At 43.4% G+C, this 144,179-nt stretch overlaps 5 protein-coding genes and 1 long non-coding RNA gene across 7 annotated transcripts in view; 4 read left to right on the forward strand and 2 right to left on the reverse strand.

Moving 5' to 3' along the window:
- Positions 1-942: 942 nt before the first annotated feature.
- Positions 943-2,745, reverse strand: LOC308325192. The gene is made up of 3 exons (XR_013965013.1): positions 2,608-2,745; positions 1,488-1,604; positions 943-1,358 (listed from the first exon to the last, which is right to left on the reverse strand). It is a non-coding gene; the product is annotated as an uncharacterized lncRNA (long non-coding RNA).
- Positions 2,746-7,295: 4,550 nt separating this feature from the next.
- On the reverse strand, positions 7,296-9,556 carry LOC308325131 (uncharacterized protein). The gene is made up of 3 exons (XM_080777541.1): positions 9,416-9,556; positions 8,309-8,425; positions 7,296-7,897 (listed from the first exon to the last, which is right to left on the reverse strand). Exons 1-3 carry the CDS (start codon positions 9,462-9,464, stop codon positions 7,659-7,661), a joined length of 405 nt encoding a protein of 134 aa, XP_080633667.1. The 5' UTR covers positions 9,465-9,556; the 3' UTR covers positions 7,296-7,658.
- A 13,045-nt stretch (positions 9,557-22,601) lies between these two features.
- LOC308326290 (somatostatin receptor type 5) lies at positions 22,602-26,268 on the forward strand (the record flags this gene model as incomplete). Its single annotated transcript, XM_080779097.1, has 3 exons — positions 22,602-22,751; positions 23,651-23,913; positions 25,518-26,268. 3 exons carry the CDS (start codon positions 22,602-22,604, stop codon positions 26,266-26,268), a joined length of 1,164 nt encoding a protein of 387 aa, XP_080635223.1.
- Positions 26,269-47,676: 21,408 nt separating this feature from the next.
- Positions 47,677-110,914, forward strand: rem2 (RAS (RAD and GEM)-like GTP binding 2; the record flags this gene model as incomplete). Its single annotated transcript, XM_080777234.1, has 4 exons — positions 47,677-48,058; positions 53,282-53,355; positions 93,531-93,708; positions 110,570-110,914. The coding sequence occupies 4 exons, from the start codon at positions 47,677-47,679 to the stop codon at positions 110,899-110,901; spliced, it is 966 nt and encodes a 321-aa protein (XP_080633360.1). The 3' UTR covers positions 110,902-110,914.
- Positions 110,915-121,183: 10,269 nt separating this feature from the next.
- Positions 121,184-134,586, forward strand: nop9 (NOP9 nucleolar protein). 2 transcript variants are annotated; one of them, XM_080777206.1, is made up of 13 exons: positions 121,184-121,243; positions 122,707-122,837; positions 123,050-123,199; positions 123,736-123,975; positions 125,097-125,303; positions 125,760-125,867; positions 126,899-127,040; positions 127,859-128,051; positions 129,269-129,409; positions 129,553-129,672; positions 130,679-130,891; positions 131,474-131,579; positions 134,321-134,586. In XM_080777206.1, the coding sequence occupies exons 2-13, from the start codon at positions 122,750-122,752 to the stop codon at positions 134,473-134,475; spliced, it is 1,863 nt and encodes a 620-aa protein (XP_080633332.1). In that variant the 5' UTR covers positions 121,184-121,243; positions 122,707-122,749; the 3' UTR covers positions 134,476-134,586. The 2 variants fall into 2 exon arrangements, with proteins under 2 accessions (XP_080633332.1, XP_080633333.1); XM_080777207.1 differs by having other exon boundaries at positions 123,056-123,199.
- A 3,350-nt stretch (positions 134,587-137,936) lies between these two features.
- Positions 137,937-144,179, forward strand: part of LOC308325308 (uncharacterized protein) — a 16,185-nt gene continuing 9,942 nt past the window's right edge. Inside the window, exons 1-7 of the mRNA XM_080777797.1 lie at positions 137,937-138,023; positions 138,169-138,301; positions 138,917-139,084; positions 139,344-139,481; positions 141,957-142,111; positions 143,234-143,337; positions 143,705-143,894. Of these exons, the coding sequence (XP_080633923.1) occupies positions 138,169-138,301; positions 138,917-139,084; positions 139,344-139,481; positions 141,957-142,111; positions 143,234-143,337; positions 143,705-143,894 (888 nt within the window). The 5' untranslated portion in view covers positions 137,937-138,023. The remainder of the gene's footprint in view (positions 138,024-138,168; positions 138,302-138,916; positions 139,085-139,343; positions 139,482-141,956; positions 142,112-143,233; positions 143,338-143,704; positions 143,895-144,179) is intronic.

A 144,179-nucleotide genomic window follows, 5' to 3' on the forward strand; every position in this document is an offset into this window, starting at 1 on the left:
ACTAAAAAGCAAAGAGAACCAACATTTGCAAAAACGTCAAAGCAAGAGCAATGTTTGGGATGATAATTCAAAAACGACAACCTTCTCTTTGTTGTATGAAACTTTAGTTAGTTGAACGTGGTACAAAATATCAAACTGGCCACTGCCATTGATTCACAAAATAGACTGTCTGCTAAAGCCCGCGCATAGTGCAAAGCCCGCTGGGTAGTGGGAAGTACCATAGAACACACCAATAGAGTGACGGAACCGTAAGTACCATAATAGTGCAATGCAAAAACAGAATATTGGGAAGTGTGCTCCTTTTAAAGCTCACTAGGGGAATCACAGAAGCCAGTTTGAGTTAGCCTGGCTAATAAGCCAGACCGAATCAGCCGTACCACGACAGTGTGATAGTCTGGCTTATTAGCCAGGCTAAGTTTGAGTCTGGCCTGTAGGTCATTCCTAGACCGGGGTCCAAAAAAGCAAGGCTATTTTTCCCCAGACTCAGATTCTGTTGGGGGCACGACATAGCACAGCCTATAGCTCTAATGCGTTGCATTTAGATGCAACGCATTAGGGGTGGGAAACTGGCGGCCCCCACCTTCACTTAATGTGGCCCTCAGATTAATTTTGGAATACTGATATGTTATTGATTTCAGCTGTTACAATTCCAAACATGCAAACATGGCCCGCTTTAATTACTTCTTAGTCTAAATGAGTAGCTTGCCGAGTAGTATTACAACAAATCTCATTGTCTTTTTTATGTCCAATATATTTGTATTTAGTTCAAATTACTTTTCAGGATCTCAATAAAAAAATAGCAAAAAATATTATTCAGGATTTCAATTAAAATATAGCAAAAATAGCCGATCTACAAGTTCAAAACGTTTTGAACTTGTAGATCGGCTATTTTTGGTACAACATGCATGCAATGTGGCCCCTCTGGAGTGAGTATGGAAATATAATGGCCCTCTCCATCGTCAAAGTTGCCCACCCCTGCGATTAGAGCTATGGACCAGAGCTAAGCACAGCCCAGCATTTGATCTGAGGTTGAGAGAGTTTTGGATTTTAGAACAAATGTAAAGTGGGAGTTTTACCAAGAATGGCTTTATAAGTAAGAATATACCAATGTAGCAACCTGTGAGACGTTAAAGAACTTCAGTTGAACAGAACAGCAGAGACCACTGGTGCTACCAGGAGCAGTAAGAGGCTAACGGCGCCGCTGGTAGCGCTGTTGCACAAGTCACCCTCACAGCAGCTTGCTTCAACCATCGCACCTGAAACGCTGTAAGGGTGAGCGTGAGTGTGAGTGTCCATTGAAACACACAGGCTCTTTGAGATGCAGCCCTTGTTGTTCATCGCCTTGCCTTTGACTTCCACTGTGAACAGACATAAAACATGTTATTGTCCGTATAAATATCCCTTTTAATTGACCGTTCTTCTGAGCTGAAGAATGTGACCTATTTGGGTAAAGGAGAGGCTGTGGTCTGAAGCCATAGACTTGTTACCTCGACTTGTGATGCATCGATCCTCGTCACCGGCACAGTACAGGATGTCTGAACAGTCTTTGCCGTTGCAGGTGTAGCACTTATTACCGTTGGGAAAGTCTGAAGGTTTGGCAGGAGCTGTATAGGTTTTACATTTTTTAAATGGTCATATTATATTGGTGATTCATTCAACCCTCAACCTCATGTACAACAAAATAACATTCACATGATTATTGCAATACTAGAGTTTTTATAATGGGTTGAATCTAGAGTTGCAACACCCTCCATTGACAGCCCCATGATCCAAATAGAAAAGTCTGATCTGCTTGTATTAATTCAACGTTAAACTCACTAACAAGCAGCTGTAAGGCAAGATTGAATTATCCTCTTTCAATCTGCAAAGTGTTTGTTTCATAAAAATCCATCATAGACCTGAGATACTTTCTGTCAAGATATTCCGTGCGGGTGATTGTTGAGTGTTGGAGTTCGGAAGCGCTGGTTTTCATGAACACATCGTGCTGCATGCTTACTGCAGTATATGCACATTCTAAACGGGTGGTACGCAGGACGTTGAGTGACTTTCGACGAGCGCTTCCAAACAAAATCGAAAAATACTCGGCTGCACCGAATTTCTTGACAGAAAGTAGCTCATAACATGTCTACGGTGGATTTCTATGAAACAAACGCTTTGCAAGATTGAAAGAGGATAATTCAAGCTTTCCTTACAGCTGCAATGTTGGTGAGTTTAACGTATCACTGCTAGAGCCGTAAAAATCCTCCCTTATCAGGATCACTGGCATAATGTTTTCAAATGGGGGGTCCGTGGCCTAATACATGTTGATTTGGGGGTCCTTGACAGGAAAAAGTTTGGGAACCACATGGTTTAATACAAGCAGATCGGAACTTTCTATTTTGATCATTGGGCTGTCAATGGAGGCTGTGGCAACTCTAGATTCAATAAAAAAATCTAGTGTTGCAAATTGTGGCTAATATTTGCATAAACAAGTTAAACCACTCTTTTATTTACAGTTGGCCTCTGGCACAAATGCAACTTTCAATGCTCCTAATAAGCATTTGACACTACACACGCACGCATGCATGCATGTGCGCACGCACACACACACGTGCTATAGGTACTTACGTGTGGGAGATTGGACATTGCAGAGGTCAGTGGAGCAGCACTTGCTGCTATAGCAACTGTCCTGCTGATTCCGAAGTTCAGTGAGCCACTGTTGCCGCACCCAGCAGATATCAGGCAAACCTTCTTATTAACATCCACGGTAATAAGCTCACCTAAAAACAAAGATATTTCCCACTGTCAAACAATGTCTTAAATAACCCATTTTGACCTGAGATCAGATTCTAAAAATGTCTTCTACACATCCTGACAGTTTTCTGAAAAAGCTATGTTTCTGTGTCAGTCGTTCTTTGATTTTTCAGAAATAGCAGACCTACAAGCTCGTGGCGCGACACTCGGTGGCGCGCTATGTACTGCATTTCCAATACTTTTATTCTACTCCACTACATCTCTGAGCACTTACTATGAGACCTAGCAGATCATGTCTGTCTGTCTGTCTGTTTGTCTGTCTGTCTGTCCCACCTTTGTGCCCATATATGGAGCTGAGTGATTTGTTTGTGATTGATGCAACACAGCTGCTTTGGGGACTCCTTGTATGGTTATGGCTAAGTTAAAAACTTAACTTAAAAATAACTTAACTTAAATATGTACGAGCTGCGTTCGCTTCCCGCGTTTGCGCGTCTTACTGGTAGTTACTAGTTACTTATTATTAATATTAGAAAACATACATTACGCATACATTATCAGCCCTATATACATTTGGACCATTTGAAAATAGCAGAAGCTTGTGAGCTTGTAGATCTGCTATTTTCAAAAGATTATTATACATTTGAGAATTTGAAATGGGACATTCTGCATAAAGAGTACTTTTAATTTTGGTATTTTAAGTACATTTTGATGCCAATACTTTTGTACTTTTATACTCAAGCAAAACGTTGAATTCCGGCCATTTACTTAACAGAGTATTTACACATTGCAGTATTCAATACTTGTGAGTAAAGATGTCAGTATACTGTTCCCAGCACAGCTTGTCACATACCCACAGATGTCCTGGTGGTTACAACGCCACAGGAAGCAGAACAGAGCACTTGGTTACTGCAGGTTCCTGTTCCCGGCGTCACGGCTCCTCCAACCTCAGTGCACTGGTAACATTTCAAGGCAGAGAGATCTAAGACAAGAGGCGATACAGAGGTTATGATGTATATATATTTGTCTGTCTTGTAGCGGAAGGCGGCAGGCAACAGGTTCTATAGTCTTACGAATCCGACCGATCAGCTTTATTGAACAGAATTCACTCAGTACAACAAGGCAGTATAGCACGGGCAGAAGGCCCCGTGCCCCCAGGAGTCACATCGTAGGCCAATCTCATTGTGAACACACACCAGTGGTCCCAAACGTTGCAGTATATTAACTTCAAAGTCCCTCCTTCCGGAAACAAACAGGCTACCTCCGTTTTATGGGAGCCAAATCAGATTGTTGCTCTCACCGGATCTTCCTGTGAGTAGGAGGGACACATTGCATGTAGCTTCAGGCACAGTGGCACACTTAACTATACGGTTTATATCAATAGGACTAATTCATTTTTTGTAATATTTACATACCGGTATTTGATATATTGGCTAATATTATATGTTCTAAATTTGTATTGTATTGTGTAGTGTATTCTAAAATTAGTTTAGGGTTGTATAACATTGTACAACTCAATCAATCAAACGTTTGTTTAATCAATGTATTTCCCCATTGAACTGACAAAAAAAAAAAAGCCCAAACTGGTACACCCGATACTATTTAATATTTCCCTTATGTTCGATACATTTTCTTATCACATCCATGGTATGAAAACAATGCTAAGGAGTTGCTTCAATGAAATATAATTGCTTTAAGCTGAAAACGATATGTTTAATGGTGTTTTTTTAGCGTTGTTACATTTATCATGCATGCCGTTACAATTAATCCGATATGCGCAGCAAATGTAACACTGAAACAGCGTCCACGTTCGGTTTAATAACTCCCGACCTGTTTTATCAAAAAAATAACTTGAAGTGGTTTATGGTAGCTGACATGTGTAGGTCCGTTGCCTGAAAATATTACATGTGTAGATAAACGGATCTCTGAGTAAATAAATGAAACGTGCAAAATGTTACATCCTTGGCGGCTCTCCTACTAGAGCAGAGAGCAGGAGAAGCTCCCTGAACACACACAACTGTTGGATTGCAGTATGAGATATTTCACCAAGATTAGAACTGTCCCGCGAGTCGCGACCCCGGGGGTCTTGACAGCTTCTAAAGGGCCTATTCATAGTCTGGATTAACTAATACTATTATAATTATTTAATATAATATAATTCTTCTTTCTTCATGTTGTAGTTCGGTGGTCACCTAACCACCAAAAATCACCACACATGTCCCAACTATGTCAGCCCGTGTACCTTAGCTGAACACTAATGTAAACTTTACACACAGTCCACCATGCATATGTATTGGATTTGGAAGACTTTCTGAACAATCGATCATAATCTTAAAAAAAAAAAAAAACACCCCAAAAAGTGATTGTGTTCAATGCCAATCCAAATATAGTTTAGTAACAGTTGTTATAAGGATGGCCAGCTTTCGTCACCTCGCCTCATAGATGCAGTGCGGATATATATATAGGAGCATGACGCACTGTCGTTAAAGTTATAAGTTTCGGTACTGTTTTGTGTATCTGTAACATTTCCTCGCATTTCTAGTTTATTTATTCTAGTGCATGGCCTGCAGGCCTCGTTGACTATACATTTAGAAGACATTTTTAATCTCTTAATGCTACTGAAATTATCGATTATTTATTATGGAGAAATCCAATCATTGCATTACATTTTAAACCCCAACATATCATTTAAAAAAGACTTACCTTTTGGAAGAAGCAGAACCCCAAGGATCACTATGACTAGATGCATCTTGTTGTCGGTCCAACAGCTCCAAATGGGAAACTGAAACCGTACAGCTAGATAACTGTCTACAAATGGCAGTCTCCGTCTGGGGGGTAGCCTTGTTTGGCAATGTTTTTTTTTTTTTTTGGCAAATCTAAGCTAGCAAATATACCTGTACAGTTATGGTGGTTCAAATGGCAGAGCCTAAATGTGCTGCTTAGTGTATCTTGTATAAGAATATTCTGTTTTGTAAAAAACACACCAATAACTGACAATAAGCACAAGCTTACAGACGGGCAGGCATTGCATTATTTTATTCTCTGAAACTATTATGTTATATCGACCACAAACATCACGTCCACCGCAAGGTTATCGTTTTGATTTTTTTAAATTTCATTTTCACTTCATGTTAGCTTTAATTAGTTTCAGTGCTGGTTTAGTTTGTATTTTGTAATAATGCTTTGTTTTAGTATAGTTCTTATTTAGATTAAACCTTTATTCTGGTCATGCATGGCCATGGACCGTACAGTCTTAAATCCTTAAATGTATATTCTTAAATCCTCCTTGATTATGGTAATATACAGACAGTAGCTTCTCCTCCCCTGATTACATGTTCTTACCACAATGGTGAAAGAATGTGTTAAACACTGGATATAGAAGAAGGTAACATTGACAAATATTCGTGAAAATAAGTAACTATACTGATGTGACGAAAGTTCACAATGCGTCACACCACTAGTTGTGAGCTTGTACATCTGCTTTTTGAAGATTTTTAAAGTGACTGACTGACTGACTATAGTTGCAGACCTTTGTTTAAGGAAATGGAAGTGTTTTTTTTAAGCATTGCAGAATCATTGGTGCCTGGCCTATTGTGTAAAGGCATGTCCTAATAGGTTTCCACTGTGAATAGCCTATAGATTTAATACAATATTTACATACACAGATTCTAAATAAATGTACTATGGAATTCAATAAACAACATTTAGCGTGTTTAATGCATATAGGATAAGTTTTACTTTACCATTACAGTACATACATCATTAACCCATTCTGACCTGAGATCAGATTCATATGAGGTTTCCACTGGACACACACTGGTCTGATGAACCCATTCTGACCTGAGATCAGATTCTAAAAATGTCAGTCGTTCTTCGAATTTTTCAAAAATAGCAGACCTACAAGCTCGTATCGCGCCACTCGGTGGCGCGATATGAGCTTGTAGATCTGCTATTTTTCAATAGCTAAAGCATAACATGATGCTAACACCAAAATGGGTGCCCGGTCAGAATGGGATAATGAAGCACCTCTATGTCTTGCAGAATCGCTAATTCATTCATTGTTTTTTTTATTTTATATTATGTTAAGGATTTTCAAAAGTAAATGGCATATAAATGGCGTATATTTTTTTAAATATCATCAAATACAATTATTACTTTTATTATTACTTACACGGCCCACAAGTTGAAAATCACTGGTCTAAAAGTAGTTTTGAAAAAGTGTTTAAAGGAATTGTTAACCCCCCCCCCCCCCCCCCCAATGTAAACTTTTCTATGAACTACACTCCCCATGAAGCCTTGAATTCATGGTGTTTTTAAAATAATTTGGTAATACTGTGCCTTTGCATAAAAGAGAGAGGGTGGCGTAGAAGCGGCTTAATATAGTTCCGGCACACACAGAATGACTTATAAAACAGCAATAACAATAAAAACAACAATCCAATCCAATAACACAACCACTGGTAACACATGCGACCGGAGAATCCCCATGTGCCGGCATGTAGATACAATCTCAATTCAATTCCAAATAATAATGATTTTTTTTATGATGTATTTATGAAGTGGTGATTGATTAATTGTACTTTATTGGTAGAAATGTAGACAGTACAGAGTACATTCAAACACACGTCCAAAGCGATCCATTCAGGGCAACATATAGGCCTAATTTATTAGGCTCATTTAAAGCATTTATGAATAAATATGCTCAATACTATAATTATTTACTCGTTTTATCATATTTATGAATGGATCAAAGTATAGAAAAATTGAAATTAGTTCAGAATTTCACGGTGCCTGTTTGTGGCGTCACATTAACATTAACTCAGAATAGCAGTATGAGCATGCGTGCCGCCATCTTGGAGTGATGCGCCACTAAGGAGTTTCGTCTCTTGCTATAGAATCTCTTTGATCAAACTGAAGCAGCGAAACCTTCAGTGGAACAGAGCAGCAGAGACCACTGGTACTGCCAGGAGCAAGAAGACGCTAACAGCGGTGCTGGTAGCGCTGGCTTTGTTGCACAAGTCACCCTCACAGCAGGTTGCACGAACGTTGCCGAGGCTAGCCAGAGCCTTCCCCAGGACGCACTCGCTCTTTGACGTGCAGCCCTTCTCTATGCCAGCGAGTGCGTGTCCGGTCGCCTTCTCTATGCCAGCGAGTGCGTGTCCGGTCGCTGTGAACAGACGTAAAACATGTTGTTGTGTCTGCATAATAGTTAACTCTCCATGTCTAGAGTAATAATTATTATACAACGGGTCGTTTTGAGGAAGCAATCTGATTGGTTGAAATTATTAAATAGCATCTCGCCGTGCTTCAAACGAGCATGATGGAACGCCTAATCAAAACATAAAAATCAGCTGTGCTGATCTCCCAGAGCGGAGCCAACTGGGTTGCTATGCTAGAGATTTCCTTGGAACATTTTGGTCTAGTGGCTAGGCTACTAGTCATCTGTCATTAAAAAAATATATGTTTTTTTAGCAAATAATCTTGGTTATAATGAAATTGAGTTGACTTGTGGCTGTGGTCTGAAGCCATAATATTTGGGTAAAGGAGAGGCTGTGGACTGAAGCCATAGACTTGTTACCTGCATTCACGAGTGTGAAGCATCGATCCTCACCAGGAGCACATGAGGCTTGTGGCAGGATGTATGACGGGATGTTGCAGGTGTAGTCTTTGCAGGTGTAGCACTTGAGAAAAAGGGCTGTAGAAAATTTTAAATGGTCATATATATTGGTGATTTATTCAACCCTGCATGAACCTCATGTAACATTCACATATTTGCATAATAATAATATTTGCAATACTAGATTTTTTATAATCTAGAGTTGCAACACCCTCCATTGACATCCATGATCCAAATAGAAAAGTCTGATCTTCTGCTTGTATTAAACAACGTTAAACTCACCAACGTTGCAGCTGTAAAGTGTAAGGCAAGCTTGAATTATCCTATCGCCTTAAATTATTATTGTGAGTCCCCAAAGCAGCTATACGTCCAAAACCCAAATATGTACGAGCTGCGTTCGCTTCCCGCGTTTGCGCGTCTTACTGGTACTGTGTTAACGTATTATTCATGTCATGTGTGAGTGCTGCGTATATGTTTGGGTGCGTACCCTTACCGTGCATTACATGAAAACTCCTGTCGGAGCAGTCGTTAAAGTTAAGTTACCGTTTTCTATCTCTAGTATACATTTCCTCACATTTCTAGTTTTTAAGTGTATATATTTGTACGAGCACGTCTCTAAATGTTCTAATGAATTGGAAATGGTGGACCCTGTTCTATAAATAAGTGTAATGCTTTATCATAGTGTCGTCCACAGTAACAGTTTTCGTTTGAAAGGTATATACACATTCAGCTTACTGTGAAATAAAAATGTCAATAAATCAATCAAGAAATGCCGTCATTGCATCAATCCCCAACATATCATTAAAAAGTGAAGTGAGGGGCGCTCTTATCATCGTACATCATCATGCCGTACGCACAGTAACATGTCGATTTGCTCGTCCACATGACATAGGCTAAATTCTCAATTCGTTGTCATCGCTGATATGCTCGTCCACATTATATGACCTAAATTCTCCATTAATTGTCAATGGGAATGTAATCTTGGTGTATAAGACACAAATCTACACTAACAGCTGAATAATAGCCCCTCAAATAAATTGCCTAATAGCCCCTCAAAAAAAGACGTACCTTTTGGGATCAGCAGAGACCCAAGGATCACTATGGCGACCAGATGCATTTTGTTGACCGTTCAAAGGCTTCAACTGAAAAACCGGGCAAACCGTGCAGCTTTTATAACTGTCTACAGATGGGGTGTGGCGTCCAGAAACGCACTACTTTGACTAATCAGAGAAACACTTATTCTTTTCAACTGACAAACATTGTGGTTTACAGTTCGGTTAAACCATTTTGGTATGTTGAAATGGTATGTTGAAACATGACCAAGCTGTCCGTCTGATGACACAAAAGATTACAAAAGAAAGGAGAGAGAAGTATGACTAAGACACAGAAGTGGTCAATGTTATCTTCAACTTCATATTGACATCTGTTGTCCAGATCATATCTCACAGCAGCGCTGAATCATTCAGGCCGCGGTAGTCAAGTCATACACCCAGCCAGGCCACCCTATCCCTATACCCACACACTAGTACGTTTGGATTACAACAGAGCCATAGAGTATAGACAGAGTTGCGACATTGAGGGGGCAGAAAACAGCCCGGTCACGTGGTTATGTACTCACGCGAGCCCTATCGACTACAATACAGTGTTGCAACACTTATACATACACGCACGCACACGTGTGGGGATTGAAAAACCCTAAAACCTGGGTGATCTATTCTACTGTATGCTATCAAATTGTATGTTTATTCATGCAGCATAGTACTGTAGTATATTGGTGTTATAAGATGTATGTTATACTTTAGCTATTGAAAAATAGCAGATCTACAAGCTCATAACGAGGCACCGAGTGCCACGCTACGAGCTTGTAGGTCTGCTATTTTTTATTATATATATTATATATATAGTAATACTATATATATATATTATATATATATATATATATTATATATATATATTATATATAATACTTTATTGGTAGAAATGTAGACAGTACAGACTACAGAGTACATTCAAACACACGTCCAAAGCGATCCATTCAGGGCAACATATAGGCCTAATTTATTAGGCTCATTTAAAGCATTTATAAATATGCTCAATACTATAATTATTTACACGTTTTATCATATTTATGAATGGATCAAAGTAGAAAAAAGTAGTGGTGGAAAGTAACATTTACAAGTACATTTACTTAAATACTGTACTTATGCATATAGAGATTTCTGATGATAAAAGGTTTCAAATGTAATATTCCGAATATTTCACACATTTCAGGATTTCTACTTAATTTTCTAGGGTGTATTTTCAATGCTATATAGTATATAGCCTACTGTATTAAGCCCAAACCACACCCGTTACCCATGGGTAAGGATCATTTAATGATCGTTTCATGTTAATTTTTCACATGCATAATGTGCATTGGCCCTCTCAAAAACAAACACATTAAGTCAATGAAGTTAAGTAAAAAACAAAAAAAAAAAAACACTTCTTCTTTTCAACTGACAAACATTGTGGTTTACGGTTCGGTTAAACCATTTTGGTATGTCGAAATGCCAGTATGTCGAAATACCAGTAGGCCATGCCGGAATGTATAGGGTTAAAAATATATATACTGCTATACTGTATTAAACTAATATTTCTATTATAGTGTAATCTTCTATTCTGCAGCCTCATGTAGGGCCTAACAGTAATATTAGCTTTATTGTTGGTCTAAAACAGTGATTCTCAACCTTTTCTGGATCGTGTGAAGTGGTCAGATGGATGGAGCATTTTCAGAGCACGCTTATATTATTAATGATCAATCAATTTCTAGTGGTGGTTTGGAACTAACACAGTATTCTGTGTGTTTGTGTACAATATACGGGTGCAGTACATTACTGCCTATAGTTACTGTCTAGTTTAGGCAGTATACTTGGTTCAGACTAGTCATTGGTTCAGACCAGTCATTAGTCCTACAACTACAACCTATCTCAAACCCTCACCCTAAACCTAACCTCCCACGGGGCAGCACACCTAAACCTAACCTTAACCCATGTCTAACCATTTGACTAGTCTAAACTAAGTATGCACCCCAATATACAAGTTCAACTCAGCTCTTTTTGTGTGTGTGTGTGTGTGTGTGTGTGTGTGTGTGTGTGTGTGTGTGTGTGTCAATAGAGCAGCAGTGGAAAAGCTGATGTGTTTGTTTTTAGCTAAACTTATCTCCTTTGATAGATATACTGCCAGTGTTCAAATATTAACAGTTGTCCCTGTGTGTGTGTGTGTGTGTGTGTGTGTGTGTGTGTGTGTGTGTGTGTGTGTGTGTGTGTGTGTGTGTGTGTGTGTGTGTGTGTGTGTGTGTGTGTGTGTGTGTGTGTGTGTGTGTGTGCGTGTGCGTGTGCGTGTGCGTGCGCACGTTGTACAGTTGTACTCCACTGACAGTGGGCACAGTACATGCAGGCATTCCAGTTCATATCTTTATTTATATTTTATAAAACGAGAATCTGAAATCCTAGGTGGTATTATTATTATTACTATTATTATTATTATTATTATTATTAGACTATTATTTATTAGAAGTGACAGTTATAGACCTCGCTGCAGGCAGAACACAGTATACTTATTCTGTATCTGACTGTGATGATGTATCTGACATTTTGTGGTGTTGTATTTATTCATTCTAGTATTGTGTGTGTGTGTGTGTGTGTGTGTGTGTGTGTGTGTGTCTAGTAGTTATGCTAACACCAAAATGGGTTCCCGTTCAGAATGGGTTAAGTACAGTATTTGAGTAAATGTACTTATTTACTTTCCACCACTGGGTTAACGGCAGGAGGATGAGTTAACAAAACGTCAACAAAGAGAGAAGTATATGACCAAGCTGTCCGTCTGATGACACAAAAGATTACCAAAGAAAGGAGAGAGAAGTATGACTAAGACACAGAAGTGGTCAATGTTATCTTCAACTTCATATTGACATCTGTTGTCCAGATCATATCTCACAGCAGCGCTGAATCATTCAGGCCGCGGTAGTCAAGTCATACACCCGATATTACCGTTAAAATTTCATATTCTACATTTTAAGTGTTGCAACACTTATACATACATTACACGCACGCACACGTGTGGGGATTGAAAAACCATAAAACCTGGGTGATCTATTCTACTGTATGCTATCAAATTGTATGTTTATTCACGCAGCATAGTACTGTAGTATATTGGTGTTATAAGATGTATGTTATACTTTAGCTATTGAAAAATAGCAGATCTACAAGCTCATAGGCACCGAGTGCCACGCTACGAGCTTGTAGGTCTGCTATTTTTGAAAAATCATGAAGGGTGTGTAATTGATGGAAAATATGTTTTGTTTTTGGTGACCATGTTGTTTTTGGCAGCAAATTTAGATTTTAGTTTTAGTCATAGTCTTTTGAATAGTTTTAGTTTTAGTCGCATTTAAGTCACCTGGAATGTTTTAGTGTTTTAATGTTTCAGACTAAATGTCATGCGATTTTAGTCGACTAAATCTACAGTTGATTTAGTCGACTAAAATGTATTTTGGCGGGCCTTGATGCTGTCATAATGTGTGAGCTTAATGTAGATCGTCTATTTTCAGCATGCAACCAATTGTGAAAATGACTTTGTATCTCTTGTCCACTATAGTCCCTTGCTAACATTTTAGATTTTATCTGTTGACGAAATTGTCAGTATATTTAGTCTTAGTTTTAGTCATCGTAGCTTAGTTTTCAATTAGTTTCCATTTAGTTTTCGCCAGTGGAAACAGGTAGTCTAGTTTTAGTCGATGGAAAGAAACAACACTGTTGGGTGAACTAAAACTTAAAACGTCTACTCTAAACCACAGGTTGTTTTGTCACTCCTGACTCATCTAGGGCGCGTTCGGAAATCGGAGCGGACTCGCCTATTGGATAGTTTGCATCGCACCGTGCGCTCAGTGTACTATTTCCCGAACGCGACCTAAATGTATGCATAGAGTTCAGCTGAAACCAGCAGTTTCCCGTGAAGTGAAGGTGTTCTCTTCACATCTTGAGAAGTGTGATGTCTGCATTGGCTTCCCTATTTTTTTAAGGCTTGGTGGTTTCATGGTTCTGTAAAATGTGTGTGCAGTTTGCAGAGTGTGCCGTTTGCAGAGACAGTTTGCAGGCTATAAATGCAGATTCGCAAATATGCAACACAGTCTGGAGGCAATAATCAAAGTACTCCCCAGGCCTATAGAGTCAAAGTATAGAGATGCTCCTGGTCTAAATATTAATTTACTCAACTACCTAATGTCCTCCTCACTCACCCCTCCTGCCCTGTCGGTGCCCTCTACAGCGTGCCTTACTGCTGACCAGGTGAGAAAGCAGCTGAGGCGAGTACACAATAAACATTAGACACAGATGCACTTTACATGGAGGGACGGTGCCTTACTGTTTGATGTGGAGTGCTGGGGGCAGCAGGCTGACTAATCAATGCCACATTAACCATTGGGGCTGTGGCCGAGGGGCCCGTGGCTCTCTGCAGGGGCCCTTCAGTGACATTGGACAGCGCGGCACTGAGTTTGAGGCCCTTCATTGGCCGTTGAATTCATGTGGCTGAATTGATGAGTGTCTGTAGTACGTGTATATTAATGTTCATAACGGTGGATATATACCAGGCAGGTTGTATAAAAAAGAGAGGGTCCAGGCAGTGTCCTTTTCTTTCTCATTCTGAGTTTATTTGAAGAACACCGATGAGCTTGCCACAATCATGACTAAACAGGACCAAATATTCTCTGAGAAGCCCCGTTCGTTCAACCACAGTCATCTTATACGTGCATGTGTGTGAGTTCAGCAAGACTCCCCGGGCTATCTCTAGCCATCTGACCTGTATGACCCAGGCCTGGCGAGGTTGCATTCCTTAGCTCTCTGGACAAATGCCTGACCAAGATTCACTATTAAGCATAAAATGTATAAGACTTCACCTAAACAACAACTCCTTATATATATATCGCAATGTGAAATACATGACATAACACATAACATAAATGTGTTGTGGATGTAAATACAGGTGTTTACTTTCTATATTGTATTCATGACTTGATGAGAACAGAAACCATCTTAACCCATTCTGAACGGGAACCCATTTTGGTGTTAGCGTCATGTTATGCTTTAGCTATTGAAAAATAGCAGATCTACAAGCTCATAGCGCGCCACCGAGTGGCGCGCTACGAGCGTGTAGGTCTGCTATTTTTGAAAAATCGAAGAACGACTGACATTTTTAGAATCTGATCTCAGGTCAGAATGGGTTCATCAGACCAGTGTGTGTCCAGTGGAAACCTCGTATTAATCTGATCTCAGGTCAGAATGGTCTCAAGAGTTGTCCTCCCTGACGGGGGAGGGGTGGTGTGGTTTGTGAAGTGATCCTGCATGCCCAATTTGAGTCTTCCCAGATGGTTTGTAAGACCATCCCCAGATCTATATATATATATATATATATATATATATATATATATATATATATATGCCTACTGTATATGCCTATGTCTGGGCGCCAATATACTACATGTCGATTTGCGGGTCCTTGACATGAAAAGGTTTGTGAATGTGAACCCCGGCCTAGTGTAGATACTGTGTGTATTGTTCATGTGCAATATCATGTTTGTGCCACAGTGAGGCGCCATGGTGCAAGGTATTGTAGGCCATAGGTTCAGTTCATTCACTCAGTGGGGGCTGTGTCACTGTGAGAATGATCAATGATGCATGCGTGCACAGCCCGATAAATAAAATAAAACATGCCCTATAAATAAATATAATATAAACAAGTAATTTTACACTTGGTTGCATCTACAAGCATCTACAGTAAGCGTTGTGAGCTTGTAGATCGGCTATTTTCAGCCCTCATGACATTTTAGTTGACTAAGTCACCTGTAGATTTAGTCTACTAAAATCTCATGACATTAAGTCGACTAGTAAACTAAAACTAAACACTGACACATTCCAGTGACTAAAATGTGACTAAAACTAAGGGGAAACTATTCAATATCCCACCCCTTAACCCTTATCCCTAAACTTATTTGGCATTTTTTACTATTTTCAAAAACCTTTTAAAAATAGTTCAAATAGCTGATCTACAAGCTCACAAGTAACGTGTAGAAGATGTAGATCGGCTAGTTGAACTATTTTAAAATGATCACCACACACACACACGGTGCTGGTCAGTACTGCCTGGTCAGTTGCACTAGTACACCCACCACACACACACACACACGGTGCTGGTCAGTACTGCCTGGTCAGTTGCACTAGTACACCCACCACACACACACACACTGTGCTGGTCAGTACTGCCTGGTCAGTTGCACTAGTACACCCACCACACACACACACACTGTGCTGGTCAGTACTGCCTGGTCAGTTGCACTAGTACACCCACCACACACACACACACAGTGCTGGCCAGTGCCTGGTCAGTTACCAGTGCCTGGTCAGTTACCAGTGCCTGGTCAGTTCCCAGTGCCTGGTCAGTACACCCACCACACACACACACACACGGTGCTGGCCAGCGTGTGGACTCATTTGTGTAACTAGTGCATGCACACACACGCACGCACAAATACGCACATTTATGGACTGAATATGCAATGATTTTACATTGATATTATGGGCTGTTTTTACATTGAGATTATGTGTTAATATTCAGATTACTTACTGTAGCATCACACTCAAATAATATTTTGAGTGTGATGCTACAGTAAGTAATCTGAATATTAACCCATTCTGACCTGGCACCCATTTTGGTGTTAGCATCATGTTATGCTTTACCTATTGAAAAATAGCAGATCTACAAGCTCATATCGCGCCACCGAGTGGCGCGATACGAGCTTGTAGGTCTGCTATTTTTGAAAAATTCGAAGAACGACTGACATTTTTAGAATCTGATCTCAGGTCAGAATGGGTTCATCAGACCAGTGTGTGTCCCGTGGAAACCTCGTATGAATCTGATCTCAGGTCAGAATGGGTTATAGTACCAAATGAACACCAGAGTAGGACTGCCTGAATACCAGCACTGGGTGTGATTCTAAGTTATCTATTTTCTTTTTTCCCCCCTTTATTTTTATATATTTTATTTTTTACAAACTTCAAATGTTGTTTTATAACTCTTTTATTTTACTGCAGAGCGGAGCACTTTTACAGTCTATAGTTTACTCCAAAATAACCTCCATCAATAAACCAATCAACGTGGTGACCATTTTCCTAAATGTAACGTCTTGGCCTTGGAACAAAATGTCCAGACAGTTCGTGTTCCAAATGTCAAAATCGTCAAACTTCATCTTGTTTGTAGGACAATAAAAAAAAAACGGTTAACTGGGGAAGGATAGGTTAACGTCATCAACTGTTTTGACTTGACCTTTACAGTGTACGAACGATTTAAGAGATTTGGTTTACAGAAATTTCTTGGACTCTTGGGAAAAAAAAATCCTCGCTTTACTGCTCTCTGTGAGTCTGTCTGTCTGAGTGTCTGTCTGTCTGTCTGTCTCCATAAAATGGTGATCTCTATCTATATTAGCGCTTAAACTTGGTTCAACTTCAGCCTGTTTCTTTGGGACTGTCTGCTGTGCGTCATCCCAGTTCGGCTGGCAGGCTGTGCTGAACGGAATAGATTAGAACTAGTACTTGACAATGAATGTGGCACACATGTCACTTATGGATTAACATTCTCAGTCACCGCGACTGATTTCAGTCATTTGAATCCCATGTAGAATTCAGCATGTCTTCTATGGAATTGGAAACGTGTCATGTCATGCACCGGAAATAGGCTATCTATACAAGCATATGGGCTACAACAATGGCTATTAGTTGTTTTACGATTAAAGAGCATTTTATGTGGCTAAACTAGCAATAGAATGCATTGCAAAATCCTGACGATCGCAGATATTTCATAAAAGAAAAGGTTCTAACCCTGCGGCGTGTGGAGTTTTGTCAACCTTTCTTATCAGGGGCTGGTATGGCTTAATAGTATCGAATTCTATCAATCTGCAATTTCTTTAACTGGCTGTATATGGCTGACAAAACATATAATTCTACATATTGTACCAATTGCTTAAAAAATATAATGAAACTCAGGACTAATAGGGGGCGCTCCTTTTCACGCTGTTTCACAAATTGCATTTTAGGACTTTTAATTGGCCTTTTCATTCATAAGATGTTATTGTGATTTATAATCCATGTGTCACTTACACCCAGCCAACGGGAGGCCTTATGCCCAATGGCCATTGGAGTTAACAGGGCTATTAGCAGGAGGATACCACTCCCCTTATTGTGCTTTATATTGATTGGGTCCAGCCGGGTGGTGTTCTGGGGAGACTGGGGCACGCTTCGCGCTTGGCGCTCTGACACATTATTTTATTATTGCCAGTATAGGCCTATATAGGCCAAAGAATTAAATATATGTGAAATGTTTTATAATGGCCTCATGAGTGCGCTATTGACCCTTAAGTGGTCAAAACCTTGGATGTTTCCAACACTGCTGTGATCTAGGATGGGAGAATTCAGAGGCAATTAAACGGCAACAACAGCAGCCAATCAAGGTGTGACGAGATGAACACACTCAAGTTGCCAGTTGTACTTAATACAGTCAAAGTATACTAGTTAAGCCTACTGATTTGTGGAGCCTCTATTATACAGTCAGTCATTTAATACTGAAAGAATTGTCATTTTTATTTATCCACTTAATGGCCGTACTGTACTATAAGCCTGCACTCAGACAAAAAGCCCAAATCAAAATCTTAAAACACACACACACACACACACACACACCTGTGTGAAGTGAGGGACGCTCACACGTATGACGCAAACTCTCCATTCATTGTCAATGGGAATTTAATGTTTGTAAGACGAAAATCTAATCTAAAGAAAATTGGCTTTTAAGATTAGTTTTGGGGGCTTTTATATGTCATAATATAAAGGACAGTATAGAGACTGACAGGAAACGGGGGAGAGAGAGATTGGGGAGTGACACGCAGAAAAGGTCCGCTACTATGCCATGTGGGCCCGGCCTGAAATACTCCTTTTACAGAGGACTTTTACTGTGTGGTGGTATAATAATGCCCTCTACCGTACTCATGGTTACCTAGGAGAGATGACTAACTGGCAACGGAAATGAAATCCATCAACCTGCTGGCTTCCATTTTCCAAGGAACATGTTCCTCCTCCTTTAAAAGGGTAATGAATAACCTGACTCAGCCGCCCACACTTGATGGATTCCTCCGGCTCCGTGCACTGCTCCGAAGCTACGCATGCACGCACACGCACACACACACACACACACACACACACACACACACACACACACACACACACACACACACGCACACACACCTCTTGGGTTTGAGTCAACATGACTCGGACATCTCCACCCACACAGCTGCCAGTGTTCTCCAATCCTCTAGTCTAAAGGGCCCTATTCATCCAAATGGTCCAAAAAGGTGGTGCTCTGAGCCATCTGACACCAATCATTTCAGCCACAAGGTGGTGCTCTGAGCCTCATGACACCAATCATTTCAGCCACACTTTTTCTTTCATTCCTCTTTTCCTCTTTGTCATTCTATTCTGCCTGTTACTCTATGTCACCCCCAGACCCCAGTACCTTATCTGTTTCCCTAACAAACAAGTGACTAATCATTACTGTGTGTGTGTGTGTGTGTGTGTGTGTGTGTGTGTGTGTGTGTGTGTGTGTGTGTGTGTGTGTGTGTGTGTGTGTGTGTGTGTGTGTGTGTGTGTGTGTGTGTGCGTGTGTGTGTGTGTGTGCGTGCGGACTGTACGGCCATAATCATGTCAGTGTTTGTTTGAGGTGGTGATTGAGATAGAACTGGCTGGACATATTTTAGATAAACAGATCTAGATAGATGGACAACAAGGCCAGAGGGAGGATGAAAGGAAGACAACGCTGGGGTCTAAATGAAGACAGGCTTCATTTCTTCACGTTCTTATTGATGTGGGCCTGTACTGTAGATACGGAGCCAATTACCGTAAAACTAGATAGACCGACTGTATGGCCAGGAGGATTACATGAATTATGAACAGAGACAATCCTTGAACTGGCACCTCGTGTGTGTGTGTGTGTGTGTGTGTGTGTGTGTGTGTGTGTGTGTGTGTGTGACAGAGGGGGAAATTGTGTGCGTGCGTGTGGATGGTGAAGAGTGACTGCTGGGAGTTGAGAGGGACGCAGGTGTCCTCTCTCTCTCTCTCTCTCTCTCTTTCCTCTCTCTCTCTCTGTGCAGCGGACGAGTGGACGGTGAATGTATGAATGGCTTGTTGTCCCGTTCGGGTCGGAGCGGTCCAGTGTTCTCAGTCCAGTCCAGTGTTCTCAGAGTCCAGTGTTCTCAGTCCAGTGTTCTCAGAGTCCAGTGTTCTCAGTCCAGTGTTCTCAGAGTCCAGTGTTCTCAGTCCAGTGTGAGGTAAGAGTCAACGCTGCACACCTGACACATTGCATCTCCCTCTCAGCAGGATTGGAGGAGCACTATGTAGTCCCTGTTTTAGAACACAGATGCTCTCTGAGTCTCTGACCATTTGGCTTTGAATTCGGTGCACCACAACAAAACACTGTTCTTATTATACTTTGTCAGTCCAACATGTGTGTGCCACAGCACACTATAGTACAATGATTTGCATTTTTGGTGTTGGCATTATGTTATGCTTTAGCTATTGAAAAATAGCAGATCTACAAGCTCATAGCGCGCCACCGAGTGGCGCGCTACGAGCTCGCAGGTCTGCTATTTTTGAAAACGGACATTTTAACTCATTTAGACCAGTTAGTAACGATTCTACAAATGTCTTCTGAATCCTGACAGTTTTCTTGAAATGTTTCTATGTCAGTCGTTCTCAGACATGTTCATGTCATGGACCCCCAAAAATATATATTATGTAATTGGCCCCCCCCATCTGAAAATATATATTATGTAATTGGCCCCCCCCATCTGAAAATATATATTATGTAATTGGCCCCCCCCATCTGAAAATATATATTATGTAATTGGCCCCCCCCATCTGAAAATATATATTATGTAATTGGCCCCCCCCATCTGAAAATATATATTATGTAATTGGCCCCCCCCATCTGAAAATATGTTGTTCCAGGGACCCCGCCAGAAGCTCTGAAAGAATATATATTCAAAGATTGGCACTACATTTTCACGATTTTTCAAAAATAGCAGACCTACAACAAGCGAGGGCCGCGCTATGAGCTTGTAGATCTGCTATTTTTCAATAGCTAAAGTATAACATAATGCTTAAAGGGTAAGACCACTTTTTTTGAGGTTTGGGTTGTGTAGTTACTTTGCCATGATGCTACTCCAAATGTGGACAAGAAATAAAAAAATACTGCTCCAGTGATTAGAAATTGACAATTCAAAATATGCTCCTCATTGACTTGCATTGTAGCTCAAACAGCTCTCAAAGGCACTCTTTTAGTACGTATACAAACACAAACAAAGTTGATTCAGACAATATAGAGCATCACCAAAACTCATGCGGTTTTATTTTTTCATAAAAATGTTAGATTCCTGTTGATTTTACTATTTGAAGATCTGGATCCGGATCCACGGATCCAGTCCGGGTTTTCTTCCCAATAAAATGGACAAATCAACAGGAAGATAACATTTTTATGAAAAAATAAAACCGCATGAGTTTTGGTGATGCTCTATATTGTCTGAATCAACTTTGTTTGTGTTTGTATACGTACTAAAAGAGTGCCTTTGAGAGCTGTTTGAGCTACAATGTAAGTCAATGAGGAGCATATTTTGAATTATCAATTTCTAATCACTGGAGCAGTTATTTCTTATTTCTTGTCCACATTTGGAGTTGCATCATGGCAAAGTAACTACACAACCCAAACCTCAAAAAAAGTGGTCTTACCCTTTAAAACACCAAAAGGGGTTCCCGCCCCCAAAATGGGTTAAGCCTTTTATTATGGGCAAGCTTGTATACAATGACTCTGATGAAGACCGCATAGGTCGAAACGTCGTTGTATACTAGCACCTAGGCTTAAAATGTCCATGCTCACTGTCCTCTCCTCCTTTAAGTGTCCTTGTTCCTGTGATGCCCTGGACAAGCCGTTCCAGTAGACTCCCTTTGTTCTTCAGCTCTATACTGTACTTTGGTGGGTTTTTTTAGTTTAATTTGTCTGCGGATTGCATTTATACTAAAGGGACATTTATTCAACAGGGACTTCTGCTAAATTCAAAGCACTGTCATGTTTTGAGAATGAGAAGTATAGTTGCTTGGGGGCTGCTATAGTTCACTGCCTTAATATGCCTTGGAATCTAACATTTTAATTAGCTTCTACTTGATTAAGGGTGTAATTGACCTGAACGCAGAACATAACACTTTGAAGGCACAGTCTGTCAGCTTTCAATATTATTCAATGACACACCGCGAGGCTCCATGGCTACTTAGTGGCTATATTTCACACCGCGAGGCTCGATGGCTACTTAGTGGCTATATTTCATTTGAACACAGTGCTGCTTTCGAAACGTGGCTCAAGTCACATTTGTAAAAATCTGATTCCATGTGACTTATTGTGACTTAATTGTGACTTAATTGTGCGCACGCTCACACACTGGCACTAGTGTGGCCAAATTATGTCCAATATAAATGTTTGTGCGAACTCTTAACAACAATTTATGTTAAATGATTCAGGCATAATTGTTCAGGCAGGAAAGGGATGCATGCAGCTAGGCCTTAATTCAACTCTAATTGCAACGCTGACAGTAAACGTCTCATCTCCATTATCTCCTCTCGTGTTGCAGGTCGAGTGAGTCGGTTTGGCCCGTACGCATCAACAACGTTTGACTTGATTGCATAATTGGTTGCAGGTTGATTGAAATTAGTCACCTACTTGTTTCCTCCTCCACTTCTGGGCGAGGCCTTTGTGTTTGAGTTCTGCTTTATGATTTTGTCATTGTTGTGTTAATTGCTATAGCTATAGCACAGCAGGCTGTCCTTCAGAGGCCTTTTTGTAAAATGCTTCATTGATCTCTGTGCACTCCACTAACTGTGGCTGCTCTAGAGAGATGTTTGGTTGTGTTTATGGCTCATGTAATAATAGAGAAAGGCCTGCACAGCCAAGTGTAAAGCCTTATTATTTCCCCTCACATGGTTTGACGAAACATTTTTGTTTGATGGCTGTATTTTGCCCCCCTCCCCTGCCCCATCAAACAAAAATGTTTTGTCAAACCATGTGACTTCCATTGGAAATGCACATCCTTTCTCAACCCTTCACCCTGTCTTCATGCAGACCGTCCAGTCCGTCCATGCCTGCCATCGTCAACCTGCTCTTCAGCACGGTGTCCGTCACCAACACCACCATCTCCTTCGACGTGGCGCTGCCGCTGGTCAGCGTCCTGTCTCTGCTGGTGGGGGTCGGAGGTCACCTCCTCATGTGGCTGGTCCTGATGAGGAACGTGGGGTGGTATTGATTCATTCAATGTAGCCTAGACTACTACTAGTAGATTAAACTTTTAACTTGTCATATGATTATCCTGACAAGCTCATTACAGACTGCAGCCGACTCAAACGCAAACCTATTTCAAACATGCCGACTGTGTTTGATCAAGTCAACTCTAGAATAGAGTCCATGTAAGGAGTTAGCATCTCTTGTTACGTCTGTGTACTTGCACACCCGACAGTATTGATTGATTGAATACTTTATTAGGCAACATAAATGCAAACATCACAATGTACAGTCAGGCACTTTTGTCCAAAAAAGGATTTCACCGAAGAAAGACCTTGCGGCCTTGTTTCCATTCGGGTCCTAGTATCCACTCACACATGACATGAATAATAAGTTAACACAGTAACAGTAAGTGATATAACAATAATAATTTAAGGCAACATATACATTTCCTCTAAACATGAAATATACAGTATTCACAGGTTGGGGCCGAAGGTTAATCAGAAGGGGATTATTATTCGCACAAAAGCGGCTGATGCGATCACCTCCTCTCCCTTTGACTTGCTGACAGGTGAATTTTTAGGCCTGTTTTGAAGGAAGCCAGTGATTTTTTGTTTTGAGCGATGGGGGGGGGGGGGGGGGGGGGGGGAGGGCATTCCACACCTGGGTAGCAGTGCTTTGGAAGGTGAATTTGCCCATATTTGTTTTATAAATGGGTGGCACCAGATCGTTGTTCACGCTCCCTCTAGTTTTATGTGTAAGGGGCTCTGGAGGGAGACACTATAGTGAAGTCTCTCTCTGACATCTACAATAAAATAATTAAGTTGATTCCTGACATCGCAGTCCTGCTTCTTCCCGGTCAGTTTTAATTACTCACAGTAACATCAGAACCGTCCCTATAACAGGAACCCGCGGCGGCGCTCCAGACCCAGCTCCGTCCTGCTGCTGAACCTGAGCCTGGCCGACCTGGGCGCCCTGCTCACCCTGCCCGGCGTGCTCCTGGGCGCAGGCTCGCAGGGCTGGGAGGAGCCGGGCGGCGGGGTCTGCGTCCTGCTGGGCTTCACGACGTCGCTCACGGCGGGCGTGGACGTCTTCAGCCTGGCCGCGCTGTCGGCGCTGAGGTACCGCATCGTCGTGCCGCCGGCGAGGGCGCCCGCTAGTCCCACGCAAGTGTACGTAATGTATATATGAGCCAACCGACCGGAGGTGAGGTGCTGTTTGTCAAGAGCATGAAACATTTAGGACCACCGCCCGCTTCGAATGTTATCAACCATTAGGGATGCACCGAAAGGGAAATTCTTGGCCGAAACCGAATACCGAATATAAGAAACAGTTGGCCGAAACCGAATATAAGAAACAGTTGGCCGAAAACCGAATACCGAATACCGAATATCCGAATATATTTAACATTATATACATTTTTGCCTACCATTGCTGTCATTGCCGTACCTTAAAGCTACCTGATTTATGGTTATGGCAAAATTTAACTTCAATAATAATCACTGTTATGGGTCCATAAAACATTTATTCAGCAACATTCAGTAACATTTTGTTTATGCAAGCTACGCTACAAACAAGTGGCAGTTTAATTTTCACTACAAATAGAAGATATGAGTAAAAATCTCAAAGCAAATATCAATAGTGTGTAATAAAGAGAATTCCTCACAGTGGTGCTCAATATTTCATATCAAGGACCCCACAAATTATATGTAATTGGCCACCGACCCCCATCTGAAAATATGTTGTTCCAGGAACCCCTCAGAAGCAAAGATTTGAGTTAAAAACTCTGAAAGAATATACATCCAAAGATTTGCGCCACATTTTCAAGATTTTTCAAAAATAGCAGATCTACAAGCTAGTAGCGCACGCTATGAGCTTGTAGATCTGCTATTTTCCAATAGCTACAGTATAACGCAATGCTTAAAACACCAAAGGGGGTTCCTGTGTCTTGGGCAAACAAAACACAAAAAACGTTCTCCCTTTATAAAAAAGAGAATTCCAATGTAATGGACCGGCATGTAATGTCTGATGGCTTGCCCTAGGTACGGTACTTGGTTGCATGGTGTGTTGCTCATCACAAATAGCCCATTTACAATCTCAAAGTGGCGTACTGCGATGCATTGCAAGCTCGTAGTTTATGCCCAATTTGCATATAAAGTTTCATGTCAACATGTTGCTTTTTAAAGCTATTTTTTAGGACACAGCTGTGATCAGCCGCAGCTGACACACAATGTGAGTGGATGGCAGCCAGAATAGTGGGAGTGTTCTTTAAATGGTTCTGTTATGACTTCTCCTCTGCATGTTGTAGTGTAGTATTTAGATGGTTCTGTTATGACTGCATGTTGTAGTATTTAGATGGTTCTGTTATGACTGCATGTTGTAGTGTTTAGATGGTTCTGTTATGACTGCATGCTGTAGTATTTAGATGGTTCTGTTATGACTGCATGTTGTAGTGTTTAGATGGTTCTGTTATGACTGCATGTTGTAGTGTTTAGATGGTTCTGTTATGACTGCATGCTGTAGTGTTTAGATGGTTCTGTTATGACTGCATGTTGTAGTGTTTAGATGGTTCTGTTATGACTGCATGCTGTAGTATTTAGATGGTTCTGTTATGACTTCTCCTCTGCATGTTGTAGTGTTTAGATGGTTCTGTTATGACTGCATGTTGTAGTATTTAGATGGTTCTGTTATGACTGCATGTTGTAGTATTTAGATGGTTCTGTTATGACTTCTCCTCTGCATGTTGTCATTCTCTCTCTCTTTCTGTCGTTATCAGCGCAGCCACGGTGTCCGTCATCTGGCTGGTGTCTGTGACCTTGGCTCTACCCAAGGTCACCTACATCCACTTTGACGGCGGGTGCACCTGGTCGGCGGCGCGCGGCCCGTGGCTGGGCTTCCTGGTCCCGGCCTTCCTGCTGTACTACGTGGCGCCGCTGCTCTGCATCGCCGTCCACTGCGGCCTCGTCGTCGCCCACCTGCGCCGCCGCCGCGGGGGCACGCTGGCGGCCGCCGACCGCCGCAACAGGAAGGCCACCGCTCTGCTGGTCGGCTCCACGCTGGCGTTCGCGCTCAGCTGGCTGCCGTACTACGCGCTGGAGTTCGTCAATGTCATGTCGTCGCCCGACGTTTATAGCTCGGCGGCCTCTCCCATCGGCGGCGGCGGCGGCGGACCGGCAGCGAGTGTCGTCTTCGGTCCGACGTCGTCTTCGTCGTCGTCGTCGTCGCCCACCCGCCCTGCGGCGGCGGCCACGGGGGGCGGGGGGGAGACGGAGGTGTCGCTGCTGTGGGAGGTGGCGTCCCTGTCGGCCATCTTGCTGGTGTGCCTGGCGCCGTGCTGGAACCCGCCCCTCTACTTCCTCCTGTCGCGGCCGGCCGTGCGCCAGCTGCGTGCTTTGTTCCTGCTGCCGTCGTCCTGCCGCTGCACCAAGCACCGGCGCGGTTTGCGCGTAGCGCCCGCACCGCCCGCACCACTCCCCCCTCCCCCCTCCCCCACGCCTAATACCACCACATGCCCTCATAACTACTGAGCACTCAATAAAGGGACACTTCACCCTTTTTGCAAAAACATATATGTTAATGACGTTTAGGAGCTTTAGAACACTTTCCTGGGGGTCTTTATGTGTGTAATATGTGGTTTTAGATATTTTAGATTGTAGCAGTGAGCCTGTTGTCTCTGATGTCATGGACACTGGTCTCACTACCTTCCTGGACTACAATTCCAATAATTCTTTGGTGCACTGCTCCTCCTTGTGGATAGGGGGGAGAGCTCTTACTGAGACAACATGTAGTCCAGGAAGGAAGTGAGTCCAGTGTCCATGACATCAGAGACAACAGGCTCACTGCTACAATCTAAAATATCTAAAACCACATATTGCACACATAAAGACCCCCAGGAAAGTGTTCTAATGCTCCTAAACGTCATTAACATATATTTTTTTGCAAAAAGGGTGAAGTGTCCCTTTAACTCACCACTCCCTCAGCCATAGGTTGACTCAGTGAAATGAACCACCCCAAACGGCCCCTGGACCGGACGGCCCCCGGGTCCCCCAAACGGCCCCCGGACCGGCCAAAGAGGCAAAGCACGCCATCGAGGGGCCAGCGTGGGGGCATCGTTTTTATATATTTTTCCAAACAGTTTGTAGATTTAAATCGTGAAAACGTATGGAAATCTTTTAATATTATATTATATATTATTTCACAGCGAACATTTTGAACTCATATCTTTGCTTCTGGAGGGTCCCCTGGAACAACACATTTTCAGATGGCCTTTGAGAACTACTGATATACAAACAGGTTTTTCAGAAAACGGTCGTGATTTAGAAGACATTTTGTAGAATCCGGTCTCAGGCCTCAATGGGTCAATATACTGTATGTATGTGTAGTATAATATGTACAGTAATTTGCAGTCAAAATAGTCACAAACAAATATACACGCATCGACAGATATGATTCACACAATATTGCACAATATATATATCGCCTAAACACATACGTAGCAGAACAGATTGTGTTTGCTCAGACAAATCGGAATCATTCAGACCACACACAACCTCCCTGTTCTGTGTGAGCAAGGCTCTCATAGGTCAACTCTCTGGGGGAGGCGTGTGTGCAAGGCTCTCATAGGTCAACTCTCTGGGGGAGGCGTGTGTGCAAGGCTCTCATAGGTCAACTCTCTAGGGGAGGCGTGTGAGCAAGGCTCTCATAGGTCAACTCTCTAGGGGAGGCGTGTGAGCAAGGCTCTCATAGGTCAACTCTCTATGGGAGGCTCTCATAGGTCATAAAACAGGATGCGTCATGTGCAATAAAACTGCATGCCAGGCTTTTTGTGTTTCTGATCGCCGGGTCAGAGTCTCTAAGCAGCTCAACAATCTCGATGCCGGCAGGCTGTTTTTGTGTAAAAAAAAAAAGAAAGTGCGTGCCTGGAATGACAATGACATTTTAACACCTTAACAACATCTCTGGGTCGCTTCCTGAGCACGCCTGGCATGGCAGTATCATTCGGTGTGATGTGTAACAACTTACAGGAAGACATATTATCTTGCTGAAATATTGCTCATACAGTGAATGATAATAACGGTGTCACTTCTCTGCATGAGTAAACATTTAGATCCCTGTGTCTACAGTGTCAGCAAGTCACTTAATCCAACATGGCTCTGTAAGGAGGCTCTGTAAATGTCTGTCTGCTTGTCCGGAGATAATCTCACAAACTGCTAGATTGATCAGAGCCACATTTATTAGTAGACCGACTTACTGTAGTACCGCCACACGTTTTCTAACATCAATATGATGTCATAGTTATGCCAAAATATACCACGAAAGCTCATGTGTCTTATCGTCATTACGGAATGATGGCTATATCTGTCTGCAGTACAATCTAGCTTTATAGTTCAAACGTATAAGGCCTTTCCTACAAACTGAATCATGGAAAGTGCAGAAACATATAGGGCTCGGTTTCAGATAAGATTCACACGGGCAGACGCAAAGACACATGACTGATCACAAGCCTGGAGCAGCTGCATGCATCATGCATCAATGTCTTGTCGCTGCATGGTTTCCATTGACAATGAATGGCAGACTGCATCTTTGCGTCTGCCCAGACTGCATCTTTGCGTCTGCCCAGACTGCATCTTTGCGTCTGCCCAGACTGCATCTTTGCGTCTGCCCAGACTGCATCTTTGCGTCTGCCCAGACTGCATCTTTGCGTCTGCCCAGACTGCATCTTTGCGTCTGCCCAGACTGCATCTTTGCGTCTGCCCAGACTGCATCTTTGCGTCTGCCCAGACTGCATCTTTGCGTCTGCCCAGACTGCATCTTTGCGTCTGCCCAGACTGCATCTTTGCGTCTGCCCAGACTGCATCTTTGCGTCTGCCCAGACCGCCCATGTGAACGCGCCATAAGTTCGCGGAAACCCAAGAGCTCAGAACTGAACAATTTAAAAAAAGAAAAAGAAAAGCAAAAAGAGCAGATCTACAAGCTCACAATGTGCTGCATCACGATACACAGTGAGCTTGTATAGATCTGCTACTGTATCCTGTATGAGTTTGGGGTTTTTTTATGACATAATGACCTCATCCCCTTCGGGGGTGGAAATGTTCTGAACGGTTTCAGCTTATCATGGAAGGTTCTCCTATAGCCTCGGTGGGAATCTCTCCTGAGATCTGAAGCCCATTTCCACTTAGTGTAGGAGAGGCTGCTGCTGGCACCTCGATGACAGGCAACGCCCATCCATCCTGGGCAACATAAATCCAAACCCCCCCCCCCTGTGGAACGTTTTACACAACCAAACCACTAAGTCTCTTATGGGCTTTTTTTTTTATGACACTGCATCCAGTGGATTACCACCAGGAACACAGCCCTGAAACCACTTTACTAGACCATAATACAGTATGGTGAATACAGCCCTGAAACCACTTTACTAGACCATAATACAGTATGGTGAATACAGCCCTGAAACCACTTTACTAGACCATAATACAGTATGGTGAATACAGCCCTGAAACCACTTTACTAGACCATAATACAGTATGCTGAATACAGCCCTGAAACCACTTTACTAGACCATAATACAGTATGGTGAATACAGCCCTGAAACCACTTTACTTAGACCATAATACAGTATGGTGAATACAGCCCTGAAACCACTTTACTAGACCATAATACAGTATGCTGAATACAGCCCTGAAACCACTTTACTAGACCATAATACAGTATGCTGAATACAGCCCTGAAACCACTTTACTAGACCATAATACAGTATGCTGAACACAGCCCTGAAACCACTTTACTAGACCATAATACAGTATGGTGAATACAGCCCTGAAACCACTTTACTATAGACCATAATACAGTATGGTGAATACAGCCCTGAAACCACTTTACTAGACCATAATACAGTATGGTGAATACAGCCCTGAAACCACTTTACTAGACCATAATACAGTATGCTGAATACAGCCCTGAAACCACTTTACTAGACCATAATACAGTATGGTGAATACAGCCCTGAAACCACTTTACTAGACCATAATACAGTATGCTGAATACAGCCCTGAAACCACTTTACTAGACCATAATACAGTATGCTGAATACAGCCCTGAAACCACTTTACTAGACCATAATACAGTATGCTGAATACAGCCCTGAAACCACTTTACTAGACCATAATACAGTATGCTGAATACAGCCCTGAAACCACTTTACTAGACCATAATACAGTATGCTGAATACAGCCCTGAAACCACTTTACTTAGACCATAATACAGTATGCTGAATACAGCCCTGAAACCACTTTACTAGACCATAATACAGTATGCTGAATACAGCCCTGAAACCACTTTACTAGACCATAATACAGTATGGTGAATACAGCCCTGAAACCACTTTACTAGACCATAATACAGTATGCTGAATACAGCCCTGAAACCACTTTACTAGACCATAATACAGTATGCTGAATACAGCCCTGAAACCACTTTACTAGACCATAATACAGTATGGTGAATACAGCCCTGAAACCACTTTACTAGACCATAATACAGTATGCTGAATACAGCCCTGAAACCACTTTACTAGACCATAATACAGTATGCTGAATACAGCCCTGAAACCACTTTACTAGACCATAATACAGTATGCTGAATACAGCCCTGAAACCACTTTACTAGACCATAATACAGTATGGTGAATACAGCCCTGAAACCACTTTACTAGACCATAATACAGTATGGTGAATACAGCCCTGAAACCACTTTACTAGACCATAATGCAGTATGCTGAATACAGCCCTAAAACCACTTTACTAGACCATAATACAGTATGGTGAATACAGCCCTGAAACCACTTTACTAGACCATAATACAGTATGCTGAATACAGCCCTGAAACCACTTTACTAGACCATAATACAGTATGGTGAATACAGCCCTGAAACCACTTTACTTAGACCATAATACAGTATGCTGAATACAGCCCTGAAACCACTTTACTATAGACCATAATACAGTATGGTGAATACAGCCCTAAAACCACTTTACTAGACCATAATACAGTATGCTGAACACAGCCCTAAAACCACTTTACTAGACCATAATACAGTATGGTGAACACAGCCCTGAAACCACTTTACTAGACCATAATACAGTATGCTGAATACAGCCCTGAAACCACTTTACTAGACCATAATACAGTATGCTGAATACAGCCCTGAAACCACTTTACTTAGACCATAATACAGTATGGTGAATACAGCCCTGAAACCACTTTACTAGACCATAATACAGTATGGTGAATACAGCCCTGAAACCACTTTACTAGACCATAATACAGTATGGTGAACACAGCCCTGAAACCACTTTACTAGACCATAATACAGTATGGTGAATACAGCCCTGAAACCACTTTACTAGACCATAATACAGTATGCTGAATACAGCCCTGAAACCACTTTACTTAGACCATAATACAGTATGGTGAATACAGCCCTGAAACCACTTTACTAGACCATAATACAGTATGGTGAATACAGCCCTAAAACCACTTTACTAGACCATAATACAGTATGGTGAATACAGCCCTGAAACCACTTTACTAGACCATAATACAGTATGGTGAATACAGCCCTGAAACCACTTTACTAGACCATAATACAGTATGGGGAATACAGCCCTGAAACCACTTTACTAGACCATAATACAGTATAGTATGCTGAATACAGCCCTGAAACCACTTTACTTAGACCATAATACAGTATGCTGAATACAGCCCTGGAACCACTTTACTTAGACCATAATACAGTATGGTGAATACAGCCCTGAAACCACTTTACTAGACCATAATACAGTATGCTGAATACAGCCCTGAAACCACTTTACTAGACCATAATACAGTATGCTGAATACAGCCCTGAAACCACTTTACTTAGACCATAATACAGTATGGTGAATACAGCCCTGAAACCACTTTACTAGACCATAATACAGTATGCTGAATACAGCCCTAAAACCACTTTACTAGACCATAATACAGTATGGTGAATACAGCCCTGAAACCACTTTACTAGACCATAATACAGTATGCTGAATACAGCCCTGAAACCACTTTACTAGACCATAATACAGTATGGTGAACACAGCCCTGAAACCACTTTACTAGACCATAATACAGTATGCTGAATACAGCCCTGAAACCACTTTACTATAGACCATAATACAGTATGGTGAATACAGCCCTGAAACCACTTTACTAGACCATAATACAGTATGGTGAATACAGCCCTGAAACCACTTTACTTAGACCATAATACAGTATGGTGAATACAGCCCTGAAACCACTTTACTAGACCATAATACAGTATGCTGAATACAGCCCTGAAACCACTTTACTAGACCATAATACAGTATGGTGAATACAGCCCTGAAACCACTTTACTAGACCATAATACAGTATGGTGAATACAGCCCTGAAACCACTTTACTAGACCATAATACAGTATGGTGAATACAGCCCTGAAACCACTTTACTTAGACCATAATACAGTATGCTGAATACAGCCCTGAAACCACTTTACTAGACCATAATACAGTATGCTGAATACAGCCCTGAAACCACTTTACTAGACCATAATACAGTATGGTGAATACAGCCCTGAAACCACTTTACTAGACCATAATACAGTATGGTGAATACAGCCCTGAAACCACTTTACTTAGACCATAATACAGTATGGTGAATACAGCCCTGAAACCACTTTACTAGACCATAATACAGTATGCTGAATACAGCCCTGAAACCACTTTACTAGACCATAATACAGTATGCTGAATACAGCCCTGAAACCACTTTACTAGACCATAATACAGTATGCTGAATACAGCCCTGAAACCACTTTACTATAGACCATAATACAGTATGGTGAATACAGCCCTGAAACCACTTTACTAGACCATAATACAGTATGCTGAACACAGCCCTGAAACCACTTTACTTAGACCATAATACAGTATGCTGAATACAGCCCTGAAACCACTTTACTAGACCATAATACAGTATGCTGAACACAGCCCTGAAACCACTTTACTAGACCATAATACAGTATGCTGAACACAGCCCTGAAACCACTTTACTAGACCATAATACAGTATGCTGAATACAGCCCTGAAACCACTTTACTAGACCATAATACAGTATGCTGAACACAGCCCTGAAACCACTTTACTTAGACCATAATACAGTATGCTGAATACAGCCCTAAAACCACTTTACTATAGACCATAATACAGTATGCTGAATACAGCCCTGAAACCACTTTACTTAGACCATAATACAGTATGGTGAATACAGCCCTGAAACCACTTTACTAGACCATAATACAGTATGGTGAATACAGCCCTGAAACCACTTTACTAGACCATAATACAGTATGGTGAATACAGCCCTGAAACCACTTTACTATAGACCATAATACAGTATGGTGAATCCAGCCCTGAAACCACTTTACTTAGACCATAATACAGTATGGTGAATACAGCCCTGAAACCACTTTACTTAGACCATAATACAGTATGCTGAATACAGCCCTGAAACCACTTTACTTAGACCATAATACAGTATGGTGAATACAGCCCTGAAACCACTTTACTAGACCATAATACAGTATGCTGAACACAGCCCTGAAACCACTTTACTAGACCATAATACAGTATGCTGAATACAGCCCTGAAACCACTTTACTATAGACCATAATACAGTATGCTGAATACAGCCCTGAAACCACTTTACTAGACCATAATACAGTATGCTGAATACAGCCCTGAAACCACTTTACTAGACCATAATACAGTATGGTGAATCCAGCCCTGAAACCACTTTACTTAGACCATAATACAGTATGGTGAATACAGCCCTGAAACCACTTTACTAGACCATAATACAGTATGCTGAATACAGCCCTGAAACCACTTTACTAGACCATAATACAGTATGGTGAATACAGCCCTGAAACCACTTTACTTAGACCATAATACAGTATGCTGAATACAGCCCTGAAACCACTTTACTAGACCATAATACAGTATGGTGAATACAGCCCTGAAACCACTTTACTAGACCATAATACAGTATGGTGAATACAGCCCTGAAACCACTTTACTAGACCATAATACAGTATGCTGAATACAGCCCTGAAACCACTTTACTAGACCATAATACAGTATGGTGAATACAGCCCTGAAACCACTTTACTTAGACCATAATACAGTATGCTGAATACAGCCCTGAAACCACTTTACTAGACCATAATACAGTATGCTGAATACAGCCCTGAAACCACTTTACTAGACCATAATACAGTATGCTGAATACAGCCCTGAAACCACTTTACTAGACCATAATACAGTATGGTGAATACAGCCCTGAAACCACTTTACTATAGACCATAATACAGTATGCTGAATACAGCCCTGAAACCACTTTACTAGACCATAATACAGTATGCTGAATACAGCCCTGGAACCACTTTACTTAGACCATAATACAGTATGCTGAATACAGCCCTGAAACCACTTTACTAGACCATAATACAGTATGGTGAACACAGCCCTGAAACCACTTTACTAGACCATAATACAGTATGGTGAATACAGCCCTGAAACCACTTTACTAGACCATAATACAGTATGCTGAATACAGCCCTGAAACCACTTTACTAGACCATAATACAGTATGCTGAACACAGCCCTGAAACCACTTTACTAGACCATAATACAGTATGCTGAACACAGCCCTGAAACCACTTTACTAGACCATAATACAGTATGCTGAATACAGCCCTGAAACCACTTTACTAGACCATAATACAGTATGGTGAATACAGCCCTGAAACCACTTTACTAGACCATAATACAGTATGCTGAACACAGCCCTGAAACCACTTTACTAGACCATAATACAGTATGCTGAATACAGCCCTGAAACCACTTTACTAGACCATAATACAGTATGGTGAATACAGCCCTGAAACCACTTTACTAGACCATAATACAGTATGCTGAATACAGCCCTGAAACCACTTTACTAGACCATAATACAGTATGCTGAATACAGCCCTGAAACCACTTTACTAGACCATAATACAGTATGGTGAATACAGCCCTGAAACCACTTTACTAGACCATAATACAGTATGCTGAACACAGCCCTGAAACCACTTTACTAGACCATAATACAGTATGCTGAACACAGCCCTGAAACCACTTTACTAGACCATAATACAGTATGGTGAATCCACATGGGGTGTGCGGTGCGTTGCACCATCTCTCTCTTTTAACCAATTCTGGGCGGGAACCCCTTTTGGTGTTTTAAGCATTATTGCGAACGAAATGAGCACTTACTATGAGACCTAGCAGATCATGTCTGTCTGTCTGTGTGTGTGTCTGTCTGTCTGTCTGTCTGTCTGTCTGTCCCGCTTTTGTGCCCATATATGGAGCTGAGTGATTACGTCACCATGACTCAGCCATAACCATATAAGGAGTCCCCAAAGCAGCTATACGTCCAAAACCCAAATATGTACGAGCTGCGTTCGCTTCCCGCGTTTGCGCGTCTTACTGGTGATATACTTTAGCAGTTGAAAAATAGGTGTCGCGCGCTATGAGCTAGCTTAGTACTGTAGGTCTGCTATTTTTTGAAAAATCGTGAAAATGTGGCGCAAATCTTTGAATATATTCTTTCAGAGCGAACGTTTTTAACTCATATCTTTGCTCCCTATTGAACAGCATATTTTCAGATCGGGGTCGGCGTCCAAATACATTATAATTCTAGGGGTTCTTAGTTGACATGAAATAGTATGAGAACCTGCACTGACATAGAAACATGGGCTTTTTCAGAAAATTGTCATGATTTAGAAGACTTTTTCTTTTTAATGTTGACGTCAGGTCTGAATGGGTTAAAGGACTACCGGTTCAATATGTCATTGTCATAGACAAGTTTCATGTTAATGGCTTTCCGTTTAAAATATGCATTTATTCATGTTGCCTTCTATAAATCAGCACCTTATAGTGGGGGAGGTGCTAGAATAGATCATATTAGACAGGTGTCGTGTCATAGAATGTGTTGCGATTTTAAGAAGCAAATGATTTATGAAATTAGAAAAGTAAACTATTTACTTACTGTAAATATTTGTTAAATCCAAGATCCCTTTCATCACATGCAGAAATGTGTTTGGTGACAGCAATCAAGCAATGGTATAACTTTTGGGTTTGCTTTGTTTATGCATATATGATTTTTTTTAAGTCTATCTTTTCCCAGGTATACTATACTACATGTATTTCCCACTTTAAAATTAAAACATATAATTTAATTTAATTAACATATAACCACACAATATTTAGTGTTTTTTTTATTTATTTTTTACCATACTAAAATGAATGGAATCCAATTACACTTCCTCAAACGTCAAACTGTAAGCTTTAGAAAATGGTCAGCAGTATTATCAAGTATAACGTGAGCCATGTCATCTAAATTCATGATTCTACCGTACGTACTAACCTTATACTGTATACTCTAAGGTACTAACCTCATATACTCTAAGGTATATAACCTTATATACTCTAAGGTACTAACCTTATATACTCTAAGGTACTAACCTTATATACTCTAAGGTACTAACCTGATTGCGAACGCAGTGATTGCGAACGCACTTACAAGTCAGCACTTACTATGAGACCTAGCAGATCATGTCTGTCTGTCTGTGTGTGTGTCTGTCCCGCTATACGTCCAAATATGGAGTGTGTTGCATCAGCAATAACTCAGCTCCATATATGGGCACAAAAGGGGCCAGGTCCACATATACAGTAACAGCGGGACAGACACACAGACAGACAGACAGACAGACATGATCTGCAGGGTCTCAGCTGCGTTCGCTTCCCGCGTTTGCGCGTCTTACTGGTATACTCTAAGGTACTAACCTTATATACTCTAAGGTACTAACCTTATATACTCTAAGGTACTAACCTTATATACTCTAAGGTACTAACCTTATATACTCTAAGGTACTAACCTTATATACTCTAAGGTACTAACCTTGTATACTCTAAGGTACTAACCTTGTATACTCTAAGGTACTAACCTTGTATACTCTAAGGTACTAACCTTGTATACTCTAAGGTACTAACCTTGTATACTCTAAGGTACTAACCTTATATACTCTAAGGTACTAACCTTATACTCGCACAGAAATGCTTATTAAATGGATCTCAAAGGGACAAAGGGAATGGCCAAATTGCATCTTAACAAGTGCAGCTTTGCAGGTTTAATATGACAGAGTAAAGGGCATGTCATGTATTTACAGTGACCAATTAAGGGCCTTCTTTGACAAATTGACTTTCAGCAAGTAATTGGCTTTTTTTTTGTAATTTTTGTTCTAGGGCAGGCTATTCACGTTGAAACTTGGGCAAAGCAGGGATTGAAATTCATTGGGAGGTTCTGTTTGAAGTGTGAACTGGAAGATTAGATAATGGGTTTGTTTTGCAATGGTGTAAATGATGATGGATAGCCTTGTGTGTGTGTGTGTGTGTGTGTGTGTGTGTGTGTGCACGCACGCACGCACGCACACACGCACGCACATGCAGTTATCAGTATCAGTATAGGTCACTACAGTGTACACAGATAATAATTCAACAATTCTGTTGACAATAAAAGACCTTGGAATGGCAGCTCGCACAAGTGAGAATCACATTTACTCTCTGATCTTCTCGTTGTCAGCTATATCTCAGTTAGTCGATCTTGCCACACTGGCCGGACAATTAGATACAGTAGATATCGGACGTCTGTAACACCATTTAAAAGTAGTTAAGGACCGCCACATTCAGACCCTGCAACGCTGGAAGCAGGGCTTGACATTAAGGCTTGTCCTGAGTAGTGGAGAGAGACACTATGAGCCAGCTGTGCTCTTGTCTTTAAGGTTATGTTTAGGTGTGCTGCCCCGTGGGAGGTTAGGTTTAGGGTGAGGCTTTGAGATAGGTTGTAGTTGTAGGACTAATGACTGGTCTAACCCAATGACTAGTCTGAACCAAAAACGAAGTACTGCACCCCGACAACTACAACATGAAGTCACGGCGCGGAGGTCACCGCTCACACAACACATGACTCGGTTTTTACGAACCACCGCTGGTCACCTCTTCACCAAGAACTGGACTATATGAATAGGCCTTAAGCCAAAGGCAATTGCATAATGTCTCGGGGGAGATATTAGACGTTTGAGGCCGATCAGGCTGATGCTGTGAGGCGCTCTGCTACACTTTGGATTTGGATTCTGCCTCTTAAGGCTATATAACGGAACTCCAAGTGGGCTTGTAAGAATTAACGGCCACAAATGGACACTGATCTGATCGAGCGATCGCTTTGAATGATGTCTATACGTCTCTCGGTTGACTTGTTAGTATAATTGAGCTATAAACTTATCATGGATGGATGACCATGAAAGGTCAGCAACCCAATTGAGCAACGCCGGCTGTGTGGCACATGGGTTGAATAGTGTTTCTGATGAAATGGCTGTGTGGCACATGGGTTGAATAGTGTTTCTGATGAAATGGCTGTGTGGCACATGGGTTGAATAGTGTTTCTGAGGAAATGGCTGTGTGGCACATGGGTTGAATAGTGTTTCTGATGAAATGGCTGTGTGGCACATGGGTTGAATAGTGTTTCTGAGGAAATGGCTGTGTGGCACATGGGTTGAATAGTGTTTCTGATGAAATGGCTGTGTGGCACATGGGTTGAATAGTGTTTCTGATGAAATGGCTGTGTGGCACATGGGTTGAATAGTGTTTCTGAGGAAATGGCTGTGTGGCACATGGGTTGAATAGTGTTTCTGAGGAAATGGCTGTGTGGCACATGGGTTGAATAGTGTTTCTGATGAAATGGCTGTGTGGCACATGGGTTGAATAGTGTTTCTGAGGAAATGGCTGTGTGGCACATGGGTTGAATAGTGTTTCTGATGAAATGGCAGTGTGGCACATGGGTTGAATAGTGATTCAGAGGAAATGGCTGTGTGGCACATGGGTTGAATAGTGTTTCTGATGAAATGGCTGTGTGGCACATGGGTTGAATAGTGTTTCTGAGGAAATGGCTGTGTGGCACATGGGTTGAATAGTGTTTCTGATGAAATGGCTGTGTGGCACATGGGTTGAATAGTGTTTCTGAGGAAATGGCTGTGTGGCACATGGGTTGAATAGTGTTTCTGATGAAATGGCTGTGTGGCACATGGGTTGAATAGTGTTTCTGAGGAAATGGCTGTGTGGCACATGGATTGAATAGTGTTTCTGATGAAATGGCTGTGTGGCACATGGGTTGAATAGTGTTTCTGATGAAATGGCTGTGTGGCACATGGGTTGAATAGTGTTTCAGAGGAAATGGCTGTGTGGCACATGGGTTGAATAGTGTTTCTGATGAAATGGCTGTGTGGCACATGGGTTGAATAGTGTTTCTGATGAAATGGCTGTGTGGCACATGGGTTGAATAGTGTTTCAGAGGAAATGGCTGTGTGGCACATGGGTTGAATAGTGTTTCTGAGGAAATGGCTGTGTGGCACATGGGTTGAATAGTGTTTCAGAGGAAATGGCTGTGTGGCACATGGCTTGAATAGTGTTTCTGAGGAAATGGCTGTGTGGCACATGGGTTGAATAGTGTTTCTGAGGAAATGGCTGTGTGGCACATGGGTTGAATAGTGTTTCTGAGGAAATGGCTGTGTGGCACATGGGTTGAATAGTGTTTCTGAGGAAATGGCTGTGTGGCACATGGGTTGAATAGTGTTTCTGAGGAAATGGCTGTGTGGCACATGGGTTGAATAGTGTTTCTGAGGAAATGGCTGTGTGGCACATGGGTTGAATAGTGTTTCTGAGGAAATGGCTGTGTGGCACATGGGTTGAATAGTGTTTCTGAGGAAATGGCTGTGTGGCACATGGGTTGAATAGTGTTTCTGAGGAAATGGCTGTGTGGCACATGGGTTGAATAGTGTTTCTGAGGAAATGGCTGTGTGGCACATGGGTTGAATAGTGTTTCTGAGGAAATGGCTGTGTGGCACATGGGTTGAATAGTGTTTCATGAGGAAATGGCTGTGTGGCACATGGGTTGAATAGTGTTTCTGAGGAAATGGCTGTGTGGCACATGGGTTGAATAGTGTTTCTGATGAAATGGCTGTGTGGCACATGGGTTTAATAGTGTTTCTGAGGAAATGGCTGTGTGGCACATGGGTTGAATAGTGTTTCTGAGGAAATGGCTGTGTGGCACATGGGTTGAATAGTGTTTCTGCAGAGGAAATGGCTGTGTGGCACATGGGTTGAATAGTGTTTCTGAGGAAATGGCTGTGTGGCACATGGGTTGAATAGTGTTTCTGAGGAAATGGCTGTGTGGCACATGGGTTGAATAGTGTTTCTGAGGAAATGGCTGTGTGGCACATGGGTTGAATAGTGTTTCTGATGAAATGGCTGTGTGGCACATGGGTTGAATAGTGTTTCTGCAGAGGAAATGGCTGTGTGGCACATGGGTTGAATAGTGTTTCTGCAGAGGAAATGGCTGTGTGGCACATGGGTTGAATAGTGATTCTGAGGAAATGGCTGTGTGGCACATGGGTTGAATAGTGATTCTGAGGAAATGGTACCACATGGAACTGGAAACTAGTTTATGTTGTCTGATGTCTGTTCCGAACTACACTATAAACTCACTGCCAATAATTATGGCTGGCAGCTTTTGAAAACAGAATGAGAACGGAAGGCTCTCTCAAAGTGTCCGTGGACGAGCATAATCTGCAGACTAATTAAGTCTCGTCGGGACATCTGAGCTATAGCTATAGCGACTAATGCCGTGTGAAAGGATCGTAGCCTGGCTCTGCTGCAGTGACATAGATACGTGCGCTCATTAGCCACAAAAGCCGGTGTCGGCTAAACGCTGCATACTTCACACACAGTGCAAGGAAGGAACACTCCGGTCTATCAATAGAGTGGCTAATAGTACTGTCGTTCATTGGCGTAGTGAGGGGGGGGGGGGGGGCTGCTTATAGGGGACTTAATCAGACCAGTGTGTGTCCAGTGGAAACCTCGTATGAATCTGATCTCAGGTCAGAATGGGTTAATCAGACCAGTGTGTGTCCAGTGGAAACCTCGTATGAATCTGATCTCAGGTCAGAATGGGTTAACCCATGTCTCACCAATGACTAGTCTCTAAACTATAAGTATGCACCCCCAGTTGTCGTGGTCATGGACCTCTTCACCGAAAACTGGACTATATGAATTTAGGCCTTTAGTGGTTAAGATGTTGGCTTTCCAGTCCACGCGGGAGACCCGGGGTCCATTCCTGGGTCCATTCCTGGGTCCATTCCTGGGTCCATCCCTGGGTCCATTCCTGGGTCCATTCCTGGGTCCATTCCTGGGTCCATTCCTGGGTCCATTCCTGGGTCCATTCCTGGGTCCATTCCTGGGTCCATTCCTGGGTCCATCCCTGGGTCCATTCCTGGGTCCTTTCCTGGGTCCATTCCTGGGTCCATTCCTGGGTCCATTCCTGGGTGTTACGCAAGGCAGCTGCATGGAGAGCTGTCTCCTCCTCTACACTGAAACACTGTGCCGACCACCTGACAACAACACCACAACGTATTTAATGCCTCTCCGGTTGAATGCAAGGTACAGTTTATAGTACCAGCAAACTAAAGCTATTCACAAATCATCCCCGTTTCCAAACATGAATCACAGTCCCATAATGACTGTACAGACAAGTCACCGTGACCTCTGTGGTCACCCATGCCACGTGATATATACTGTATATAGACCGTCTTTCACACGCCTCTATACCTCAAACAGTTTGCCTATACTCTGGTCAACAGGGAGCGATACTTCATATCCTCCGTGTGTGTCTGTCCCCATAAGCCTGTGGCCTCCCTCGACTTCAATCAATCAATCAATCAGATTTTATTGTCACAATAATATACACTGGGCATACACAGGGGAGCAACATACCGTTCTCCATGGATGCCATGATGCTTCACATTTAAAAACAATAGACACATTAAAAAGAGGCAAAGCCTTTAAAAAAAAACTTGTGTGCAATGATGTGCAAGTTGGCACCTCGACAGATTGCATTTCTAGTTGCATCTTTATTTAGCGTGCCCTGTGTTTGAGGTGTTGATGATGATATGGTATAATAAGCTCTTTTTCTGTCTTGTTCACCATTATGTGCTGCGGTTTACATCACGTGACCCTCCCCGGGAAAAAAGTATTTGTATCAAAATGTACTTAAAGTACCAAAGAAAGGTATCAAATCAAATCAAACTTTATTTATACAGCGCATTTACATCGACCCAAAGGTCGAACCAAAGCGCTTCACATTTGCAAAGCATAATTACAAACACAAGCAAAACAGAAAAAGGGGATAAAATAAAGCAATAATTTCAAAGAGAGAGCAAAATGTAAAATGCAATTGGCAGTCCATATAGGAACATAGCACGTTGGGCAGACTTAAATTAAATTGAATTAAAAGCGATAGAGTAAAAATGAGTCTTTAATAAGGATTTAAAAACCGGTATAAAGTACTCATTAATTATGCAGAATGTCCCATTTCACAAGTTTTCTAAATGTATAGAAATCTTTTGAAAATAGCAGATCTACAAGCTCACAATGTGTCACATTGTGACGCGTTGTGAAGCTTGTAGATCGGCTATTTTCAAATAGGCGAAACGTGTGTGTGTGTGTGTGTATATATAGGGCTGAAGTGTTTAATGTATGTCTTGTAATAATACAAATCTATACAACAGTAACTATAGTAACTCAAGTTTTCAAATAAATGTAGTGGAGTAAAAGTATACAATCATTTGCCTCCGAGATGTATACAGTGGAGTAGAAGTAAAAGTACTGTGAAATTGGAAACACTCAAGTAAAGTCCCAATACCTCATAATTGTACTTAACCCATTCTGACCTGAGATCAGATTCATACGAGGTTTCCACTGGACACACACTTGTCTGATTAACCCATTCTGACCTGAGATCAGATTCTAAAAATGTCAGTCGTTCTTCGATTTTTCAAAAATAGCAGACCTACAAGCTCGTATCGCGCCACTCGGTGGCGCGATATGAGCTTGTAGATCTGCTATTTTTCAATAGCTAAAGCATAACATGATGCTAACACCAAAATGGGTGCCAGGTCAGAATGGGTTAAGTAAATGTACACTTTACACCACTGATATCTTGTGTGTGTGTGTGTGTGTGTGTGTGTGTGTGTGTGTGTGTGTGTGTGCGCGCGCGCGAGACTGTGTGTGTGTGTGTGTGTGTGTGTGTGTGTGTGTGTGTGTGTGTGTGTCCTGCTCTCTGTTTACCCATCTCTGTTTGATCATCCGGTTATGTGAGTGTGTTTGTTCGGTATAACATTTACAATCCCCTATACTGTACGTGTTCTGCCTGTACCTGCTGTCTGAGATTATCCTGAGTATCTATAGAATTATAACTTTGGCTTTTCTGCCTGTTTTGTCCTGCATTTTGGGGCTCTACTGTACCTGAATTCAGATTCAGATTTTACGGGGGGCCATGCAGTTTCGAATTGCAGCCGTCCGTATATAGGTGCCCTTTGAGAGCGGTTTTGAAGGAGTCGAGGGATTCACATGTCTTAACGACAGTTGTGTGCATTTCTACTACTAAACTAAACAGTGGTGGAAAGTGAAAGATGAGTGTTCTTTTCTTTTTTTTTGCGGCTTTCTTTCGTTTTAGCGAAAGGGGCTAAATATGTATTTTTTATTTTTTTACTTTTTTTTGTGGCAATTTCTTATAGTGTGGTTTAAAATGAAACCAAATGGACCCATAAGTGTCAATTTGGTTTCATTTTACGCTCTCAAGAAAGTGTTAAAGACCTATAAGGGTCCATTTGGTTACCAACTCTCCATCTCCTCGCCTCTCCTCTCTTCCATCCATAGCCTCAATCTGGGAGCCATGCGATTGCCTATAATTAAATTATTCAATTCAAGCAATAATCTTCTGCCTCCCTCTAGCGGCCGGTTCACGTCCAGCGAATCGACAACATCGAGTCCTACTTTCTTTCTCTGTGAAACAAAAAAGAATGCACCGGCAAAATCCGCCGTTTTCAAAAAAGGCGGTCTTGTTGGGGCAGTGTTGTTCACACTATAGAGTCTACAATATTATTCAGTGCAGGTGTCGAGAGAGACAGACACAGTCAGACACACACTAGTCCAAACCAATAAGCCAAATAAGGCATCCTTCTCTTAATTCTCATCATACAAGGACGCGCCCATGCACGATGCACACACACACCAGGGTTGTGGAGTGGAGAGCGGAGCAGGTATATACGACTCGAGAAGCAGCAGCTAAGATGAGGAGGGAACTATGCTCTCTCCACCGTCCGTTACCTTCTTCTGAAGGAGGATCTTCTTCATAGTATTAGCAGCCTAGTATATTCACAGTAGACACAGGGAAGCAGGTGTGGCCTATTATCCACATTGCCTACCTATTTTTCCACGCACAGCAGCAGCAGCTCGCATGCATTGCAGACGCTTGTTAAAGTCTCAGGAGGAGCCTCTAGGATTTACGCGCCGGGGATATAGGATAACATTACACACCACCACCATGTTGTTAAATGATATGTTTCTGCACGCTTCTTTTGTCCACCACCGCCGCCGTCCGTTGTTGTCCGTGTTCTTCCAATCGGCGTTGTGAGAAGAACCGCCGGGAGACAACAAACCAAAACTATCATCACTCACAGATGATGACCGGCCGATGAGGTGGTCGTTGAACTGAGCACTTTGTTTTGTGAAGCGAAGACATTCTCGGCTATAATACAGCCATCATCATGACAGACCAGGTAAGACAACTGATATTTTATTTTACAACTCGGTGTGTGTGTGTGTGTGTGTGTGTGTGTGTGTGTACACACCATGCATGCCAGGCAGGTACACACCCTACGATAATGTATAGCAGCCGTGAGAAGAATCACGAGCTCACGTGACATCACTTTGTTTGTTTGCACAGTACACACGCACGCTCCACGCATACGTTTGTTTTTGTTAACCACGCTGTCACAGAATCATAACCGCTTTAACACGTGGACTTTAAGTTAACAACAATAATACAGGTGTGTTTCATTAGGCGATTGATTACCTTGGATGGGCTATAATTGTATTGTTAGAATTCTAATGCTGTGGGCTAGTAGCCTATACGCCTTAGAATAGATGTGTGTTCAGTTCAGTTCAGTTAGGTGTGTGCGCCAGGGGAGCTTTACGCGTGGCATGATGGACTCTCCAGGCTGTATTGTAACACCCTTCAGAGTAAAAACATAATTGCCTGTAGTAGTAGTAGTAGTAGTAGTAGTAGTAGCTGTTAGTTTTTTTGCAAAGCCAGCTAGTAAAGCTTAGATTAACCCCATGACACGCGTCACCCTCAGCCCTGTGAGAGCATCTGTCTCTCTCTATCTCTCTCTCTCTTTCTCTTAACAGCTCCCCCCGGCCCGACCCCGCGCCCACCACCACCACTGACAATAAAACGTGCATGATTAATTGATTAGGTTCATTTTAATTAGCGTAATTGGTTGCATGGCCCCCTCTTCTTTGTGGTGTGTAAGCCTGGGTTACTCGAGCGAACTGTGAATGAATGCGGGCGAATAACGAACGTGCAGCAAATTAAGACACAGCCAAAACCACCTGCTTCTTCTAGGCCACAGACAGCCTACCAGATTACTAGTGTTGTGTTATTATTGATGGGGGGGGTCGTTTCTGACTTGACCCTCGTAGGCCTACTCACACGTTCCAGGGTAAATGGCTGTAGCTCATATAGAAACCATATCCTACAGTATGCTATGGAGTGTGTATTTGATAGAGAAGGGGTCAACGATGATAAAAGTTCCTATATGTAGGCTGAGGTCAGATGTCCTGTCCCCCTCCTTTGTGTGGGACAGTCCCTCAAAAGACTTTATAAGCGTCCCACAAATTGAGCCCCCTGTCCCACATTGTGACTGGCAGGCATCAGTGTTCAAATGCCCTATATTAGTTAGTTAGTAGTCCCCTAATAGTTGGCTTTCTGTTGTATTGTAAAGCTCTCTCGTTAATTGTCTCTTTTCCTGCGAGATGTGTTTTTAAGCCTGTTAAAATACCCAATACAACTTATAAGTAATATGTTTCTCCCCCGTCCCACGCTAGTGATACTTCTGTCCCTCGTATTGTGCAAACCGATGGGGTATCATTTATTTTACAATAGCACGCGTCCTCATGGGCAAGAAGACATGAGACATCTGCCATGTAAAATGGTTAAAAACTAGAAGAAAAGAAAAAAAACCTAAGAAACTTTGAGAGGTTCTTCTTGGTGTCATCTGACAAACTAATGAAGCTGCGTATTGAATGTCGGTGAGGTTAGAATGGTCACAGCGCTCCTTTTAAAGGAAGGACTCGAATGCTCCCAGGAGACATGAGGTCGTCACTCGTCACAGGCACCTCTCTACGATGTTTTTGACCCAATTCCATCCTAATGCATTCTGCAGCCCTCGCATCGAGTCACTGAAACTCGGCACACTGGTCTTAAATATATGCACTCTTGCTGCTTTTCTGTCTTTCTCTTTCGTCTGTGCGCTTCATCTTTTTCTGCCCTCGTTTATATACTCTCGCTCCGCACTTCTGGCACTAAATGGCTCACTTGTAAAATCATCAGTCCTTTCACCCTCCCTCCTTGTCGTTTCTCCTATAGTGAAAAGCACTCCACTATAGTGTCCCAATAGCTTCAGTCATTTAGCCTATGTGCTGTTTAGCATCTCGTGCCTCCTGCATGTTTTATCTCTGTAGATCTGTCGCTCATCACTTCGTCTCCCGTTTATCAGTAGCGCTATCCCTCTCACCTCCTTTTGTGTTACCTTACCGTAGAGGCGCGCGCGCCGCCCATCCCTGCCCCCAACGCATGCATCCTCCCTCCCTCCCTCCCACAGTGAATAACAGTCGACATGAACGCTCTGTAGTACAGGCACACTATAGCAGCTCGAGTTGTACTCAGTTGCACATGGGTGAAGCGCATCAATAATGATGGCCGATCTACAAGCTCACGCCGCATGGCCGTGCGATGCGTTGTAGAACTTGTAGATCTGCTATAGTGTCCGTGTCGTGTGCGCGGGGGGGGGGGGGGGGGGGGGGCGTTCCATTTTGGGGCCAGGCACTTTAATAATAGGAACGCTGGATAAACAGTGGCATTTGGGTCACGGCAAATGGACCGTGTAGCCCTTAATATACGTCTCACACATCTCTTCTCTTTCCCTCTCTCCAGTACAGCATGTTTCAAATGGACCGTGTAGCCCTTAATATACGTCTCACACATCTCTTCTCTCTCCCTCTCCAGTACAGCATGTTTCAAATGGACCGTGTAGCCCTTAATATACGTCTCACACATCTCTTCTCTCTCCCTCTCCAGTACAGCATGTTTCAAATGGACCGTGTAGCCCTTAATATACGTCTCACACATCTCTTCTCTCTCCCTCTCCAGTACAGCATGTTTCAAATGGACCGTGTAGCCCTTAATATACGTCTCACACATCTCTTCTCTCTCCCTCTCCAGTACAGCATGTTTCAAATGGACCGTGTAGCCCTTAATATATGTCTCACACATCTCTTCTTCTTTCCCTCTCCAGTACAGCATGTTTCAAATGGACCGTGTAGCCCTTAATATACGTCTCACACATCTCTTCTCTCTCCCTCTCCAGTACAGCATGTTTCAAATGGACCGTGTAGCCCTTAATATACGTCTCACACATCTCTTCTTTCTCCCTCTCCAGTACAGCATGTTTCAAATGGACCGTGTAGCCCTTAATATACGTCTCACACATCTCTTCTCTCTCCCTCTCCAGTACAGCATGTTTCAAATGGACCGTGTAGCCCTTAATATAACGTCTCACACATCTCTTCTCTCTCCCTCTCCAGTACAGCATGTTTCTCACCACCGCGCCCCCTCTGCGCCGGGGCAGCACGCCTCTGCCAATCAAGCACCAGCTGAGGCGGGAGGAGGCCGTGTCGGACGACTGCGATTGGACCCCGGGCCTGGACGACGGCGAGCCCGCCGTCCTGCCCATCACGGACACGGGGCTCCTGGCCCCCGGGGCCGAGGCGTTCGGTCAGCTGACGGCGTCGGCCAGCGCCTCCGCCTCCACCACCTTGCCGGCGTGTTACCAGAACCAGACCCAGAACCACGGCGGGGCGCTCCGGATGGCGCTGCTGGGCCAGACCGGCGTGGGGAAGTCGTTGCTGGCGCTGTCCCTGGCCGGCCAGTCGGACCGGTCGCTGTCCATAGACTCTGATCCGCAAACAGAGGGTAATGATTGGCCCGCAGAGGGACAGTGTGACCCCTTTTCCACCAGTTGGTTCCCAATGGGAACCGGTTCAGTTCTTTTTGGTTCTTAGTCCATGAGCCAGAGCTCCAAACTATACCCTATATTAAATTGTTTATAGGATAAGTAAATTAATACATGATAACCCTTCCACAGTAGTAGCTTTTTCATATTTTTGATTCTTTTGCATATTTTCCTACATAATGCCTCATTTGCATATTGGAAAAATGTAAAATTTGTAATACAATAAATCATTGTCTTCGTATAAGTAATCAACTTGGGAAGTTTCATGGTGATAACAATCTAATAGGTGTGGTTTTGCTACACTCAATTCATAATTAACGTTTCGATTTTGGAGCTCTGGCTCATGGACTAAGAACCAAAAAGAACTGACCCGGTTCCCACTGGGAACCAACCGGTGGAAAAGGGGCCTGATTGTGTGTTTGTTTCAATAATCTTTGCTATGTCTCCATTTCCACTCACCCTTGCAGAGCAGCAATCGAAACCCATGTTTCTATGTCAGTGGTGCTCAACCTTTTTCATGTCTAGGACCCCCAGAATTATCTCTATTGGGCCACGGACCCCCATCTCAAAATATGTAGTTCCAGGGACCCCCCGCCCCCCGCCAGAAGCCAATATTTTAGTTAAAAATGTTCGCTCTGAAATATATATTCAAAGATTTGCGCCACATTTTCACGTCTTTTCGAAAAATAGCAGACCTACAAGCTCGTAGCGCGCCACTCGGTGGCGCGCTACGAGCTTGTAGATCTGCTATCTTTCAATAGCTAAAGTATAACATAATGCTTTAAAACACCAAAAGGGGTTCCCGCCAAGAATGGGTTTAATGTGATTGCGACCAGCCGATGAATTGTATGTACAGTACAAATACAGTACAAGTACAGTGGATGAGACCTCCTTGCCGACGCCATAGTTCAGAGAACCTGCCATATACTGTACAGCCAAGGCCATAAATCGTTTAACATTGATCCGCCCGTCCTCACCCTTTTACAGTTTCAACGGGAAGATCTAGCCCCAAAAACATAAGTCACGTGTCATTGATCTGACCCTGGACAGCTCCGTCAATACATGAAGTGTCCAGGGTTCCAAATTGTGACGTCTAATCATTGCCCGGTAAATGAATGACTACTGACAAGAAACGTTATTAGCCATCCTTAAGGAGGCTGCTTTGTACTGTATATACTGTATATAACTAAGAACTTTATAGGATATAATGGCATCATTAAATATGGTATAGTTAAAATATTAACTCGTATTATGTTGAGTTGTTGACTGTTTATATATTATGAGGCCAAGCGGATCCTCAAAGGACGATGCCGGTGGTCTGGAAGCCAGTGGATTCCATCCATTTCCAGTATGAAAATCAACTCGCAGGGACTTGAAACTTGCATGAGATGAGACGGGTAATCCCACAGACCTGAGATCAGATTCTAAAAGAGATAGACGGGTAATCCCACAGACCACACGGTAACTCATTCTGACCTGAGATCAGATTCTAAAAATGTCTTCTACATCCTGACCTTTTGAAAAGCTTTGTTTCTATGACAGTCGATTTTTCAAAAATAGCACATCTACAAGCTCATACGAGCTTGTAGATGTGCTATTTTTCAATAGCTAAAGCATAACATAATGCTAACATCAAAAGGGGATCCCGTCCCAAAATGGGTTAAAGCACGGATTGAGTTGAGAAGCCTATAATCCCGAAAAAGGAGTTCCGGGAAAATCCCTAATACATTCTGTAAAGTTTTTAATAATGTAAACAATTATTTACAGTTTAAGTGAACGGGGGATGAAGTCTATATTTATATGAACGATGTTTTGGCCCAAAGCTGTTGAACGGATAATGACATGACGCCGGTAGCATTAAGCCCTTAAGACAACCTGTGTAAAAGAAAGTGACGTTGACCCGATGATTATGACGTAAAGGGCAGAATGGATGTTGTTTCGGCTCTGGGGTGGAGGAGGAGGAGGAGGGGTCCTCTCCACTCACCCCAATCAATGTGTCTGTCAGCGAGGATAATCACTGATCAGAGCCAGTCCTCTCTCTGCCATGCAACTAACCAACCAATCAATCAATCACGCAATCACAGTCACAGAGTGATGTGGCGTACGTATACTGTTTGCCCCCTTTAATCCATTTAAGCATTCTCTTCTACTTTAGCTATTGAAAAATAGCAGATCTACAAGCTCATAATGCGGCACTCTGTGCCACGCTACACGCTTGTAGGTCTGCTATTTTTGAAAAATCTTTGAATATATATATATATATTTTTTTTCAGAGCGAACATTTTTAACTCAAATGTTTGCTTCTGGGAGGTCCCTGGAACTACATTTTCAGATGAGGGGGGGGGGAGGGGGGTCCGCAGCCAAATACAGATAATTCTGGGGGTCCTTGACATGAAATTGTTGAGCACCACTTCTGACACAGAAACGTATATATATTTTTTTTTTACTTTCAGGATTTAGAAGACCATTTTGTAGAATCGTCCTCGGGTCTGAATGGGTTAAGCTCTGTCGCTATGCTGACTCACACCCTGCACTTTACCTGCCAATAACCCTCCTGTGTTTATCAGGAGACTTCCTTTTTATTTGACCGTTTCTCCCGCGCCAGCATTTTCTCCTGCGTTTGGGGGGTTGTACCCTTTTTGTGCTGTCAAACCTCTCTCTGGTCTCTAAACTGCCTCCCCCTGGCCAGCCGGGGCGCCTGATGCAGGGGAAAGGAACTGGTTGGAATAACGTGTTCCTTCCACGCGCTATACGACGTCCAACCAGGGAAACTCCCCCCCACTGTCAGGTGTAAAGGAGCAACTTGGACACTCAAGCATGAAGGAAGCATGAGTTAAGTCCGTTGCTCTCCCCAGGTTGGCGGAGGGTGTGTAGAGCCCAGGATCACAGTAGATGATTGACACAGGGGTGAAAAATGGGTTACAAAATCGTGGGATAAAAAATATAATAAAAAAAAAAAAACCTCTCTCTCATCACTGAGAGAGAGGGAATGTTGCTCTTGTACTCTCGCTATATGTATATTATGTCTGGATAAAGTCCAGTCCCACATACAGTGTACACATACTGTACACACATGTATCTACATTTTTAATTGAATGCAATTATAGAGAGAGTAATTTTAACCCATTTAGGCCTGACCTCAAAATTAAAAAAAAAAAATTCTAAATCCTCCAGTTTTCTGAAATAAATATTTTCACAATTTTTCAAAAATAGCAGACCTATACAAGCTCGTAGCGCGACACTCGGTGCTCACGCTATGAGTTTGTAGATGTGCTATTTTTCAATAGCTTTAAATTATAACATAATGTTTAAAACACCAAAAGGGGTTCCCGCCCCAAAATGGGTTAAGAAATTAGTGGTTGTTATTATTACAGATGGCTCTTTTATCGCTTCCGTCGTCAAATGTATGTAGGCTCACTGTACTTTCAGCTTTTTAATTCTAAATTAGTAAAGCCTGATACTGATAAGTATCAAAGTCCCCAAATCCACCAGAATACTGGAAATGACATCCACTTTGTTACAAAGTGAACCTCCTCCCATCCACTTGGATTATAAGTTGCTCAAAAGCGCATGAGGCGATTTCACTCCTCCTTTCCGGGTATAGGAACAGAGTGCATTCTGGGATGGATTGCCTCAATATGAAACATAGCGTTCACGACGTGTCATGGGCCCCGATAACATGAACGTCAACGGCCCAGCGCTGGCTCGAGCTGCAATGACAAATTCGGCTACTATGTCCTTTTCGCCTCAGGGTTTTCTTCCCGGGTGCCGTCTATTAATTGCGAACGCAGTGAGCACTTACTATGAGACCTAGCAGATCATGTCTGTCCGTGCGTGCGTGTGTCCCCCCTTTGTGCCCATATATGGAGCTGAGTGATTTGTTTGTGATTGATGCAACACACTCCATATTTGGACGTATAGCTGCTTTGGGGACTCCTTATATGGTTATGGCTAAGTTAAAAACTTAAAAATAACTTAACTTAAAAATAACTTAACTTAAAAAAATAATAACTTAAAAATAAATCTTAAAAAAACCCAAATATGTACGAGCTGCGTTCGCTTCCCGCGTTTGCGCGTCTTACTGGTATATATATATATATACTCTAAGGGGAGAACCTTACCCAACCTTATCTGGCGGTCTGAGGTTGCCAGGCTCCCTCTCTGAAGGGGCTGGTGCTCCTCTTTACAGTGGGGTGTACAGTATGTAATGTTATCCCCTCTCTGAAGGGGCTGGTGCTCCTCTTTACAGTGGGGTGTACAGTATGTAATGTTATCCCCTCTCTGAAGGGGCTGGTGCTCCTCTTTACAGTGGGGTGTACTGTATGTAATGTTATCCACGGTCCAAAAACACTCAATCAGTGTTGAGTGCAGAGATGTCTCCCATCTGCTGATGACACGGGGTGTTCTATAGAATAGTTCTATTGGCTGAATGCCATACATATATACAGTATATATATTGGCATGCACGTCATAAAAGTATATAGGCGGGGATGGGGCTACGTTGTAGTTATGATGAGCCTGCTTCTGCAATTGACTGTTCTTGATATCCTTATTATGTCGAGGCTTTATCCCAAAAAGCAGCACACACACACGCCACACCGAGCGTCTAAGCTCATGGATCGTATGACTCCACTATGCCTCCTTTTTGTTCATACAAATTATCAGTGTATACAAATGGAGCCAAATGGACCCTAACCCATTTTGACCTGAGATCAGATTCGAAAAAATGTCTTCTACATCCTGACAGTTTTCTGAAAAATATATTCCTATATAAAACATATTGGAGTCATACAATCCATGAGCTTAGATCAGGGATGTCAAACTCAAATACACGGTGGGCCAAAATAAAGAAATTGGTAGAAGTCAAGGGCCAGACTGTGTTTCAACACACGGACGTCCCAGGCAAATAGCAAAAAAAGTAAATGCATTTCAAACTGAAAATAGTTTCCTGTTGTAGTATTATGGTGGTCCGTGCAATATACCAGAGGGCCAGTTCTAATACTAATTAAATATCATCCCGCGGGCCAAAGATAATTAATTCACGGGCCTGATTTGGCCCCCGGGCCTTGAGTTTGACATATATGGCTTAGATGCTCGGTGTGGCGTGTGCGTGTGGCGTGTGCGTGTGGCGTGTGCGTGTGGCGTGTGTAGTCCTCTGTGTGACATCCAGTGTTTGTTCCCAGGAGAAGGCTACGAGAGAAGTGTGACAGTTGACGACGAGGACAGCAAGATCCTGGTCTACGACAACTGGAAACAGGTGAGTTGATGTCTGCCTGCTGCGGAGTGGCGTTCCATCTAGGGCCTGTCAACAGCTATTACATATACCCATCGTCCAATCACACTTATTTGACTCTTTGTCAGCTTTCTGATTGGTCCCTGGCTGACCAACCAGCAGACCCCTTCCACCTTGTCCCTCCCTGGTTCCCTCCCCTATTTCTGGTTGTTTATGCTGAGTTTTATTTGCTCAAAATTTGAAAAATGTACAAAAAAATATATATAAAGATTTAAATAAATGTATGCCCAGTCAATTCAATTCAATTCAATTCAAAGGGCTTTATTGGCATGAGAAAACATACGTTTACATTGCCAAAGCAGAAAGAACAATACAACGATACAGCAAATGCAATCAGAACAAAAATTATGTACTTTGAAGGTCAGAATCTTCAATAGATCACGTGTACCAAGATAACTCAATGCAGGTATAGTGCAGGAATATACACAATGATTAGTCTTTAGGGTGGTTGTGTTCCATTTGATATCCTTCTCCTATCACAGCAACTCACAAATCTTGCTGCTGTGTTTGCACATTGTTGTACTTCGCCCAGCAGATATGGGAGTTTTTTGTCATTGGTCATGTTTTCAAAATCTCCGTGTGTGGTTGTAATCTGTGGGAAGTATGTGTCTCTGATGTCTTGGTACAATGGGCAGATGGTTAGGAAGTGTAGCTCGGTTTCCACTTCGTTTAGTGTGCAGTGGGTGCATATAGTCTGTCCCAGTCACTATGTTTGCACCCGAGATGTTCCTTGTTACCGAGGCCAAGTTTCAAGTACGAATTGATGTCCAAAATAGGCCATATTTAATGATTTAATTTGTTACAAAAACAGATTGGAGCTTGTATAGGTCAGCTATTCCAACAATATTTGTATTGTGGAAAATTGTGATTATGCAAAACTTATTGGGATTCATTAGGCGATCATTTAATTATTGTGACAGGCCAAATGCATTTTTTGCTTTTATAATTAATAATATATCTGGTGTGGCACATACGGTATATGCAATTATTTTTCTCTTATCAGATTTACGTTTATAAATGGGGAGTGTGCGTGCGTGCGTGCGTGCGTGTGTGCGCGTGCGTGCGTGCGTGTGCGTGCGTGCAAAGGAAGCAGGTGTGTGGTTTAATTTGCCTAGAAGGATGGAGGGACATCGTATGCCTCTGCTTTTGACACCCCCCCCCCCCTGGCCATTAATGTTTATGGCTTGTGGGGATAGATTGTTATCCCTGCTTCTGGTCAGACGGAGTACATGCATTTCCTTTTGGGAGATGTACACCATTTCAGAAATGGTGTAAACAGCAGATCTACAAGCTTGCATGTCGTGATCATGAACAAATGTTGTTAGCTATTTTTTGTACGACAAAGGGCTTGCCTTAAGTTAATAACATGTTGCTCCTTCCTTTTGGGTGTTTTTTAGTTTTAACGAATCAAACCCAGTTTGAGTTTGTGTGTGTGTTAGTGTGTACATGCATACATGTTTGTGTATGAGGGGATTGAATGGCAGAAAACGAGGCTACATCTGCTTGTGTGTTCACTTTTATATGCTTGAATGTCTGAAGCAACAACAATGACCCTTGAGGCCACAGCTGGGGTTTTGGTTTTCTAATCATAATATGTGGGTTCTCTCTCACGTGGAAAATCATCTCGACTTTTCAAAGCTGTCCAGTCATAGCTGTAGCCGTGGCGGGTAGAGACTTGGAGCAAAAGGCGCCAGGATTTAACCATCCATCCATACATTTATGCTTTAACCCATTCTGAACGGGAACCCATTTTGGTGTTAGCATCATGTTATGCTTTAGCTATTGAAAAATAGCAGACCTACAAGCTCGTACGAGCTTGTAGGTCTGCTATTTTTGAAGAATCGAAGAACGACTGACATTTTTAGAATCTGATCTCAGGTCAGAATGGGTTAATCAGACCTAGTGTGTGTCCAGTGGAAAACCTCGTATGAATCTGATCTCAGGTCAGAATGGGTTAATCAGACCTAGTGTGTGTCCATGAGTGGAAACCTCGTATGAATCTGATCTCAGGTCAGAATGGGTTAAGTGTAAATCATGTGAATGAATGGGTTTCCGCATTGGTGATTTTTTTTTTTTTTTGTACGGGGAAAAGCTTTATCGGCACCACGAGGCAGCTGACGGGATGCAGAGCAGCTGGTGAAAACTTCACTGCTAAATCAGGAGCGAACAGCATAAATAACAGTCATGATTGCTAATGTGGCGAGCAGCGGCACTGTCATTAGCACGCTCTATGAACAACATTTCCCACATTCCAGATGTCTACTCAGCCTTCAGGGGCTATACACCCCCCCCACCCCCACCCACCCCTTAACCCATTTTGGCCGGGAACCCATTTTGGTGTTTGGCATCATGTCGTGCTTTAGCTATTGAAAAATAGCAGATCTACAAGCTCATAGCGCGCCACCGAGTGGCGCGCTACGAGCTTGTAGGTCTGCTATTTTTGAAAAATCGACGAACGACTGACATTTTTAGAATCTGATCTCAGGTCAGAATGGGTTAATCAGACCAGTGTGTGTCCAGTGGAAACCTCGTTATGAATCTGATCTCAGGTCAGAATGGGTTAAGGATAAATTATTTACACAAGAGCCACATTGAGCTTCGGGAACGCCACTGTAAAGGCCTGCTGTCAATGGCATCGAGTCTTTTCATTCATTCTTTAGTTTTTTTTTATGATCCTTTATTCCTTTTATGATCCTTTCCACCTAATTACCTTTTGTCTCTCAACTCTAATCTTCTCCACATCACGCTGTGCGATAATATTGATCCTGTGCTGTGAGACTGGATTGTCGTCTGGGACTTTAGTTATCGTGACAATTTGATATTCTTTAGCTTAGCTTTTACTCTTCATGTGACAGGGACGTACATGTCCCTGTTCGAAAATGAAATACATATTTTGAACTGAAGTCTTGGTGTGTGCGTGATGCACTACCGTTATTTATTTGATAGCTATAGCTTTTAACCACATGAAACCTAGCATATACCTACAGTATTCTGGCGCCTGATTACCTGGCAAACATTCGCCAAAAATAGCAGACCTACAAGCTATTGTCAGCAAACATACAGGTACGTGGTGTGGTGTGGACAAGGGCAGCCACAATAGCTGAATGGGTACCGTTAGACATTAGACAAGCCTGCCTGCCTGGGAGGCAGAAAGTCCCGCAGGTTCGATGCCCGGCCCGGCCAATGTGTCCCTGAGCAAGAAGCGTATCGGCTATGACCAACGCGTTGACCAGATTATGACTTGTGTATGGAAGCAGGTATGGTCCTTTAATGCCGTGACGGTCGGACATGTGGCATTAGGGAATGAACCGCGCTCCGCTCCTCTGGGGGAAGCTGAAAACGGAATTTCCCCTGTGGGATGAAACGGCTCTCATTATTATTTTAGAGGAGACCCAGAACTCCCCATGGGGGGAACCCGGTCGACTGAAGAGGAGACCCAGAACTCCCCATGGGGGGAACCCGGTCGACTGAAGAGGAGACCCAGAACTCCCCATGGGGAAAACCCGGTCGACTGAAGCTTATTGGGTATAAGTGGTTAATATAGTATTTTCCTTATCTTAACCCATTTTGGGGCGGGAACCCCTGTTGGTGTTTTAAGCATTATGTTCTACTTTAGCTATTAAAATATATTCGCTGGTTAAATTGTGGCTTACTGTATATCAGGAAGTGTCTCTCTGGCTGTGCGTTGCTCGCTGTGCGTTCAGCCTCCACACAGCTTACTGTATATCAGGAACTGTCTCTCTGGCTGTGCATTGCTCACTGTGCGTTGCTCGCTGTGCGTTCAGCCTCCACACAGCCTTTCGTGTCTGTGTGTTGTTGTTTTTCTCGCCACCCTGACCTCTCAGAGTTGTGGTAGTTGAATCTTTCGGAGCTAATTCATTACATTGTTATTCTCTTCGTGTTAATACCAAGCGGGGTATTATCTGCTGTGCCAAATTAGAAGCACGCGGCCATGGCATGCAGTGTGAGACTTGGACACAATCCACACGCATTGGTACACACACACACACACACACACACACACACACACACACACACACACACGCTACACACACAAATATGCAGTTTATGGAACGTTTGCAGAACCTTTCAAGTTTTATGTTTCAGGTCTCATTGACACCAGCATGCTATACCTATACTGCGATTAAAACAAGTCCGGCTGCGTAATGTCGGAAAGTGCGCGAGATATAAGGCGACGACCCAAAATGTACCGCCGAGAAGACACAGGAGAAAGCTTACAGAGGAAGCTCTGTGAAAGTTTTCGAGTGGCCCGGCCCAAAGTCCAGACCCTGAAACCTAAATAACAACTCTCTGGAGGGGCCTATAGAAATGGCTGAGTCAAGAACGAGTCTGTCCAGAACACAGCTGAACATGTGAAGGCCAAGTAAAACGGCTCGAATCTGAATCTTATGTAACTGAAATATTTAATCTTTTATACATTTACAATTCATTGTGGAGTATTGTGTCTAGGTCAATCTTATTAACCCTTTTTGACCTGCGATCAGATTAAAAAAACATCCTGACAGTTTTCTGAAAAAGCTATGTTTCTATGTCGGTTGTTCTTCGACTTTTCTAAAATAGCAGACCTACAAGCTCGTAGCGCGCCACTCGGTGGCGCGCTATGAGCTTGTAGATCTGCTATTTTTCAATAGCTAAAGCATACATGTACAGTATTTGTACACACACACAATGTTAGACACGCGCCACACGTTGACATGTGACCATCACATCAGCATATTAAATAGCATGTGTGTGTGTGTGTGTGTGTGTGTTCCTCTACTAATATGGATGGTTTGTGCACGGACGTGTGCATGTGTCTGTGTTTGCTTGTGTGCACTGGCAATCCCCAGAGGCAGGGGCCTGAGCTTTTGGCCATATACACACACACACACACACGCGCACACAATGTTCTCTTTTGGGTAGCTCCCCTACGTTGCCATAACAACACAAGCTTAAGTGCAAGCATAAACTCACACACAAACATGTACACACACACACACACACACACACACACACACACACACACACACTGTGCACAGTAGTATATGCACACAATGTCTCAGCACTCACACACATATATACTGTATATGCACACACACTGTCCTAAGCAGTCTCTCTCTCTCGTACACATTGACTCTCTCTCGGACACGGGGATCACGTTGGAAGCCCGGAGGACGTGGTCGTGGTCGTGGCATGCCTTGCCTCAGTGCTCACATCCTAATCTAAACAACACGCCGGCTATAAAAGGACAGAAATAACATTGTGACATTTAGTCGCGTCACTTCCCGAGTGTCGCTGGTCTCAATTCTGCGCTGATTTCACACCTTGTGAGTTTGAGTTTTATTTTTTATTTTTATTTTTTCTTCCCCAGGCAGTTCTTAACTATGGCGTTATTATTAACTGTGGTGTTAGAAATCTTTGTGCCCACAAGCACACGTCTTAAGGTACTTTCAGACGTTGTCACCTGGATCAACAGACAGGTCTGCTCATGAGGGCCTGGATCAACAGACAGGTCTGCTCCAGGTCTGCTCATGAGGGCCTGGATCAACAGACAGGTCTGCTCATGAGGGCCTGGATCAACAGACAGGTCTGCTCCAGGTCTGCTCATGAGGGCCTGGTTCAACAGACAGGTCTGCTCATGAGGGCCTGGTTCAACAGACAGGTCTGCTCATGAGGGGCGCACCAACGCAAGCGTAAAAAAAAAGCTCAACACAATCCAGTTCGAGTTAGTCCGGGCCGGGCTTTTTTTTGCACGAAACGAGCGCGCATGTGTCATTCAAAATTAATTACTATAGGCGCGTTAATCGCTGCACATCTGAAAGGACCTTTACTCCTACTTAGAAATCCTCATCAGTGTGTAAATTAAGGCATATGGTACACGTGTATGCCTACAGTACATGCTCTCTCACATGCACGCGCCGTGCTCTCACACACACACAAAACACACACACACACACACACACGACGTCACTGAGAAACGCTTTAAATAAATCATCCCCTTTCCTAAAAATAGATCTACAAGCGTTGGCCCTGACCCAGCAGCATGCAGGCCTAACGTCCTCTGGCTGCTGCGGCGGCGGCGGCCATGCCTGTGTATACCATTGGCTGCTTAGTTATAACGCAGAAGTACATCACTTAACCCATTCTGACCGGGAACCCGTTTTGGTGTTATAGCATCATGTTATGCTTTAGCTATTGAAAAACAGCAGATCTACAAGCTCATAGCGCGCCACCGAGTGGCGCGCTATGAGCTTGTAGGTCTGCTATTTTTGAAAAATCGAAGAACGACTGACATTTTTTAGAATCTGATCTCAGGTCAGAATGGGTTAATCAGACCAGAGTGTGTCCAGTGGAAACCTCGTATGAATCTGATCTCAGGTCAGAATGGGTTAAATAGCACCAATCCCGAAGGGCGTACAGAAAGGACAAACGTGGATGGAGAGTGAGGTCGCCGATGACTCCAGGGGATCTCTCGCCGACCGTCCTGTGCGTAGCGTACGCGCGCGCGTGTGTGTGTGTGTGTGTGTGTGTGTGTGTACCCTTCGTGTGTGTGTGTGTGTGTGTGTACCCTTCGTGTGTGTGTGTGTGTGTGCGTGTGTGTACAATTTACAATTTACAATTTAGGCATTTAGCAGACGCTCTTAATCCAGAGCGACTTACATTAAGCAAGAACAAAAGCATGGGAATACATCACATAAAGACATTTATCATGAAACATGCGTAGCTAAGAAAGTAACAGTGGAATATCTATAATGAAACTATACATATAAGCTATACATCTATACTACTATGCTACACATATGTACTATGACGTGCTATGACTACTAGAATTGCTATCTAAGGGTGTGTACCCTTCATGTGTGTTTGTGTGTGTGTGTGTGTGTGTGTGTGTGTGTGTGTGTGTGTGTGTGTGTGTACCCTTCATGCTCGTCACAGTCACACCTATGCGTTTCTGTCTCCTGTGCAAATCTGGGTCACAGTCTTGTGTGTGTGTGTGTGTGTGTGTGTGTGTGTGTGTGTGTGTGTGTGTGTGTGTGTGTGTGTGTGTGTGTGTGTGTGTGTGCGTGTGTGTGTGAGCATAAATATTATGCATGTTGCAATCTGCCTGTGCCCGTACTGTGCATATACAGTAAATACAAGCTTGTCTGTACAGTCTGTTGTCTGATTGTGTTCCTCCAATCCTTACAGGAGGTGCAGTCTGTTTAGTTTCTGTAAATTATTACTTGATGATTACTGACTCCCAATTAAGATGCTTAAAGTGGACAACCTGCAGGTGCACACTGAGGGCTGGGTAAATATGGGGCGGGTGTGTGTGTGTGTGTGTGTGTGTGTGTGTGTGTGTGCGGGTTGCGTGCAACTGCGTGTGTGTGCTGCGTGTGACTGTGTGTGTGTGTGTGTGTGTGTGTGTGCGTGTGTGCGGGCTGCGTGCAACTGCGTGTGTGTGTGCTGCGTGTGACTGTGGGGGTGTGTGTGTGTGTGTGAGAGAGGGGGAGATCCAAGTGGTGCTTGGGCTGGTATGCCTTTGCCAACGATATCTTTCACAGGGCCCAGCTAGCCGACTCGAGCCGAGGGCATCAAACGGCATAATCAGGACAGGGAATAAGGCACTCATCCAGGCATCCAGCATGTCGCTTGATCTAGTAGTAGTGAGATCAACCGGGTGTTGCACTATAGATGAGATGAACTTACATTTAGAATGTACAAAAAAATTGCATAACATCCTCCTGTAGTGGCCTCGAATCTACGTTAACATGGGAATAAATGACGCGTAGCTTGCAGAGTTAGTTCAGTCAGGTATACTCGAGCGGCTTCATTCTGTGCTTAAGGGCGCCTACATAATACATATACAGTATACCGAGGGGTTTAATATGCAGCATTACTTTGTGGGTGTATTCAGTGTTTTCAAGACCCACATGTCATACGCTGATGTGGCAGTCAGCTGACCGATTGCGCGGGGTATTTATTAAGCTCACCTACTGTACATGTAGGCCAAATTCCAATGCCCAAAGTCTCGACCACTCGCCCTAGGTCACTCCAGCATGGCAGTGTTCCCGTGAAATTGGTGACCTGCCGAAAATATGTGACCGTCTTGTTGTGGACTTCACATAACTTGCAGGTCTTTAAAATAATGTGGCCTAAATACACCTATAGGTTGAACTTTGCTAATAAACAAACTGAAATGATTTACATTCGATCACTGACATTATGTGATGTCAACACGATTGTCACATAATTCAGCAGGTCACCAATGTCTCCGCAACACCGCCATGTTGGAGTGAGCGAGTGTGAGTGAGTGAGTGGCCAAGATTTGGGGTATTGGAATTGATCTCAAGACTGCATGCTCTCGTCCTGCCTTCCTTCTGCATAATGGTTCCTGGTTGTTATGTGATGTTTGTTCCCATCGCCACCACCCCAGCACCACCGGTGGGCTCTGCCATTTCTGTTCCCCATGGGGGGGGGTTGTTATTGTATATCTATCTCCCTGCTCTTAATGTTTAATGATGGTGTTTAATTGTGCCGAGCAGGGAGAAAAACGTAGCAGAGCCGAACGCCAAGATACAATATTATATGCACACTCATTCTCATTCTATAATACATATTGGTGAAATCTATTGGTGAGTTATCTGACTGAACTCGACCGTTCCCAGAGGAGATTGTGTGCGCATCTGATGCCTGTATTTTATTTAGGCTACAAGTGCTGGACATCAAGGAAAGAACCAAGGAAAAGATCAAATATCTGCACACTGTTTGAAGTAAAAAAACGAAACAAAACACAGCCCTACTTTATAACTGGTGTAACAACCTTTTTTAGGTCTGATCAGGCAAAAAAAAGGAGAAAAGATTTATTATTATTATTATTATTATTGCCAGCTACTGTATGGTTGTACAATGCACATACACAGGAATTTGTCTCGGTGAAGTCAACGTACCCTACAGCAACTCAAGAGTCGGTTTATTTACGTATGTAGGCTAGGCTACATTATTTAGAATCTTCCAGGATGTAATTTGGGAAAAGATAATTGTGGTGTTTGTGTGTTTTTCTTTCTTAGATTATACGGATTAAAGTGGAGAAAAAATGTCTCCCTTTCCTTTATCACAAAAGCCCCATGCATGCGTGGAGTAAAGGAAAATGGCTCACTTCCTGTTGCCTGTTGTAAACATGGCCGCGCCATCTGCTAAGCAGTGGTGGAAAGTAACTAAAGTAACTTTTACTTAGGTACTGTACTTTAACCCATTCTGACCTGAGATCAGATTCATACGAGGTTTCCACTGGACACACACTGGTCTGATGAACCCATTCTGACCTGAGATCAGATTCTAAAAATGTCAGTCGTTCTTCGATTTTTCAAAAATAGCAGACCTACAAGCTCGTAGCGCGCCACTCGGTGGCGCGCTATGAGCTTGTAGATCTGCTATTTTTCAATAGCTAAAGCATAACATGATGCTATAACACCAAAATGGGTTACCGTTCAGAATGGGACAATTTTGAGGTATTTGTACTTTACTGGAATATTTCCTATTCCCAATACTTTTACTTCTACTCCACTACATCTCGGAGCCAAAATGTGTACTTTTACTTCACTACAATTATTTGAAAACGTTGGTTACTAATAGTTACTTTGGCGATTTTGATTAGAAAACATACATTAACCACTTCAACCCTATACAGTACATTTCGGCCATTTGAAAATAGCCGATCTACAAGCTCACAATGCGTCGCAACGAGACTCATTGGGTAATACAAATAATTAGACCTGCAGTACATCCCTCAGGAGAAATTCAGTTCTTCAGCTTCACCCAGTGGGGTGTTGCTCACAGGGGGAGGTGGGGGGTGGGGGGGGGGGGGGTCAGTTAGGGGTTAAGTGTCTTGCTCAGGGACACCTCGACCCCGGGAATTGAACCTGTGATCGACCCTGTGACCTTCTGACCGGTGGTGTTTGGCCCATCTCTGTCAGGAGGAGGATTACGTAGAAAAGGGAGAGGATTAGTGTATTTCTGTTTGTCTAGTTGGTCTGTGTATACAGGCTAGAGACGACAGTCCATGAATAACACGGGACTCGTCAAATCAATCCAGAATGTGTGTGTGTGTGTGTTTGGTGTCATGTGTTACTTATACCGTGTGTTTGTTGTGAATGCGGACCGCACGTGTAATCGTGTATATATATACAGTATATATAGAGGATTGAGGCCAGTCGACATCATCTGTGTTTGCCTGTGTTCTGAGTTCAGGTGTTCACAGATAGTAGACACCTCAGTTAACCTGCTGTGTGTGTGTGTGTGTGTGTGTGTGTGTGTGTGTGTGTGTGTGTGTGTGTGTGTGTGTGTGTGTGTGTGTGTGTGTGTGTGTGTGTGTGTGTGTGTGTGTGTGTGTGTGTGTGTGTGTGTGTGTGTGTGTGTGTGTGTGTGTGTGTGTGTGTGTGTGTGTGTGTGTGTGTGTGTGTGTGTGTGTGTGTGTGTGTGTGTGTGTGTGCGCGCATTGCAAGCCAGATGGCCTCAGTAAATGTGTCCTTAGGGGAGCGTTGAGAGAGAGGGGGAGGGGGAGAGAGAATGTAAATGTGACTTCTAAAATGAGATTAAGCCTTTTTTATTGGGTGTAGTAGCAGCCAATAAGAGCCGAGAGATGGAACACGTACACCGCAACGTAGAAATACTCTGTTACAAGTAAAAAGTCCGGAATTCAACATTGTCTTGAGTAACAACTAAGACAGTATTGGTATCAAAATGTTCTTAAAAGTACCAAAAGTATAGGTACCTTGACTGGTAATTCAGTCTGGCAGTGTGCCGCGGGTTCGACTCCCTCTATGAAATAAAATAAAACTGTAAGCCACAAAAAACATATATATTTTTTTAAAGTACCAAAACTAGAAAGTACTAATTATGCAGAATATCCCGTTTTAACACGTTAAAAAGGTATGGGAAAAAAATATCAGATGTGACGCATTGTGAGCTTGTACAGTATATATTAAATAGGGCTGAAGTGTGTAATGTAGAGAAGAATACTAGAAGCCAACCACACTTTATTGTGACTTCAAAGACTTGAATTGACTTGATGTGAAATTTGTGAATGCTCTGATGAAGGCTCATAGCCGAAACGCGTAAAGCGTTTGTCCGCCACTTAATTTAAATTTTAGACCTGCTACCTTTTTTTGCTGGATTTTGGTTTAGCACACTCCATGCGCAACCTCCTTTTTCTCATTGACTTCATTGTGACCGTCGGAGGCAGGGCGGTCTGGGCCTGCAGTTGCACCGCCGCCCACACGCCAATTTTCTCTGCTTCATCTTCTTCGTCGTTACCTTATCGATCTCTCCTGGCCTGCATTTTCTGTGAGTTGCTGGCTGCACGCCACGGTCCTATAAGAATCTATACCGTTCTCCTTCAGGAGAGAGAGAGAGGGGAGGGAGGAAGGTGGAGACTGCAACAAGAGCTAAGAAAAGATAACTAATTCGCCTAAATGTGACTTAATAATAATAATAATAACTTGGATTTATATAGCGCCTTTCAAGAAACCCAAGGACGCTTTACAAGACGAAAAACTAAAAACAGACTAGTTGCCGAAAGCCTGAGTTTAACAAATTAATGTCTCTTCAGTGCAGACTTGAAAGAGTTCAATGTATAGGAGTCTGACGGATCTCCAAGGTGGAGAGAGTTCCAGAGGGCAGGGGCCGCCACGTAGAAGGCTCTATGGATCTACAAGGGGATGGAGGGCAGGGGGCCGCCACGTAGAAGGCTCTATGGATCTACAAGGGGATGGAGGGCAGGGGGCCGCCACGTAGAAGGCTCTATGGATCTACAAGGGGATGGAGGGCAGGGGGCCGCCACGTAGAAGGCTCTATGGATCTACAAGGGGATGGAGGGCAGGGGGCCGCCACGTAGAAGGCTCTATGGATCTACAAGGGGAGAGAGGGCAGGGGCCGCCACGTAGAAGGCTCTATGGATCTACAAGGGGAGAGAGGGCAGGGGGCCGCCACGTAGAAGGCTCTATGGATCTACAAGGGGAGAGAGGGCAGGGGGCCGCCACGTAGAAGGCTCTATGGATCTACAAGGGGATGGAGGGCAGGGGGCCGCCACGTAGAAGGCTCTATGGATCTACAAGGGGATGGAGGGCAGGGGGCCGCCACGTAGAAGGCTCTATGGATCTACAAGGGGATGGAGGGCAGGGGGCCGCCACGTAGAAGGCTCTATCGTCGAGGGTCCGTCTTCTTGCGTGACGGATGGTGAGGAGTTCCATGTCCTCAGACCTCAGACTTCTGTGCGGCTTCTAATATATCAATCAATCAATCAATCAATCAATCAATCAAAACTTTATTTATACACTGTTAGCCCGGATAAGTTCAATAGACTTAATATTTTTATGGAAACGGGTTGCACGAACAATTGTTAAGTTATATAATTAAAAAACTTGAGTGATGTTAACTGAAAAATACAAATTCCTGAATTGAAGCATTTAAGTTAAATAAACTAAAATCCTTCCTTGACTTAACTTAAAATCCTTTATACTATAACTAAGAATGTTAAGTTCATTGCACTTAGGTTGCAAGGTTGATTTAACTTAAATTCCTTTGTACTATAACTAAGAATGTTAAGTTCATTGCACTTAGGTTGCAAGGTTGATTTAACTTACATTTTGCATAATATAAATTCAAATAATTATTCCACATCATAAATAAAATGAGAAATACACCATTGCTTTGTTTATTTCAAACAATTTTATTTGAGCTTAGTTTCCAGCATCAACAACTTCCCTTCAACTTCCAGATCTGTATTTCTTTCTTGAACATTTTTTTTCCCATTACATTTGTGAATATAATATGACACTCAGGTTGAAAGTAGTTAATTAACTGTACTGTAGTAAAGACACAAGTGCACCACATTATGTTTAAAGTATACTGTGAAATTGTGAATTGGCCACAACATAGCCCTTATCTTTTCTTAATGTTTTAACAGTGGCAAAAAACATTACTCTTCATGTCCTGGGACAATTCTGTTCAGAAGTTGAATTACAATACTGTCCAGTTGTTGATACACCATACGTGCATTTGTTGTTTTGTGTCAAGTGTATTGTCCCAGGTCATGAAGGGCAGACGTTTTTTGCCATTAAGAAAACTTGTATCATCAACAATATTTCAATTAATAACATACACTCCATCGTTTGATATCGGGTGGAAGCCTCATATGTCCAAAACGGCTGCTTTCAAAAAATAGTATTTAAAAGTATTTTAAATTGTGAAAATAGCTATTTTCACTATTTAAAATCTTCACACTCAGTGAAGATGTGACGCGTTGTGAGCTTGTAGATCGCCTATGTTCGCTACTTTTGTGTGAGTTTGCTATGATGAAAGTATGGCCTTAAAACATAAAAGGTTGCAATATGGGGATACAAGGATTCTGCCCGACAGCAACAATATGTTACACACTTAAACGTTAAATGGTTTTACACAGACTAGCCTCGGCATCCAGGCTTTTATTTTCATTCGCTACGGCTCAAAAAATGAAAGCCTAGGCGAACGTGAGACATTTCCTGGTCTAGGAGTGAGAGTGAACTACAGTGCATATAGTTACAATATAGTAACTCCGCTGTCCAGGGAGGGGAGGGGCGGAGGGGGGCTCTGATTGGTGAACCAATATTGATATGCTGCCATCTTGCCAGCAAGGTGCTACCTAGGTGCAACTTCCCATAGACAGCCCATTCATCCAAACAGAAAAGTCCTATTTAATTGTTTTAAATAACTTCAAACTCACCAACATTGCAGCTGTATGAAAAGCTTGAATTATCGTCTTACTACCTGCAAAGTGTTTGTTTCATAAAAATCCACCGTAGACACGTTATCCTGTCAAGAAATTTTCTGTGTGTGCAAATTCTAAACATGGGCTGTTGAGTGATAGTCAGAGCACTTCCCATGTCTAGAGTGGATTTTTATTAAACAAACATGCAGATAGAAAGAGGGTGATTTAAGCTTTCCGTACAGCTGCAATGTTGGTGAGCTTCACATTATTTAATACAATTAGATAGGTGTTCTGTTTGGATGAATGGGCTGTCTATGGGAAGTTGCACATAGGTAGCACCTTGCTTGCAAGATGGCAGCTGTGTGCATATCATCAAGCGCTTGCTCGAAGCGTGTCCACCCCTCTAGACCAGAAAGCACGCCGGCTGGACCAGGCTATACACAGACACACAGACTGACTGCTCAGCAGACCAGTGACTTCAAATGGAACAAACTTAAAAGGCATATCACCACACTCCCTTCTAAGATGATCCCGACTTTGGATGGGTTGGACTGAGGACTTTATGGATTGATGAAGAGGATTTCTGCTTGTGTCTCATTGTACAGGAAATCTCACTTACATCCTAACAGAAACAAATGAACAAGGACAGGACATAGTCATACCGTTAGATAATGCTGTGCAAATATATGTAAAGAATTGCACAATATTTATTTTTTCTTAAAGAAAAAAAACTATACACTTTTTTAGTTACTTACGGAGCAAGTAATGAAGAATACAGCAGGATCGTCCCGCAAGATGACTGGCAGTTCCCGAAGACAAAAAACCCGACAGCTGTTGGCTCTGTGGAACATAAAGGATAGAACACTGGATGGATGGATAGACAGACGGACATACAGACAGACCAATGCTAGGCCATTTATACTAAAATGGGCAGGAACATCGTTTAGGATCTAGGCCATTTTACCAGAGGTGGTCAGTGTCATGAGCCAACTTATCATTTTTTTCAAAAGATTACTTAAGACATTATTTTAAGGTGATGATATGAATAGACAGAAGTGGAAAGGATAAAGATGAATCAAAATAAATTAAAGGTGGAATGATCGGAAGCATAGAGGAAATATGAGAATAAATTACATAAGAAAGAAGTTTGCATAAGAAAGGTAAAGAGATCGAGGGAAGAGAGGAAGTAGAGTAGTGTAGACAACTCACCTTGGTCTGAAGTAAGACGTTGTCCAGTTACACCTTTCTTCAAGGTCAATCAGATTTGAGAATAACTGGTCAAGCACTCCAAGAAATGGTCTCCACCAAATCTGAAACAAAAAGCAAACATATGAGCCCATGGTCAAATAATCAAAATCTGTGACACACTATTATTTACATTTGATTTGCTAATACATTTAGCACCAGTACTATTTGGTAAATAATTAAGTCTTCACCAAGAAGATAAAGAATACAGAGGAGCAGAGTTGGGTGTAACGAGTAACGGAAAATATCGTTACTGTAACGACACTACTTTGGTCGGTAGCGAGTAATATAACGACACTACTCCTCCAAAATTGATAATCACACTACAGTTACTGGTCGCTTTAGCGCTGCCGTTACTCGCTACTTGCATCATGTGGCTGCTTTCAGCAGTGTTGCTTTAGAGAATAATGCACACAACGGAGATGAGTTGAACATGAACACTAATGGTGCGCTGGCAACGCAGTACGCAGTACGGACTAGAACATGTCAAACCGGTGTCAGATCATCAGCAGCACAGCATTTTTCGTTACTGTCGTGGACTCGTAGGGTGGCCAGACGTCCGGTTTTAGACCCACTTTTCCTCCTCCCAACTCAACCTCTGGCCGGACACATCATTGTCCGTTTTTTTGTGATATAGCCTACAGTGCTTGTGTCATAACTGTCATTTAAGTCGTCTCTGTATTAAAATCTCCGTAGCACTTTTCCGCTGCACAGAAAGCTCCCAGTCTCCCCACTGTCACAGAGACGGAGCAGGCGTTGGGGTGTTGCCATGTCCGCTTATTACAAGCGACTTTGGGCTTGTTTTATGATAGCCCAGTCAGGCTTCTTTTGGGCTGTTTTCATAGACATGGCTGCTTGTTTCTCTTCTAAAACCTGGCAAGGGTCTGTTTGTTTGTTGTAGAACGTGTGCTCTCACAATCACTAGTTAGTTAATGTAGAGATAAATAAACCAAATATGCCGAAATGAAAAACTACATTTAATGAGCAATGGAGCAGGGGACTCCACATCATAAAGAAAGGGATCCTAAAGCACTGTGAACATAATTATAGTCTACTGATTTATCTCAGTCTCATTATTTTATTTGAATATATATTGTTGGGAAAGTTAATATTTGCCTAGAACCACGTGGTACAGTGGTTTTCAACCATTTTCATATCAAGGTCCAGTATGTATTCTGCATTTTAGCCATGGACCACCATTTGATGAGATTTGGCCTCACAGACCCCAAACTAAATATTATATTGTTGTGTGGCAGTTCAGTGCAAATTATTTGACAATGCATCTCAGGCGATTTTATGGAGTAACGCAAAAGTAATGTAACGAGTAATGTAACTAGTTACTTTCTCCAGGGAGTAATAAAGTAATGTAAGGCATTACTTTTTTCAAAAGTAATATGTAATATGTAGTGCCTTACTTTTATGAGTAACGGACCCCAACTCTGCAGAGGAGTCAAACCAATGATGTGTTGTACTCACCAGGCAGGTCGCTACATGACATAGTGAATGTCAGGCCTCTGGAAGCCATTGAAGGTAGAGGCAGCGGCCACAGTGTATGCGCCCATGTTCTCCAACAGGAGAACAACGCCGTCGTTGACATGGTACATCAGAGTCCGGTCACTAGTCCAATCGTCTTCCTCTGTGAAGAAGACATCAATAACCCACGTTACCACCAGGAAGTGTCACCAATAACACATTTTCAGACTGAATAAGGGGAATTTTCCCCATAATGAACACTCTTACCGTCAATGCCAGGCTCTTGAATGATAACTTTCTTGGCAATGATGTTGTCTGCCCGTGTGTAAGCACATGCCTCTAGTAGTGGCCTGGATCAGCAATGACCCTCACGCCAGAGTCAGCTGGGAAATACAGCCAGGTTGATTACAGCCGTGATGTGTCGATGACAAAAGAGGAAAAGGGCTTGAATTCACTATCTTTCAAAAATAGCAGATCTACAAGCTCGTAGCACGGCACTCTGTGCCACGCTATGAGCTTGTAGATCTGCTATTTTTCAATAGCTAGAGTATATAACAATGCTTAAAACACCAATGGGTTAACTTATGTAATGCTTACTGATGCATAGACAAAGTACCTCTTCAAAGTTTAGCCTGAACCAGGGAATCTACCATCGATGTCTAGGACGGTCACTCATGTTGTATCCCTGCTCATCCTAGAGACAACAACAGAGGATTCATATAAGTTCTATTCAAAATAATTCTATCTCATGCCATTTCCCATGCAAGTATGTATCACGATCATGTCCCTAATAGTACTTGTGCCCTACTCACCTCCATGTCGAAGACACAGCGGGCATCAGAGATGGTCTGGAGTCTCATGGAAGCTGACGTCCATCACGTCCAGTCCCAGCTCCTTGGCCTGTTCCAGCAGACCCCGACACGACATGATGAGGGCTCCAAATGTCACACTCAGACGGCACACTGCCTTGGAATCATCTGCGGCAATACGCAGAACCAGCCTGAACACCAAGCAAAACGCACATTAGAGTACAGTGTGTATTGCAACAGGGCAAGGCAACTCCGAAAATTATATATATAAAATTAGGTTTTATAAAAAGAAAAAATACCTCGCTTTACCGTCTAGTAGATTTCAGGCTTTTCTGTGACAACTTCTTTTCTCCTAAAAGACATTCCTGATGTAAACAAGGAAATGGTTCGGCATTATACTTCCATGTTGAACTCTATAATGTTTAAAAAACTGTGTTCTCTTGTCACAGTTAATGGAGTAGCCTACAACAAGGCCAATACTTACAATTCCAAAGCAGATCTGACTTTGTGACCTGCAACACAACACAAAATAAATGAGGGGATTTAAAATTGATGCCAATTAATCGCATGCAATATATCAGTGGTTCTCAACCGTTTTACACTACCACCTCAGAATATATGTGGCTCTCCAAGTAGTAAAGTAAAACCATAATAGCTTATGTAAAAATACAATAGCATATGTCTTTATTATTAGACTGCCCATCATTAACACAGGCCATAATAATGTATTTTAGGTAATACAGTTGTCACACAATGAGACTGACAGACAGACACAATACGCGCGCGCACGCAGTCACACACACGCACACACACGCACACACACACACACACGATAGAGATTGTAATGGTGGTCGTGGTCTATTTGTCCCGTTTAGAAAACAAATAGTTTGTCTTTCAGGCAGCACTGCAGACGTTCGTCTGAGATGCGACGAGCTGCGGGGGTTAAATGCTTTATTTAGCCTACAAAGATCTTCTTCCACCACTCAAATCGCATGACATTAAGAGGTGGCTTTTTGTGAGTGTTATCCTACTATAACACCGGGGCTCCACCGGGCGCGTTGCGTCTCCGTCGCGTGCAAACGAACCGGGGAAATTTGAATGCAGTCACGCGGGCAGTGGAGCCACGTCCCTTCATTGATTAAAAAGGGAACAACTGTGACTGTTATCCTGTCTGAAATGCACTGGCTAAGTGAAAAGGTTAGCCTAGTATGCTACATAATCTTCTGTCACACTCTAGCCAAACTATTTTTTTTTTACCCCAATCAGTTCTAGACTTCTGACGGTGTTTACATATCGTCAGAAGTAGAACTTACTGTAGACCAGTACACTATTTGATTAACCATGTTATATTTAGTGTCGCCCTGTTTCAAATGAGTACTCACCAGAATGCAGATGCACAGCTTAGCTTCAGTCCGGACCGGAATGCTCGGCCGGGTAAACAGCTCCCGCGGTCCCGCCTCCCGACTGTAAACTTATCCTCCCGCGAGTTGGAAACGATATAGTCTAGCTGCGCACCTGGCTAAGATATGCAAATGTTTCATAGTCTAGCACCTGGCTAAGATATGTATAAAACTAACTATTGTTGCTGTACTACTTATGCCTAATGTCTGCCAGCCTGCCACGCCACTCTTTCTTCCCCCTTTCTTCTTCTTCCCATAAGGCATTGCGGCTTTTCTTGACAAACTAATACATGTTAAGTTAATTTGAATCTACACTAAAACATTGTAATGTATTTGAACTAAACATTATTTATTCATCACATTACTATAAAATGCAAAGTACACTTTACACTTTTTTTATTAGTTATTTATAAAACTTAAATAGTATATTTACATTGTACTTTTAATATTTTAGTTGATACAACAGGATTCAAAATCTGGGCTAACAGTGTATAGCACGTATAAAACAACCGAAGTTGACCAAAGTGCTTCACAACAAAAGACAAACAATGAACAAATTCAAATAATATGCAGTGGCTAAAAAGGTTAAAATCAGTTCACATTAAAAGCAAGGGGAAAAAAGGTGCGTTTTGAGAAGGGATTTGAATATATTGATAGATTGAGCAGCTCTAATATGGGGGGGGGGGGAGGTTGTTCCAGAGCTTAGGGGGGGGCTGCCACCACAAAAGCGCGGTCACCTCTTGTTCTGAGGATGCGTGACGTTGGCACGGTCAGCAATGACTGGTCCGCAGACCTCAGAGCTCTGGTGGGGTGGTATTGATGGATGAGTTCGGCCATATATATATATATATATATATATATATATATATATATAATATATACCAAAAGATAGACCTGTCGGCAACGAAGGCGACACACTTTGATGGGTAGATTTCATTACAGATCAGAGCAGAGTGATCCAAATGACATCTGATATTAATGCTGGGCAGCGCCATTAACCCATTTAGGCTTGAGGTCGACATTTAAAAAAAATGTCTTCTAAATCCTGACGGTTTCCTGAAAAACCCCATGTTTCTATGCGTCAGTGGTTCTCAAACGTATTCATGTCAAGGACCCCAAATATATATTATGACATTGGCCGCCGACCCCCCATCTGAAAATATGTTGTTCCAGGGAGGGAGCCCCCAGAAGCAAGCAAAGATTTTAGTTTAAACAAAAAAAAGTTTGCTCTGAAAGAATATATATTCAAAGATTTGCGCCACATTTTCGTGATAAAAAGAAAAATAGCAGTTCTACAAGCTCGTGCCGCGCTATGAGCTTGTAGATCTGCTATTTTTCCAATAACTTAAAGTATAGCATAATGCTTTAAAACACCAAAAGGGGTTCCGCGTCCTGAGTGAGTTAAAGTGTGGTCAGTGTAATGTGAGTGTGAGTGAGTGATGTGCTCATGTGTGTGTGTGTGTGTGTGTGTGTGTGTGTGTGTGTGTGTGTGTGTGTGAGTGATGTGCTGAAGTGTGTGTGTGAACCCCAGTAACCTGCAGCAACACCGGATGACGTCCTCCGGGGGAACAGAGAGCCAGTGTACTGCATGTGGCTTTAAGTCATTCTGGGCGGGAACTCCCTTTTGGTGTTTTAAAGCATTATGTTGTACTTTTAGCTATTGGGGAAAAATAGCAGATCTACAAGCTCGTATGGGTCTGCTTGTAGCTTGTAGGTCTGCTATTGTTGAAAAATCGTGAAAATGTGGCGCAAATTTGGAATTTATATTCTTTCAGAGTGAACGTTTTTCACTCAAATATTTGCTTCTGGGGGCTCCCTGGAACAACATATTTTCAGATGGGGGGGTCGGAGGTCCTATTACATATCATTTTTGGGGTCCTTGACATGAAATAGTTTGAACATGGGATTTTCTGAAAACTGTCATGATTTAGGAGGCGTTTGTAGTTAGTTCTAAATGGGTTAAGCTTTATAAGCAATAAGGCCCTAGTTGTGCCATATATGTCAGCTGATGACCCTGCCTGCTCTTCTGGGCAGGACAAGACATATTGAACATGGTCACACAGAGTGGTGCCCTGTGGTGACTTTAGGCCAGTGCTTTTCCACCCTTTTCATTTCAAGACACGGACCACCCTTTGATGAGATTAAAGGCCTATTCATAGTCTGGATTTTCAGGGTGGTGAGCTGACCACCTCGACCACCGCTGACCACCGCAAAATAACATTGAGGTGGTGAGTAAAAACAGAGAGAAGGGCTGGAGCGGTGGCGGTGGTTTGCTCTTCACCGCGGCTCAGTGACGTCATGTTGTAGTTCGGTGGTCACCTCAGTGACGTCATGTTGTAGTTCGGTGGTCACCTCAGTGACGTCACGTTGTAGTTCGGTGGTCACCTCAGTGACGTCACGTTGTAGTTCGGTGGTCACCTCAGTGACGTCACGTTGTAGTTCGGTGGTCACCTCAGTGACGTCATGTTGTAGTTCGGTGGTCACCTCAGTGACGTCATGTTGTAGTTCGGTGGTCACCTCAGTGGCGTCACGTTGTAGTTCGGTGGTCACCTCAGTGACGTCATGTTGTAGTTCGGTGGTCACCTCAGTGACGTCATGTTGTAGTCCGGTGGTCACCTCAGTGACGTCACGTTGTAGTTCGGTGGTCACCTCAGTGACGTCATGTTGTAGTTCGGTGGTCACCTCAGTGACGTCGTGTTGTAGTCCGGTGGTCACCTCAGTGACGTCACGTTGTAGTTCGGTGGTCACCTCAGTGACGTCATGTTGTAGTTCGGTGGTCACCTCAGTGACGTCATGTTGTAGTTCGGTGGTCACCTCAGTGACGTCATGTTGTAGTTCGGTGGTCACCCCAGTGACGTCATGTTGTAGTTCGGTGGTCACCTCAGTGACGTCACGTTGTAGTTCGGTGGTCACCTCAGTGACGTCATGTTGTAGTTCGGTGGTCACCTCAGTGACGTCACGTTGTAGTCCGGTGGTCACCTCAGTGACGTCATGTTGTAGTTCGGTGGTCACCTCAGTGACGTCACGTTGTAGTTCGGTGGTCACCTCAGTGACGTCATGTTGTAGTTCGGTGGTCACCTCAGTGACGTCATGTTGTAGTTCGGTGGTCACCTCAGTGACGTCATGTTGTAGTTCGGTGGTCACCTCAGTGACGTCATGTTGTAGTTCGGTGGTCACCTCAGTGACGTCATGTTGTAGTTCGGTGGTCACCTCAGTGACGTCACGTTGTAGTTCGGTGGTCACCTCAGTGACGTCATGTTGTAGTTCGGTGGTCACCTCAGTGACGTCACGTTGTAGTTCGGTGGTCACCTCAGTGACGTCATGTTGTAGTTCGGTGGTCACCTCAGTGACGTCACGTTGTAGTTCGGTGGTCACCTCAGTGACGTCATGTTGTAGTTCGGTGGTCACCTCAGTGACGTCACGTTGTAGTTCGGTGGTCACCTAACCACCAAAAAGCCAGACTATGTATGTATGAGCCTTTAGCCTCTCGGACCCAAACCTAAAGAATATTTAGTCGTCGTTGGATACGGTTTTGTCTACAATTCCACATGCTTTTGGCAAATGTTGATCAAAATAACAATTCTTTATACGTTCTCTAATTGTGTAGACCTCTTGTAAATGAAGTATACTGCAGATGTTTAACCCATTCTGACCGGAGATCAGATTCATACGAGGTTTCCATTGGACACACACTGGTCTGATTAACCCATTCTGACCCGAGATCAGATTCATACGAGGTTTCCATTGGACACACACTGGTCTGATTAACCCATTCTGACCTGAGATCAGATTCTAAAAATGTCAGTCGTTCATTCGATTTTTTCAAAAATAGCAGACCTACAAGCTCGTAGCGCGCCACTCGGTGGCGCGCTATGAGCTTGTAGATCTGCTATTTTTCAATAGCTAAAGCATAACATGATGCCAACACCAGAATGGGTTCCCGTTCAGAATGGGTTAATCGTGCCGAGCAGGGAGAAAATCCAGCAGAGCCGAACGCCAAGTCAAATATCACAATGCACACTCATTACTCATTCTGTAATAAATATTGGTAAATCTATTCGTGAGTTGTCTGACTGAAATTGAAGACAATGCGGGCCTGATTCACTATAAGCCGTTTACTCTCTCAGATTTAGTTGCGTATAAGAAACTCCCACATTACGTTAAGTCTAATTCATTGATTTTTTTTCTTTTGTCGTCCGTGAATTTTGTCGGAGGTCCGCTCTTTATCACGTCTGCTTACACGGGACCAAAGCTTGTGTATGCCATTAGAATTTCTTATTATTCATGCTAAATCAATGGCTATTCTAATTTCTCGTGCCAAACCTCAAATCGAATATGTACTGTATGTGCCCAATATTTGTCAACACATAAAAAAAGAGAGACTTGGAAATATGTCAAAGATCTATTGCTTGTACGCATATCGTAGACGAATTCAATAAATGTTTATTTATCTTCATTTGACGCATTTAGAGTCTAACCCATTCTGAACGGGAACCCATTTTGGTGTTAGCATCATGTTATGCTTTAGCAATTGAAAAATAGCAGATCTACAAGCTCATAGCGTGCCACCGAGTGGCGCGCTACGAGCTTGTAGGTCTGCTATTTTTGAAAAACCGAAGAACGGCTGACATTTTTAGAATCTGATCTCGGGTCAGAATGGGTTAATCAGACCAGTGTGTGTCCAGTGGAAACCTCGTATGAATCTGATCTCAGGTCAGAATGGGTTAATTATTAGATCCCCAGGCGTGTTTGCCGCGAGGCCACATCACATCACATGAGGCAGTCGATACAGTATGGATGGAATCTAGTGTCCATTACTCCAATTCTGTGGAGGGTGGACAAATTGGCCCTCTCTGTAATCAATAAAGCTCTGATATAACAAATGATCTTTTTTACCTCTGCTAAGGTGAGCGAGCAATTGTTCAGGTAGAAAGGGCTCATGTTAATCTATTTCAAGTTTTGGTCGTGAGGTTAAACTTTGTAAACTAAGGCTCCGAGTCATTATACACATGAGAGTCGGCTCTTTACTTTCTCACTGATCTACAAGTTCTCCAGTGGGTCCATTTTGAGGAGTATGACGTTTTTCTTCTGACATAGGACGTTTCCAGTTGCAGTTGCTGTGCGTGGTGCCCTGTGAGAGCCGCCATACTAGGACACGACGACACACACGACGATTATTACCACTGCCAGACACAGACTCTCTTTCTATTCCCTCTATTGTCCTGGACACCGGGAGGAGGAGTGAACCTCTTGTCACATCCTTTGAGTCTGTGCTCTTTCATGAGGCTTGTCTTGTTCCAGCGCTCTGACATTTACCCACAGAGACTGAGCCTCCTGCCTCCTGCCCATGTTATGATTGTGCTCGCTCGCTGGTAGAAGGAGAGCACAAACAGAGACTGCCTCCTGCCTCCTGCCCATGTTATGATCATGCTCGCTCGCTGGTAGTAGGAGAGCACAAACGGATCGCCGGATAATGCCTTGTTGGTGTGAGGGAGGATGGATGGATAGTCAGGGACGTGCAGAGAGTGTTAGAGGGGCAGGGGCTGAAATCCCGTAAGATGGCACTTTTGGACAAAACTAGCAGATCTACAAGCTCACAACGCGTCGCGCAGCGGGACGCGTTGAGAGCTTGTAGATCAGCCTTTTTCGGGGCGCAACAGCACTCTTTAGCTAGTGTAGATGTGGTGTACGACATGGAATTATAATTAAAATAAATTCAAAGCAAAATGCTGCGTTAAGTTCAGGGGACTTCTGAAGAAAACCAATTCTCCTGAATGCTGCCTTCCGGTATGGCATGGAAAGGAGAGGAGGGCATTTGCATTTCTTTCACCGCAGTAGTAAATGCTGCATTCGTGGTCTGGAGGAGAGCAGTTGTTTTTACAGACGGGTAAAAAGGGCCCTTTGATGTCTACTGTATGTGTGCACGTTCCTGATGGATTACAGTATGTCAGGCGGAAGCATTTCTCTCTCGACCAGGTGCTGGATATTGTTGAGATACGATGGACTGAGCCATAATAGTGTTATATTATATACTACTACTACGGGATGCCTTCCTCCATGGCAGGGCGCCAGAGCACACTGCCGCTTGCTGTTAGTCGGTACTGTGTTTGGGGCGATGGTGGCTCAGGGGTAGAGTTGCCAGATGGTACCCGGAAGGTTCCTAGTTCGAAGTGTCCTTGAGCAAGACTCTGAACCCCTAATTGCTCCCGATGTGCAGGTTGGTGCCTTGCATCATGGTTTCCTCCGGCATCGGTGTGAATGTGTGTGCGAATGTAATGCACTTGTATCTCTGTAAAGTGCCTTGGATAAAGGCGCTACATAAATGCACAGTCATTGGTTAGACCAGTCATTAGTCCTACAACTACAACCTATCTCAAACCCTCACCCGGCTAAACCTAACCTCCCACGGGGCAGCACATCTAAACCTAACCTTAACCCATGTCTAAACAATGACTAGTCTAAACTAAGTATGCACCCCTTTACCATTTACCATAATATAGGGGCTAGAAAAACATTCATTTACACGAGAACTGCAAAGTATGAAGGAAAACGAAGTGCCATTTTCCAGAGATGTTATCTTCAGCTTTACATATCGCACAGGATCATGAAATATAAACTGCTATAATTTGATCACAGAGCTTGCGTTGCGTTTCCACTGATTCCAGAAGTCACATGAAAAGAGCGGTGTAACCGCAGCCCAGAAGAGTGACATGACGGGAGGCGGAGAGAGAACTCCTGTCTGCAGTATCAGTTTTCTATTGGAAATGTAGACTCACAAGTCAGACAGTCACTAAATGATTCACTCAAGAATAGAGACTGAGGAGAATCTCCCAAGGTCAACTGGTAAACGTTATTGTCCACAAGGGAAATTTGTCTTGGGCTTTCACCCCAGCTATACAGCCACACATAAAACACCAATGACAGACAAAAATACATTACAGAGGGAGACACAACATTACACCACGCAGTGTTCAATGTTTAAACCGTGTGGAAACATTTGAAGAGTTTGGTTTGGTTCTCGGCTCGATCCCCAGCTGCTCCTGGCTTAGTGTTGAAAGGACACTATAGCCTCGCGTAGCCAGACAACTATTCCACTGCGAACTGTGGCTCAGGATGTAGAGCAGGTCGTCCAATGATCCATGGGTCGGCGGTTCGAATCCCGGCTCTCCTCCTGGCTACATGTCGAAGTGTCCTTGGGCAAAGACACTGAACTCCAAATTGCTCCCGATGTGCTGGTTTGGTACCTTGCATGGCTTCCGCCGCAATCGGTGTATGAATGCGTGTGTGAACGGGTGAATGTAATGCACCATCTATGTAAAGCGCCTTGGATAAAGGCGCTATATAAATGCACCATTTACAATCTCTGAATGTGGAACTACACCTTCCGAAATCCGAGTATACTCAATTCAAAATGATCTTCAGAGCTTATTTTTGTAATTCCTTTTCTGATAAGCTGTAAGATATATATATGCTTAGATGATTTCTATTCATGTTAGGAAACATGTTGCGCGACTGTAAAGACGAAACGGAAGTGGGGAGGAGGCTCCAGACTGTATGAGTATGACCGAAGCATTTGAAAATTTCCGAAAGGCAACAAACAGTCTGGCAACGCGAGGCTAAAAGGACACTGAACCCCACCTGCTCCCTTGCGGCGCTGTTCTATAGTTCCCCACTGATCCTAGTTACTAAGGGTTAGGATGGTTAACCCATTCTGACCTGAGATCAGATTCATACGAGGTTTCCACTGGACACACACTGGTCTGATGAACCCATTCTGACCTGAGATCAGATTCTAAAAATGTCAGTCGTTCTTCGTTTTTCAAAAAATAGCAGACCTACAAGCTCGTAGCGCGCCACTCGGTGGCGCGCTATGCGCTTGTAGATCTGCTATTTTTCAATAGCTAAAGCATAACATGATGCTAACACCAAAATGGGTTCCCGTTCAGAATGGGTTAATAAATATAGGGGATGAATTCCAGCTGTGCAAATGTACAAATATACATGTGCAAATATCCAGTACTTGGCAATACTCCAACTAAAGGGGACACATCCAATTAATAATGAATAATGAATTCAGTCTAGGACTATACTGTGGAAGGAACATGGTTGCTTAATAGTGTTTCCATGTACCGGATATAACTTATGTACAGTGTGTATAAGTTTTGCATGTTTTTGCATGTTTCTGAGTGTGCCCTGCATTGTGTAGGGACGGGGGGAGACGAGGGCACATTTACATGTGAACCTTCTAAGCTGCTTTGTGCTGACCTTGCTATATCAACCGCTGTGAAGTATTTTATTAGAGCAGGCACGGTGTTCCAGTGGGGAATATGTTGTGGCGGGATGCACACACACACGCGCACACACACACACACACACACACACACACACACACACACACACACACACACACACACACACACACACACACACACACACACACACACACACAAACACACACACCTTGTAAAAAGGACTGCCAGTGCAGTTTGACAGTAGGAGAGCAGCCAGTTACAACGTGCATGGACGGCAAAGCATCGTTACATACAGTACAGCTGACATGTCGGACACAGGGCAGCAGACATAACCTGACGCTGCCAGATCCAAAAAGCTTGCTACACAAATTTGTTTCACAGCTTATTTGGATCTGGGATCGCGGAAGCAAATTCGATGACGGGGCTGTTCCTTTTTTTCAAGATACATGGTAGATGATTGGATGGGAGCGTCTGTCTATCACCGTGTGGGCGTGCAAACACAACCAATCATATCGACGTGTCTATATACCGTCACATCCGCATCCCGCCTTTAGCTCACGCTGATTGGTTCGGTACGAAGCAGATCTGACTCAGGGCTCAACTCCGTCAGAGATCCCAGATGAGTGTTGTGTTGGGGAATATGTTTCCGCAATACCGCCCTCATCTGGCAGCGTCAGGTTACAGCAGACATACATCATGGATAAAGTAAACAACGCCTCCTCCAAATTGAGCGGCTTCCTAGTATAATGGCTGAAACTGAGCAGTATATACCTCTAGCTATAACTGCTCGGCTCTCCTTTTGGAAAGGCCGGCCATTTGTAAGCCCCTCACAAACAACTTTACACACACGTACATACATACATGCATACAAAGGCATACTTGCATGCATGAACATGGACAAAGTAGTCATTCACAGACGGCCTCAGAGGAAGACGTGTGCGCAGACATCCAGAGACAGACTGAGAGAACGGGACGTCTTTCAGGCTCTCCGAAAGGGGCTTAACCCATTCTGACCTGAGATCAGATTTATACGAGGTTTCCACTGGACACACACTGGTCTGATTATAACCCATTCTGACCTGAGATCAGATTCTAAAAATGTCAGTCGTTCTTCGATTCTTCAAAAATAGCAGACCTACAAGCTCGTAGCGCGCCACTCGGTGGCGCGCTATGAGCTTGTAGATCTGCTATTTTCCAATAGCTAAAGCATAACATGGTGCTAACACCAAAATGGGTGCCCGGTCAGAATGGCTTAACTCCTGGGTACGACAAACCCCTACAAAGCCCGTGAAAAGGAAAGACTAGAGAGAAGAAGAAATGGGGGGAAAATACGCAGAATGTGAGATAAAAGCGGGGCAAGATTTCTGAAGTGACTTGATTGGAGGGAGGTGTTAATTGCGCCTGAGCTCCTGAGCATTATAAGTGGAGCTCCAATAAAATAAATGTGAATATAGCTAATTAACTCATTTTGGGCGGGAACCCCTTTCGGTGTTAGCATTTTTATGTTATGCTTTAGCTATTGAAAAAGAGCAGATCTACAAGCTCATAGCACGCTACGAGCTTGTAGGTCTGCTTTTTTTGAAAAATCGACTGACATAGAAACATAGCTTTTTCAGAAAACTGTCAGGATGTAGAAGACATTTTTTAGAATGTCATCTCATCAAATAATTGTTCCAAGAAATGAAAAAGCATGTAAAAAAACAAAACAACCGAAAGCTGTAGTAACTACAGGGAAATCTAGAGATTGTAATCTGTGTGCATTTACTGTACTAATGGTTGCACTCCGTCTCCCTTTCTTCACACGCACACGTATGTTGTGTGAATGGACAATAATTTATCAGGGTGAAAAGGAGGCGTGGTATCGTTAAGGTTAAAGCTTTCAAGGTTTCTTTATCGCTATACATCTTGTGTACATTTACATAAGAGTAAGATGAATGTACTGTATTGTTCCTAAGGCAGTGCTGCAGGTAGTATTTTTTGCAAACCTAACAATGAGAATAGCAGTACTGTAAAAAACTAAGAATAAACATGGAATAATTAAGAATCAGAGAGTAGTAGTATCAGCAGTATCTTCACAACAGTGTGTCACGTCCTGTGTCTGTTTTTAGGGAAGTTAGGGAGACATTTTTCCGATGAGGGATCATCGAAATGTTGGTTTTTGACAATCAAGTATGAATGGTCACTTTGTCTACTTACTATTTGTTTATTATCTTAGGTGAGAACCATGTACTGTATAAGCCCTTTATGGGTTTCTTTTCTCACCTGTACTAACCTTTTGTGTACTGTTTATCCCATTCTGAACGGGAACCCATCTTGGTGTTAGCATCATGTCGTGCTTTAGCTATTGAAAAATAGCAGATCTACAAGCTCATAGCGCGCCACCGAGTGGCGCGCTACGAGCTTGTAGGTCTGCTATTTTTGAAAAATGACTGACGACTGACATATAAAACATAGCTTTTTCAGAAAACTGTCAGGATTTAGAAGACAGTTTTAGAATCTGATCTCAGGTCAGAATGGGTTATTTATTGTGCGGAAACAAAAAGGTGGCTGACATTAGATGCTTGGTCGGTCAGGTACCTTTGGCATCCACTTTTGCGCCGCTCGTGCGTGGTTCTCGAGGCTGTCGGAAATCACGTGTCGCCAATGAAGGCAGGAAGTCAAGCGGAAGTGCAGTGCTGGAGGCGTTTTTTTCTTAATGAATCTTTATAACGGTCATTACAATACATTACAATACGAAACTAAGACAAACAGACAAACACAAACATCAAAGTTATGAATACAACATCAGAGCCAGGGGGGGGGGATTAGATTACTAACAGAAAACATTAAAGAATGAACACAAAAAGCAACAGTTCTCGGCAGCTTTCTTATTTAGAAGTGCTGAAGGCATTTGCTGAAGGCACGCTGCGTCACTGCCCAAGTGATGTCACTCATGTGACTCCTCCATGTCTCTCGCTGTCACTCAAGTGACTTCTGGCCAATCACAGCGCGTCTTTTCCGGGACTTAAGTTACGCACGCGGAAGGGTTCATTGAAGGCAAATGTTTTGCAAGGAATCTCGGGAAAATTGTCCCTTCAATTAAATTGTGACACGCACCTCAGAGCCGGCCGGAAAGGGAATGTCTATGGTCGGAATATACCTGCCTTGCAGTGCTGATTACGTCAACAAAAACTATGACAGAAAATGTTCATCGACTACCTTTTTTGACTGACGAAAACTAAATGGAAATTCAATGAAAACTAAGCTATATGATGACTAAAACTATGATGAAAAAAGACTAAATATATTGACAATTTCGTCAACAAATAAAAACTAGACTAAAATGTTAGAAAGGGAGTGGACAATCCATTATAAGTAAAAGACTAAAGTAATGTTACACTTGGTTGCATGATGAAAATAGCCGACCTACAAGCTCGCAACGCAACACAACGCATCGTAGCGTGACGCGTTGTGAGCTTGTAGATCGGCTATTTTCAGCAAGCGTAAAATCAGCCGTTACGACGGCATCAAGACCTGCAAACGGTAGATTTAGTCGACTAAAACTAGACATAAAGCATTTCAGATGACTAAAATATGACTAATACTAAATTGACATTTTATGCCAAAATCCACACTGCTGCCTTGTTGTGGTTCAATTTGTTGAACGTTTGTTGAGTCGACAATGTCCACATTCCATCGTTGTCAAGTAACGATGTCGCTTTTGGTGTCGGCAGCATCAGTCAATCAGTTTATCGTCTGCCAGCTGGATCAATGATCAGAAATGATCAATAAAGACATGTACCAAACACTGTACTGTACTGTACTGTACTGTACTGTACTGTACTGTACTGTACTGTACTGTACTGTACGTTGTTCATGTGGTGGTTGTGCACTGTGTACAATTATATTTGTATTGATATGACGCCGTAAACCGCTGACAAATGCCAATATTCTAAGCATGCGTGTTTACAAAAGAATGCCCGGCCCAAGTGTACGTTATGTTTTCATTTATTGATTATAATAGTCTGAAGAAGTGTCTGTCTGTTTGTATGTATATTATTGCACAAACTGTGTGTGTGTGTGTGTGTGTGTGTGTGTGTGTGTGTGTGTGTGCGCGTGTGTAAGGGGGGTAGGTGTTAACAGATGGTCTGCTCAGTGAACAGGGACGCTGCCAAGAGAGAGCGAGTGGGGGAAGACTGGGCGAGGGAATGGACCTCGTCTTGAGTTACTCTTTCTAGACAGACAATTCCCAAATGCTTCCACCTGACCATCTGTAGTTAACCCATACTGAACGGGTACCCATTCTGGTGTTAGCATCATGTCGTGCTTTAGCTATTGAAAAATAGCAGATCTACAAGCTCGTAGCGCGCCACCGAGTGGCGCGCTATGAGCTTGTAGGTCTGCTATTTTTTGAAAAATCAAAGAACGACTGACATTTTTTAGAATCTGATCTCAGGTCAGAATGGGGTTAATCAGACCAGTGTGTGTCCGCAGTGGAAACCTCGTATGAATCTGATCTCAGGTCAGAATGGGTTAAATATTCTGCCATTTTAACCCACTTCATTATTCTCTGTGCAGTCGCTTGAATAACCCTTGAAAACTAATTGGCGAGCAGAAAATGGAAATTATAAAATACAATGAAAAAAGCTTTCGTTCAGGTGTTTTGGAACTTGAAACTTGGAAAAAAAAGAAACATATTCAGCTGTAAAAATATTCAGCTTTACAAAATGATTTTCTGTGACCAATTGTAAAGACAAGTGCATGCCTGTCTTTGCTGTATTTGATAAACCACCGCAATGTTATTGCCTGCCTGCCCTACATTTTAAGGTAAAAGGTTGTGCGGGCGACCGTAGCAGAATGGGTTTAGCCGAATGGGTTTAGCAGAATGGGTTTAGACGGAGGCCGTCTGGGAAACAGACGGTTTTAACCACTAACTGCCTGGCGTCTTTTGCTCATAATGGCTTTAGTCGCCCAGATCGTCTTTTGACGTCTCTTTTTTAAATTACGTTTCACAACTGTGTTCTGCACGCGTCTGTGTATATGAAGTAAACGCGGGGGGGGAAACGGTAGTGAAAAGTCTGCTGTCTTATGCTCTCTAAGGGAACGGATTGTTATGCTCTCTAAGGAAACGGATTGTTATGCTGTCTAAGGAAACGGATTGTTATGCTCTCTAAGGAAACGGATTGTTATGCTGTCTAAGGAAACGGATTGTTATGCTGTCTAAGGGAACGGATTGTTATGCTCTCTAAGGGAACGGATTGTTATGCTCTCTAAGGGAACGGATTGTTATGCTGTCTAAGGAAACGGATTGTTATGCTGTCTAAGGGAACGGATTGTTATGCTGTCTAAGGAAACGGATTGTTATGCTCTCTAAGGGAACGGATTGTTATGCTGTCTAAGGGAACGGATTGTTATGCTGTCTAAGGGAACGGATTGTTATGCTGTCTAAGGAAACGGATTGTTATGCTGTCTAAGGGAACGGATTGTTATGCTGTCTAAGGGAACGGATTGTTATGCTGTCTAAGGGAACGGATTGTTATGCTCTCTAAGGGAACGGATTGTTATGCTGTCTAAGGGAACGGATTGTTATGCTCTCTAAGGGAACGGATTGTTATGCTCTCTAAGGGAACGGATTGTTATGCTGTCTAAGGGAACGGATTGTTATGCTCTCTAAGGGAACGGATTGTTATGCTGTCTAAGGGAACGGATTGTTATGCTCTCTAAGGGAACGGATTGTTATGCTCTCTAAGGGAACGGATTGTTATGCTCTCTAAGGGAACGGATTGTTATGCTGTCTAAGGGAACGGATTGTTATGCTGTCTAAGGGAACGGATTGTTATGCTGTCTAAGGGAACGGATTGTTATGCTCTCTAAGGGAACGGATTGTTATGCTCTCTAAGGGAACGGATTGTTATGCTGTCTAAGGGAACGGATTGTTATGCTGTCTAAGGAAACGGATTGTTATGCTGTCTAAGGGAACGGATTGTTATGCTGTCTAAGGGAACGGATTGTTATGCTCTCTAAGGGAACGGATTGTTATGCTGTCTAAGGGAACGGATTGTTATGCTCTCTAAGGGAACGGATTGTTATGCTGTCTAAGGGAACGGATTGTTATGCTGTCTAAGGGAACGGATTGTTATGCTCTCTAAGGGAACGGATTGTTATGCTCTCTAAGGGAACGGATTGTTATGCTGTCTAAGGGAACGGATTGTTATGCTGTCTAAGGGAACGGATTGTTATGCTCTCTAAGGGAACGGATTGTTATGCTGTCTAAGGAAACGGATTGTTATGCTGTCTAAGGGAACGGATTGTTATGCTCTCTAAGGGAACGGATTGTTATGCTGTCTAAGGGAACGGATTGTTATGCTGTCTAAGGGAACGGATTGTTATGCTCTCTAAGGAAACGGATTGTTATGCTCTCTAAGGGAACGGATTGTTATGCTGTCTAAGGGAACGGATTGTTATGCTCTCTAAGGAAACGGATTGTTATGCTCTCTAAGGGAACGGATTGTTATGCTGTCTAAGGAAACGGATTGTTATGCTCTCTAAGGGAACGGATTGTTATGCTGTCTAAGGGAACGGATTGTTATGCTGTCTAAGGGAACGGATTGTTATGCTCTCTAAGGGAACGGATTGTTATGCTGTCTAAGGGAACGGATTGTTATGCTCTCTAAGGAAACGGATTGTTATGCTCTCTAAGGGAACGGATTGTTATGCTCTCTAAGGGAACGGATTGTTATGCTCTCTAAGGGAACGGATTGTTATGCTGTCTAAGGGAACGGATTGTTATGCTCTCTAAGGGAACGGATTGTTATGCTGTCTAAGGGAACGGATTGTTATGCTGTCTAAGGGAACGGATTGTTTTGCTGTCTAAGGGAACGGATTGTTTTGCTAGGATTGTTGAATCCGAATATCTTGGATTCTTGTTCCAGGCTGCGTTTTTGATCAAAACAAAGCTTGATTTGCTGCTCGATTCTATAAATGCTACCGTATATGATCGCCGGTTACAAAATGTACGTTTTGGGTGTATTAAATAACATTCGCGGGACATGTTGCATATAGCGATTTTTACACTTCCTGTTTCTCCGTTTCCGAGTGAAACCGATTTCAAAATAAGACTGTTCTCGAGTATAAATTCAGTCACTAGAAGGCAGCGACCTATACAGGTACTCTCCATACAAAACGTGGCTAGTATTGGAGGTGATATTCCTTGCTAACCTGAGGATGCTGTTCTCATACGTGGATGTGTAGAGTCTCTGAAGTGGTTGTACAAACAATCTTTGAACAGATGTTTAGTCGTTTGCTCTTTCGTTTAGCTGTGGGAAAAGTCCATGGCTTAGAGCGGCAGGGGCTGAAATACCGTAAGAGGGCACTTTTGGGCAGAAATAGCAGATCTACAAGCTCACAACGTGTCGCGCTGTGATGCGTTGAGAGCTTGTATGTAGATCAGCTAGATTTCGGAGCGCAACCCAGCACTGTTTAGCTAGTGGAGATGCGGTGTATGTATGTATATACGACATGGAATTCTAAACAAATTTGTTCAACGCAAAATACTGTGTTCAAGTTCAGGAGAAAATACTGTGTTCAATTTCTGGAGACTTCGGAAAAAAAGCAATTCTCCTGAATGCTGCCTTCCGGTATGGCATGGAAAGGAGAGGAGGGCATTTGCATTTCTTTCACCGTGTAGTAAACGCTGCATTCGTGGTCTGGAGAGGGCAGTTGTTTTACAGACTAGGTAAAAAGGCAGACGGAGAGACATCGCTAATAACTATCGGTGTCTTCTTCTTTAATCTGTACGGTCGCCATATCTTCTATACGCTATAGTCTATCGCCGGGTTTAAGACAGACATGCACAGCTTTAGCATCGCAATGGCCTGCCACGGTTATGCTGCAGAGCGGGAATACATTTTCCTATTTCATACAGTAATATTATACCTTTCCTGTCCGAAGAGCTTTTCCGGTATAGGATTCTCAAATCTTTAACGGGCTGAATTTCAGAATTGTGTCTGGAGCAAATTAACTTATTATTATTATGGAAGAGATAAGGCTTTGCTTGAGAGAATATATACTGTATACTGTACGTGTCTCCATCGGCTTGACATTAACCCATTCTGATTACTTTATTACAATCTTCCTCCCGAGAGCCCTTCACCACAACGCCTACAATCGATGTTCACTCCTGTGTTCTTCCTCTTCATGCCCACAAAGCTTGGCTCTCTCTCTCTCTCTCGCTCTCTCTCTCTCTCTCTCTCTCTCTCTCTCTCTCTCTCTCTCTCTGTCTCTCTCTCTGTCTCTCTCTCGTTTCTCTTCCCCCCTCCACCTTCCACTCCGGCTCCCATCACTCGACCAGACAGTGACAGGTGGCCGAGCTCATTTCCGCGCCAGTAGCCCCTCTCGTCCTCTCCTCTATAAGTCTCTTCTTGGCTCCTTGTTTCCCCCCTCCCCCCCCCTTACCCTGCACTCTGTCAGAGAGATAGAGTGCCAGGGGCTCCTCATGCATTTCCTGCTCTCGGGGGGCTGCGGGCTGGTCCCCGCTGGCCACCAGGCAGGATATGTGTGATTTTCTTCTTTATTTTTTTTACATCTCTAAAGCTCTCCGGAGGTTAGGAATTCACCTTCAGTAGTGTCATGGATGTACGATATGATGCGATACAATGCGATATGGTACGGTCCGGTACGGTACGGTCCGGTACGGAAAATACTGTGTTCAAGTTCAGGAGAAAATACTGTGTTCAAGTTCAGGAGAAAATACTGTGTTCAAGTTCAGGAGAAAATACTGTGTTCAAGTTCAGGAGAAAATACTGTGTTCAAGTTCAGGAGAAAATACTGTGTTCAAGTTCAGGAGAAAATACTGTGTTCAAGTTCAGGAGAAAATACTGTGTTCAAGTTCAGGAGAAAATACTGTGTTCAAGTTCAGGAGAAAAGCAATTCTCCTGAATGCTGCCTTCCTTCCGGTATATGGCATGGAAAGGTAGAGGAGGGCATTTGTATTTCTTTCACCGTGTAGTAAACGCTGCATTCGTGGTCTGGAGAGGGCAGTTGTTTTACAGACGGGTAAAAAGGCAGGGGCTGATGTGTGATGATGATGTCTGTGTGTGCACGTCTCTGCTAATAGCTGTTTATGTTGCTGCCATACCGTTTCTGTCAACCCATCGCTCATCGCGGCTGGCTCCATTGTTCATTAATCATTGTTTGGGAAAAAAAAGGCTCCTTTCAATCAATATGTCTTTCACTTCATGGAATTCTGCCCACGAGTATTTGATTGAATTCTGTCTTTAGTTCCAGTATAGGCTATTAAAGGAGAATTTCATGCTAGAAGGCTTTCTTACCTTTCTTACCGCACGCACGTACACGCACGCACGCACAAACTGGGGTCTGTGAGTGAGTCTGCAGTTCTTCTGATGCAAGTTCATTCCATAGTTTTGGAGCCAAGCACCAACTCTGTGTGTGTGTATATATGGCTTGCTTGGGTGCAGCAAGTTGTGGAGTAATTACTGGGAACTGATGGCTGTTGCACTCCACCCTGCAGCCATCCATCCATCCCACAGCCACAGGGGTCTATTGTGAAATGGGGATAGACTCCCGCTCTCTGGCTGATGCCAGCCAATAAGCCATTCTGACCAGAGATCAGATTCATACGAGGTTTCCACTGGACACACACTGGTCTGATTGACCCATTCTGACCTGAGATCAGATTCTAAAAAATGTCAGTCGCTCTTCGATTTTTCAAAAATAGCAGACCTACAAGTTCGTAGCGCGCCACTCGGTGGCGCGCTACGAGCTTGTAGATCTGCTATTTTTAAATAGCTAAAGCATAACATGATGCTAACACCAAAATGGGTTCCCGGTCAGAATGGGATAAGCCTCTCCAGCCTGCCCTGACCTTAGCCATGAGGACAGTGAATATCAGCTGTTCTCCAGGCAGTGAATGTCAGTCAAAACAAACATTCATTTGTCCTTGTGTTAGTCGTCTCATATTTACGGTCGGATAAAATGTCGTCTGACTACATCGCTGAGTCCGTGTGCCTCGATACTTAGGTTTCTGGTATTCGGGGAGAGGAGAGGTGTATCATGTCTGTTATTGACTAGACCTTGTGATGCTGTACAACATGTACGTAGTTTTAAGGTAGTTTCCAAATGAAAAAAAAAAAATCATAATTCTGGCCTGCTAAAGAATATATCAGCAGCTGTCATGTTGGACAACACAGACATACTGGACCTAATCCTCCCAGAGGAGCGCACTTGAAAGATTGAAATCGTAATCGCATATTGCATTTACCTTTGACATTCACCGTCCACCACCGTTCCCCCAGTAAAGCGGTAGAGACAGAGAGATGGGTGGGCGAGGGACGGAAGTAGAGACAGCGACGAGAAGCATATGAGGGAAAAGGATGAGAGGAAAGAGAGAGAGAGAGAGAGATTCAAAGAAAAATAATCCTCCATTTCTTTGTTGGTGCTGAGCCAAACTGTAAGGACGGAATCATGAGAACAAACTTGACCGTATCTGCCGTTTGTGTGTGTGTGTGTGTGTGTGTGTGTGTGTGTGTGTGTGTGTGTGTGTGTGTGTGTGTGAGTGAGTGTGTGTGAGCCCCTGCTGTGTTCTCAGGAGAGACACGAGAAGGATGAGCAAGCGCCTGCGTACGTGCGTGCATGCGTGTGTGCGTGCGTGCGTAACTAAGTACATTTATTTACTTTATTTATTGAAGTACTGTACTAAGACGAATGAACCAGATTAATTGAAAAACTTAAAATAGTAAATAATCGGTGGGCCCCATGCAGGTCCACTGTTACGGTTAAATTAACCCGCTCTGTATAGTTACATTAAAGGACCACTTCACCACTTTTCAACCTATCTTCATATAATAGGTCCTAATAATCTTGATAAAATGGCACGATTTTTTTCCTACTCAGTCTGTGTCTCATAGGAAGGCTGTGATGATGTCCTCCAATGACAAGTTCTTTTTTACAAAAATGTTTATATTTTAATTATCGTGAGAACCATGGCTTCCATTTTCGCATTGCAACTTTTCAGTACTAGAAAGCCTGCCGTTTCTATTAGCTTGTATTCCCCATCGATGATGTCACTGGAGGACGGTTTCTGAACTGCCCACAGCCCTCCTATGAGACATTTAAGATCTAAGATCTTAGATGATTTAAGATTTAAGAAGATTTAAGATCATTAAAGCTGGGCTGTTTCCTGAGTCCAATGCATCTCGGCCTACTTCCGGTCCAGGACTTGTCCCAGTTGGTTGTCCCCATGCTCAATAGAAGTCCATAGAAGAGCCGCCATTGGACTGGCCCCATGAAGTGACTCTGTCTATATCTCAGGCTCTGCCTACCCCTATAGGGTATGTACTGGTAACTGGTTGGAATAACGTACGTGTTCCTTCCACGCGCTACGTACGTCCAGCCGGCGAAACTCCCCCTTGTCAGGTGAAATGAATGAATGAATGACCTTTATTTATATAGCACCCTTCTCAGCACGAGTGCACAGGGTGCTTTACAATAGTACAAAAATAAAACTGTAACAACAGCAGGCAGCCATTATCACAGAATAAACAGTGAAAAACTAGCATCAAAAAGGACAATAAAAACACACAGATAAAAACACAAACAGTAGAAAAACAGTGTTATAGGTGACCAAATGCCTGTCTGAACATGAATGTTTTCAATTGTTTTTTAAAAGAGGCCTCAGAAAAGAAAAAAAAAGTAGCTTGGACTCCTCATGCATAGAAGGAAGCATGAGGTCAGTCCATTGCTCTCCCCAGGTTGGCAGAGGGAGTGTGTGTGACGTGTATATCCTGGTCTTACGTGTGTGTGTGTGTGTCGTACAGGACCTGACGTAACGTGTGTCCCCTCCTCTGCTCGTATTTCAGGACCTGACGTAACGCGTGTCCCCTCCCCCTGCTCGTATTTCAGGACCTGACGTAACGCGTGTCCCCTCCTCTGCTCGTATTTCAGGACCTGACGTAACGTGTGTCCCCTCCCCTCCTCTGCTCGTATTTCAGGACCTGACGTAACGCGTGTCCCCTCCCCTCCTCTGCTTCAGGACCTGACGTAACGCGTGTCCCCTCCCCTCCCCTGCTCGTATTTCAGGACCTGACGTAACGCGTGTCCCCTCCCCTCCCCTGCTCGTATTTCAGGACCTGACGTAACGCGTGTCCCCTCCCCTCCTCTGCTCGTATTTCAGGACCTGACGTAACGCGTGTCCCCTCCCCTGCTCGTATTTCAGGACCTGACGTAACGCGTGTCCCCTCCCCTCCCCCTGCTCGTATTTCAGGACCTGACGTAACGTGTGTCCCCTCCCCCCGCTCGTATGTCAGGACCTGACGTAACGCGTGTCCCCTCCCCTCCTCTGCTCGTATTTCAGGACCTGACGTAACGTGTGTCCCCTCCCCTCCCCTCCTCTGCTCGTATTTCAGGACCTGACGTAACGCGTGTCCCCTCCCCTCCTCTGCTCGTATTTCAGGACCTGACGTAACGTGTGTCCCCTCCCCTCCCCTCCTCTGCTCGTATTTCAGGACCTGACGTAACGCGTGTCCCCTCCCCTCCTCTGCTCGTATTTCAGGACCTGACGTAACGCGTGTCCCCTCCCCTCCTCTGCTCGTATTTCAGGACCTGACGTAACGTGTGTCCCTTCCCCTCCCCCGCTCATATTTCAGGACCTGACGTAACGTGTGTCCCCTCCCGTCCCCCTGCTCGTATTTCAGGACCTGACGTAACGCGTGTCCCCTCCCCTCCCCTGCTCGTATTTCAGGACCTGACGTAACGCGTGTCCCCTCCCCTCCTCTGCTCGTATTTCAGGACCTGACGTAACGCGTGTCCCCTCCCCTGCTCGTATTTCAGGACCTGACGTAACGCGTGTCCCCTCCCCTCCCCCTGCTCGTATTTCAGGACCTGACGTAACGTGTGTCCCCTCCCCCCGCTCGTATTTCAGGACCTGACGTAACGCGTGTCCCCTCCCCCTGCTCGTATTTCAGGACCTGACGTAACGTGTGTCCCCTCCCCTCCCCTGCTCGTATTTCAGGACCTGACGTAACGTGTGTCCCCTCCCCCTGCTCGTATTTCAGGACCTGACGTAACGTGTGTCCCCTCCCCTCCCTCTGCTCGTATTTCAGGACCTGACGTAACGTGTGTCCCCTCCCCTCCCCTGCTCGTATTTCAGGACCTGACGTAACGCGTGTCCCCTCCCCCTGTTCATATTTCAGGACCTGACGTAACGCGTGTCCCCTCCCCTGCTCTGCTCGTATTTCAGGACCTGACGACCCTGCAGTGCGACGTGTGCATCCTCGTCTTCTCGGTGACTGACAGGCGGAGCTTCCACCGCACGGCCCAGCTCCGCCTCCTCCTCAGGGAGTCCCACCCACACACGCCCATCATCCTGGTGGGGAACAAGAGTGACCTTGTCCGCTCGCGGGAGATCAGCACCGAAGGTGAGTCAGTGGACCAGGGGCGGGGCAACTACTGTAATATTACACCTGTCAGCTCGTCTATATATATATAATATACTATATCGTGTGTCACAAGGACACACAATACTTTGGACGTCCATAGCGGGCGGTTCCCATCCTCCATGTGCACGCAAGCACGTAGTAGCCTACACACACACGCACACACACGCACACACACGCACACACATGCACTCTCATGATCATGCAAACTCACACCGGCGTGTTGGGAGTAACGCGTTACAGGTAACGCAGCCTGTAACTGTAATCGGATTAGATTAACATAAACATGGGGGCACCCGGTGGCCTAGTGGTCCAGGCGCATATATAGGCTCTGGCCTGACGGCATGTTCGAGTCCCGTTCATTCATGACGACCTTTGGTGCGTGTCTCCGCTTTTTCTGTCCCTCTTGTCAGTCTTCACTTGAAACTATCAATGAAGGCAGAAAAATCACCATCAATAAAGGCAGAAGAATCCCCAAACAAATCTTTAGAGTAAGATGTATACGTTTTGAAATTAAGAGCATTTAGTTACTTAGTACATTTTTTTCAAATAAACAATCTGTTGTGTTTGCTTCTGTTGCCAACAATTAGAAAAAGCTAATCCATCCGACGACACAGTTGTTTGTGTCCCCCACTGCCCAAACGCTTTCTCCAATTGGCCGTCTCTCTCTGTTCCATCTTTCCTTTCTTCTTTGGGTGTTCCGTTTATCCCCTTCCCCTTGCTTTGTGTTTTGCCATTTTGTCACCTCATAAGTCCAAATTCCATTAGAGGCCCTCTCGAGGCTTTGTCTTTGATCAGCAGAATGGATTTTCTTGTCTCCGTGTCCTCGGGTACATGTGTATAGCACGAATACCCCCCCGCGGCAATCTCATCAGCCAAATCATTTCTCCTCTCGAGGTATCGTGACTCGTGACTAGCGCTGTGTGGATATACTAACATTCTCCCAGAAATGAATTCTGGCTCTCGTGGATTTCAGAGCTCACTTTCTCTACATCAGTGTCATCATTTACTGCAGAGTGGCTTGTTCTTTGAGATCTGTTTACCCACAAGCTCTTTGGCAGCTGGCCATAATATAGCAACACTAAAACATGGTCTTGGCTTAAAGAATCTACTGAAGAGGAAGCATGTGTTGCACTTATAGCTCTGGTCCATAGCCAATGCTTCTATGATTCTGCCCTGCATTAAGGCTATGCTACTTTCGCTTTTAAATCTCACATGGAACTCAGACCAGCCTCTCCTCTTTAGCGTATTTAAAAAGAAACGTTTTTGCTACTCACCAAAACAAAGGCGGGTTAGTGTCATTAGAAAGCCTACTTTCCTTAGTGGACGGTACTTTTTGGCCAGAAAGGGATTTTTTTTTTTTTTCCACCGGAGGAGAAATATTCTGTATGAGTTCAGTTCTCTGGGCAATATCGGTAGAGGGCGCATTGGAGTAACTAAAAGTATTTTTTTCCCGGTGGAAACAAAATCCCTTTTTGGCCAAAAATTACCGTTTATACGTGTGGTGGGGGGGGCTCAGAGTGTGTCCACTAAGGAAAGTAGTCTTTCTATTGACACAACCCGCCTTTGTTTTTGTGAGTAGCTAAAAACGTTCTTTTTATTTACGCTAAAGAGGAGAGGCTGGTCTGAGTTCCATGTGAGAGTTGAAAGCGAAAGTAGCATAGCCTTAATGCAGGGCATGAATCATAGAAGCATTGGCTATGGACCAGAGCTAGTGTTGCACCTGATTGTGTTTTCTGATTGACTGACATTTTTATTGACAAAAATGTGTATACAGTACCTATATTTGTACACAAAACGGAAAGAAGTATAGTAGTATAGTATAATGCTATTGACTTCTTTGGGTGTGTAAGCTGTTTTTAGTTGTTGTTGTGTTTTGTTTCACTCAATTCCCAACTACACCACTACGCAGAAGAACATGCAGGGAGAGCCTACTGTAAAAGCCTATACTGTAAAAGGAACCTACTACAACTCCACTTGATTGATGTTTATAATTGGGTTCAGCTGCTATTCAGCCAGCACTTGATGAAGGACCTTAATAGGAAGTTAATGGGTGCACATTATAAGGCATTTTGTTAAAGGGACACTTCACCCTTTTTGCAAAAAAATATATGTTAATGACATTTAGAAGCTTTAGATCACTTTCCTGGGGGTATTTATGTGTGTAATATGTGGTTTTAGATATTTTAGATTGTAGCAGTGAGCCTGTTGTCTCTGATGTCATGGACACTGTTTTTTTTTGCAAAAAGGGTGAAGTGTCCCTTTAATTATTACGCCGCCTGTCTCCATATAATCCGTGTTCCACATAAGCTCACAGTGCGGCGCAAGGAAAAGAGAGTCACACATGCCTATAACATGTTGACCGTGAATCGAACCCGCACAGTCGCGGTGAACCCTTTCCGATTATCTGGTTATATTATGCATATAGTGAGTGAGATGAGTGTGTATTTCATTAATATTTCAAATGCGGTGGGCCCCGCGTTGCGGTAGAATGCTGGTGGTAAGACATAGCGGAGAAAGGGAGGTGGAACGTACGTACAGTCACAGCATAGACCTGGATATGAACCCAATGTGTTCGTTCCTAAATTATGCATCTGAACCATTGTACTCGTACTTTTGTGTATGTGACGGCCGGGTTACATGAAGTCTGGTTTGCAACAAATACATAAATCCTGACACAAATGTTGCTACAAGTAAGACGCGCAAACGTGGGAAGCGAACACAGCTCGTACATATTTGGGTTTTTTTAAGATTTATTTTTAAGTAGCCATAACCATATAAGGAGTCCCCAAACAGCTATACGTCCAAATATGGAGTGTGTTGCATCAATCACAAACAAATCACTCTGCTCCATATATGGGCACAAAAGCGGGACACACAGACACACACACAGACAGACAGACAGACAGACAGACATGATCTGCTAGGTCTCATAGTAAGTTCTCACTGCGTTCGCAATCACTGCGTTCGCAATAAGAATACCGACTTAAAATGGCTTACAGGATGTGTTTGATTGGAAGCGTCGTTCGTTGCACCTGCAGGTGTTGATGAAAGTGCTAAAGTGGAGAATGGTGTAAAAGTGGAGCAATTTGCTGTTGACGTGACTGCCTTCAAGTTCACACCTGTCCCGCGTTCAGCATCATATCGGCTTCCATTTGTGAACATAATATCATATCGGTATAATACAGTTTGCTATATACAACCCCCCTCGTCCCCTAGCTGTCTAACCCATTCTGACCGGGCACCCATTTTGGTGTTAGCATCATGTTATGCTTTACCTATTGAAAAATAGCAGATCTACAAGCTCATATCGCGCCACCGAGTGGCGCGATACGAGCTTGTAGGTCTGCTATTTTTAAAAAATTCGAAGAACGACTGACATTTTTAGAATCTGATCTCAGGTCAGAATGGGTTCATCAGACCAGTGTGTGTCCAGTGGAAACCTCGTATGAATCTGATCTCAGGTCAGAATGGGCTAATCCCTGAACAAAATGTCATTCCAGTGTGTGTTCCGACAGCTCTCTCTCTCTCTCTCTCTCTGCCCTCTCAAGGTTGTGTTTGTCAGACAGGACGTCTCTGACACTTCTGGATTATCTCCCTCTCACGGCTGGGGGTCACTATCTTTAAGTGTGTGGATCAGTGTGCACATAACAGATGTGCCAGCCCAGCACACACATTGCATGTGCGTATATGCACAGCAACACACACACACACACACACACACACACGCACGCACGCACGTGCACACACTCTAGACTATTTCTTACTTCTTGTGTGTGCCGTAGGAGGTGACACTGCTCCTCATGTGTAGAGAAGTATGTACAATATGATGAGAGGAATGAAGAATTAATTGGAAATGAGGGTATAGAATGGGGGGATAAAGCTGTGAAGAGGGAAAGGGGGGGTGGGGGGGGCAGAGAAAGGGACCTGCGTTGGGGAATATCCCTCCAAGGAAATTATGCTAGTATGTGTGTCACACACATACTGTATACTAGCATAATTTTCCTTGGAGTGTGTGTGTGTGTGTGTGTGTGTGTGTGTGTGTGTGTGTGTGTGTGTGTGTGTGTGTGTGTGTGTGTGTGTGTGTGTGTGTGTGTGTGTGTGTGTGTGTGTGTGTGTGTGTGTGTGTGTGTGTGTGTGTGTGTGTGTGTGTGTGTGTGTGTGTGTGTGTGTGTGATCAGTCTAGCAGCCCGAATTAATGTGGGCCCCAGGGACGGACGCCCAGGGGTCCTTGAGGGGGTTCCGGGGGTTGTTATTGAAGGCCGATGCCTCTATACATTATACAAACACAAAACGTATACCACGCTCCATCAAAATGCTATTCTGATGTAGTTGTTCTGTTCTGTTTTCTCAACTTAAACGTCGTAGGCATGGCTGTCAACAATCATGACTTGATGATGCATTGTCACACCAATATTGTTGTTGTTGTTTTCCCCCACGCATGGGACAGATATGACAAATCACTACAAAGATAAGCGTAAAATAGGCCTGGGCCGTGGCTCAGCGGTCCAGTCTGGCAGTGTGCCGCGGGTTCGACTCCCGATCCCGACGGCCTTTACTGCATGTCACCCCCCCCCCCCCCATCTCTCTCAGCCTACTGTCTATCCCTCTATAAAAAATATAAAAAGATCATGTGTACCGATTCGCGTGAGATTTGGATGAAATCTGTGCGACTAATATAAACAGTGTGTTTTGCAGAAATCGGCCTCATGGTGGCGCTATAACCGGCAGATGGAGGGATGCAGGAACAATGTTTTCCATGGCCTCTAGGGAGTGCGCATACAAAGTTGTACACAGATCGATGCAGTTATAGGTAAAAACAGGAATTGCCCTGTTATAGCGCCACAGCGCCACCGTGAGGCTGATTTGGAAAAGAATAAGTGGCATGTCGTCCTAGTGGAAATATGCGTGTATAATGTTTCACAGAAATTGCACATTGTGTTTGTGATTTGTGGCATTTTGTTCGAAACGGACCAATCATGTTAGCTTTGGAAGCCAATCTTAGCCAATCAGGATGGAATATGGGAAATGGTGCAGATCCGTGTTGATCACATGACTATGGAGATAGTGTATACTAGCGCATTGTGTGATGTATGGATAAATGTGTACGAGTAATCTACAGAAATGTGTTTTGTCAAAATTGGCCTCGTGGTGACAGGCCGAATATTTGGGGGAGAGGTTCGTCGTTGGCATCCAGGGAGTGTGTGTGCACAGTTTGGCTGGTAATGGACAGACGGATGCACACACACACACACACACACACACACACACACGGACACACACGGACACACACACACGGACGGACGGTCGGACGGACGGACACAGTGCAAAACATACTCTCTCCCCATGCCTTCGGCCTGGTGGAGACAATAAAGAAACAACACATACTCTCTCCCCATGCCTTCGGCCTGGTGGAGACAAACATACTCTCTCCCCATGCCTTCGGCCTGGTGGAGACAAACATACTCTCTCCCCATGCCTTCGGCCTGGTGGAGACAAACATACTCTCTCCCCATGCCTTCGGCCTGGTGGAGACAATAAAGACGAACGCCACAAAAGAGATAGCGGAAATATAGGCGAGCTGTAAGCTTTCCGCGCGGCGCGTTGTGAGGTTGTAGGTCTGCTGCTTTAATTATTGTATTATTCAATGTTTATTCAATGTTTTTCAACATGGAAACGATTATGACGATTATCTCAAATAATTTCCGATTTAGGGGATTATGCAGGGCCTAAATGTAGGTCCATCATATGCCGTATCCATTAAGTATGTGCCATATGCATATGGGGCGGGGGACGGGGGTATTAGCCCATATCATGGCACAAGTAGAAGCATCTGTCCTTCTGTTGAACCTTTGCCTGGAGCTGTGTTGATTTTGACAGCAAATTTAGTATTAGTCACATTTTAGTCACCTGGAATATTTTAGTGTACATTTTTTGTCGACTGACTACAGTTGATTTAGTCGACTAAAATGTATTTTGGCGGGGCTTGATGCCGTCGTAATGGCTGATTTTACACTCGCTGAAAATAGCAGATCTACAATCTCTTGTAGATCGGCTATAGCATGCAACCAAGTGTAAAATTACTTGTCTTTTACTTAGCGGTATACTGTATCTGTTGTCCACTAGGCCCTTCCTAACATTTTGGTCTAGTTTTTATTCTTACAAAATTGTCAGTATATTTAGTCTAAGTTTTAATCATCATATCTTAGTTTTTATTCATTTAGTTTTCGTCTGTGACAAAAGGTAGTCAACGAACATCTTTCGTCATAGTATTAAGGTTCATTCTTAGTCTGGATTTTCGGTGGTGGGGTGACCACCGAACTACAACATGACGTCACTGAGCCGCGGTGAAGAGCAAACCACCGCCACCACCGCTCCAGCCCTTCTCTCTGTTTTTACTCACCACCGCTCAACGTTATTTCAGCTCCGGTGGTCACCTCACCACCGGAGCGGTGGTCACCTCACCACCGGAGTGGTGGTCACCTCACCACCGGAGCGGTGGTCACCTCACCACCGGAGCGGTGGTCACCTCACCACCGGAGCGATGGTCACATCACCACCGAAAATCCAGACTATGAATGAGCCTTTAGTCGACAAAATCAACGCGGTCACAAACCTCATGTCTACCATTCTACCTGTAATATGATACTGCTTCAGAAACGATTCATCAATAGAAATTCACGATTTTGCACCAGAACAGTGTTGATGAACTGAAAGGCTGGTGTTTTTTTTTGTTTTTTTTAATACAGTACATGAAAGCCTTTAGCCTGGATCCGTTTCAGAGTTTCTGTGAGTCTCAGATCTTCTGGTAGTTTAATTGTCACACCGTGTGTGGCATAATAAGCACTGCCTCACTATTTTTCTTTTTAATTGTCTGTCTGTCTCTCTCTCTCTCTCTCTCTCTCTCTCTCTCTCTCTCTCTCTCTCTCTCTCTCTCTCTCTCTCTCTCTCTCTCTCTCTCTCTCTCTCTCTCTCTGGAAGCCAATGAATGATCCCAGAATTGGTTTAAATGTGAGTAAATTCAATGTGAGTAAATCTATTACCAGAGAGTTCAAATGGAACGTCAGTAAAGCTTGTGTTTTTATACCAAGTTGCTTTTCCATGATTGTAATGGTGACGTTTTCATAAGTATTGATATCTTATATAATCGTTGTCAGGCCGGCCGGGGCAGACGTCGCAGAAATAAGTCAAATGGATTACTGTATAGCTTAAAATAACTTGGGGGGGGGGGGGGGAATGTCAAGTACATTACTGTAGCTGTAGACAAGATTACATGGCATTGTGATTGTAAATCAACTTTTTGAGTGGTGCAACCGCTCCTACAACCAGCAATGTCCGTGTACCTGTACCTACCTATGTGTATCTGAGCACGAGTATATGAGTATATTTTGATGTACAAAATAAGACATGCCCAAAACACCCTCTCTACTCCTTCACCTTCAGGGTGTGGGCTGTGGGGGGTGTCAAAAATATGGGGGCCGGTTAAAAAATGATTATTTTGGGCCTGAAAACGTTGTGCTACAGTGTACTAGTGGGACAGGAGAACCACTGTCCACTGTACTGTCCACTGTGCTACCGTCTACTAGTGGGGACAGGACAGGAGAGCGGAAGCGTGCAACAGCTGTGCTCAGCATATTCTATATATTTCTTTAAAATAGCAGCGCGTGTGTGTGTGTGTGTGTGTGTGTGTGTGGTCAGCAATATGGAAATGGTGCATCTCTGTTACAGAGACAGCCGACGACAAGGAAGTTCAACACGCACGCAAACACGCACACACGCAACAAACACGCACACACATGCGCGCTCCATCTGATATGTGAGAGCCTGTACTGTATATACAGTAAGTGCGGATGTGGAGAGACCAGGGGCTGAGCTGAGCTTATTACAGCCATGCAGGTGTACAGTACAGTACAGTACATCACTGTTATGGAGCGCGAGGGGCTGCTCATGCCCACAGCCGAAATGGACTCGGGTCGTAAAGTCCATATTCTGGAGTGCACGGTGACACTTTTATTCCATTGTCCACTCACCCCCACTGCCCCCCCCCCCCCACTGCCTCCCTCCACCCCTCCCCCCTCCCCACTGCCTCCCTCCACCCCCACCCCCAGTGTTTATCTATTCTACTGTATACTGTCTCTCACCCACTCCCCTCATTCTGTCTCTTGATCTCTCTATCGGTGGCACCGCTTCTCTCTCTCTCTCTCTCTCTCTCTCTCTCCCTCTCTCTCTCTCTCTCTCTCTCTCTCTCTCTCTCTCTCTCTCTCTCCTCTCTCTCACATGCACACGTGCACGCCACGCACGCAAGCAAACAACACTCTTGTACTGGCATGTTTATTATGCTCACAGACTTGAGTTCCTTTTCTCACTTTTCACTCACACTCTCGCGCTCTCTCTCCCACACACTTGGCTCTCAATTGCCTTGATATATTCACACACACACACACACACACACACACACACACACACACACACACACACGCTCGCACACGTTCGCGTGCATATTATGCTCACAGACTTTACTTCTTTCTCTCACTTTCAAGTACACACTGTCACTTGGTGAGAACACTCACATTCACTGGGCTAACTGGGTTAGCACTGTCCCACTTTAATATGACAGCTGGTGATGAATATGTTCTGGGTCTCGCGCTCGGACTGCATTCCATCCCTCGATCTGCTCGCATGTTGTTCCCCTCCTCTGTTTCGCCCTCCTCTGTTTCGCATGTTCTCTCTGTATGTATGTTCTTCTGATGTTCATGTTCATGTTGTGTTCTTCTCTGTTGGCTCTTACTTCTTTAACCCATTCTGACCTGAGATCAGATTCATACGAGGTTTCCACTGGACACACACTGGTCTGATTAACCCATTCTGACCTGAGATCAGATTCTAAAAATGTCAGTCGTGCGTGGTGCGCGTTGTGAATGATACGTAGGTTGCAGTCAGGGCAACAGCAGTATATTGTAGCTGCGTGGTGCGCGTTGTGAATGATGCGTAGGTTGCAGTCAGGGCAACAGCAGTAGCTGCGCAGTGCGGGGTGTGAATGATGCGTAGGTTGCAGTCAGGGCAGCAGCAGTAGCTGCGTGGCGCGCGTTGTGAATGATACGTAGGTTGCAGTCAGGGCAGCAGCAGTATAGCTGTGCAGTGCGCATTGACACGACTTCAAACTGGTCGTTTGACGTCACCATGTGACGCATTTTGACCTTGCAGATCGGCTATTTTCAAATGGCCCGAAATGTACTTGTATACTTACCATAGATACTTATATACTAGAAGTATCTATGGTAACTAACGTTTTCAAATAAATGTAGTGGAGTAAAACGTATACAGTATTTGCCTCTGAGATGTAGTGGAGTAGAAGTAAAAGTATTAAAAAAAAAAGGTTACTGTGATAATAGAACCTGTGAGCAGAGATGAGTAGACGAGGATCAAGTGTCAAGGGAGAAAAAGTGGGCGTTACCTACGTAACACACCCCTCGGGGGGGGGGAGGGGAGGGGGGGGGGATTATATGGGGGGTGACGGCAAACATCTTAATGAAACCTGGTAGGTTCAATCAGTCGGGGCAGCAGGACAAACCCTTGAGTGCTTTTTCCCCGCAGTGATAAAGGTCAACAGGGCTGGCCAGGAGAAGCTAATGGCTTCTTCTTGGCTCGGCCGTGTCGACCGCTGCAGAAAGATGACTGTAGAAAGGACGAGGACTGAGTCAGGAAGGAGTGACTGGAGTCAGTGGGAGGCAGCCTGAGAGCAGCCCTCTGTGACCGTCATGTTTCAGTAGAACTTATGCCTCTGTGACTGTGATGTTTCAGTAGAACTGACGCCTCTGTGACCGTGATGTTTCAGTAGAACTGACGCCTCTGTGACTGTGATGTTTCAGTAGAACTGATGCCTCTGTGACTGTGATGTTTCAGTAGAACCGACGCCTCTGTGACTGTGATGTTTCAGTAGAACTGATGCCTCTGTGACTGTGATGTTTCAGTAGAACCGATGCCTCTGTGACTGTGATGTTTCAGTAGAACTGATGCCTCTGTGACTGTGATGTTTCAGTAGAACTGATGCCTCTGTGACTGTGATGTTTCAGTAGAACTGACGCCTCTGTGACTGTGATGTTTCAGTAGAACTGATGCCTCTGTGACCGTCATGTTTCAGTAGAACTGATATGCCTCTGTGACTGTGATGTTTCAGTAGAACTGATGCCTCTGTGACCGTCATGTTTCAGTAGAACTGATGCCTCTGTGACCGTGATGTTTCAGTAGAACTGATGCCTCTGTGACTGTGATGTTTCAGTAGAACTGATGCCTCTGTGACTGTGATGTTTCAGTAGAACTGATGCCTCTGTGACCGTGATGTTTCAGTAGAACTTATGCCTCTGTGACCGTGATGTTTCAGTAGAACTGATGCCTCTGTGACCGTGATGTTTCAGTAGAACTGATGCCCTCTGTGACCGTGATGTTTCAGTAGAACTGATGCCTCTGTGACTGTGATGTTTCAGTAGAACTGATGCCTCTGTGACCGTGATGTTTCAGTAGAACTGATGCCTCTGTGACTGAAAAGGTGATGTTTCAGTAGAACGGTACCTCTCTGACTGCTGTTTCAGTAGAACGGTACCTCTCTGACTGCTGTTTCAGTAGAACGGTACCTCTCTGACTGCTGTTTCAGTAGAACGGTACCTCTCTGACTGCTGTTTCAGTAGAACGGTACCTCTCTGACTGCTGTTTCAGAAGAATGGGGCACATTTGAACCATGACGGTTTTGGATCCAATGCACGGTTTTGAATTCTATATGCACACAGAATAACGCTTAACCCATTTTGGGCGGGAACCCTTTTTGGTGTTTTATGTTATAATTTAGCTATTGGAAAATAGCAGATCTACAAGCTCATAGCGCGCCACTCAAGCTTGCAGGTCTGCTATTTTTTAAAATTTGAGCACCACTAATACAGAAACGTGTCAGAAAACTGTCATTAACACTGACTCTGTTTGACCAGAATGGAACAGAGCCTTCATTAGTGTCATTAACACTGACTCTGTTATGACCAGAAAGGAACAGAGCCTTCATTAATATCATTAACACTGACTCTGTTTGACCAGAATGGAACAGAGCCTTCATTAGTGTCATTAACACTGACTCTGTTATGACCAGAATGGAACAGAGCCTTCATTAGTATCATTAACACTGACTCTGTTTGACCAGAATGGAACAGAGCCTCCATTAGTATCATTAACACTGACTCTGTTTGACCAGAATGGAACAGAGCCTTCATTAGTATCATTAACACTGACTCTGTTTGACCAGAATGGAACAGAGCCTTCATTAGTGTCATTAACACTGACTCTGTTTGACCAGAATGGAACAGAGCCTTCATTGGTGTGAGAGAACTCCTTGTGCTGCTGGTTCAGGATAGGCCTCACATCCTGCATACACTGACACCGCGCTAGACAGGAACGCCCACAAATGTCACATCTGGTTTTAGCCCGGGGTAAGAATTTTCTATGGCTGCCAATGCAACTTGGTCCAATCCTTAATCACATACGGACAAACTTCTATGCCGATAATATCTAACTTGCGGAGGTAGCGTGCCTTATTGTCCACGGGGCAACAGATCTTTCAACGTATGGCATTGCAAATACGTTTGATAACCGCTACTCTGCGCAATATTGTTTTGGAAATCCCGCAAATTTCATTGCCGTGAACGAGAGCAAATCACAACTTCCCCCCCGGGGGTGGGCGGAGTCACAGCTTGACGCTCTGAATACGTGCCGTGGTGTTGGTCTCATGTTCTCTTTAAATGTACGGCTGCAACTATCGATTATTTTCTTTGCGAATCGATTCATTATTTCAACTAATCGAATAACCGAGAAGCATGTTTTTCTTTCCCCCCCCTAATACTAGACTAGACTACCGTAGTTCGATTAACTGTTGCAGCCCTAATGAAATAATCCCATGTTTGTCCTGTAACTTCACGCTAATCCCACCCAGGCCGTGTGAACCCTCATTCTTCCCCCTCTTCCCCCTCATCTCATCTCATCTCTCCGCTCCACTCAATTCAATTTCCCACCACCGTCTTTCTCCCCTCCTCTCTCCTCACGTCACCTTCCTCCCTCCTCTCCTCATGTCACCTTCCTCCCTTCTCTCCTCTCCTCTCCTCTCCTCCCCCTCCACCTCCGCTCAATTCAATTTCCCACAGGCTTTTATCGGGGTCGTAAAGACTCGATTCAATCACCTGTCGTTGGTATTATGCTAAGCCCTGCAGATCTGGTTAGGGATTTGTCTCTTCCTACTAAACATCGGCTCCTCTCCTCTCCACCCTTCCCCTGATCCCCTCACTTGCCATCGAGGAGGAGTGGTAGTGGATTGACAGCTGCCGTGCGCGGCTGGATTATTACACTCAGCAGAAATCTAGTTTTCTATATCCAGCCCGTGGTATAACACAGATTCACCTGTGAAGCCTGCGTACAATTTGACCATGCCTAGTTTTTATCGAGTACTTTTAATGAGGAAGAACACACACATTCAATACCAAATAAGGCAGATGCTGTGCAGAAAATGGTTTATTATTTTTAGTTTATTGTTTTATTTCAGATTATTATTATTGTTTATATTTTCTTCAAGGTATGCTACAGTACACGTCCATTACGGAAATCATGATTATTAATCAATCTGAACAGAAGTTTTTATAAATATCGATATTTTATAATTTAATACAATATATTTGTATTTGTGTCAAATTTGGCACCAGAACTATCGAAACGTATAGTTTTGCAGGCCGGATGTGCATGTCGAATTGAATAAAATAACACTATCCATACTCCATATTTAGGCGATAAGGTGACCACCGAAATGGTGCTTAGTAATAATAATAATAATAATAATAATAAAACTTTATTTGTATAGCACCTTTCATGACATGAAATGCAGCTCAAAGTGCTTTACAGAGCAATGGAGGGAAAAAAAGAAAAGCAAGGCAAAGACATTAAAAAAAACAAGCAGTAATGCAATACAGTGAGGACATGAATAACAAAAAATAAAAGATCAATTAAAAGCAATGTTGTAGAAGTGGGTCTTGAGCTGTGCTTTAAAAATGTCTACAGAGGCTGCCTGACGAAGGTACAGTGGGCGCTTGTTCCACGCCGTCGGCCCGTAGAAGCAAAAAGCTTCTACGTAGTAAAAACAGATTGTTTGTGTGAGCGGTGAGTCGCTTATCACCGCGGCGTGACGTCATGTTGTAGTTTTCGTTTAATCGCCTTCAGGGTGATTAACCACCTCCGCTTCGCGTCGGTGGTTAAACCCCCTGTCGGTAAATTATCTCCCGAAAACGACCACCTAGGGCGGCAGACATTATCCCGGACCCTCACACACTACATGTATGTGTACACTATATACAGCCTATACTGGCAGTGAGTGTGCACAATACACGTGGCGCTGATGGGTGGAACGGTTTGTGAGATTAGATTAGACGGACATCGTCGTAAATAAGCGACCTACCCTCTCATACGGATGGCTATAGGCTCCTGCAGAGCCATCGGGATATCAAGATAGAACATCCTTTAGTGATGAAAACGTTGAGCTGCAATAAACAGCAGTGGGTGCATATATTGTTTTAATGCTGATCATTTGGTTTGTCTCTGCATCTGTTCACCAGAGTATGAGCTTACATTCCACTCCCACAATGCATGTTCTATAACATTTAGCTGTGTTCACCTCTCAAAAGGGCTTGGGTGTCCATTAGATGCTAATGGCCTCTTCTTTTCACAGTAGAGTTGAGCATGGCATTAAACATAGTTTCAGCGTTTAGTCCCACACAGGGGGGGGGATAGACTCTGGAGAGAATAAATCCAATAGCCTATGCCTAGAGCTATTTTTTTCAGTCAATGTCACCACCCCCAAAGGAGCACTTAACCTGCTCAATAGCATGGATCTGTTTTAAATCATGGATAGTCATTAGTCACAGTCATTACAGCAAATGCTTTTGTGTTCTCTTGTGATGCTTTAATCCATTTTGTGCGGGAACCCCTTTCGGCGTCAGCATTATGTTATGCTTTAGCTATTGAGAAATAGCAGATCTATAAGCTCATAGCGCGCCACCGCTACGAGCTTGTAGGTCTGCTATTTTGGAAAAATCGAAGAACCACTGACATAGAAACATAGCTTTTTCAGAAAACTGTCATTTTCAAACAGACGTTTTTAGAATCTGATCTCAGGTCAGAATCGGTTAAGCCACGATTAATACTGTGATGCACACACGGAGCCCCCCCACCACCGGACGGTGCAGATATCTATAACACAACAGCAGATGTTGATGTAACATTGTCCATTGATATGGATCCATTGTGAGTCTTTTGTGTATTCATAATTCCATTATTTGATAATCGGTTTCCCCAGGACGTCCCTATAATGGTTACCGTTTACAAACATCACCGGAACGACCACGCCAGGAGGAAGGCAGGTGGGAAAATGAGATTTGGGCTGATAATGTCGGTACAGTGACAGCTTGTTTTGTTCTTTTTGTATAGATGGATATATCCGTCGGCTTTTCCCTTTATCGCAGAAGCGCTTGTTTGATCAGGGAAAACGGGACGCGTTTATCCACTGAGAAACGGTGCCAATGTCAGCGGAGGATTCTGCGGTCGTTTGTCTTTATCTGGGAAAGTCACATTGAGGTGGAAAACGTTGTCCCATTTGAGCCGTTGAGCCAAGAGAGTTCTGAGCACTGCGGCGGCAGGCAGGCAGACTCTCGTCCTGTATGAGCCACTTCTGTGTGAATTAGCCCCGTTCTTCCGCCATGATCACTCATTCTGTCAGTCAGTCTCTCTCTCTCTCTCTCTCTTTTTAAATATATATATTTATATATAGTTTTTTATTGGGGACAGTTAAGCAGCACATCTGACAAGAAAATCTGTGCACATGCCGGTAGTCACTCACTTTTTTTTTTAAAACATCACAAAAGCATCACAGAAACACAAACATAAAGAAACAACGTACAGTCGTACACCCCCCACAACAAGACAAGGACAAACGGGACAAAAATAAGTAAAGATAAAAGTAAAAACCCCAGGTCACACTATGGGTCACAGTCAGAGTATTGTACACTTGTGAGAGAGGCACTGTCTGTTAATTCTGAAATCCACAGTCCGCTATATTTGGGTCAAACCGAGCAGTCTATTCCAGGGAGGTACGAATATTGAAGTATTCTATAAAGGGTCTCTCCATGCCTTAGTGAAGCCTTCGGAGGTTCCTCTGAGAGAGAATTTTAGATTTTTTTCCAAGCTTAAGAAGTACATCACATCGTTGAGCCAGATTGAGTGAGAGGGTGGATTTGGCGACTTCCAAGATAGTAATATTCTTCTAGCTAACGGTGTTGCAAAAGCAATAACCTCTAACTTCTGATGTGTGTACTGTAAGTGGTTTGACGGTGTGCCGAATATATATATATAGCTATCAATGGACAGGGTTGTGGTGCAATTTCTAGCACGTCTGACAGTGTGACAAACACAAGTGACCAGAATCACTGTAGCTGGGGACCAAACCAATACATACTGTATGTGTGAGATGTGCTTGTGTCTCTGGGCACAGCGATCGCACTTCGAGTCTGCCTCAGGATACATTTCAGCCACAGCACCCTGGCTTTACTAAGATGAGCTCTATATGTATTACTTTTGGTTTGAATTAGGCTGAGGCGTGCACGTGAGGAGGTTGAGTTGACTCTGTATAGTGCGTCTGCCGACCACTCATCTGTCAATTCTCTTTCCCATTAGTTTTTTAACCCTTTTTTTAACCCTCTCTCTGTGTGTGTCTCTCTCTCTCTCTCTCTCTCTCTCTCTCTGTGTCTCTCTGTGTCTCTCTCCCTGCAGAGGCCCACTCCAGTGCCATGATGTCTAACCTCTCTCTCTCTCTCTGTGTCTCTCTGTGTCTCTCTCCCAGAGGCCCACTCCAGTGCCATGATGTCTAACTCTCTCTCTCTCTCTCTCTCTCTCTCTCTCTCTCTCTCTCTCTCTCTCTCTCTCTCTCTCTCTCTCTCTCTCTGTGTCTCTCTGTGTCTCTCTCCCTGCAGAGGCCCACTCCAGTGCCATGATGTCTAACCTCTCTCTCTCTCTCTCTCTCTCTCTCTCTCTGTGTCTCTCTCCCAGAGGCCCACTCCAGTGCCATGATGTCTAACTCTCTCTCTCTCTCTCTCTCTCTCTCTCTCTCTCTCTCTCTCTCTCTCTCTCTCTCTCTCTCTCTCTGTCTCTCTGTGTCTCTCTCCCTGCAGAGGCCCACTCCAGTGCCATGATGTCTAACCTCTCTCTCTCTCTCTCTGTGTCTCTCTGTGTCTCTCTCCCAGAGGCCCACTCCAGTGCCATGATGTCTAACTCTCTCTCTCTCTCTCTCTCTCTCTCTCTGTGTCTCTCTGTGTCTCTCTCCCTGCAGAGGCCCACTCCAGTGCCATGATGTCTAACCTCTCTCTCTCTCTCTCTGTGTCTCTCTGTGTCTCTCTCCCAGAGGCCCACTCCAGTGCCATGATGTCTAACTCTCTCTCTCTCTCTCTCTCTCTCTCTCTCTCTCTCTCTCTCTGTGTCTCTCTGTGTCTCTCTCCCAGAGGCCCACTCCAGTGCCATGATGTCTAACCTCTCTCTCTCTGTGTCTCTCTGTGTCTCTCTCCCAGAGGCCCACTCCAGTGCCATGATGTCTAACTCTCTCTCTCTCTCTCTCTCTCTCTGTGTCTCTCTGTGTCTCTCTCCCAGAGGCCCACTCCAGTGCCATGATGTCTAACCTCTCTCTCTCTCTCTGTGTCTCTCTGTGTCTCTCTCCCAGAGGCCCACTCCAGTGCCATGATGTCTAACCTCTCTCTCTCTCTCTGTGTCTCTCTCCCAGAGGCCCACTCCAGTGCCATGATGTTCGACTGCCTCTACCTGGAGCTCTCTGCCTCTCTGGAGCACGGCACCACGGAGCTGCTGGAGGGGGCGGTGCGCGCGGCCCGGGGGGACGCCGTGGGTCCCGGCTGGACGGACGGCGACCCGGCGTCGTCCGGCCGCAGGGAGAGCCTGACCAGCCGGGCCAAGCGCTTCCTGGCCGGCCTGGTGCCGCGCTCGTACGGCCGCGACAGGGACCGCGACCGGGGACGCTACCGCGAGATGAGCCGCCACCGGGGCAGCAAGATCCTCCGGCAGAAGTCGCGCTCCTGCCACGACCTCAGCGCCATGTGACCCCGATGACCGCATGACCCCCTCCCCCAGCCCCCCACGCCCCCGCCACCTCCAGCGTACGCACATGCACACACACGCGTACACACACACACCAGGCTCGGCTCCAGGATGAAGGGGCAGTTGAAAATGGTGAGGGGGCACATCGCATTTTTATATAGGAAAACAATATACAGTGTATATACAAAAAGCTTAACCAGAGGGGGCAGAATTTGCAACTGAGGGTGCTGCCTGGAGGCCCGCTCTGGCACCCCCCGTGGCGCCGGGCCTGACACACACACACACACACACACACACGCACACGCGCCAGATGAAAAAGGTGGTGGAGGTACGTATGATGGAAGTGAGGCGAGGACAAAGATGTTTATAGAAGTTCTGGTGATACTAACGAAGGGTATATGCTGGGGAGGATGAGTGACACTGGGGGGGGATGGAGATGTCAGTCTAAAGGGGACATGATGGAGAAAAGGGTCTGGAATCAACCCGGACTGATCGAGGCTGAGCCTTTATCACATTTATAATAATGTTACCTTTTTTGTTGGGTAAGATGGGGGCGGCGGAATATAGATGAGGAAGAGAACAAACGAGACTCGAACAACAGAGATCCAGGCAGATCCAGAGCCTGATGAGACGTGCTCGTCTAGATGAGTCAGAGCGTGTTTCATTACCTCCTCTAAGAGCTACGGGGAAGACAGAGGAGTCAGAGCGTGTTTCATTACCTCCTGTAAGAGCTACGGGGAAGAGAGAGGAGTCAAAGCGTGTTTCATTACCTCCTGTAAGAGCTACGGGGAAGAGAGAGGAGTCAGAGCGTGTTTCATTACCTCCTCTAAGAGCTACGGGGAAGAGAGAGGAGTCAAAGCGTGTTTCATTACCTCCTGTAAGAGAGAGGAGTCAGAGCGTGTTTCATTACCTCCTCTAAGAGCTACGGGGAAGAGAGAGGAGTCAGAGCGTGTTTCATTACCTCCTGTAAGAGCTACGGGGAAGAGAGAGGAGTCAGAGCGTGTTTCATTACCTCCTGTAAGAGAGAGGAGTCAGAGCGTGTTTCATTACCTCCTCTAAGAGCTACGGGGAAGAGAGAGGAGTCAGAGCATGTTTCATTACCTCCTGTAAGAGCTACGGGGAAGAGAGAGAGGAGTCAAAGCGTGTTTCATTACCTCCTGTAAGAGCTATACGGGGAAGAGAGAGGAGTCAGAGCGTGTTTCATTACCTCCTGTAAGAGCTACGGGGAAGAGAGAGGAGTCAGAGCGTGTTTCATTACCTCCTCGAAGAGCTATACGGGGAAGAGAGAGGAGTCAGAGCGTGTTTCATTACCTCCTCTAAGAGCTACGGGGAAGAGAGAGGAGTCAGAGCGTGTTTCATTACCTCCTGTAAGAGCTACGGGGAAGAGAGAGAGGAGTCAGAGCGTGTTTCATTACCTCCTGTGAGAGCTACGAGGAAGAGAGAGAGGAGTCAGAGCGTGTTTCATTACCTCCTGTAAGAGCTACGGGGAAGAGAGAGGAGTCAGAGCGTGTTTCATTACCTCCTGTCAGAGCTACGGGGAAGAGAGAGAGGAGTCAGAGCGTGTTTCATTACCTCCTGTAAGAGCTACGGGGAAGAGAGAGGAGTCAGAGCGTGTTTCATTACCTCCTGTCAGAGCTACGGGGAAGAGAGAGGAGTCAGAGCGTGTTTCATTACCTCCTGTGAGAGCTACGGGGAAGAGAGAGAGGAGTCAGAGCGTGTTTCATTACCTCCTGTGAGAGCTACGGGGAAGAGAGAGGAGTCAGAGCGTGTTTCATTACCTCCTGTCAGAGCTACGGGGAAGAGAGAGGAGTCAGAGCGTGTTTCATTACCTCCTCTAAGAGCTACGGGGAAGAGAGAGAGGAGTCAGAGCGTGTTTCATTACCTCCTCTAAGAGCTACGGGGAAGAGAGAGAGGAGTCAGAGCGTGTTTCATTACCTCCTGTAAGAGAGAGGAGAGCCACGAAGTGGGAGGTAAACAAGCGAGCCACATCGAGACAGTGAGTGGACTGATTTACAGTATAGTTGAGAAATGGGGGGAGAGATTGCGGGGCGGGAGACGGTGTGGACAAGCCATGAACAAACACGAACCCAGCGATCGAGGCACACTGATTATGTAGAAAACAGTCGTGATCTATAAGCTTAGACCTAACCTTGATTTCTTCTTTCTTTTTCTTTTTAATAGCATGGCGTTCCACGGAGAGTAGATGATCTGAGGTGAGATTATTTATACGACCCTTATATATAGGCTCCTGTTAGGATTACACACTACAGGATTTATGATACCTCAGTGGCTATAAACTACAGTCTTTGCTAGTATCCGACCATGTCATTTTTCGAATTGCAAGTCCCTTTATTCGTAAATAAACACCCCATCCATGGACTTTTGTGTCACGCCGAGGACTATACGGCGTAATCCCCTTGTACCGTATCGACTCTGGACCGTTGTTCTCATTGGATTTGAGAACGTGTGACCATACAGGCGACTGCCAACGCTTTTGGATTTACACATGTACAGTATATGAACTCAACCATGAATTTAATATCAGGGTGGAAATTGAAGCCGAAGCCATACATACATCACCAAAATCCACAGAGATTCATCTTCACAAAGAACCCTTTACAGCGTGAGAGAGAGAGAGAGGGGGAGGACATGGGGAGAGGGGGGGGGGATAATGGCTATTCGAGAAAGAAACAATACACTGACCTGACAACTATTGTTTCCGAGTCCTAGCACAGTAGGTTGGGGGGTGCATACGTTGGTTATTAGACATACTAACGGTCCGACAGGCTTTGGTCCGACAGGCTTTAGTCCGACCAACAGCGTCGCACACGACATTATTTTAGTTCAAACTCACCCGTGGCTCCTGGGGGTGCGCACGCTTTTCCGACACACCGAAGATCCGAAGCGGGGGGGACATGCGATGCTATGCGAAAAAGCGATGGTCCGACATGCGCTGCTCCCGTGCTTGCGGTTTGGGGTTAGGTTATGATTGAGGTTTCGGATCAATAGTGTGTCGGAACTAAAGCCTGCACCCGGCTCCTGACTTGCGTGGCCGGTTAAAACTAACCCGTAGCAGCTTAAAACTAACCCGTGGCTCCCGACATGCGTGGCAGGTTAAAACTACCCCCGTGGCGGGTTAAATATACCCCGTGGCAAACGTACCACTAACCTGTGGCTTCCTGTGGGGTTAGGTTTTGGGTAGGGTGTCGGACTCGTGACTGTAGGACTGTTCGTATGTCAGACCAAACACATGCACCCCAGTATAGGTTCAGGTTGCCACTGGAACACAAACCGAGAGATGGTGGAAGAAAAAATGTGAGAGTAAACTAAACTACCTGTTTCATGTTTCCTTTGTGATGCTGGTGTTTTGTTTTAATATTTGTATTTTTGTTTTAAACCTCTGGCATTGGCACGTGTTTTGATACAGTAGACTACAATAGTTCTGCTCGACTAGCACGCACTGTGGGGGCTGGCCACACGGAGGTGGGGGGATGGGGGGGTGACAAAGACGGGGGGAAAAAAGTCACGTTCTGGAAACGTTTTGGCTGTCTTGTCAGCGTGGCAGCACCACTGACACATGCTCATTGTCACTGTCTGTCTGTCTACTAAAACACTCTTGTCTTTCCCAGGAGAATAAATTAACTTTGTTTAACATCCTTAAATGATTGTCCTTTTGTTTCTTAACGTTATTACATTAATTAATGTCACATTTTGGCAGCTTACAGGGAGGTGAGTCACCATTGGATTGACTTGAGTTTCGTGCACAGCAAAAATAAAAGCAAAATATATAATTGTCCATCAATTACAAATTGGAAAAGCCTTGAATTCATGAATAATCTTTGTTTTTTCAGATTTTTGAGGTGGGCTTTCATCATGCCTTCATTTATAGGACAGTAGACTGACAGGAGATGGGGAGAGAGAGACTGACAGGAGATGGGGAGAGAGAGACTGACAGGAGATGGGGAGAGAGAGATGGGGAGTGACGCGCAGGAAAGGTCGTCGGGATCTGGATCTGATCGCACGGCATGCTGTCAGGCTGCATTTGTGGTCTAGTTGCCCGGACCGATATCCCAGCGTTCCGGGCAGAATTCATGAATAATAATGTGTTTTTGTTTCATTGCTTCACAGTAAAACTATGACCATTATGGTCATGCCTGGTGGCGACCGTGGCTCAGGAGGTAGAGCAGGTCATCCAATGACCTGTGGGTCGGCGGTTCGAATCCCGGCTCCTCCTGTGTACATGTCGAAGTGTCTTTGGGCAAGACACTGAACCAAAACACCCCAAATTGCTCCTGATGTGCTGGTTGGCCGCCATCGGTGTATGAATGGGTGAATGTAATGCACTATGTAAAGCGCCTTGGATAAAGGCGCTATATAAATGCACCATTTACCATTTGCCTGGGGGTGACTGACTGACTGACTGAAAATGCACGATTTCATAGTACTGTAAATGCGACCTGCAATCGCAATAATCCAAGTGTCCCGGGAAGTGTTTTAAGAAATAAAGTTTGAAGGAACAATGCAGTGTTTTGGAAGTGATAAAGAGACTGGATAGACTCTATCCAGTGTTTCCTCTATTATGCGATAGAGGACACTTGGATTGAGAGCGAGACCCGTGTTGGAGGTCATCAACACCTTGTTTCTGTTTTGCCGTTAATCTTGGACCCACATAATGCGCCCCAGTTTGGGAATCACGGGCCACACTGTCTGAGCTTCACATTAGAATGAGGACAAGCGGTCCCGACGACTGTCTCAAAGGAGAACAAGACCTTGCAGATGGTCAGTGCACACATTGTCCTATAGGACTGCCCTAAACTTTAGTCTGATAGGAGAATACGACCCTTGCAGAGGGTCAGCTTCAGAACAGACTACCCTAACTCGACATTATATGCCAAAAACAAAGACCCCCCGTGCAGGGAAAACCTACTGTAGTTTGTTTCTTGTGACCAGATCTAGCCAGACTGCGCTCTGTTCACAATGTGTGTGAATGTTTGCAAATGGGTATGGACGTTTTCACAATCTAAAATATAACGTGTTTAAGTTGTATTTACATACATTATTGTTTATTGCTGCTGCTGCTGCTCCTGCCGCCGCCCGCCATGCAGAAATGGGGTGTTAAAATGTGTGCATAATGTCGACCATCTAGCCTCTGTGATTTGCATAATAGGCCTACACTCTGTGTGTGTGTGTGTGCGCGCTATAAATGCCTTCCGGCTTCCCTGCATGCAACAGACCCAGGTTCAAATCCATGTGCTTACAGAGATGCATACAGTAGAGTACATGACTGTTGGAGACAGGCAAAGGGGGGCAGAGGGGACGAGATAGAGATAGAGAGAAGGGGAAAGCAAGAGTGAGAGAGAGGGCAAGAGAGATGGAGTTGGATAAAGAACGGTTGCTTGGAGACTGTTGTCAAGGAAACAATACGTCCTGGAGTCCTTTGGCATCTCAATCATCCCCAATTATTATTATTTTGTTTTTTTTAGATTTGCTTTTATGCTTTATTCAGGAATTTGGGAATTGTTCGATGGTTCAATCACCCTATGGGCTGTATTTTGCGTGTCTTAAGTACCAGGTCTTATTCCCTAACTTGAGTAAACTAAAGACCTGGAGGCGTGATCAATGCTCTTTGGCCACTCAGAATAGCCAAATGGCATTGATCACGCCTCCAGGTCTTTAGTTTACTCAATTTAGGGAATAAGACCTGGTTCTTAAGACACGCAAAATACAGCCCTATGTGTCGAAGTGTCCTTGAGCAAGACACTGAACCCCTAACTGCTCCCAGAGATGGGCAGTATTTACCCTATGTGTGGAAGTGTCCTTGAGCAAGACACTGAACTCTACAAACTGCTATTTGTATCTCATCTGTTTTGTATTTGTAGTGATACATTTTTGACCCAGTAGGCTATTTTTTATTCGTATCAACATACATTTTGTTGTACTTTGCCCATCTTTGACTCCTGCGCTGACTGATGTGCTACTGGTTGGTGCCTTGTGTGAATGGGTGAATGTAATGCACAATTTCACAAATAAAACTATATGCATCCTAGTTTATGTACATCACGCTGTGATGTACATCGCTGATCTGTGAGCTTGTAGATCAGATCTATTTCTTGCCGCAGGTTCGCCCCAGAATAGGGACACTACAGGGTTCATGTGGTTAAGAGGATTTGTCACACTAGCTACTAGTAGCTGAAATTCAATAGACTGGCATCAAAGTCTGTCTGTGTTACATGAGCCAAAGCTCAGACAACAAAGTAGAGAAACAAATGAGATTTGAATCCTCTAGTCTATTACATTGAATCAGCCTCTGAAATTGTGACAGAATCTCTCTCTCTTCCACTGACTCATTCGTGGGGTATATTATATAGGCCTACACCGAGAGACTAGGCAGAATCATATATTTTTTTTTATAGGGATGTGGATTGTGGAGACGGAGACAGGCAGCCTAATTGAGGTACATAAGCACCAGCTCGGTACCAGATGAGCCTTGCAGCTCCCCACTTTACGATATTCAGCCGTGCCTCCTTTGCTGTCCTCATGGATTAAAGTTCTCATTATTATAAGATTAAGATATCTCTGAAATGTCATAAAAGCTAAGGTTAAAGCCTGCAGTCTGCAATGTACTCAACCTGGGTGGCTGTATAGAACAACGAGAATGATATAATATCTCTTCATATTTCTACATACAGTACATTTTGTACAAATTGTTTCACAGATTGGGACAGCCTAACAAAAGCAAAAACAAGATGCATGTCCTAAACACATGCAGCTAATAAAAAAACGTCTTCAACTTTGGTGTGTATGTTGGCAGGCATTTTAGTTAAGACTATAGATTATATCAGAAATGTGTACGACCATGTGCATGTGTGTGTGCTTATGTGTGCAGTTGTGCACACAACGTGCGTGCGTGCTTGGGTTGCCATCAGCACTCTGAACACGTGGAGGCTGTAGAGATTGTGATGCAATGTAGCACCTAGGCCAGGGTTTCTCAAAGAGGGTGCCTTTGGCGCAAGACCGGGAGTGCCTCAGAATACTTTAATATTTGGAATTGATCAGTGTCACTTGCACTTTACTTTGGCCTTTTTCAGTCTATTCTACAGTACACCAAGTACTCTTCACTAAATATAGCAGATTAACCCATTCTGACCTGAGATCAGATTCATACGAGGTTTCCACTGGACACACACTGGTCTGATGAACCAATTCTGACCTGAGATCAGATTCTAAAAATGTCAGTCGTTCTTTGATTTTTCAAAAATAGCAGACCTACAAGCTCGTAGCGCGCCACTCGGTGGCGCGCTATGAGCTTGTAGATCTGCTATTTTTCAATAGCTAAAGCATAACATGATGCCAACACCAAAATGGGTGCCCGGTCAGAATGGGTTAATTTACAAGCTCACAGCGCGCCACGTTGTGACGCATTGTGACGCAACCAAGCCTCGGACAAAACCAACTCGGCACTGATTTGGTTTTCTCTCCGAAATGTTTCCGCTCCATTATAATTTTGAACAATTTCACAAGTAGATATTGAGAGATGCCAGTTTTACCAAACATTTAGGACTTCATTTGAAGTAAAAGTATGAAACTTTCATGTGAATTCATATACCTTTAGTTCCTCTAACTTGTTGTTTCAGCTGATTGTGAATAAATGGGTTACATTACAAACATTTGAGCTTCAAATTAGAGTTCACTCAACCTATCACGAGCCACTATAATGGGCAGAGGCCTTTCAGAGCTCACAGTAAATGTATTTTCACGTGGCATTCCATTCACATCAGTGACATCACCATAATATGCTGCTGCTGTTCCAACACATGTTTGTACAAGACAAATCAAAGCAACCGATATCTCGCGGCCTTACAGAAGAACGAGTTGATCCTGTGTCGATCAAAAATGTAACCATTATTCCTGCCATACATAAACTCAAAGTCAACTTGCCGATCTACAAGCCCAAAACGCATCACGTGGCGCGGTGAGCTTGTAGAGCTGCCATTTCCACTATTTGAGAATCCAAAATGGAAATGATTGACGAATGTGCAAAAAAATTGTGATTATACTCACATAATTGCGATTAGACGATTATGTACTAATTGTGACAGGCCTATATGGAAGTTGTACTGATAATGACTCAACACTGGATTGAAAACAAAGGGAATAATCATGAGAGGTAGGTAGAAAGACGCTATCTAAATATCTAAAACTCAGCAAAACAATAGGTCAAATTAAAACCAAACTGAAAGTGTAGCCATGATTGAGAATAGAAGGAATATTGAGACATGATAAAAAAAGAAAATCTGTGTGTGTGGCCTTGCATTGCGTTCCAAAGAAGACACAAAACACCCCTCTTGACTTTGAATGTTTATTAACAGTATACAAAGTAATTAAAAAGCAGGAACTACACAGCTGCTTCAATGAAAACAACCGTGAAAGTCTTATCAGCGAATTCTAAACAACGTTTGTTCCTCCACGACAGGTTCTGGAGGAGCCTTGTGCATTTTCCGTACAGCGTCTGCCTGGATACCCAAGTGCAGTAGCATCCACACCGATTTGAGTTTACTCAACAGATCATGACCCAATATGGACAGAGGCCACTCGGAACTCACAGTGAACGGATGCTTTACTATGGTCCCGTTCACTTCGATCGGGATGCCTTCAGACTCCACAGCTTCTGTGCATTCCTTACAGGAACACGGCAAATCTTGCGGCCTTATGCTAGAGGTGCTCCTTCCGGTGTCTGCCAGAAAGGTGACCATTTGTCCGGACAGATCACCGGTCAAACTCACCAGCGGTAAATGTGGACGTTCTTTAGCAACTGATGTGATGGCGTGAATTTTATCTGGGCATTTCTTAGCAATTGACGCAATAGTGTGAAATCCCTGTTGATCTTCCAAGTTGTAGTTTATATAACGGTGGTTCGACTCTGCCGAGTTTCGTAGTTTATCTTCTGATGTTAGCACGGGGTAGCCAGCCAGGTGACTCAACACTGGATTGAAGACAAAAGACAAATGGAATATAGTTGAGAGAGGTAGAAAATACATTACTTTAGACATTTACAAGCATGTTATGCACCCTCAATTTGCTACTTAATTATGACTAGTTTGTGAGTTCAGTTAGTCCATCTTCTTCATTGGCCTTTTGAGCTAGCTGAATGAACGTGAAAATACTTAATCCACAACAATCCATTTGACATACAGTAGTATAACAATATATGTATTATAGAATAGCATTAGTAAAAGGTGAAGTAATGGTTCAGGTACTTGGATGGATTCCACATGGAAATAAAGCATTCGGTAAAACCAGAATAATAAGATGGAAAAGAAAGACCCGTCTGAAGTGAGCGGTGCTGTACTGTACTGTACTGTACTGTACAGCCCTCCTCCCTGGCCTGTGTGTGTCTCTGTGTTAGGCAGTTCAACAGTGAAACTTGTTGGTGCTGGTGAACAACTGAACAAACACTATAACGCTATTTTTCGGACACAGCCAGGGGAAGACCCAGCCAGGGACAGACCCAGCCACACACTGGGACACAGCCAGGGACAGACCCAGCCAGCCACACACATAGCTGTCTATAGGAGTGGCACCACTCAAAAAAGACAAAGGATAGTAGTAACTTACTGAGGTATGCATGGCGATGTATGGTGGGTTCATATATTGTTCCAGCAGTGGGGTCGGGAACCTGAGGAGAGCTCATCGTCACCTGAAGTCGATCAGAACCGGAAGTCTAGGAGGCTCCACAGACAGTTGGAGATGATCAGAACCCAGAACCTGAAGTCTATAGGAGGCTAGTCCACAGACAGTTAGAGACGATTGATCTTCTGGAGGAGGAGGAGGAGGTGTGGAAACAACGATAACAACTACAGTAGATGTGAGGAGTACAGTTTGAGTTTTCCCACCACTGTTAATTTCACCAAAACAGTAAAACACACACACAAGACAAAGACAACGCAAAACCCCGGTGATCCGGATGGATGTTCCCGACTCCCAGCAGCGCCAGCGCAACAGAGACGCACAAATGGTACGTCACAATGTTGCCATGTCAGCTTATTATAAGCGACTTTGGGGCTTGTTTTTCTCCAAAGTTGCTTGTAAATATTGGCAGTTTCGGGTTACAATTTGTATGTATAATATCTATTTAAATCCCCAAGGTTCTTCGGAAAATACCAGTAAACAGCTGATGGGTAAATGAATGGATATTAGATTTAAATTGACCTGGTCGCTTATTATTTTGCCAGCAAAATCTGGCATTGGCAAGTTTTGGCACCACTCGTACGTAATCATTACGCGTCACAACGCACAGCACCACCACAGCAGCGTTCTACACATGTTAGCGGTGTTATTTTTTATGGTAAGAGTAGAATACATTTTCTTGAGTGTGTGTGGTTTATTATTTATTGCCGCTACAAACCGCTAGTGTTAACTATAAATGATAACTAGCAAGTTCCCACTCGTTACACTGTTCAATGTTCATGCTGTTAATAGTGTTGTTGTTCTTTGGTCTGCTGAAAAGTTTAAACTTAAAAACGTTGGCGATTAGCTTAGCTAGCTTTAGCAACATATAAAGCCCCATGCATGCGCATGTTCTTGTTAAAAAACTGTGCTTTTCAACCCTTTTCACATGAAGGTCAATTATGTATTCTGCATCTGAGCCACGGACCACCATCTGATCTATATGATTAATTGAATTCCTGTTCTGTGCTTTGTCTATATAGAAGTGTCTATTTCTTTGTATGTCTCTAAATGTTGTGATGAATTGAACATGGTGGACCCTCTTGTAAAAAAGTGTAATGCTTAATTGGGTCGTCCACTCACAGTTAACAGTCTATGTATTGAGTTTGTGCTTTAAATGTACTGTAATTCGGCAAACTGTTATATTTCAATCAAAAATTCAATCAATCAATGATGAGATTTAGCCTCAAAAACGTCGTTGGATTGTGTGTCCAGTGTCCACAAAATTCCATGCTGTATTTATGTGGAGGCATTTAAGGAGAGATAACAGGAAATCATTTTACATGCTCTAATTGTGTAGACCTCTTGTAAATTAAGTAATGCAGATGTTTAACTATCATTTAACGCTCGAGAGAAACCACATTTTACACTTTCAAGAGTTAAAGATTTAAGATAGCTAAGGTGTCCATTTGGTAACCAACTCTCCATCATTTAGCTGGGAACCACCAGGATCCCTTAAGGACCGCTGGTGGTCCCCGGCCCACTGGTTGAGAACCACTGTTGTAAAGTAAAGGCTAAAAGAGGGGTTCTGGGATTCTGTTGCAGAAATGCAGACTAGCCTGGGCAGCATTCCATTTCGGTTTATGATCCGGTCGGAAGCGGATGGTAACTTTCGTCATGTTGTAGTCAATGATTTGTAGTCATCTGGCAGGAAACCGCAAGGTGGAATCAGAAGTACCCAAAATACTTAGAGTATACTCAGAATTTTAGGGCCTGCCGCCTTACCCAATAGAATCATTGATGCAGCGTAGTTTAGCTGATTTTTATGTGAGTGTACATTCATTACTATTTAGCGTCTGTGTATACCTATGTTGTTATTCATTTTTAATTTTATTGGGTAGGTAAATTACAATCATGGGGACTTATTTTGGGTACTTCCGCCTCGTGGTTTCCTGCCAGATGACTACAAATCATTGACTACAACGTATTTTACCATCCGCTCCAGACTGGTTCACATGGCGATTTTGTAACACAGACCAGGCTTTCCTCCGAGGTGGAAAGCCAGGTGACGCAACATTAGTTGCAGACAGTGTTGCCTGACATCACAGTTTGCGAATGCTTGCGTTTATTCCCCGACTGAAGGTCCACCTGAGAAGTATCACCAGGTCAACAGTCTGCTGCTGCCATGCTGGAGAAAGTGGAGAAGAAGAATAAGCCACAGAAGAAAGAAGGAGGAACAAAGAGGAAAGGCCCCACCGGCGTTCAAGAAGAAGGTGATGACTGTTACTTTTATGTTGCATGATAGAAGTGTATATTCGTACGTCTTTACATGTTCTGATGAATTGAAAATCAAGTCTTAGTGCTTTTTCTGGTTTCATCCTCGTCCCAGTTTTAGTATTGACCTGTACGGAAGCCGGTACAGGTCAATTGACTGTACTCATTCTGCAATCTGTTAATAACATTTTCAATCAATCATTCAATGAAGGAGCAGGGAGCAGAAAGAAGAAAGGACATCATGACGAGCATGAAGGAGGTGCTGATGGAGCTAAGAAGCACCTGGACGCCCCCAGTGTGGGATACTTCCGCAGGGTTGGAGAACGACTCGCCGAAGCCTTCGAAGAGGACGAGGAGAGAGGTGAGAGAGAAGGCCTATTATACTCGCAAGCAACGGTGTAAGAGCCATTTGAGCAATGCGTCTATTCTGTGCTGTCATTGAAGGACTTGTCAATCAAGGCCTTGGTTACCATGGTTACAGGGAGGGGTATTTAACTCTGGCCCTAATCAGGTGCACCTGTGTTGCTGACATGCAGAGGCAAACAGTTTTTAGACTGTGTTTGGAGGGCTCATTGTCTACCGGCATATATTCTTTTGACTTATATGTTTATTTATATGTAAAAGTATAGGCCTTTGGCAGCTAATAAATATACTTGAACTGAATGGACATCACTTTCTGGAGCACATGTCATAACATCAATCCTGGCTGTTGGCAACCAGACAGTAACGCCTAATAATGGGGTTTAGGCACTACAAACGGGATACAGGAAGAGTGGGCAGTCTGACTCTCTGGGCACCTGAGACGTCTGAGCACCTCAATTGTTTTTTTGTGTTTCGGATCCTATTAAAAAAAAAATATCTGACTGTAAAATGTGTTCCTAATATTTCCTCATGCAGTGATGTTCGTGGAGAACGTGCTCATGGAGGTGAAAGGTCAAGCGGCGATGGTAGCCATGGACAGAACGGGCAGCGTCACTCTTCAGCGGCTGCTCCCATTGGCCAGCCCCAAACAGGTCGGGGAGGTTCTGGCCGAGCTGGGCGGAGCCTCGGGTTCAGAGTTCAAGACGGTGTCGTGTGACCGATGTGGAGGTCACGTTGTGGAGAGCGCGCTAAGACAGACGGCTCGGTGGTGCACAGGTAAGACTGACCTTTAACCTGGCTCGGTGGTGCACAGGTAAGACTGACCTTTAACCTGGCTCGGTGGTGCACAGGTAAAGCGTTATTTATTCATATTCTGGATTTTCGGTGGTGAGGTGACCACCGAACTACAACATGATGTCACGAGCCGCCCCCCCAGCCCAACGTCACCACCGGAGCGGTGGTCACCTCACCACCGAAAAGCCTGACTATGAATGAGCCTTTAGACTGAACTATACGCTCAGACAGATGGCTGGGTGGTGGACAGGTAAGGGCCCATTCATACTCCTATTTTACCGCTGTTTCGGCACTGTAGTGCCGAAATGATTAAGCGCTCGTCAGAAATTGTCAGTAGCACCGAAGAGACGACTTTAGGACGGTACCCGCCCCCCCGAACCTCAAATGACTGTAGGCACTACAGCACCGAACCGACTTTTATTCGGCTCTAAAATAGGAGTATGAATCGGCCCTAAGACTGAACTATACCTTAACTCTGGTCAATTGTCACCTTTGTTTTAGTAGCTGTCAGGCACAAACCTTTACGGATGTCCCGATCACGTTTTTTATTTTGATCCCGATCCGATCCATTTGATTTTGAGTATCTGCCGATTTCCCCCCGATCCGATATTGTTATTTTTTATAGAACACTATATCACTATATCACAATAGTACAATGTCCAAAATCACAGACAATGTCCAGTCTAATAGCATGATATGGATATAATATTGATACTAGATGATTATTTTTTTGCTCCCGGTCATTTGAAAAGGGCGTGATCGGCCCTGATTTCCGGATCACGTGATCGGATCGGGACAACCCTATAAACCTTGTCTCTCTATATTTAAATTGACATACATTACCATACCATACATTAATGGCCTGCCCTACATTGTCCAATTATGCGGGGGAAAAAACTGTCCATCGGCTATTTTTGTGTTGATCTTTTTTCTTTTACCATTTTGAAAAGATAAAAGTAAATAAATATATAATAAATATAATATTTTAACCAATGGAAAGTATTGACACGAGCAGCAATATGCTAGTTATACTGCGTATACATATCCCATTTGCTTGATGTATGAGGTGAGGACCATTCTCTCTTTTTCTGTGCGCACCTTAGACTCACCTAAGAAGGAGTCGTCCGATATCACAGAAGAGGAGGACGACTGTGGCATCCTGGAGGCTCAGGTGTTGTCTTTAAGTCAGGTGGTGAGAGATAACACCGAAGAGTTCATCAAAGACATGCACGGCACGCACGTGGTCCGCACTCTTCTGCATGTGCTGGCAGGCTGCCTGGGACCACCCAGGACACAATGCCCTCCTCCAGGTAAGGAAGGGCAGAAAGACAGCCAGACACACACACAAACCTTACGTACTACTTAACACAAGACGTCCACAGACGTCCTAGGAATTACTGCATGTTGTGCCCAAGACGTCTGTGTGTGGAGTGTGGACCCCTATTTGCTTTTGGTGCCTTCGGTGTGTGAATGGAACACAACCACCCTAAAGACTAATCATTGTGTATATTCCTGCACTATACCTGCATCAAGTGATCTTGGTACATAGAAATTGATCTATTGAAGATTCTGACTTTCAAATGTACATCATTTTTGTTTTGAGTGCATTGCTGTATTGTTCTTTCTGCTTTGGCAATGTAAACGTATGTTTTCTCATGCCAATAAAGCCCTTTGAATTGAATTGAATTGAATGACGCGCTTTGGATAAAAGAGCCATATATAAATGCACCATTTAGCATTTCTTTGTTCTCGCCACCTTTTGCCAGGTTCTAAACACTGGAGTGCCGTCCCTCAGATGACAGACTTTGACGTGCCCACGTCATTTTGGTATGAGCTGAAAAGTCTGACTGAGTCTATGATGGACAATGTCAACGGTGAGTTTGTCTTCTTAATCAACCAACAACACCACATTAAACCTCATCCTAGCAAAGATGAGTCTATACTATAGACTCATCTCTATAGACTCATGAGTCTATACTATAGACTCATCTCTATAGACTCATGAGTCTATACTATAGACTCATCTCTATAGACTCATGAGTCTATACTATAGACTCATCTCTATAGACTCATGAGTCTATACTATAGACTCATCTCTATAGACTCATGAGTCTATACTATAGACTCATCTATAGACTCATCTTTGCTAGGATGATTTGTCAAGCAGGTTAATTTTCATTCTACCACAGGTCGTTTCGAGGAAGCAATCTGATTGGTTGAAACAGCCTTCTAGCCGTGGGTTAAACCAGCACTGTTCACCACCTAATCAAAACAAAGATTTCAGCTGCTCTGTTCTCCCAGAGCGCTAGCAAACTCGGTGGCTAGGCTAGCTAGTTTCTTGTGAAGGTTGTGGTCATAGTGACTACATCTGTCATTAAAAAAATATATTCTTTCAGCGATTTTAATAGTTTTAATTAAGGGTAACTGTGGTAGAATTGCAATATTACACGAGAGGGTGTGGGTTAACGTGATTATTGCCACTTCAGTGATGCTTGCGGAACTCAACTCCGTCTCGTTCCTGACCGCATCACTGTCGTGGCAATAATCACGTTAAACCACAACCTCTCGTGTAATATTGCTTAAATAGGGTATTCTATAGACTCTATAGAATACCCTATTGGAAATTAACCTGCTTGACAAATGTCCACCCTGATGAGAACATCTGTAGGAAACCGTTTTCATCTATTCTTTGACTCAACCGCTGTTTATACCGTGTATAAGTCATTGGAGAAAACAATAGCAAAAGATTTTTGCTATTTCGTTTGCTATTCATTGAAAATAGAAAAAGTATTATCTATATTGAACCACGTACGTAACTATCTGCTGTGAAATCTAAGAAAAAGAGAAAGAAAGAAAAAAAAACGTCAATGAAAGCAGCATTGTCTTGTAAACGTGTGTCTTTCAGTGAGTGTGACGGATGCAGCTGCCAGTGCCGTTTTCCAGACCATGTTGACTGTGTGTCACAGACAACGACCCAAACTCTGCAAGAAGATCCTCACGGCTGTCATCGAGTACTTGACCACTCGCAGCGCTGCCCCTGGAGTCAGGTCAGTCTTCAATGCCATTCTCAATAAATGACCTGTCCCCAAATATCATAATAAAATCAAATGTGAAGTCCTAGGAAGTTTGTGGAGGAATATATATATATATATATATATATATACTGTATAGAGCGGTCACCATTACACATTTAAGTTGACGATTAATTGTGACACAAATAATTGCGATGAATGATTTCATTGTATTTTTGGCATATTGGAAATTGTAACACGAATATAAATTTCCATTTGTGTTTTGCCTTTTAGGCTTTGTAATAAAAACTGGTGCGCAGCGCAGACACGACAAATATCTGAAATATTCTAAGAATTTACTGGCATTTTTATACATTTCATACTTTAAAAAAGCCCCCAAAAAATAGCCGAAATAGATATGCTATTTCAGCTTTTTTTTTTTAAATGTATGATCATCTGTCAACATGGAAACGATTATGACAAAAAATAATTGCGACTATCTCAAATAGCTGCGATTAGACACATTATTATCCCATTCTGACCGGGAATCCATTTTGGTGTTGGCATCATGTCGTGCTTTAGATATTGAAAAATAGCAGATCTACAAGCTCATAGCGCGCCACCGAGTGGCGCGCTACGAGCTTGTAGGTCTGCTATTTTTGAAAAATTGAAGAACGACTGACATTTTTAGAATCTGATCTCGGGTCAGAATGGGTTAATCAGACCAGTGTGTGTCCGCAGTGGAAACCTCGTATGAATCTGATATCTCGGGTCAGAATGGGTTATGTAATAATGTGTGACACCCCTAATACCGCACCTGATTGTGTCTCCCTCTTCTGTCCTGAACCCGTTAGTCCTCTGCTGGTGTTTCTGAAGGACCAGGCGGCCAGTCGCCTGGTGGAGGTTCTCCTCCGGCTGGCCCACAAGGCCCTCCTCCGTCAGCTCTACAGGAACCACCTCAAGGGCCAGCTGGTCAACCTGGCGCTCCATCCCATCGCCAACTTCACCGTACAGAGGTTTATCGCGGCCTCTGCCAAGTATATAATGGTAAGGTATATACCAAATATGAAATATTGTCGCACGTCCAAACATCAATCTTTCATCAAATTTAGAGGCCCTCATCTATGGAACTCCCTAGATGCCTCACTTAAATCCTCATTATCCTTGCCAATATTCAAAAAACATCTAAAGAAATATCTTATTTTTTCGTCTCTGTAGATTACATGTTTTACCTTGATGTGTTATATTTTCTTTTGTGTGTTTGTTGTTGTATTGTTTATTTCTGTTTTCTGTGCAGTCTGTGTTTTTATTTTCTTTACTGCACAGCTGCCCCCCTTTGACAACTTGTAGATTTATGTACTGTTCTTTATGAACTTTTAATCTTTTAAACCAATAACCTCTTCCTTCAGGAAAGGATTCCATATAGCCTATAAGGCTTCTTCCTTTCCTTGCATTATATTTTTGTTTCTTTGATATGTTATTGTCATTTATTTGTACTATATGCTAAATAAATAAACCTAAAAAAACCTAAGGTCCTGAATCACTGGTTCCCAAACCTTTTCATGTCAAGGACCCCCCAAATTGACATTTATTAGCCCGCGGACCGGACCCCCCCCCATGGGAAAAGATATGCCATGCAGAGACCCCCATAAAGGAAGATTTTTGTCGGCTCCAGCAGTGATTCTAAACCCGTTTAATTTCAAGGACCCCCAGTTTGACATGCATTAGTCTACGGACCCCCATTTAATGGCATTTCTATCTCTGGGACCCCAATTTATTTTGTGAAATGAATGTTAATTTAACTCTGAGGGTGTACAAAATGGAACCAAACGGACCCGTTAGGGTCCATTTGTACACTCTCAGAGTTACAGACCCTTAAGGGTACATTTGGTTCCAAACTGTCATTTAGCTGGGGACCCCCTGGAACTCCCTCAAGTACCCCATGGGGGTCCCTGCCTGGACCCCACTTTGAGAACCACTGTCCTAAATGATAGTTCAAGTTTATTATGCCATGCTTTGGGAAATGCCAAGTGCCGGATCAGACGCAGTGCTAGTTCAATAATAAAAAGAGTCTTGACTGCACACCAATTTCTGCTCCCAGACATTATCTTCTACTTAAGCAAAATCACACGAGATGGTGTGTGTTTTAACGTGATTATTGCCACGACAGTGATGCAGGTCAGGAACGAGACGAAGTCGAGTTCCGCAAACATGTGCAAAGTGTAAACGTCACCGGCATTACATTCATTGTTCCACTCCTGTAGTTCTCGAGGGTGTTGGATGAGCTGGTCCAGGGCATAGAGGCCATCTTGGCAGCAGGTCACATGGGTGTGGTTGTCCAGCTGGCGGAAGGCTGCGCTGAAAACGGGGAGAAACAGGCCGAGATGATGCAGTGCCTTCTCGACGTAAGCAAGCACCACTTTCTCCACCCGTGCATTCCACCGTAGCTTGTACAGTACATTGACTGTGAGTAAATAATCAAATGAGTTGTTGTAGTAGTCGTAGTAGTATAGTAAAACTAGCATATTCTTTACCCCTTCCATCCCAGGCCTTCCACTGTGCGGAGCCTGGCAGCCGACACGCCAGCTGCCTCCCTCTCTTCATGTCCCTGCTCACCTACGAGGTGTATTACCACTCCGACACAGAAGAGGGCGGCATTCAGACAGAGGTAAGTCACACACCTGTTATGTCCCATCTACTCCTCGGGCAAACTGATGAACCACGTTTTGATTTGGCCATGTTCAACTTCAAACCATGATTTTTAACCACTTAAACCTTTGGAGGACAACAGATTGAAAAATCAGTGGTAATTCTTGAACGTAAGCCTGAGGCTCACCCATTAGGCGGCAACTCCATCTCAGCCTATGGCACTTGCCGTAGCACTTGCACCAGCCTCTGCGACCTTACAGGCGTGTGCAAAGGCTAAACTTATGTCATTTTAACCCATTCTGACCGGGCACCCATTTTGGTGTTAGCATCATGTTATGCTTTACCTATTGAAAAATAGCAGATCTACAAGCTCATATCGCGCCACCGAGTGGCGCGATACGAGCTTGTAGGTCTGCTATTTTTGAAAAATTCAAAGAACGACTGACATTTTTAGAATCTGATCTCAGGTCAGAATGGGTTAATCAGACCAGTGTGTGTCCCGTGGAAACCTCGTATGAATCTGATCTCAGGTCAGAATGGGTTAAATAGCATTTTATGTAGACATAGCACTCTATGGTGTATACTCATAGGTGCATTGTACTGTATATATTCTACTGTTGGACAGATGTTAGGTTCTTAGCTTGCTTATGATGATCCTTGATGACTATTTCTATGTATGTGATGTATTAACATGTGTTGTTCTTGCTTACTGGATTAACCCATTCTGACCTGAGATCAGATTCATACGAGGTTTCCACGGGACACACACTGGTCTGATTAACCCATTCTGACCTGAGATCAGATTAAAAAAATGTCAGTCGTTCTTCGAATTTTTCAAAAATAGCAGACCTACAAGCTCATAGCGCGCCACTCGGTGGCGCGCTATGAGCTTGTAGATCTGCTATTTTTCAATAGCTAAAGCATAACATGATGCCAACACCAAAATGGGTGCCCGGTCAGAATGGGTTAAGAGCGCCTGCTAAATGCTTAAATTCATAACTGTCTTGTATGTTGTTCATCCTTAGGTCCCTCTGAAGTCCATATGCTACCACGGCTCATGTCTGGTCCAAGCGTTGGCCAAATTCAAGGAGCGCTCGCTCCTGCTCAACAGTCTGCGTTCCCTGACCCCGGCCGACCTCCTGACCCTGGCCGCCAACTCAGCGGGCAGCCACGTGCTCCAGGTTCTCATCACTACGTCCAGCGACAAGGGCAGGGGCAAGATACTGAGGAGACTTGAGGTGAGACCAACAGGAAAACACATAACTCCAAATATACATTTTTCAGGAAATGAAGAAAACCATATATTTTGAAAGCAAAGAAATACTGCCTCATCAAAGTTGGTGTTTATATATTGTCAATTACTTTGATTGAGAGGGGGGAGGCAGAGGTGGTGGAGTTGGCTGTTTTAGCAGACAGTTTGAGGGTCCAATGGAGTTAAGAGGTTTTGTCCAAAACGCTTTTTACTACTTTTCATTGGTTCAATATTTTGTTTTTTTTACCAGTAAAGGGTGTTCAATAGTAGTGATTTATGAAAATAAATAAATAAATCTAAAACCTAAAAGATTGAGTTAGGTGGTTCCCTCCTGACAGCAATGAATACTGTAGGATATGAGAAACGTAAGAATTTCTATATTCATATATCCCTTTGACAATTCATTAGCTTCTTCTTTTCTTTCTTTTTTCATGGGACATGCCAGTGACTGTTTTAATCACACATGAATGCAGTGTGCTGCTCAAGGCCACTTCCTTGTGTCTAAGTGTCCGTTGGCTTCGATGGTTGTTGACTCTACATGACTCATCATGTCCGTCTGTCCTCCCAGGGCCAGTATGTCCAGATGGCGTGCTCCCGGCTGGGCAGTCGGGTCCTGGAGGCCGTGTGGAACAGTGCCTCGGTCAGTCAGAGGCAGAGCATCGCACAGGAACTAGGTACGACGGCTAATTAACCTGAACTATATTGCTTTCACTATTGGTCCTATTCCTCCTCCTGGGTTAGTTGTGAGGAGGAGGAGGAGTGGCTGGTTTCAGGACGGGTTAAAGGGCCTTTGAAACGTGAAGCGAGGAACGCAGGCGTTGTTGTCTGGATCAACACAGGTCTGCTCAAGAGGGCCGCAACAACGCAAGTGTGAAAAGAAAAAAAAGCTAAACAGAATCCAGGTCTGGTGAGTCGCGGGGGGGGCGTGTGCACGTAACGAGCACGCGCGCAACAAATTCACGGGAACGCGCTCGCGTAAATACCGTACGCTTGCGTTGTCTCACCGCGACTTCTCAGTGCAAAAGAAACGCAGGTCTCACTGAAAATGAACTATAGGCACGTTTTATCGCTCCCCGTTTGCAAGGCCCTTAATTGTGTGTGAAGGGAATTCATAATTTCTTGCAGTGACGATGATATGCAGGAGATGAGCGATGGAGTCCATGCCATAGAACTTGGCTTGTATTTATCTGAAGGCTTGAGACAGAGCCACAAATCATTTTGCTGCTCGCTTCTTTGTCAGGGTGGGCTTAGTTCAAGATACATCACACCTATATGCACATCACATGTATATATTTAACTGTTGTCATATACAGAAAATGTACACGCAGCAATTCATAAAAGCATCTTTAACTTTGACAGGAAAAGAAAGTGTGCTCGCAAGAACATGTTCAACTGTACAAGAGTACTGTACCGTTCCTTATATTAGGACGTAATCTCCTTGGAGTCCTTACACATCAAATTAACATCATAATATGAGCACATTTAATCGTACATTTCCTTAAGTATATTTATAAAATCCAGGGACTTTTTTTAGATAGAAGTGGTGCGTGCGGACAACCATGGAAAAAGAAAAAACACAATGGCACTCTTTGTGGGGAAAATATATTTCATGAATGTATTCTTTGTGCGAGGCAACCGTAAAATATCTTTTCACCGCAACGCAAGACACCGGTTCCTTCATGTGTTTTTTTTCCATGGTCGTCTTCTGCACCATTTGGAGAATATGGATCAAACAATACCCCCTGGATTTAGTTTTATATATATCTCCCTGTCCTTCTAAAGGGCACCTACAGTACAGCATCTTCTGACCTATTTAAACCATGCAGTGCATTCTCCTCCTGTTGGAAACAAAGTACTGTACAAAGTACTTGTTATTTTTGTAGTACTATACAAAGTACTATTTTGGAATGGATGGGACGTTCAATTCCATGAAGTGAATACTCTTCAACTTGATGAGCCAGTCGAATCCAAGGTGTCATTTAAAGGACTGATAAAAATAAAATAAAATAGGGGCACGGTGGCACAGTCGGTAGTGCTGTCGCCTCACAGCTAGAAGGTCCTGGGTTCGATTCCCGCCCGGGACGCTGTGGGTGCTGGCGGCATGTTTCCTCCTCCGCGTCATCAGTGACCATACCCGAGGCGGGGTTGGCGAAAGGGCCTTTCTGTGTGGAGTTTGCATGTTCTCCCCGTGTCCCCCATAGGGTAGGTACCCTCACAAAAAACATGCAGTAATCCTGGTCTCTAAACTACCTCCCCCTGGCCAGCCGGGGCGCCTGATGGAGGGGAAAGGAACTGGTTGGAATAACGTGTTCCTTAACTTCCTTCCACGTGCTACGTCCAACCAGGGAAACGAGGGAAAAGGAGCAACTTGGACACTCAGGCATGAAGGAAGCATGAGTTCAAGTCCGTTGCTCTCCCCATGTCCCCCATATATGGGGACTAGGTTGGCGGAGGGTGTGTAGAGCCCAGGATCACATTAGATAATTGACACAGGGGGTGAAAAATGGGTTACAAAATCGTGGGATATATATATATATATATATATTTTTATATAAATTAATTAAATAAAAAGGTGATCCGTGGCCTAATGTCAAACTGGGGGTCCATAGGTTGCGAATCACTGGTTTGTTTGTTTATAGTACATTGGGGTTTCATTGTATTGAGTCAGTGTCATATCCCGTATGATTCTCAATGCTTTCTCCTCTGGCGTTAGAGCCTACACATGGTAGGACTTTTAAAGTCATCGGGGAGCGACAGGGACTCATCATCAGATCGTATTTCACACTACAGGAGTCTCTTTTTGACAGACAGACTTTGTCTGTGAGCGCAGCTTTGCTGTGCTCTCATTGGCTGTAATTTAATACAGACAATTTAATACAGACGCAACCCCGTTCATGCTGTATGGCGAGAGAGCTGAATATCAAACCTGCTAAATATTCAGAAATGCTCGTTTTTATCGCCGGCCGGATCTTCTCGCAGAGCCTTTATACACGCGGCGAGCAAAACCGTGGTGATCAAAGCCAATGTTATACTTTAGCTGTTGAAAAATAGCAGATCTACAAGCTCATAGAGTGCCACGGAAGTCCCTGGAATAACATATTTTCAGATGTGTGTTGGCGGCAAATTACATAACATTTTTGGTGTCCTTGACATGAAAGATTGAGAACCACGGCACTGATATAGTGGTTACTATATGATACCATATGATATATGATACTGAAAAACATGAGGTTTTTCAGAAAATTGTCATGATTTAGAAGGCATTTTTTTGAATTTCGACATAAGGCCTAAATGGGTTAGGTGAAGCCATAATCCATGTTTAGTTTACTTTAGTTTTCATTTATATTCTTGACTCTCTTTTCTTTCTCTCTCTGTCTGTTTCTCTCTCTCTCTCTGTCTCTGTCTGTATTTCCAGTGGCATGTGAACCCCAGCTGAGGTCTGATCAGTTTGCGCGCCACACCTGGGCAAAGTTTGCCCTGTCGCACTTCATTAGCAGACGAGCCCAGTGGCAGGAACTACAGACGGGCCAATCAAAGACAAGGAAGATGTTCAATGACATTCTGGATTGACAAACTTTATATCTCTATAATATCATCTATCTAGTCTTGATTTTATATATTTTTTTCCCTCTGTAATTCCTCCTTTTCTCTGTCTTTGAAAATAAATGAACCATACAAATGGCTGGCTGTGTGATGATACTAATGCATTTGGTATTTTTTACATTTGTTTTGTATATTTGACAAAAGCAAACGTGTTATATAAGATATGAGGTGTGGTGTAAGAGGGATTACATTTGTAGACCAAACCAGAGTCGCCAAACCGTGGTCATCATGAGTCATAACACGGCGACCAATCGACTGTGGTGAATCATCTTATCTATGAATGGAATTCCAAATTGGTTGGGTCACCTGAGTACATGCCCAAGGGACAACAGGCCCCCCCATTTAATTAATTACATTTTGACCAGGGAATACAAATGAGATTTTGCTCGTGATGTCGAGTTGAGCTGGACAAGTTTGAACATAAAAGTAGAAGGAATAAATGCATAACACGGCAAAATTGTGTTAACTCCCATAAACCTACTGAAATTAATAACAGTGAAATTGAAGCTTGATAAAAAAAGAGGAACGCCTTTTATTAAATTAAAAGCCAACTGCCAACATGTTTCGACCTAACAGGTCTTCATCAGGTCAACCATGTGTGTCCGGATCCTTCTCTTTTCATCATGTTTTGATCCCGTTTTTTTTTTATCTGTGTGAGCACCTTTTTATCATTATCATTTATCACATCCTGCTACCTCCATTGAGCACCTGGTTAGTCCCTCTTTCTTCCCAGTGAATTGAAGCTGTTCCCCATTTTCTACAGACTTGGAAAGTCGCCCCCACACACCCCAAACATCGGAAGCCTTCTTCTTTAAGCCCCCACCACATGGAAGGAAACGTCCGGGAAATTGAGACCGGAGAGAGAAATCCGTATCGGAGGGGCTCCCCTAAGAGGTGAATCAAATGAATGTTCACAGAAGGTTGTAGAAAACACCAGCTGGGTCACACGGGGAGAACATTAACCCATTCTGAACGGGAACCCGTTTTGGTGTTAGCATCATGTTATGCTTTAGCTATTGAAAAACAGCAGATCTACAAGCTCATAGCGCGCCACCGAGTGGCGCGCTACGAGCTTGTAGGTCTGCTATTTTTGAAAAATCGAAGAACGACTGACATTTTTTAGAATCTGATCTCAGGTCAGAATGGGTTATAATCAGACCAGCGTGTGTCCCAGTGGAAACCTCGTATGAATCTGATCTCAGGTCAGAATGGGTTAATTGAACGAGTGCTCCGAGGGCAGTGCGCTTGCTGGCAGATGCCCCCAGAATCAAGGCCGTGCCACAAGTACGCTCACTCGGCATGGGGGTGAACCCGTCTCAGGAAGGAGCATGTGGAGCAGCACCATGTGCAGCATATTAACCCATTCTGACCTGAGATCAGATTCATACGAGGTTTCCACTGGACACACACTGGTCTGATGAACCCATTCTGACCTGAGATCAGATTCTAAAAATGTCAGTCGTTCTTCGAATTTTTCAAAAATAGCAGACCTACAAGCTCGTAGCGCGCCACTCGGTGGCGCGCTATGAGCTTGTAGATCTGCTATTTTTCAATAGCTAAAGCATGACATGATGCTAAACACCAAAACGGGTTCCCGGTCAGAATGGGTTAAACCCGCTGATCGTGAGTAAAAAAAATAAAAATAAGTTGACAATCCAGCAGACATGATGTGCCCGTGATTGAACTGGCAGCCCTTCTTTTGAAAGAAAAGGAGAATGTTAAGACAATCTGCATTATTGTTGTGTGTGTGCTGCTGTGTGAGCTCAGATGCCTGCAATGATGTCCCCTTAACCATTTTATCGTTATAGGCAGACAATTAAAATTAAGAACATTCATTCAATTCATTTATGTAGACATTTTTTAAATTCCCAAAATAGCCAGTCTAAGATGACCGTGATGATGACAGTGTTTTCAGCCCCTAGTTTGGAGGAACGGTTGAGGCTGCTGGCCTGTTTGGCTTTCTAGATCGGCTATTTTTGCTGTATTGGAAATGGGGCTTTAACCCATTCTGACCTGAGATCAGATTCATACGAGGTTTCCGCTGGACACGGCGCGCTACGAGCTTGTAGATCTGCTATTTTTCAATAGCTAAAGCATAACATGATGCTAACACCAAAACGGGTTCCCGGTCAGAATGGGTTAAGAGGTTTAAAGAGGTTTGTAGTGTTGTGTCGTCACACTCTTCTTTTTTTTGATATAAAGAATATTGTTTTATTTTAATATACATGACTTTTATTATTTCCTAAACCAGTTTTACGGGAGCAGTGCTCAGTAATTAGAGGAATGCTATTTTTATGTTGAAGATAATGGTGTCTGATCTTTGACTTTAGGTCTAGCCTACAGTTTTATTCTTCAAGCCACATTTTTTTTTAATATTAATTTGAAAACATGTTGTTGCACTGTGCCTAGAGGACTATAATATGCAAAAATGTCCCAATTCCAAATGGACCTATTTTTTCTTCTTTTTTCCCCTCTTTTACTATTTAACCTTTTATCTTCTCACAAAACCACAGGTTATATGAGGAGAACAGTACTTTAGTTTACACTAGTATAAAACATTGCTACAATTGCACTGTGCACCTTACAAAAACTTTCGGCCACCAGATGGCGGTAGTGTGAAGAGAAAAAAGGAAAATGACTGAAAATGACACAACACGCCTTTGTTTTGGTGAGTAGCAAAAACATTCTTTTAATTTACTCTAGTAAAGACCTGGTCTGCATTCATGCGAGCGGCGGAAGTCGAGAGTAATTATAACATAGCTCTAAATGCAACGCATTAGAGCTATGGACCAGAGCTAGAGTCTAGGCCCATAAGATCATTTTAACTCTACAATAAAATACATGTCTCTTGTGAGGATCTGGAAAACGGTCCTCACGATGTCTATTTCTGAAATTTACTTTCAGGACTTTTGGTTCTCTCAACTTGTATAGTAACACACTCGCACAACACACACGTGCACAACACGCATAGCGCGCGCACACACACCCACACACACACCCGTCCCACACACACACCACCTTCAATAGCCAATGGGTCTATCTAGAAAGAACTTGTTACTGGACAAGTGGACAGATGGAAGTTGAAGAAAAGCTGCTTGGAAACTGGTTTCTTTAAAAAATAATCAATGTATATAATTGCAACGTTACTGAAAAACAAGCATATCATTCTTCCATCCTGGCAGATGCTACAGTAGGCTCAGTCTTGGACATTCCCCCTTCTCAACACAAAGTTAAGTTTCATTTTCCTGCAATATGCCTGCTTGTAGTTCAGCTTCAGCTAGTGTCTTTCTGTTCTAAACAAGCGAGCACAAAAGTAGAAATCACATAACCCAGTGTCCTATATAGCTTTTTATTTCATTGACTGCCATGTATGTCTTGTACAATAGACAAAGTGACAATTTACTTTGAAAATGTTCCTGAAATATGTTTTTTTTTAAGCCACACCCTTATTGCTTAATAAACCTTGGAAACAGAAAGTTAAATCACACTTTGTGAGCAGCACATTACGATGCAAGGTCAGTTTCTTGATTTCATTGCCTTATTGTAAAATGATGTATTTACATTTCTGACACTATATGAAACTGTAATATTAAAGGTTATTGTTGTTGTTTATCCCTCTGGGGCTAAACAAAGATAACAGACTTATTTGCCTTTTTTCAGATGTCTACCAGAATACACAACCTACTTGAAAGGCACAGACTGGAGTCTTATTACAACCAATTCATTCAGTTCGGTGTGAAAGATGAACGAGACTTCATTGATGGTGTGACAGAAGAAGACTTAAACAACATGGGTAAGATTATTGGATATAACTGGCCTATAAATGCATGTGAAATAAATTGTACATAATATGAGTAAATTAAACATTTCAATGACGGTAGTGAAGTGCATTTAACAGAAACTTGTGAAAATAGTGGGATTTATTTTTTACTATAGTGCAAAACAAATAGGAAGGGATCCAGTCCAAGGTGTAGGTCTCTCTCTCAACCTTTGTCGATATTGCAAAACAAGTTTATTGGTGCACCCAGTGGCACATGACAATCTCTACCAGTTTTAACCTTTTATGTGAGAAGTTGAACATTATCTGTCACTTCTACAGTAATAGGCAAAATGCCTACAAGTGGTTTAGTTAACACAGTATACCGGTAGGCCGGAACCCCAAACCCTACCCTTCTGGACGGGAACCCCTTTTGGGGTTCTGTACAGTATGTAAACTGTACAGTATTCAAAAATTACAAATAAATTGATGCTGCTATATAAATATTTGAAGTTTTTCCGTAAAACTTAGGTCAGGATTTAGAAGGCGTTTTTAGAATCAGTCCAAAATGGGTAAAAGCATATCAGATAGAAGTGGAACTCTTAACTGCTTAATTATTGCCTTTTACATTTTAAAACTACATATCTCCAGGCTTTAGCCAAGTGCAGAAGAATCGTTTTGGTAAAATGAGAGACGAAATTGGAAGATTCAGAGCCCCGGAGAACCCGTTGCAAATGCAGTGCAAATCAATGGAGTCATTTGACACATTTTGCATCCAGTACAGATACCCCCATTGTCCTGAAACAAAATCTATCGGGGGTGAGTAATGGCATCTTTAAATGCTTATCTTTTATATTAAGTACCGGTATATGTCATTGTTAGTTCACTTGAACTATTTATTTCTATTCTTTAAATTGATTTCTTTAAATAAGTAAGTATTATGATATGATCAATCTGGGAACCCATTTGGTAATAAAAAATAGGACACAATTTTCATATTTTTCACCACCCATTCTGTATTTTCTCTTTTTTAAACTAAGCTTGATAAGAATATAATTACTGTATATGTTATATACAGATATGGACCCTGCACAAAACACAATTGAAGATCTGATGTTAAGGATCTGCCACCTGGAAAACGTTGGGAATTCGAAAGGTGTCTGCCTATTCACAGTTGATGGAATGCCATTGACTGATGACCCTTTCTTCAACACATGTAAGTCATGCATGACCTGCCATTATTGCTAATATTTATTTTGTTTTGTTTTTTTGTAAGGAACAAAATAGAAACGAACACTTGTGTGGGGCGTATTAATACGCAGTATTCATTGTAAACCTTCATAAAACGGAAATTTTAAATGATTAAACAGACTCTTAAAACACATTAAGTTGGGTCACACTCTCCTGGTGCTGCCACACCTTTGTTGATTTACTCAACATTGGGGCTAATATTTGTCAGCCGCAGAGCCTATAGTTCAATCACATTGGAAGTGGCTCGGGAGGCATCCTTTGGTTAGACATAAGGTTGGTGTGGGGTGCGTTAAGGGTTAGGTTAGGTTTAGGTGTGCTGTCCCGTGGGAGGTTAGGTTAGGGTGAGGGTTTAAGATGGTTAACATCGGTAGACAACTTGACTGCGTGTGCGTGCGTTTATCTTGATTCGTGAGTTCTCTTGGCACAGTACCATGGGTGTGTACGCATAACAAAACCATGCTGCTTCTATGCAACGATTGGTATGAAAAACATTGTTGAAGCTGAGAAGGGCCATGCCAATGTCGGCTATGGGGATTAATGTGGTTGACACGCACTGTAGGAGGAGAAGATGAGTTCAGATATGTACCAGTGCCACTGTCTGCTATTTTGTTTAAAGCTGCATTACACCTCAAGCAGACTGTAATTATGAAACCTTTTAATTCATTGTCTGGTTTGGGTGTTATTTTGTTCATAAAGTGCATGCTATTCTTGTGTGATCCTCAACACGGGATTTGATATATCCAGACTAACATTATTAGTATTGCCTTCACCACCAATAACCATGATAGTACAGAAGCTATCTGCACCCGGGGGCATCACTGTGTTACTTGGGGACATGAGGAGACAGGAAGTTCTACAGGCTAAACTAGTTTTGTTTGTCAACGTAGCTTAAATAGTTGGTGTCAGTTCATTAAGGTGTGTACTCTTAGGTTGATGAGACAATTGCAATGGAAACATACCTGAGATGCCAATTCAGACAACCCTACCACCTGCTCCAGAAAAGCTTCTGCGGGTCATCAAGTGCAACTGCCAGCCTGACTGCAGCACCCTGAGATGCACATGCAAAACGAACAATATCGAGTGCACTCCGGCATGTGGACACTGCAGAGGGTCCAGCTGCACTAACTCAATTCAGATGCACAATGACGACGAGGATGAAAATGACATTTTGTAGTGTCATAGTGTGTGTGTGTGTGTGTGTGTGTGTGTGTGTGTGTGTGCATAATTTAACCAATCCTAAAGTGGATCAATATCATGACAAAAATTTACAGTAGTAGGATATATTTATACCTTTGTCACATACCTGATCTTTGCCTCAGACAGTAAACCTTTGTTGTTACATTCAATCTGAATGAAACTGGTGTCCGTTGTTGGACATATATGCTTGTTTTGAATGGGACACTTACTGTAATTGCAGTTTTCTGAAGAACCGCTCATCCAAACAAGTTCAAATTTGATACTGCATTTCCATGGGTCCTCAGCAACACACCTGTCAAATGTCGACTTCATACAGTGTTCGGCTTTCAAGATATGTAATAGCATTATGTAATAATAGTGTATTTGGCGGCCATTTTGAATTAAAACTAATTTCCCCCCATGCAATTACAGGCAACTTTTTTCCTCTCCTTCAGGACACATTTAGGATACAAAATCAGTTGAGTTTGTTTTTTTTGCAATTAGTTAGAGGTCAAGTGACATTATTACTGGACTATTATTGCGCGATTTTAATTGCTGAAATGCCGAAAATTGCGGTAATTCCGGCGTCCACCCATATTTTGGCGTATGCTGCGTTGATAAATAGTTTTCAACTGGGAAAAGGAAACGTTTCAAGCATGCAAGTAAAAAGTAAAAAATACGTTAAAATGATATTTAAAATCAATATTTTGGGGGCAAGTGGCCATGAGCTGAGGGCAAGTAGAACATGACCTGCACGGGCAAGTGCCTCTGAGACCTTAGTGTCAACCCCAGGCTTAGACAATATAATTGAAGTTCTTTGAATGGATCTACGGTTCTCTGAATCTGTTGACATTTTTAAACGAAATCTTAAAACACACCTTTTTAGCATCGCTTTTACCTCCTAGATCATGTCCTTTTCCTGTGATTAGTCTCTCCTTTTTACTATTGTTTTTATTACTTTATAGTCGATGCTTTCCTGCTTTGTTTTGCTCTTTGTGTGATATGTACATGTGTATATTTGTGTATGTGTATGTGTATTTATATATATACATGTATGTATATGTGTATATATATATATATATATATATTATTTTTATTATTATTACTTTTTTTTTTTTTGTTCTTACTGTAAAGCACTTTGAACTGCACTCGCTGCCTGAAAAATGTGCTATATAAATAAAGATTGATTGATTGATTGATTGAAGTATAGGATATGGGTAACATCATGGGCTAATTTATTTCAATGAACGTTTCTAATCTACAGGGACCTTAAGAGACAGACACATTGAAAATGGAGCAGAGTTGTATGCGATATTTACACCAAAGCATAACCTAAAGCAATCCCCTGCAATGCAAAGGCAAGAAACTCCTGAAGTCTTGGGAGGAGAAGATACTGTTCGATGCCACGTGATGCTGAGGGTGAGCTGAACGATTTAATGGTGATGATGTGACTAATCTAAATGTTACTGTTTAACAACTTATACTGAACTTATACTTAAGTAGTAGTAGTAATAATAATAATACAACTTTATTTGTATAGCACCTTTCATGAAATGCAGCTCAAAGTGCTTTACAGAAAAATGGAGAAAAAAAGAAAAGCAAGGCATAAACAATACATTAAAAATAATAGCAGTAATGCAACACAGTGAGGACATGAATAACAAGAAATTGTCATTCATGTGTAGAAGTGGGTCTTGAGCTGTGCTTTAAAAGGAAACATTGTAGGCTACTTGCCCTCTATAACTAAAATTAAAAACACTTTAAATATTTTATTTCTTACATAAATAGAGAATCTTTCACTCAATAGGAACTGCTCCTGTCACAAGTTGATGATGTCATACAGGTATGTGTGGTCCAGCCCTATGGAATGCACATGCTAATAAAAAATATTTAAAATATTGCTTTGATGCTCATATTATCCTTAGGAAGCATAAAGCTGTTTTTTATAAGCATATGTACTCTATACATTCCATAGGGCTAGACCACATGGACATAGGACATCATCAACTTGCAACAGGAGCAGTTCCTATTGAGTGAAAGATTCTCTATTTATGAAAAAAAATACAATATTTAAGGTGTTTTTATTTATTTATTTTAGTTGTAGAGGGCAAGTATAATGTTTTAAGGCATATTTGTCCTATTTTCCATGGGATCCTTTTAAAAATGTCTACAGAGGCTGCCTATAAGTAAACTGTAACAGCAAATCTCCTTTTTGTGTATGAATTTTATGCCATGATGCCATAGATTAGATTTAGAACATCATCAGCACTGTCTCCTTTCCCATATTTTCTCTCTCTCCCTCCAATTACACTTTATTGGCATGACAAGCATTATTATATTGCCAACGCATTACATACAGTGTATGAAGCTCTCTGTCAGTCACTTGTGTGTATTGGGCTCCAACGTGTTTGGTGCCACAGGCACTGGTTACAGAACCAGCTGCATCATCGCTCATCGTGTGGATGCTCAAATATTTATTGTTACAGTTATAGTTGTCCTGCTTGGTGTGAACAGCTCTTAACTCGCAACATTTCATCTTAGGGAAACTTTGAGATCAAAGTGGACTTGGCATCTGACACGATCAACAACGTGAGACTCAAACTTGCAAATGAAAGTGGAATCCCAGCTCATGTTCTCCATTACAGGTAATTTCAAATCATTGTCATGAATGGAATCGAATGGCGCATGGAACTCATATATACTTGTGTGTATGTATATATATATATATATATATATATATATATATATATATATATATATATATATATAATTATATTTATAAATGTTTGTCCCATTCTTGTTGACTATGGTTTATATCTTGTGACGTTTGTACAGTATATAACTCTTTCTTTTAATTATCTGTGGAGGGATATAGAAATCTACAAAGGTGTATGGTTGTTATACCAATACCATGACTATCAACCAATCAGATTTTATTTTATAAATAGGCTACACGACTTAACTACTACCGGTATATACTTTTTTTCCCCCCTGCTCTTATCTTTTTTCCAGTGGTGAGCATACCAGTGGAGAGACACTGCAAAGTTGTGGTGTCTCTGAGGAGTCGATGCTGTACTTTACTTTGTTCACATTTTGCGGAGAGACTCCAGAGACCAATGAAGTCTTCATCAATGACGTTGTGCCGTCAGTCCAGCAAACACAGAAAGGACTGAGTGTGTTCTTCTCCTCACTTTATGCAATTGTAAGAGTACTGTTGTGTCTTATTATATTTTGCCGATATGCTGTATAGTTTATAATCATTTAACTCCTGATGTGTTTCTTGTCATTAACATCAAGTCTTTCTTAGTGAAATACTAATTAGAATTTGTAGTAAAGTAAAGCTGTAGTATGGATTTAGATCTGAGCTAAATTGCAAAAAGTTAAATCAAATTTGACCTCTACACTGTAGGGTGGACTTTACCATAACCTGATCAAATACACTAATTTACCCTCATTGACTTTAAAACATACTGTATTTATCCATCTT

Source organism: Protomyctophum bolini (assembly GCF_963924005.1).
Source record: "Protomyctophum bolini genome assembly, chromosome: 12".
Taxonomy (NCBI): Eukaryota; Metazoa; Chordata; class Actinopteri; order Myctophiformes; family Myctophidae; genus Protomyctophum; species Protomyctophum bolini.

Excerpts from the sequence above, each read along its gene's own strand:
- LOC308325131 (XM_080777541.1), bottom strand. The coding sequence starts at position 9,464 with ATGCATCTGGTCGCCATAGTGATCCTTGGGTCTCTGCTGATCCCAAAA. Across the intron at positions 8,426-9,415 it reads GTCTCTGCTGATCCCAAAAG|CCCTTTTTCTCAAGTGCTAC; the intron begins GTACGTCTTTTT and ends AATTTTCTACAG. Across the intron at positions 7,898-8,308 it reads CTTCACACTCGTGAATGCAG|CGACCGGACACGCACTCGCT; the intron begins GTAACAAGTCTA and ends GTCTGTTCACAG.
- nop9 (XM_080777206.1), top strand. The coding sequence starts at position 122,750 with ATGCTGGAGAAAGTGGAGAAGAAGAATAAGCCACAGAAGAAAGAAGGA. Across the intron at positions 125,304-125,759 it reads GACACAATGCCCTCCTCCAG|GTTCTAAACACTGGAGTGCC; the intron begins GTAAGGAAGGGC and ends ACCTTTTGCCAG. Across the intron at positions 128,052-129,268 it reads CCTCTGCCAAGTATATAATG|TTCTCGAGGGTGTTGGATGA; the intron begins GTAAGGTATATA and ends CCACTCCTGTAG.